The following is a 144,179-nucleotide window of genomic DNA, read 5'->3' as shown; positions in this document are numbered from 1 at the left end:
AAGGGAAACAAAAGCAAAAATGAACTACTAGGACCTCATCAAAATAAAAAGCTTCTGCACAGCGAAGGAAACAATCAGCAAAACTAAAAGGCAACCAGTGGAATGGGAGAAGATATTTGCAAACGACATATCAGATAAAGAGTTAGTATCCAAAATCTATAAAGAACTTATCAAACTCAACACCCAAAAAACAAATCATCCAGTGAAGAAATGGGCAAAAGACACGAATAGACACATCTCCAAAGAAGACATCTAGATTGCCAACCAAAATATGAAAAAATGCTCAACGTCACCCATCATTCAGGGAAATACAAGTCAAAGCCACAATGAGATATCACCTCACACCAGTCAGACTAGCTAATATTAACAACCCGGCAACAACAGATGTTGGCGAGGCTGTGGAGAAAGAGGATCTCTTTTGCATTGTTGGTGGGAATGCAAGCTGCTTCAGCCACTCTGAAAAAAAAGTATGGAGGTTCCTCAAAAAATTAAAAATAGAACTACCCTATGACCCAGCAATTGCACTACTAGGTATTTATCCAAGGGATACAGGTAGGCTGTTTCAAAGAGACACATGCACCCCCATGTTTATAGCAGCACTATCAACAATAGCCAATGTATGGAAAGAGCCCAAATGTCCATTGATGGATGAATGGATAAAGAAGATGTGGTGTGTGTATATATATATATATATATATATATATATATATATATATATACATATATATATATATATACATATATATATATGTGTGTGTGTGTGTGTGTATATATATATATGTGTGTGTGTGTGTATATATATATATATATATATATATATATATGCATGTATGTATATATATATACACACACACAATGGAGTATTACTCAGCAATCAAAACAAATGAAATCTTGCCATTCTCAACTACGTGGATGGAACTGGAGGGTATTATGCTAAGGGAAATTAATCAGTCAGAGAAAGACAAATATCATATGACTTCACTCATATGAGGAATTTAAGAGACAAAACAGATGAACATAAGGGAAGGGGAAAAAAATAATATAAAAACAGAGAGGGGGACAAAACATAAGAGACTCATAAATATGGAGAACAGACAGAGGGTTACTGGAGGGGGTGTGGGAGGGGGAATGGGCTAAATGGGTAAGGGGCACTAAGGAATCTACTCCTGAAATCATTGTTGCACTATATACTAACTAATTTGGATGTAAATTTAAAGAAATAAAAAGAAATAGAAAGAAAGAAAGAAAAAGAAAGAAAGAAAGAAAGAAAGAAAGAAAGAAAGAAAGAAAGAAAGAAAGAAAGATCATGTAGAACACCTCTGCTTGTGTTTCTGTTGGGAAAATACTGATTTATGAGGTAGACATACCTTCAACCAAACTGTTTTTCAAAGTGGTTGAACTGACATGCCTACCAGCAGTATGTAAGAATTCCTGTTGCTCTAAATAATCACCAAGCCTTGGTATTTTTCAAGTGCTTTGAATTTTAATATTCTGATAAGAGAGTACTGTTATCTCATGGTTTTAAATTTGCATTTCTCTGATTACTAATCATGATTATGTCATTTGTAGATCCTCCTTTTAAAGTGTTTGTGCAAGTCTCTTGCAAAATCTTTCTCTAAGTTCCTCTATTTTATAGGAGTTCTTTGTACATTCTGAACAGGACTGTCAATTTTCTGTACTGAAAATACCTTCTCTTACCCTGTGGCTTAATTTTTCATCCTCTTAATGGTATCTTTTGATGAAGAAAAATTATTAATTTTAATGTAGTTTAACTTATCATATTTTCCTTCTTTGTTGCTAATTTTGCTGTCCTGCTTAAGAAATCTTTCCTTATCTCAATTATAAAGATAGTCTCCTATAATATACCCAAGAACTGCACTATACATTACTGTAGCCACTAGCTGCATGTAGCTGTTTAAATTTAAATTTATATCAACTAAAATTTCTAAGAAATAAAAATTCAGTTTCTTATTCACACTAGCAACAAAGGGTCAAGGGGTCAACAGACCCATGGGCCTGGTGGCTAATGTAATGGACAGCACAGTTATAGAATACCTCTATCATCACAGAATAAGCCTTTTCTAGAAGCTTTACTGTTATTATTTCTGCTTTTTTCATTTTTATGCCCATACCTGATCAGGAATGAATTTTGGTGAGATACAGGATATTACCTTCCATATGGATAAACAGTTGATTCAGCACATTAATTGAGAAGACTATTCTTTTCCTACTGTACTATGATGAAATTGTTGTCATAAATAAAAATATATATGTATAAAAATACATAAAATATCTTATATATTTTATGTATCTATAAATGTACATTTCTAGCCATATAAATATATTTTACATATTTATTTTTATTTATGACAACTGTTGAATGAAATGAGTCCTCCTATCTTGTTTTTCAAAGGAGTCTTGGCTATTCCTGATTCTTTGCATTTCCATATAAATTTTATTTATGTTTTTTAATTTATTTATTTATTTTGAGAGAGAAAGAGAGGGGGAGAGAGAGAGAATCCCAAGCAAGCTCCATGCTGCCAGTGCAGAGCCCAGCACGGGGCTTGAACCCACAAAACCGTGAGATCATGACCTGAGCCAAAACAAAGAGTCAGACGCTTACCTGACTGAGCCATCCAGGCGCCCCTCCATATAAATTTTAAAATTAGCTTGACACATTTCACTAAAGAAAAAAATGAATTTCAATTGATATTCCACTGTATCTCTAATTCAATTTGGAAAGAGTTTTCCTATTTATTGTATTGAATCTTCTAATCCATGAGTATAGTACATCCATCAAAATATTTAGGTCTTCAATTTCTCTCAGCAACACTTTATATTTTACTGTGAAGAGTTCTTACATATTTATTAGATTTACTCTAGGGGACTTAATACTTGTATTTTCTTAAACTCTATTGCTGTTATAGAGAAATATGGTCAATTTGAAAATTTGTGATGGTGTACCTAGCAACCGTGCTAAACTTATTTTTCAATGCTACACACCTGATCATATCATGTGCAAATAATCCTTATATCTTTTATTACTTTTCAAAGACTTATTACGTTGGTTAACAATTGCAGTGCATGAATCTATTGGAGGTCCCTGAGAGCAGGATTTGAGTCATAAAGCAGGACTCACAGGTTTTAGCGTTTAGTCATACTGAATTATTACAGCAGGAGGATACAAAGCAAATTCAGCACAGAGAAAAAGCGCAAGGAGTGAAGTGTGAAGGAAGTCAGGAGCAAGCTTCCAAGAGTCCTCTCCAAGTGGAGTCAGACAGGACATGCTTAAGTTCTCCAGCATGGAATTGTGACAACACACATAAAGTGTTTTCTGCCAGAGAAACTCATTAGAGACTCAGTGCCCAGGCTGGTACATAGGCAGCCCCTGCCCAACACATGCTAAAACTCCAGATTTCTAGAAGGAAAGCAGACATTTAGCATAAACCATGTACAGACAGTTAAAGCCCAGGGAGTCACTCTTGTCAGTTAGGGAATGAGGGGAATACTCCCAAAATCCAAGTTTCCACATGCCAATCAAGGACCAACCTTGCCAGCAGGATTTTGTAAGGATGACAGATTCAGACCCACTACGTTAACTTTTTTTGCACAACGTCTAAGACGTACCAATATCTCTTTTTTGTAATATTCTTGTCAGAATGTACTATTGTTAACGCTAACTTCATGAAAAAATTGCAAAGTATTCTTTCTTTCCTTTTTTCTGAAAGACTTTGTCAGATTGGCATTATTTCTGAGTATTTTCTGGAGTAAACTAATGAAGACATTTGAACTGGAGTTTTATTTGTGGGAAAGTTTTTAATTATAAATGTATTCAATAATTATAAGACTATTCAGATTTTTAATTCATTCTTATGTTAGTTTTAGTAAGATTTGTCCTAGGATTTGGGACATTATCATCATCAACCCATTTATAGATGAATAAAATGAGGTAAATAATATGTCCAAAATTGCATAACTAGTAAGTTGTGTCACTGGGATTTCAATCTATAAGTTCTACGTCCAGAGGGTGTTTAAATAATCAGACTCTCCTAGGGCCAGATGTTCTCTTTAAATAAAAGTCTGATGGGGTTGCCTGGGTGGCTCAGTCAGTTAAGCGTCCGACTTTGACTCAGGTCATGATCTCATGGTTCATGGGTTTGAGCCCCCCATTGAGCTCCGTGTGGACAGCTCAAAGCCTGGAGCCTACTTCAGATTCCGTGTCTCCCTCTCTCTCTCTACTCCTACCCCTCTTGCACTCTGTCTCTCTCTCTCCCTCAAAAATAAACATTTAAAAAAAATTTTAATGAATAAATAAAAGTCCAATGTATTTGAACATAATTTATGACATCATTTTAGGTCACTAGGAAATATGCTAAAACCAGCACATCCCAAACTTGGCAGAGCATTTGAGGTATTTTGTCAAAAATACATAATACAGGGCTCAATCACTGAAATACTAAATCAGAATCTCTGGTGGTAGAATACAGAAATATGTCATTTTAAAACTTCTCCCAGTCATTATTATATGCAGCCAGACTTGTAAAACATAGCTCCAGAACTAATGAACCCAGAAGTCATAACTGCTTAGTTCATGTGATCAGAGTATTAGGTAAAACAAACATTGTTCCTGCTTCATGCCCATGAACAGGACCTCTATCCCTGGCCATCGTGTCTCCCCAAATGCCTACTACTCCTCACCTAGAAAACCAAGCGAGAATAGATTACCCCATCCGAACCCATCAAAATAAAGGTCTCTTTCTTTTCTTACAGAAGTACCAGCCCTCAGATTAGAGCCCTGCCCTTATTAACCTCATTTAACCTTAATTACCTCATAGAGTCATTAACTCTAAATACAGTAACATGTGACTTCTGGAGAAACATGATTCCGTCCAAAGCAGTTGAAATAAAAACAACATCAATTACACAAAAATAACAATAGCTGACCTTTGTTATGTGGTTATATATGCCAGGGCCAAGTGCTTTATTTGTAATATCTCATTTAGTATTCTGGCATCCTCTCAGGTAACTACCATTATCATCCTGCTTTTTATATGTGAGAAGCATGTCCCCCAAAAGATTAAATAATGAAAATCCAGAACATAGCTTTCTCCTGATTACAATTTCCCAGTGGTTCCCTATTACTCTTACAATTGTATCCAAACTCTTCACCATGGTGTACGTGGGCTTCTCAACTGGCCCTTGCCACTCTCCCTTTGTTCACTGTACCCCAGCCACGTGAAGTCTCTTTCTGTCCCTCACCCAAACCAAGAGTGTTCCCAGTCCAGGCTTACACTTCCAGTTCTCTCCTCACAGATCCCTGCATGCGTGGCTGCTTTGTGATTTAAATCCTAAATGAAATAGATGTCAGACTCGACCACACTATCCAGCGCTGCAGCTCCCAATTACCCCCAACACAATGGCCTGTGTTTACTTTCTTTGTACACACACTGTCTCTTTATAAGAGTAAACAGCCTATATTTACTTTCTTTATAATTATCTATTTCTAAATAGTTCCAAGATATTTTACCTTATTATTTTGTTATATTTTTGGTTGTCTAACATGTCTTATTCGAAGGTAAGCAACCAGGGCACCTGGATGACTCAGCTGGTTGAGTGTCAGACTTTGGCTCAGGTCATGACCTCACGGCTCGTGAGTTCGAGCCCTGCGTGTAGCTCACTGCTGTCAGCTCATGGCCCACTTTAGATCTTCTGTCCGACTCTCTCTCTGCCCCTTCCCTGCTTGTGCTCTCTCTCTCAAAAATAAATCTAAATAAATAAATAAATAAATAAATAAATAAATAAATAAATAAATGTAAGCATCTTACAGATAAAGGCCTTGTCTTTCCTCCTCACCTCTTTATCCCCAATGCCTAGAACCTGGCACATAATGGCACCAAATCACATTGAATAAATGCAGGAGTAGATGAACACATGAATGAATGAATAACCTGTCCATGATCACACAGTTCGGCAATAATAGAATCTAAATTCTAAGCTATTCCTTCTTATTTCAAACCCTACGAAATCATGTATGAAAGAATTTATTCCAAAATTATACCTCAAACTTAAAAACAAGGAATAGATTAATTCCTAGAAGAATTTGATTCAACAATTATTATAACTATCATTTATTAAAGGTCTACCCAGTACCATGCACTTTGCTAAGTGCTTTCTAAGCACTATACATATAATCATCGAAAACACTCAGTATAGTTGCTGTTATTATCCTCATTTTGCACTAAGGAAATTGAGGTTCATAGAGGTTGAGTAATTTACCCAAGTCACATCTAACAGGTGACTCAGCTAAGATGGAAACAGGTCTATCTCTAGAATTTAAACTATCACACTCCATACCATAAAATTTGGGTGTTTTAAAAGAATGTGCCACACGGTATATATCTCCTAGTCTAAATATATATTTACTTGATACTTTAAAAATAAGTTTAAAACAATGTGTCCAAAAATAATATGTGAATTTTATCATCACCCCTGACACTGTTCTCTTCAATTCTTCCCCTCAGTGGAGAAACAAGATGTTACTTGATGATGAAATTTTCCCAGCACTGAAATCTAATATGCTATGCTATATGCTAATATGCTATATAGAAGGGCAGCTCCACCAGATAGGAATTATAGATGGCAGATGTCCAGGGCTAATTCATTGCCTTTTAAATGAAATAGCAAGAATGTCTTTGAAGGGACATTTATACCACCTAATAAGTAATCTTCCAAAGTGCAGTGTGTTAGCGATTATTAACCAGCACAAACTGCTGAGGTTAATGAATAATGCTAATCTGAATCCATCTGCATAAACTCCCTCCACTCAGGATTTTTTCCCCAGTTTTCTCCTGAGATGACTATTTACAAACTAAAGTCAGAATTAGAGACTTGCAGAGATTTATCAGACACCACATTCTTTAAACATCTCTGGATGCAGAATGCTGACTTAACATAGGACAGGCAGTCTCTTGACTGCTTCTTATCCAGCAGCCTGTCTCTAGCAGGCCTGGAAAACCAGCTTTTAACAGAAACAGCTGAATTATAATCTCTTAGCCAAAGGATTCTACAGGTGAAAGGAAACATGGAAAACATATACAACTAAAACCACCTGCCTAAGCAATTCAAAAATGGTGACGAGAAAACAAGCCTGGGTGAGTGGGTAAACTGGATAATATTCGAAGTAAGTGAACAAAGCAAAGACTAATTGTTGCTACTAAAAAAGGGGGGGGGGTAGGGGAGGGAGTTTAAGAGCTTCCCGCCAACAGCCTAGAACAGCATGCCTTTGCACAGCCAGCGCATAAATCTGGTGCATTAGATTTCAAGAACACCGGAACATCAAGAAGTACTATCAGTATGGATTTTTCTTCACATGGTTAAATTTTTCTAAACAAAAACTAATGTTTATCATTCCGTCCAGAGCTTTCACTTTTCTCCTTTAAAGAGCTGGTGGCAGAGGATCAAACCCAGTAATGCAAAAGTCCTTCAATTTCTCAGGAAGAAATCTGAAGCCTAGGTCCAGATACTGCCTTACCGCTCTTCTTTAATGTGCAAGCAACATAAAAATATACCCTTACCAAAGATAAAATAAAGATTATTGAAAACTTTTCCCAATCCCACCCTTCACTTGGACATTTTGAGCATCTTCCTAAATGGGCAAACTGGCTTCCCAGCCTCTAGTCCATCCCTAGCTATCCATCATGCCTGCCACTGTTGAGGAGTTTATTCCCCACCACCACCACCACCAACCTGAAACACAAATATAAAAATATCTTTTCCTGCTTCAAACCTCTGATGATGCCCATTTCCTACAGAATAAAGCTCACATTTTCTAGCCTTCAGGCCCTCTCCAATTTAGCAAGTTTCTGTCTCTCTTCCATGTGCAGTAGATTCAACCATGTTTCAGTCACAGGATTATATTCTGTTCCCAAATGAACTCCACAGCTACATATTTCTAGGCCAACATTTCTCAAACATCAGTTCTCCAGAGGGCCTCCCAGAAACTGTTCAGGAAATAATGCTTTGGCCTTTGCTCAGACAGTTTCTTCTGCCCTCTTTCTCCACACCTCCAAAGTCCCACCCTTCTCTAAAGGTCCACTTCAAAGTCTATCTCTGCCAAGAAAACAAGTGAATCTCTCTTTCCCCAACACTTAGAGAATATAGAGGCTCTCTTTTATCACTTTATAAACAAATATACATACAGCACTTTTTGGTTTGCCAAAAACTTTTGTATATATTATCTCTTCCCATTTTTACAAAAGTTCTGCATTTTCAGTTCCATTGGGGGAGGGGGATTTTCAGAAGCTCAGAGAAGTTACTTCTATCTGAACCTCATTTTTGTCTGTAAAATAGGAATAATAATAACATAACTAAGGAATCATAGGGAATATTGTTATTATTAAAACAAGGAACATATTCCCCAGGACCTTACACAGTTCTCAAACAGAACATAGACTGATAGACTGTAAACAAAACTTCACTAGCACATATAGCAAGTTTGGTTTGCATGGTATTCTTTTAGTTGAGCCAACATTCAAAGATTAAGAGTTCACATAAAATCCAGATCAACTATTCAATTTCTCTCTTTCTCATAAAAAGAAGAAGAAAGAAGAAGAGGAGGAGGAGGAGGACTAAGGAAGAGGAAGATGAGGAGAAGGAAAGAGAGAATAAGAATATTATTCTTAGGGGCACCTGGGTGGCTCAGGCAGCTAAGTGACCAACTCTTGATTTCAGCTCAAGTCGTGATCTTGTGGTTTGTTGCTTTGAGCCCCACATATGGCTCTACACTAACAGCACAGAGCCTGCTTGGGATTCTCTCTCCCTCTCTCTGCCCCACCCCTGCTTGTGTGCACTCTCTAAACAAACAAACAAACAAACAAACATTTAAAAATAAGAACCTTTAGCGTTCCTATAAGGCACAAATGCCCTGGAGTGGAGTAGCTGGTGTTTCCTTAGAAGAAAGTGTGTCACAGTCCCATCAGCCTCTCTGACACACGCCCAGTGTTAGCCCCATTTGTCATCATATGCTGTGACTTTTCTCATGGGAGAGAAACATTTCTCAAATATGTCTCTATCAAAATTGGAAAAGTGAAGCATAATCCAAGAGGAGCTCATGTTTCAAGAAAATCAGAAACCAGCACAAACTGGGTGGAAGTGAAAACTATTTTTACGCACTTAATAGTCAAAGAAAGGAAGTCTGTGTCTTACTCTTGGTGCTGTGTTCTGAGTGTTTGTGTCTCCCAAAATATATCTGTTGAAATCCTAAGCCTTAAGGGGATAGTACTCAGAGGCGGGGCCTTTGGGAGGTGATTAGGTCAGGAGGGTGGAGCCCTCATGAATGGGATCAGTGCCCTGATAAAAGAGACCCCAGAGAGCTTGCCACCCCTTCCGCCATGTGAGGACAGTGAGAAGATGGCTGTCATGGGGAAACCAGCTCTTTCCAGACACCCCATCTGGTGGTGCCATGACCTCAGACTTCCCAGGCTCCAGAACTGTGAGAAATAAGTTTGTTGTTTATTAGCCACCCAGTTTATGATATTTTGCTATAGCAGCCCAAAAAGGCTAAGACACCTAGGCTGCTTCACTCATTTGTAAGCTTGGTCAAGCTAGTAGCTTGGTCCCCGAAAACCCCAGATCTAGACTGTGAAATCCATGCAGAGAGAGAAAGAGACAACACTTTGTTGTTGTTTATCACCGTATCTTCCATGTCTAGAACAACACCTGACACAAAGTAGGTCTTCATAAGGATCGAATAAACATAGTCTAACAGTAAGGGAGACAGATATTTTAAAAGAATAACTGCAATTACACAGTGCCAAGGACTATTTACAAAGTATACACAGAATACAGTGGAAATACAATAGGCTTTGCCTCTTCCTCCAGCAGAACATACAACAAGGGTGAGCGAAAAGGTGTCTGTGTCTCCGTGACCACCACTCTCCATGTCATTCTCCACAATAAATGTCAGCTTCAGTAGCAAGGGTTAGTAAACACTTTCTGCGAAATGCCAGGTAGTAAATATTTTAGGCTTTTTGAACCACAGTCAGAATTATTCCACTCTGCCACTGTAGCACAAAAGCAGCCATCGTCAATATGGAAACAAATGAGCACGGCTGTGTCCCAATAAAATTTTATTTACAGGCAATAAGCTATATTTGGCCCACGGGCCATAATTTGCTGAATCTTGTTCAAGAGGATAGGAACTATTTTTATCATCTTTGTGGCTTGTTGAATTGAATTGACTTATTTGGAAGACTTTACTCTTTTGATTCTGGACTCTGATCTTTGCTGTTATATGTATTTATTTATATGAAACAATGGTAACTGACACTAACCACCTCTAGAAAGATGCCGCTGCAGAAATAGAAAAAACATTTTTTGTGTGTGGCTTCCTAATGGAAACAAAAGTCTTTGGACTTTTTGTAATTAAAGCCCTGACCTCAATACTACTGCTTGGTCTTAAAAAGACCCCAGGGAATATCAGCTTAACAACCTAAATACTTGTTCTGATATAGACACAATTGGACCTCATTTTCTCTAATGAGAACCCTAGGAATGATATTTACCGAAATTATGTTGCTTCCCTAAGTTAGTGTAGATACCTAGGATAGAAGAAAAGAATAACAAATGAACACCATATCATACATATGTGAAATTCTCTTAATGAGAAAAGAAAGCAGTGGGGTGCCTGGGTGGCTCAGCTGGTTAAGTGCCTGACTTTGGCTCAGGTCATGATTTCATGGTTCGTGAGTTCCAGCCCCACATTGGACTCCATGCTGACAAAGTGGAGTCTGCTTGGGGTTCTCTCTCTCTCCCCTCTCTCTTTTCCTGTCCTCCATTCATGCTCTCTCTCTCTCTTTCAAAATAAATAAATAAACCATAAAAAAAGAAAAGAAAAGAAAAGAAAAGAAAAGAAAAGAAAAGAAAAGAAAAGAAAAGAAAGTAGCTCTTCAGGTTAAAGCAAAGAAAATACCTCCCCAGCAGAAATTAACAGTCTCCTTAGTCCTGCTCTCCCAAATGGGGCTAGATAATTTTCTAGAATAGAAAATTAGGGAAAATACAGAGAAAGGGGACAGAGAAAATGGGGAGATAGAAAGACAAGTAATAAGGAAAAGAACAGAATAGGAGAGGAAGAATTAGTAAGAAAAAGAAAGGAGGAAGAAACCAGCGGGCCTGCGGTATGGTGACAGGTTGTCAGGGATTCCTTCAAAGTCACATAAATATTCCAAGGTCATCATTGATGACCAAAGTCTGCTTCACAGTGTTTTTTAAATCTAGTACATAGTACTCTATAGAAGTAAAAGTAATTGATTGTTTCAATTCTATGTGTTAAGTTGCAAACTGGCACCATACACAGAGGGCAAGGAGAGACTAGAGAAAGGCGCAGGCCATTCCAGATTGGTAGATGGCAGGTTTTAATAAGCAAGGGAACTAACTGATGAGGCTTATCTCAGGCAGCCTCAAGACAAGTAGATCTTCACACGAGCCCACTAGAATCTTAAAAGTTTATAGAGGCCACGGGGCGCCTGGGTGGCGCAGTCAGTTAAGCGTCCGACTTCAGCCAGGTCACGATCTCGCGGTCCGTGAGTTCGAGCCCCGCGTCAGGCTCTGGGCCGATGGCTCAGAGCCTGGAGCCTGTTTCCGATTCTGTGTCTCCCTCTCTCTCTGCCCCTCCCCCGTTCATGCTCTGTCTCTCTCTGTCCTAAAAATAAATAAACGTTGAAAAAAAAAAAAAAAGTTTATAGAGGCCTTAACAGGGTTCAGTCACATACAAGGTACAACAGATAGGCTCACCAACGCATTGTTCTCTCAAGTCTGCATCCTTGAAAACAGCTTCAGCTGTGGGAATTGTGAGCTGAACATACATATCAATGAATGAGGAGGGTGAGGAAGTTCAAATTGTCCTGATCCAGCCCTGAGTCAAGTGGTCACAGGCACAAAACAGACACAGAGATCAATAAAACAGAACAGAGAACCCAGAAATGGACCCACAAATGTATGGCTGATTAATCTTCAACAAAGCAGGAAACAATATCCAACAGAAAAAAGACAGTCTCTTCAGCAAATGGTGTTGGGAAAACTGGACAGCCACATGCAGAAGAATGAACCTGGACCACTTTCTTACACCATACACAAAAATAAACACAAAATGGATGAAAGACCTAAATGTAAGACAGAAAACCATAAAAATCCTAGAGGACAAAACAGGCAACAACCTCTTTGACCTCAGCCACAGCAACTTCTTACTAGCCATGTCTCTGGAGGCAACAGAAACAAAAGCAAAAATGAACTATTGGGACCTCATCAGATAAAAAGCTTCTGCACAGCAAAGGAAACTATCAGCAAAACTAAAAGGCAACCAATGAAATGGGAAAAGATATTTACAAATGACATATCAGATAAAGGGTTAGTATCCAAAATCTATAAAGAGCTTATCAAACTCAACACCCAAAAAACAAATGACCCAGTGAAGAAATGGGTTCTACCTTTTCCAAAGAAGACAACCAGATGGCTAACAGACACATGAAGAGATGCTCAACATCACTCTTCTTCAGGGAAATACAAATCAAAACCACAATGAGATACCATCATACCTGTCAGAATAGCTAAAATTAACAATGCAGGCAACAAAAGATGTTGGCATTGATGCAGAGAAAGAGGATCTCTTTTGCATTGTCGGTGGGAATACAAACTGGTGCATCCACTCTGGAGAATAGTATGGAGGTTCCTTAAAAGTTAAAAATAGAGGGGCGCTTGGGTGGCGCAGTCGGTTAAGCATCCGACTTCAGCCAGGTCACGATCTCGCGGTCCGTGAGTTCGAGCCCCGCATCAGGCTCTGGGCTGATGGCTCAGAGCCTGGAGCCTGTTTCCGATTCTGTGTCTCCCTCTCTCTCTGCCCCTCCCCCGTTCATGCTCTGTCTCTCTCTGTCCCAAAAATAAATAAACGTTGAAAAGTTAAAAATAGAGCTACCCGACAACCCAGCAATTGCACTGCTAGGTATTTATCCAAAGGATCTAAAAATGCATGCCACAGGCACCCCAGTGTTTATAGCTGCACTCTCAACAATAGCCGAATTATGGAAACAGTCTAAATGTCCATCGACTAATGAATGGATAAAGAAGATGTGGTATATATACACAATGGCATATTACCTGGCAATCAAAAAGAATAAAATCTTGCCATTTGCAACATCATGGGTGGAACTAGAATGTATTATGCTAAGCAAAATAAGTCAGTCAGAGAAAGATAAATATCATATCATATGATTTCACTCATATGTATAATTTAAGAAACAAAACAGACAAACATAGGGAAAGGGAAGCAAAAATAATTTAAAAACAGAGAGGGAGGCAAAGAGTCTCATAAGAGACTCTGAAATACAGAGAACAAACTGAGGGTTGCTGGCTGGGAGATGGGTGAGGGGATGGGCTTAGTGGGTGATGGGCATTAAGGACGGCACTTGTTGGGATGAGCACTGAGTGTTATATGTAACTGATAAATCACTAAATTATACTCCTGAAGCTATTATTACACTGTATGTTTACTAACTTGGATTTAAATTTAAAAAAAAAAAGAAGAGAAAAAAGAAAAAAAATTTTTTAAATAAAATTCAGTCCAAATATAATTACCTTGGTGTATTTGGGTCCCTCGGATCTGTGCTAGTTATGCATTGCATTTCCACCATTTGAGATCTCTATTGTGGGAAGAAAAATGCTGCATTTGCCAATGAAAGAAAATGCATGGGCCATATGTAGGCCAGATATTACTAAAACTGCATTGACTGTCATTTAACATGACTTGATTTCAACGAGTGTCAGAGAAGAAGCCATTGCAAATATGAAAGGAGTGTATAAGGGACTCTGGAGAAAATTAATTCCCGTATTCCACACTCTGAAACCAATGTTGAAATCGAAATGTGAGTGAGATTAATATGTTTTATTTTTCCTATAATTTTCTCTCTCTGTTCTAAGATGGCCACCGAGTCTTTATGTTTTCTTCTTACAGGAGTTCATGTTGCAAGGTCCAAGCAAAAGTTGCCTTAAGATTTTGCATCTTTCTGGATTTTTTTTCCTAAAAGCTTAAACTCATTTAGAGAGTTATGCTAAGTCTACAGGGGAAGAAAGGAAAGAAATAAGGTGAGTGCTTGGAGGGAGAACTCCCAAGACAAAGAAAGGGACTGAGATCTGTGAGTTCAACAACCAAGAGGTCCCGCAAAGACAGAAGATGGCAGGGCCCCTGAGAGAAATGATTGCCTGGTGTTTGCTGAGTGCCCAGTAGGTATGTAGGCACCCAGCCTCACAAAGACCCACACTCCAGCTTGTAGCAAAAGCAGAGAGAAAGACAAACAACTGTGTGGTATCGCTTACATGTAGACTCTTGGGGAGAAAAAAAAAAGGCAAACTCAGAAACAGAGAGTAAAATGGTGGTTTCCAAGGGCTGGGCATGGGCAAAATGAAAAAATCTTGGTCAAAGGGTACAAACTTTCAGCTGTAAGACGAATGAGGTCTGAAAAGCTAATGTGAAGCATGGTGACAATAGCCAGTCATACTGTATTATATACTTGAAATTTGCTAAGAGGGTAGATCTTAAGGTTTCTCAACACCAAAAAGGAAAAAAAAAAAAAAAAAAGGAACTGCATGGTGATGGATGTTTCTTTACTTAATTTTGGTAAATTTCACAATGTATACATATATCAAATCATCATGTTGTGTACTTTAAATATATACAATTTTATTTATGATTTTATTTGTAACTCAATAAAGCTTTAACAAAAAAAAAAAAAAAAAAAAAAGAAGCAGAGCCTGTCCCTATCCAAGATAAACGTGAGCTCAAGTAGACATCCATCTGAACCAAAAACAGGAGAATCATCCCCAAATATTCCCACTGTAGGATTCATCCCCCACCCATCCCACTTCACCAGCACTTTTGCCCAACTTGGCAATAGAGAAATCCAAAAACCACTGAGGTTGAATTTCCAGGCAACACAATGAGATAAAGGCTCGGATCAGATTAAATTTGATTTAGAGAAGTGAAAGAAACTTCTTATACCTAAATGTTAGGGTAGAATAAAATATATTGCTGCTGACCCACTTTTAATGAGTCACTTTAATTTTGTAGAGTTCAGTCACATCTCACATTAAATGCAAAGTAGAATCATTCTTATTCTCAGCTTCCTCCACTCCCAGCTCATGAGCTACAATGTGTGAGACACTTTTCTCAACACTTCATTGCAACTCTATGAGGGAGATACTATTATTGCCCCCCTATTACATTTGAAGAAACTGAGGCACAGAGAGGTTAGATAATTTACCAAGACTGTAGCTTGTGAGCAAGAGAAGAAGGACTCAAAACCTGGCAATTTGACTTCAGAGGCCATGGTCTCTACCAGCTGGCTACTACCCTGACTGCACAGGCTGGGTGGGGCCTCCTGCCTTCAGACAAGAATCCAAATCATGTGGAACAAAAAGTTCCTTGTGCCCTCAATGTCCTGGTGTAGCCATATGATAACAAATGTGAAAATTGAACGTTAAAACAAAATAAGCTTCAGTGAATAGCTGTTGATGAACTGAATGTTTTCCTGGACAATCTCCAAAACCAGAAACTTAAAATCTTTTTCTACAATAATGCTTCTTCTAGTGCTTTTAAGTTTTAAAAATAGTGTCCTGAGGTCCAACCAGTCCCTTTTTTTGTTGTTGTTTTTTAGTTTTCCACAGAAATAGAGAAAGCCCTATCAGCACCTCTTTCATTAAAGGCCATGTGGCTTCACACAAGGGAAATGCCATCCCCCACCCACCATCCCCCCACCCCCACCAGAGCTTGTGGGCATGGCTCCAGCAAGGAGGAAAACCAGAGCCAGTGGCTGGGCCAGTAGACTGTCACAAGGTGGGAACTGGGAAGGGGAAGTACATAGGCACCACCTTGTCTCTGAAGTGCGAACTCCCTCCACTCTAGACCCAAGAGGAAGACGAGGGCTGGCCTGTCATTCTGGGGAGGAGTATTATCAGGCGGGAGATGGAGTAGTAATAAAAAAGGAGCAAAGATCTGTTTAAAATCCTCAGCATATTCCCAGTCTAACCTCTTTTTTTTTTCATTTCAACACAATTTCAGCAATTATGTTTATCCCTTAAATGCCTCCTCTTGTTCATAACTTTGATGATTCTCACATGGGCTGTAGACTGTTTACTCTAATTGTGTTCTTATTAACATTCCCATTTTAAATGGCTAAAAATAAGACTTTGACCTTCCAAAGTGAAAGCCTGTTTACTGCCCTTCCTCTGGGAGAAATTAACTTTGGAAATATCTGCAAGTATGTCCAGGGCAATATGTCCATTCAATTTTTTTTTCCTATTTGGTTCTTTAAGGTAGAACCTCTTGTTTCTTTCTGGAAAAGACATGGGGGCAAAGACTCACTGGGTCCCCAGAGAAATATCACAAGACACTAGGGACAAATGGAAAAGGTTTTCACAGGAGAATGCTGAAGTGACGACTCTTTCCCACATACCCACTGATGTATTGCTTTTGGCTTCTGGAAAGAGACCAAATAATGAAAGTAAAGTATTTCTCTTAATAGGTGCCAGCCATTAAAAATGATACCATTTAAGTTCAATTTTTTCATGTAAAGAAAACTATCATTTGATCATTCCAGGACGAAAAAAACATGCATTTCAACCAGGAAAAAACAAAAAAACAAAAAAAAAAAACAAAACACCTCCTCTGAAATGTCAACATGAAAAAGCAGGATAGTGAGGATATTTTTCCTATACAAAACTGAAGGTTAAAAAATATGAATTAACCAACATTTAAATATGAATTAAAACAATCAAAGATCAAAAGAGTTATTTTCAAAGACTTGGAAAACCTAACCCAACATATTCCCTGTGCCTTTATAAATGTGTGTGATAAGTGGTGAGTGTCAGTGCCAAATAATAATTCTATACATTTTATTGATAATTGTCTTCAGCCTGACATATGGAAAGAAACATAATAGTTGCAGGAAATTGCAGCAATATATTTAGTTCCTTTAAACCTCTACTTCAATCACCTTTCATAAAGTAAAAGAAATGAAAGGAACTTTGTAAGATATACAAAGGAAACTAAACTTATTGATATATGCTAGGAGACCCAAACCAATTCCTTTCATCCAGACACACATAATTCTTACCGCAGACCAGGCTTTATTTTTTGGATGAGCAGTCACTCCCTCCCATTAGAGCTTGGGAAGAATGACTATCTGTGATCATGTATCACTATCATTAAAACCAAGGAAATATGCCCATCCACCCCTTGCATATGAAGGGGAAGAAAAGTAAAAAATAATCATCATCAGTGCTTCCAAGCACTGACTTTTTATATCTTTTACAGAGATCATGAATCTTCCAAAATTAATGACAATGGATAAGCTTCCTCAAAGATTTTGCAGGATGCTGCTGGCACTTTTCTGCAAGGTAAAGCGATTTACTTTGCCCTCAGAGGAGGGAAAAAAGGGAGGGCTTAGAAAAATAAACTAGCTTGAACATAAAATTATAAAGCTGAAGAAATAACATATGAAAGAAACATCCCACCTATTCTCAATTTTAATCATCTCAAAACCTAAAGGAGAATTAAAGTTATTTATTTCCCCAACTGAGGCCATTTTTGCTGAAATTGCAAAACCAGTCATTTTGCAAAAGAAAGGGAACAAATAATAAAGATTTTGTGCTGTCCAGAGTAAATACTATGGATTAAAGAAGAAGGAAAGATGAAAATAAAGCTCAGTTGGAAAGAAGTAACTTTAATAAATACATTCTCTACTATGTACTTGAATAATAATTGATTAATCAACATCTAAATTATAAAAAATTTTCTGACAAAATAATTCCTAAATCCACAGCTGACTGCAGGAGATTATAAGTGATCAACAATATTTTGAAAGTTAAATATCCCTAAGATATTTACTGGTAATTATTCACAATTAAGCAAAGGAATGCTCTTTCTGCCCATTATGAATTAAACACTGATGAAACAGTAAAATTCAATTCAATTATTTTTTCATTCAGAAAGTATGTATTGAAGATCTGCTATGTGCCAAACATTCTTCTAGACACTGGACATACAGCAGTGAGCAAGGCGGGGGAGGGGGAATCTCAGCTAGAGGAGTGTAAGAATAGAGCTTTTATTCCAATAAAGGAAGACCAAAATGAACAAAACATATGCATGTTTGGCAGTGGTAAGTACTATGGAGAAACAATATAGGAAAGGATGATGAGAAGTGCTGAGGGTGGCAGGATTTGGGGAGGAATTGAGAGGGAGAATTTAAAAGTAACACTTCACTAAGATGGTAGTTTTTGCAGGGCGCCTCGGTGGCTCACTCGGTTAAGCGGCCAACTTCGGCTCAGGTCATGATTTCGCGGTCTGTGAGTTCCAGCCCCGCGTCGGGCTCTGTGCTGACAGCTCAGAGCCTGGAGCCTGTTTCAGATTCTGTGTCTCCCTCTCTTTGACCCTCCCCCGTTCATGCTCTGTCTCTCTCTGTCTCAAAAATAAATAAACGTTAAAAAAAAAAAGGGGGGCGACTGGGTGGCGCAGTCGGTTAAGCGTCCGACTTCAGCCAGGTCACGATCTCGCGGTCCGTGAGTTCGAGCCCCGCGTCGGGCTCTGGGCTGATGGCTCGGAGCCTGGAGCCTGTTTCCGATTCTGTGTCTCCCTCTCTCTGCCCTTCCCCCGTTCATGCTCTGTCTCTCTCTGTCCCAAAAAAAAAATAAATAAATAAACGTTGAAAAAAAAAAAATTAAAAAAAAAAAAAAAAAGGTAGTTTTTGTGAAAATACCAGATATCTAGAACAAAAACATTTCAGGCAGATTAAATAGCAGGTGCAAATAGCAAGTGCAAAAGCCCTGAGGCAGGGGTATGGTTGTCATTTTCAAGGAGCATCAAGGCAGGGGTATGGTTGTCATTTTCAAGGAGCATCAAGGAGTGTGTTATTTCTGAAGCAATGTGAGGCAAGAGAGTAAAGATGACCTCATGGAGGGAAAGGAATGAGATTAAGATTGTGGACCTTCTTTTAGTCCATTGTAAGAATTTTGGCTTTTTCTCTAAGTTGGGAAACTTTTGGAGGGTTTTGAAAAGAATGACATGATCTGAGTTCTATTTCAACAAGACCACTCTGGTTGTAGTATTAAGGAAGACCGCCAAGAGAAAGGGACAGTAGAATGGAAACCAGATAAAAGGTTATTATAATTAATCCAAATAAGATATGATGGTGGCTGGGACCTGAGTGGTAGCAGGGAAGGTAGTGAGATGTGATCAGATTTGGGGTGTATTTTGAAGGTAGAGTCAACAGGATTTATTGATTAAATGTTGGGAGCCAGTATGAGAAAGAAGAATCAAGTATGACACTGAGGATTTTGGTTGAATGTGGTCAACTGAATTATTGACTCTAATTCCTCATGTCTCCCAACATCAGCATCCTTCTTATTACCTTACTATGGGCATCATCTGTTTCTCCACCCCTTGACCTTGGGCTCAACCACAAGCTCAAATTTGGCCAATGACATGCATATAGAAGTGACTGCCTGCTGGTTCCGAGCCTAGGCCTTAAGAAGCCTTACACGTTGTTTCTTGCCCTCTTATATCTTTGCCATCAGCTTGAAAAGAACATGCCCTACCCTGCCTGCTTGTTCCAGAAAAATAGGAAACAAGTGGAGTAGAGGTGATCAGGTGACCCACAGACCTGCACCAGGAAGGAGAACCACCTTGGCCTCTGAAACTTGAAGCAGAGGTGCCTAGGCAAGGCCAATCTAGATTAGCCAATTCCAAATCAACCTTTAGATACATGAGTAAGAATAAATGATCATTGTTTTAAGAGTATCCTTTGAGAGTAGGATAATTTGTTATGAAGCAATAGCTAACTGATACACTGAACAACTTGATAGAGATGTGTTTACTAAAATAAGGAAGCCTGAAAGAGAGGCAAGTTTGGGGGAGAAAACCAAAATCTTAGTCTTGGACATATTAAGTTTGAGTTGCCCATTAGACTTTAAAGTGGAGATCAGATAGAAATTACACATATCAGGCAAGAAGTTGAGGCTAAAATATAAATTTAAGAGTCATAGGCACTTAGATGTTATTTAAAGCCATGAGGTTGGTTAAGATCTCCAAGGAAATGAATATAGGTAACGAATAGGCGAAATCCAAGCCTTGGGACACTTCAATGTAATGAGTTTGAGGAAAGGAAGGAGACAGAGTACGAGCAGAGGTGTAGGAGCAAACCCAAAAGAACACGGTGCCTGGAAGCTTAATGAATCAAGCCATGTGCGGAGTAAGAGAGCCATTGGACCAATTTCACTGATAGGTGAGGCGAGATGAAGACTGAGACGTTACCGTTGGATCCTGCAGTGTGAAGGTCTGATGACTTACTAAGTTTTGGTAGAGTGCTAGGGGTAAAAGCTTGGCTGGAATGAGTTCTAAAGAGTAGAGAAGATGGGCATTTGGGTGGCTCAGTTGGTTAAGCATCTGACTTCAGCTCAGGTCATGATCTCATGGTTCAGGTCATGATCTCAGGGTTCATGAGTTCAAGCCCCACTTTGGGCTCTCTACTGTCAGCATGGAGCCTGCCTCAGTCCTCTGTCTCCCTCCCCCCACCTCACAGGTCTGTGCTCTCACTCTCTCTCTCTCTCTCTCTCTCTCTCTCCTGCTCAAAACTAAACATTCAAAAAAAAAAATAGTGGAAGAAGAAGAAAGTGTCAGTATATATAGATGGGTCTTTAACAAGTTTTGCTACATAGGGGAGCAGAGAAATAGGGAAATAGCAAGAGGAAGAAATGAGATTTTACAAAGAGTTTATTGGATTGTTGTTGTTTAATGGTAGGGATAATGGCATTGTTTTTTCATATGCTGATAAGAATGATCTAGTAGAAGATGAAAATTTAATGAAGGGGAGAGGGGGACGACTGATAAGCAGGAGAGAAGAGGGCATATATGGAACTAGGGCTAGAAGGCAAATAGTCTTGGATAGAAGCTTATGGAAAGCCTCTAGATTGCTTGTATTTTCTCAGTGGAATAGGAAGCAAGGCCAGCTAAGAGAGGGATGAAATACGCAATATGGGAGTTTAAAGAGAGAGGAGAAAGTAGGACATAATGTGAGAGAGTGGAAAAATACATGGACCACATAAGGTCAGGCTGCCTGATCCCCACTTGGGGTGAGTGATCACAAATTGAAAGTGAGACCAACCACACACTTGTGTGTTTGTCTACAATCACAGTCTGTTGCATGGTTATAGACGCAGAGTAGAAAGATGGTAAGATTTACCCAAGTTGGGATTTTCCCCAACAAATTTCAGAAAGCAAGAATGTGCATCAGGGCAGCTGAGGATGTATGCAAGGGAGTGATAATTATTGACCCTGGAATTTAAGCTGGAGAAGAAGGGAAATGTGGACAAAAGGCAGGTGAGGGAAAGTGAAAAGAGGGAACCAGGATTTTCAGAGTTGAGGTTACTGAAGGGAGCTGCAAAGTTGGGGTATTAGCGGGAAGTAGTTCAAAACAGAACCTACAGAGAGGTTGCAGTTATTGGCAACAACAAAGCCGGGACATGAGTGACAATGAAGAGCTGCAGGAGGCTGGAGAACAGGATATGTTGGGGGGGGAGGAGGGGAAGGAAAGGAGAAGTCCGGGTGTTGAAAGATTCATCCAGGCTCTGCTATTAAATTGCCAAGAATCCCATCAAGAGGAGTGTTAGAGAGAGCGCCAGTGAAATAAAAGATAAAATCTTCCAGAAACTCAAATTAAAAGTTTTGGGTTTCTGCAAAATATTTATTTCACACCTTAACTGAGTTCATAGTAAGTAGCATTTGAATTTCCCTATAAAACATTTAACAGGGATCCTGGAAGTATAGTAGAACTCTGTTAACCTACCTCCACTTAACCAACTTGCCAGGTTACCTGATACTCCCTGGATCCCTGTAAAGCTCTTCTGTTGGAGCCCAGAGCAGTGGGACAGCCACTGGCAGAGGGCACTCCCCAGCCAGCTCCCTCGATGCCGTGCCCATCAGCCGAGCTGGAGACTCACCAAGAGGCAGCTATGTTTGTTCCCAGCACTGTACATGTCACTTAAACTTGTTTTTGTAATTGCATAACTTAATGAAATACCATCTAAGTCCACGATATTTGAATGCAAAACAGTCACGGCTTCTTTGAAAACCATGCTGAATGCTTTGAAAAGACTTTATAAAAGTGAGTCACTAAAAATAGGCTGTCAGATTAGATGTGAGTGAGACAATCGGAGAGTATTTTTAAAGAATCATAAAAATGAAAGTGTCAGCACCCAGGTTGCTGTGCCCATATCTTAGGTTATTGCTCTACATGAAGAAGCCAAATCAGAATTTTCAAATTATGGGTGTGGTTGATGGAAGCAGGGTGATGCAGAACTCCCATCAGGGGACACATACCCAAAATGAAGACAGTGGAGGGGCTCTTGGACAGCTCAGCTGGGAAAGCATCCAACTCTTGATTTCAGCTCAGGTCATTATTTCATGGTAGTGGGATCGAGCCCCTCATAGGGCTCTGCACAGATAGGGCGGAGTCTGTTTGGGATTCTCTCTCTCCCTCTCTCTCTCTGCCCCTCCCCCATTCGTGCATGCTTTAGAAATAAATAAATAAATAGATCGATAAATAAATAGATAGATAATTACCTTTTAAAAAAGGAATACCATGGGTCTACATTATAATACTGGTGAATGAATATAAATTTACATGTTCTTAAGGCAGGGAAAATCTATAAGGTGTCTTTTTAAAATAATTTCTTGCTTTAAACAACTTCTTCAATTAACCAATTTAACTACTGCCATGATTGCATTAGATTAAAAGTGTTCTGATGTTATTTTAAACTAGACTAGAATTTAGACAAGCAAACCACGGAGATGAAACAATTCATTCCTAAAGCAAGTCCATTATAAACATGGGAAAACAGGGGCGCCTGGGTGGGCAGTCGGTTAAGCGTCCGACTTCAGCCAGGTCACGATCTCGCGGTCCGGGAGTTCGAGCCCCGCGTCAGGCTCTGGGCTGATGGCTCAGAGCCTGGAGCCTGTTTCCGATTCTGTGTCTCCCTCTCTCTCTGCCCCTCCCCCGTTCATGCTCTGTCTCTCTCTGTCCCCAAAATAAATAAACATTGGAAAAAATAAATAAATAAATAAAACATGGGAAAAGGTCACCTGGTTGAACTGGGCAGTGACTTTGATCTTCCTTGTTATTTGTGTAACGTCTTGCCATTATCAGAATGGGAACAATGTTATAGGAGCATCAAGGCCACACACTTGCCTTTAAGGCAGCCTGCTCCTGAATTCCTAAATAAATGAGAACCTCTGCATTGAAGTTTCCCTTTGATTCCTTTTATATTAGAATATGAGTTTTGGTATGATGAATTATGTTGTAACTTTACATTCATCATTCACCAGTGTAGGCTGCATGAATGTGGTTATGAAGAAGGTAAATAATTAAACTGACCTGCTCTAGTCCAGAAGGATATATAACAGTGTGACAGAGGAAATATAACAGTGATTATGCTACTGCACAATTTGACCCAGTATTTCCACCCAATTCCAGAATGCTAGATGAACCAGGCAGCTCACAGGACAGAGAGAAACTCTGCAGAGGGCTCTAAAAACAGGGCGAATATTGCAAGGGTAGTAAGGAACAGATGAAAGGTGTTCAGCATGGTAAAAGAGGAAAGCCATCCCTTTTGAACACTGATGGACTCTATATTTTAAGAAGCAGAAGGAAACTAAAAATTTGCTGCAAATAGTAAGAAATGTCCTGTTCAAAGGAAGTAGCCTTCTAAGTGGAACAAGAACACCATGAGATACACAGAAAAGGATCCAAAAAAAAAAAAAAAAAAAAAAAAAACTTGTATGATACAAGGGATAAAACTAGAAACAAAACTATTTGCTCAGTCACATTCAACTAAGGCTTATACACATTCTTTAATAAGGATGATTGAAATTCTGGTCTCATTATCATCATTTAAATTTTATATGGCTATATTTAGGTTAACCAAATACTAAACTCTATATATTCTTCATCTCATAGCATGAATTCAGTCAAAATGAAAGTTCAAAGTTAAAGAACCCTTCCAGGTATTGTAGGAGCTGTGATTCAAGACTGAGTTATAGTCCTATTAACTACTGCAAGCAAACTTCTGGTACCCATTGCTGATAGCATCTCTTTCACAACAGTTTAGTGATATGTATCAGGTACTATAAATTCTTCATACCTACTCACCAAGTGATGCTCCATCTAGGAATTTAGTCTACAGAAATGGAGAGTGAATACACATTTATCCACAAAGGTTTGGAAATAATTCGAATTAACAACTATAGAGAAACGGTTAAATGATGGTACATTGATATGTTGTTGGGTCTTCAGTGAGACCAGAAAAGTAGCAAAATGATCAATGTGTATGTACATAGGGGATAATATTTGTTATTTTGAGAGTTGGGCCTTGAGTTCTTATTAGGATAGAAACGATTTCATCATAGGAAAGAAGGAACAAGCTCATATACCCCAAGGAGGGAGGTGAGTGACATGGGTGAGTGAAATGGCCCATGTCTCAGAGATAACATGGAATAGTGGTAGTGGGGGTGTGGCTTACTGAAGAGCAGTTACCTGTCTATAAAGACAACCAATCCTCAGCTCCATCTACTTATATCTGGGAATGTGCACTTGTGTATCTGGAAATGTTGCCATCTCTTCTGATTTTTTTTTTTTCCTGAAGGAGCTAACCACCTGGATTTTTTATGCTTTTTGCTTTATGGTCAATATTATACAGCACTACTCATAGCTCAAGGGCTGCCTAGGTGTCTTGGTGAATGTGTGTGTGCATGCACGGTGTGTGTGTGTGTGTGTGTGTGTGTGTGTGTGTGTGTGTGTGTACGAGAGAGAGAGAGAGAGAGAGAGAGAGAGAATGAGAGAGAGAGAAGGAAGCTCTCTAGGGATAGCCTGGATACGCTGGGACCAGTCAAAGAGTAGCTAGCTAAACTGCCCTGCAAAAAAAAAGTTTAATTTGGGGTTGGGGGAAAGAAGAAAAAGGGAGAGAGGAAAGGAAATAAGAAACCAGCTAACATAGCAGCAGATGGGGTAAGGGCTTGTAAGAACAAGGATTTTTTTAGGGGTGTCTGGGTGGCTCAGTCAGTTAAGTGTCCGGCTCTTGATTTTGGCTCAGGTCATGATCTCACAGTTCATGAGTTCAAGCCCTGTATTGGGTGGAACCAGCTTGGGATTCTCTCTCTGACCCTCCCCCATTTGCACTCTCTTTTCTCTCTCTCCAAAATAAATAAATAAACTTTACAAAAAAGAACAAGAGTTTTTTAGATATCCAATTCTTTGGGTTGCACACCTTCAGCAAAGTATGCCATGCATACAAATAACCTGGATAAAGGACAGAAGCTGTTTTTTCTTCCACCGGGATTAATGTGGTCAAGAAAAGAACCAAGTTGAGATATAAGTGAGTTTCAAGGCTTTAATAAAACAGGAAATCTGGGGCATCTGGGTGGCTCAGTCAGTTAAGCGTCCGACTTTGACTCAGGTCACGATCTCACAGTCTGTGAGTTCGAGCCCCGCGTCGGGCTCTGGGCTGATGGCTGGGAGCCTGGAGCCTGCTTCCAATTCTGTGTCTCCCTCTCTCTCTGCCCCTCCCCTGTTCATGCTCTGTCTCTCTCTGTCTCAAAAATAAATAAACATTAAAAAAATTTTTTTTAAAAAAACAGGAAATCAGAGACAGTACCATAAAAATATAATTGGACATCCATGACACAGAAATTAGTGGGTGAATTAAGGTAACCCTACCTACTATTCCAAGATCTCAATGGTTTAAAACATAGAATTTTATTTTTCCTACACATCACAGTTCAATTGGTGGTGGATAAGAGGGTAGAAGTCCTGCTTCATACAGTTATTCAAATTCTCAGGCTGACAGACAATGCAATGCATGGATTCCAAGGTCACTCTGGGCATTCAGCAAGTTCTTGATACGAGAGAGAGAGTAGAGAATCATGCAAATTATTTCTATGGTCCACATTCTACTATCCATAATTCAATCATATGGCCATACCTAACTACAAAGAAGGCTAAAAATGTAGTCTAGACATATGCCCAGGAGAAAAGAAAAACTAGGTTCTCTGACTCAGTGAATTCAAGCCAAGTTTGTTTAAATCTTAAAGAACTGGTAACATGTACATTGATAGATGGATGGACGGATGGATGGATGGATGGATGGATGGAGATAAGGATATATGGATTTGGAGGAGAGATCCCCAAATATTTGTGTATATATTTATATGTCTACATCAGGGGGTGAGGGGGGGAAGTATATATATTCATATACAAACGGGCACTTTGTATGCCTTTCCCCTTCTTCGTCTTCTCCCAGAACCTCTAAGATATTGCCATGGTTCCCATGATCTTGCCTCCCCAGATGAGGGCTAACTAAATAGAACAGATACCTTACTCAACGTAGACCAATCTGAGCCCCATTAAAGAGAGTTTGGAATTAAAGAGGATCCGCAGTTTGAGTTCTTGAATTAGGAAGTCAAAGCAGAGACTGCTGGTTATCCACCAGTCCCCTTTGTCCACAGCAATAGGGTTGTAGCTGGGCACCTGGCAGCATACCTAGATTTGACATTTCCCAGCCTCTAGTGGCAAATTGTGGTTAAGTGGTGTAGTTCAAATCAAAGCACCAAGAGTAGAAGCTAGCTATACAACTTCTGGATTATCTGCTACTTGAAAGATGAGTCATTTCTCCTGAAATGGTGCTCCCCTGACTCCCTCCCACGAACTGGAAACCTGGATATGCCCATGAACCAATTTCAACCAGGCAGACTCTGTCAACCCTCTCGGGAATGGCAGGGCAAAAAGATGGAAGAAACCTAGAATCCAGAATGACTGCATGGAGCAGACCTGCCCCATCGCCCTGGAGAGAGACAGAAATAAACTTCTTTTAAGCCACTGCATTTTGGGGGCTCTTTGATGCAGCAGCTCAGCCTTTACTGGAACTAATACAAGGCCATGAACTAGAGTAGCCACATGCATGTCCAAAGCTGAAAAAATTAGTGTGCAAGAGCAGGAAAATACCAAAAAGAAGCAAAGATAAGAAAACATTCTCTCTTCGAGAAATGAAAAGAGCAAACCCTTCTTTCTTGATGTACTTGAATTTTACAGATGTCCTTTCACTAAATATCCATTTTTGCTTGAGCTCATTTGAGCTTCTGTTGCTTCTAGCTATAAAACCTCTAAGACTATAAGACAGCATGAATGTCAAGAGCAAGTGTGTCTGTGAGGTAGGTGTGCATGTCATTTTATTTACTTTTTTTTGGTAATTTCCCCAACACCCTATAATGAAAAGGCATTGTTTTTTTTTGTTTTTGGGTTTTTTGTGTTGTTTTTTTTTTTCACAGGAGAAAGGTTATATTGAAATTTTTTTCTACAACAAGAGGGGTTAAATAGGAAAAATAACCCTTCTAACAGAATTCTCTCTTAGCCATTCTTCTTGTCTGGGTGTGCCAGAAAATACATTAATAATAATGATACTCTTCCCCATATATCTGTCATGTGTAAGACACTGTACTATGAATATTTAATACATTATTTCATCTTTGCACCAAGTATATGAGAAAAATAATATCCCATTTTAAGATAAAGAAATTGATTAGCTTTCCCAAGGTAGCAAAACTATGCCCCCTTCCAAAATGTCCATATCCTAATCTCTAGAATCTGTGGATATTTTAAGTAACATAACAAGAAAGAACTAAGGTTGCAGATGCAATTAAGGTTGCTAATCAGCTGGCCTCAAAAAAGAGATATTATCCTGGATTACCAGGCAGACCCAATGTATTCACAAGAGTCCTTAAAAGTGAGGAAGTAAAACAGAAGAGTCAGAGAAACAGATGTGGTCACAGAAGCATAGTCAGAGGGATGCAATAAAAGCTTCCACCCACCATTGCTAGCTTTGAAGACAGAAGAAGGGGTCATGAGCCAAAAGTGCATTAAAAAATCACAATGTTGGAAAAGGAAAAAAACAAAAACAAAAAAACAAAAAAAGATTCTCCCCTACAGTCTCCATAAAGGAAGGCAACCCTATAAGCACCTTGATTTTAGCCCGTGAGACCCATGCCAGACTTCCAACCTAGAAAACTGTGTTGTTCTAGCCACTAAGGTTGCAATAGTGTTATAGCAGCAATAGAAAAGTAACACACCATGAACGTGACAGAGCTGCTTGTGGATGTAGGTAGAAAAGAAAGCTAAAATTAAAAAGAGTCTGAGACGAAAGAAAATGTGTCTGCCTGTGTGACTCAAACTGGCCTCTTCCTAAAAATGGTTAGAAAGAATTGCAATTAGTGACTGAGGTATAGAAGGGAAGGGACTGGTGTGATATGGTAGGCAAACCCTGAGAAATATTCGAGAATGTTAATACGCTTTCTGGCAGATTAATCAGCTCTGAAAACACCTGAAAACCTTGAACAGCCATATGACAGAGGAGCAGATGGGTTTTGTGGAGTCTGGACAAAATCTGGCCTACAGATACTATTATAGATATGTTAAATAAATTTTGAAAATGGAAGTAGTCTTAGAAGCTATATAATCCAATCTTCTTGTTTCCAATTTATATATTTATATTTTTAACAGCTTTATTGAGGGATAATTGATATACAAAAAGCTGCATGTATTTAATGTATATAATTTGATGAGTTTGGACATATGGTGAAACCATCACCACAACCAAGGTAATAAACATATCCATCATCTCAAAAGTTTCCTCATGCCCTCTTATTTTTATTTTGGTTTTGGTTTGGGGATTGGGGGTTTATTTTGGTGGTGGGGGGAGGTTCTGGTAAGAAAACTTAACATAAGATCTACCCTCTCACCAAAATTTTTAAGTGCATAATTCAGTGTTGTTAAGTATAGGCACAATGATGGGATATCTGGGTGGCTCAGTCAGTTAAGCCTTAGACTCTTGATTTCAGCTCAGGTCATGATCTCACAGTTTGTGAGTTTGAGCCCCACATCAGGCTCTGCACTGGCAGTGTGGAACTTGCTTGAGATTCTCTCTCCCTCTCCCTCTGCCCTCCCTGCTCTCTCTCTTTCAAAATAAATAAATAAACTTTAAAAATTTGTTTAAAAAGTATAGGCACAATGTCATACAGCAGATCACATAAACTTCATCTTGCAAAGCTGAAACCATATGGTTTCATACAGAATAGAAATCATACAGAATTTGTCCTTCTGTAGTTGGCTTATTTCACATAACATAATAGTCTCCAGGTTCATCCTTGTTGTTGCATATAGTAGGACTTCCTTCTTTTTCAATGCTGAATAATATTCCATTGTGTGTGTATATAACACAAAAAAAAATTAATCTCATTTCCCATAGAAAGGAAAACATCACTCCTAGAATAAGGCAGGAATCTGAGTATGAACATATAGCCCATATGCATGGAACTTGATTGGCTATGTTCATGATTACATCCAGTACACAGGTGCTACATTCATACCTCCAGGGGGTGAAGGCTCGGTTCTTTGGAGTCCATAGCCCCATAACCCTTAAAGCTCTTCTCCTTTGGCTTCTAGGACCACACATTCATGACCCTCCTACTTTTCTTGATGCTCCTTCTCTGTTTCCATTGTCTCTCCTCTCTGCTCACCACTGTAAGAGCCCACCAAGGGACCTTTCCAACCTGCATGTTAGATTGATGATGTCAAATACAAAAGTGGGTAAAGAGTAGAGAGGGGGAGAATAGACTGGCCAAAGGTGGTGTTGACCACTAGTATAAGCTCACTTCACCCACTCCAAAAAAGGGAACATTTGATGAGAAGTTAGCACATCCAAAAGGGAGTGATAAAAATAAGACATGGGGGGTAAAGGTCCACCCCAAGTCTGGTCATTTAGGACCTAAGGACAAGCTCCATCAGGCACAATGATTTTTTTAACGAGGCAATAGTTGTAGTCTGGACTATAAAAACCCATTTGGGTTTCTGCCCATGCCATCTTCTCCCAGAACTGCCTCCCTGCCCACAGGAAAGGGTCTCTGCAATTATATTTAAACCACCTTACCCTTCCACTCTGCCAACAGTCAACTGAACCAGGAATGGAAGCTGACCCACACCAGATCAATCAGATTCTCTTTCCCAAGAATTTGAAATTTGAAATCAAGCAGCACTTTCAACAATAGCCAAATTATGGAAAGACCCTAAATGTCCATCAACTGATGAATGGGTAAAGAAGATGTGGTTTATATATACAATGGAATACTACTTGGCAATGAGAAAAAATGAAATCTGGCCACTTGCAGCAACGTGGATGGAACTGGAGGGTATTATGCCAAGTGAAATAAGTCAGGCAGAGAAAGGCAGATACCATACGTTTTCACTCATATGTGGATCCTGAGAAACTTAGCAGAAGACCATGGGGGAGGGAAAGGAGGGGGGAAAGTTACAGAGAGGGAGGGAGGCAAACTATAAGAGACTCAAATACTGAGAACAAACTGAAGGTTGATGGGGGGTCGGGGAGAGGGGAAAGTGGATGGTTGGCATTGAGGATGGCACCTGTTGGGATGAGCACTGGGTGTTGTATGGAAACCAATTTGACAATAAATTATATTTAATATTTAAAAAAAATTTTAATGAAATTTGAATTCAGAGGCAGTGAGTCTGTCTTTAGCTAAAACTATAACATGTAAAACTCAGGAGTTTTAAAGTCACCATATTCCACCATGCAGATGGGTAAATAGAAAATCCCATCTGCAGGTTTTCAAGAAGATTAAAAAAAGTTCCAAAAGGTAGAATTAAACAGATGTGCAGGGAAGGCAAAGGTGAAGACAGAAAATTCTGAAGTCTTTCCAGTTACCAGCACTAGGCTTTTTTTGGAGGCCCACTACATCCCTGTTCTTGGGTTCCATGAGTCACACGTAATAAAGCTCCCCATTGTAAACTAACCCAAATTATGCAAATAATACAAAAAAAAGTCAATGAAGTAAACGTTCAGGGGTGGAAAACAAAGCTAACAGTTGATCAATATTTTACTATAATGTTTACTGAAATGAGGATCCATTTCAGTTCATATGTCCAATGTCCCTTCTCCCCGTGTGTCAGTTATGGTCCCACCTAACCTAGATCCTCATGTAAAGGCAACCACAAGGATAATTGCTCCGTCCACGCTGGTGATTAGAAAGAACAGTATATTCAAAGTTGTTTCATTTAAAACCAAGATGAAAAGGATGCAAAAATGGAGCTCAAAGTAAAATTGAATCCAGCTACTGTTCCCCTTCCCATATTAGAATATTTTTCTGAAAGTGAATTCTCCAGAGAAGAGGACATCACAAAGGAAACAGATGGTTATTTTAAGGTAAGTAGGAGACACTCCATATTGCCTTTCCCTCGCTCCTTCCTTTAACAGGAAGGATTTAAGCAGTTACGGTTATTCCTCACATACATTTCAGCCATCCTGTTTATGCAGTGCAATAGATAGACAGATAATTGTGCTCCTGCACTACAAAACAAGCAGCTGAATGTGGAATGGGACTCCGAAACAGAAACCTTGCTGCTTAGCGTTAGTGAATCATCACATGAAACAAATTGTTCACTTTTTGTTCAGTCCATTAGCTATGAGGATGAAGGGAATTGCTCTCCCAATACATAATATTCCAATTTCCTATTTTCACTTAGCACTTCCCTTTCCTGCTTTACAAATAAAATGCATTTATATTCTGAACTTAATTTGTTTCTTCTGACCAGGACTTTATTTTCATTGGAGACAGCCCCGAGCAACTGTTCTCTGAAACAGAGCCTTGGGAATGCAGTACTTCTGACATAGAATGGGTTGGCTGGGCCTGCCTTGTAATACATGGACTGGTGACTAGAACATGTACCCACCAACCATTCTGCCCTCTATTTCAGCTTTTCTGAGCTAGAACTGCAGAGTGGCCCTGAGCCAACTTGCCATGATTCAATGAACTACAAATAATAGTTTGATTTGCTTAGCGTGTTTCTTCCAGAAAGTTCCAACCTTATATATTGTTTCATTAATTTAAGCAGGCTTTTATATTTTTATTCCCACTTCATAGATATAAATTTTGATGTCCACAGAGAAATGCAAAACATCTCTGAGGCCACTGAATCGGTTAGCATCCATTGCTTTAGAATTCCCAGGTAGTGATTTAAGGCCATCTTGCAAATGATCACAAGCCTACAGATTCACATCTGAATGAGATTCAGTCAGTTCTATTAAGATCTGGTCAAATAAAAGTATGAAAAGTCACAGAAATAAAAACAATGACCCATAACACTGGTGTCGTACTTCTTTGGGCCATGAAGGTACAATGATTTCATCATCTACAAGTGTGGGACGAGCTGGAGATGTTTAAGTGCTGACAGATTTTAAAACAAGAAGAGAAAGAAATTAACATTTATTAAGTAATTTTTATGGTTAGACATATATATAATATTTAATTATGATAATTCCATAAAAAATATATTCTTTCAATCCCACTTAGAAACAAAACAGAAAACAAAACAGAAGCTCAGAAAGTGTCCATATGTCTATAGAGATCACTGAGGTAGTAAGCAGAAAAACAAGACTTTGTACTTCTGTGTATCTGATTCCAAAGCCCATGTTCTCTTGCCATACTCTGAGGGAGAATTTTTGTTTAAAGCTGCTCAATTCCATTGAAAACGAGATCCTCCCAACAGTTATGGTGTTAAAAGAAAAAGAAAAAAAAACTGGTATGAGAAAGTCTTATACAGGTATCTTTTTTAAAATTTTTTAAAGTTTATTTATTTTGAGAGATACGGAGACAGTGCAAATGGGGGAGGGACAGAGAGAGAGGTAGAGAGAGAATCCCAAGCAGTTTCCACACTGCCAGTGCAGAGCTCGATGTGGGGCTTGAACTCACAAAACCTGAGATCATGACCTGAGCCAAAACCAAGAGTCGACACCTAACCAACTGAGCCACCCAGGCGCCCCATGGTATCTTAAGTTTAATTTGTCTTGGTATTCTTTTTCCATGGAACAAATCATGGGCTACCGATTGAACTGCAAGTAGCCACCTAGAACCCAACTAAATGCTTCTCTTGAGCGATTTTTCTGGCCACGTCCTACCGGAAGACGTCATACCATTCCCAGCACTCGAGGACGCGAAACAGGTCAGACATCCCATATTTCTCTGGCACAGACTAAGCCAGAAGGATATAAATAGTACTTCTTCAGGAAGTTGTGATTTCCAAAACCAAGTGGAAAAATGTGAAGAAAGCAAGTCTAAAATCTCCTGCCTCTCCTTTTGTGCTTTTATCCTGGGCGTTAGTACTTTTTTGGAGCCAGTGACAGCAGCAGTAAAATGAGAGCAAGGGAGGAGGGAGCATTTATTAGCTCACAGACCTGGAAAGTCTAAAGGTACATTTAGCTTCAGGCACAGCTAAATCCATGGGTTTAACAATGTCATTAAGACATTGCCTCTATCTCTTATCTTAGTCCTACATTCCCTACATGGTGGCCCCTAGTAATTCCAGACTCACAAACTACCACCTTCCGGTCACAGAAGAAAGCAGCACACCTCTTTCCCAATGGTTCCAGAAAGAGCCAGGGCTCACCTCAGGACATGGCTCACCTCATGGACATGGCCCATCCCTGCACCAATTGTTGTAAGATAGCTCATTGACCAAGCCTTGGCCAGGAGCCCATCCCTGGAACTGGGAAGTGGAATCAGCTTCACCCAAGCTATGAACAAAGCATAGGGGTGGGTGGTTCACAAAAGGAAAGGGGGGGTGCTGCAGTTACTGGTAGATACTGGCAGCTGGCCAGTGTATGCAGAGTGACAAACACCCTCAAAGGCATATTTCCAACGTGGGAAAACCTCCGTCCAGTCTACGTAGGACTCATGGGGACTTTTCCCTCTGTTCCCAGGCAGAGACTCAAGAGGCAGACTCAGTCTGGCAATTAGCTGTCCGCTGATCACCAATCAAATGTGCTGGAGCAGGCTGTGCTGATGATCTGCACTTGCAGTAATCATTTGGCTGGGTGAATCAAATTATACTTTCCAATGCCACTTCAAATCAGGATTTCTATGTCTGCACTCGTTTTCAGCAGTAAGTATTACCCTGCAAGTTATTTTCTTTGATATTGACTATACGTGGGAAAGGGAGGAATTTCGGCTTCTTTTAAATTCTGCTCAACAGGAAAGACCAAAAAGTTTTAGAGATTTGTGAGGAGGCTAATTAGGATCCATTCCAGCTTAATAGCTAGGCTTTCACACTGAAATGGATAGGGGAACATGTTCTGCCCTTACAAGGTAGAGATTTTTCTTCCAAGTATCTATCTGATTTGGGAACCTCATTCTTTCATAATGCCATGTGCAGTGATCAATCAGATGTAATGATCAAAAGGAAGTTTGTTTCAATCAATCCCGATAACAAATAACTGCTATAGTGGCAAACCTAATGTGTTCTTCACTTCAAATTCACTTGCCAATAATTGGCCTCATTAACGCCTGTGAAGTTAGCTGTTCCCTAAAATTGGGCAAGCTGTACATTAGATGTGTTCAGTGGTTTTCAAACCTTTGGGAATAATAGACCTACTGAATCAGCATCTTGCTAGTTCCATGAAAATTAACAAGCTAAAAAGTAAAGAGACTGCAAGGGATCTGGAAGGAGGCACCAGGAAATTCCCAGCACCTTCCTATAATTAAGATTATCTCTCTCAACCTAAAAATGAGGGCTAGGTTTGCATCTTTTTTAAAGATTTGATTTTGACAGAAAATGAACTTGATTTCTTTGTGCCACAAGCTTTCAAATTACCCTACCCACATCTGTCAGATGTTTCCGTTGTTCAATTATAAAAACTGTATCCAGACTGGATTATGAGAATGCTGTTTGCAGGCACCATAACCACAGACGCCCTTAGGTTGAACATCAGGCTCACTATGATCTTCCCAAAGAAGGAAATGTGCATCCAGCTGCTGCACCAGACCCGTCCTTCTTGGAGAGAGGAAGAAATGACAGCAAGTGAACCTTTCTGGGGTATCTAAAATATACATCTGGGGAGGTGGAAGGCAGCAAGAATAGTGGAAATAGACAACTGATTCGCTTTATGAGGTCTATTCCCACAGAAATGGCTGGATGGCACAGTGAACACAACTGTTTAGTGTGCTTGGAAATAAGGGAGCTTTTTTTCCTGAATTATCCTAAATGTCAGCACCACCAATTGTTCACCTACAATGCCTCATTTTCTACTTCATTTTTGCTTATGCAGTTAATATTTGTGGGTCATGAGAAAAAAAAATTGCATGGCTTTTTATCCTTAAGCTCGCCAGAAGAAGTTTAATCTAATATTACTTTGTCAAAGGAAACTTTAAGTATTTGCAAAAGACACAGGGTATCATTGGATAGATGCTTCTCCAAATGATTACCCAGGTACCATTTTTCCAGTTTCCCCACTCTTCATCTGACAGTTCTAATCTACCCACCCAACTATGTAACTTATTTAATTACTACTTTTAATAACGTCCACCATGATCCAGCAAGATACTGACTCTCTAGCATTGCAATAGCCTCCTAATTGGTTTTACCCCACCCTCCCATCCCCCTTGGATTCATTTCCACACAGCAGCCTGAGTAACCTCTTAAAAATGTAAATCAGATCTGTCACTGTTTTGCTACAGCTCTCCAGTGACTTTCCACTCCATTCAGAACATACCTGACCCCCTCTGAAACCCTATATTATCTTATCCTTGCCTCCCATGCTGCTCTCTTGTCCTTCCTCTGTAGGCTTCCACTGGCTTTGATCTTGCTGTCCCCTCTTCCAGAAACATTCTTTCCATGGGTCTCTTCGTGCCTGGCTTCTCCTCATCCCATGGTTCTTAGTCAAATGCCATCTGCTCAGAAAAGTTTACCCTAGCCACCTTATTCCTTCCTCCTGCCCATTGCTCCTTATCACTCCAATCTCTTCATAGAATTTGCTGTGGTCTCAAATAATCTGGCTTTTTGCCTGTATCTGCCCACCAGAATATAAGTTCAAAGTGGGCATAAACTTTCTCTGCCTTATTTACCACTATATCTTCAGTGTCTAGAAAAGTGTCTCATACAGTCCCTAATACGGTCTAAGCCACTGAATAAATGTTTTGAGGCCCCAGGTCATATATATTATAAAGAATCACCATTTCATGTTCCAGAACTGGTTTATTTTGAACACATGCAAATTTAATATTAGAAGCAGTATCTCACTATTAATTCCCTTGCCTTTTCCCAAAATATGGCAATCTGCATAAGAATCATTTCCCAAAATAAGAGAATGTCTTTGCAAATTGAAGAGGAAGAAAAAAACAAAAAAAAACAAAAAAAAAAAAACTCAGACACACTAGAATACTCTGGACTGCTTTCTTTTTCATTATAAGTAAGACAAGGTTCATGAGAGTAAGCATCAGTGCTTGATTCTTTAGAAGTTGAAAATTAGATCAAATGAATTGGAGGACAACTACATCGTGTGTTAATGTTTTCCTTCTCGAATGAAGAAAATGAGATGATGTGAGCCATGACTCCATTTGAAAATGAAACCTTGTATTTCTATTTGCTTCCACGTTAAAGCGCACTGTTTTTCATTTTAGACTTTTCATGTTGGTAAATGTTGCAATACTTTGCATTCATTAGGCACAGGCCCATCTACTATGTGCAAGAAAGACAAGAACACATATATCATCCCCATAAAGCATCATTTCTAAATTACACAGTAAATAAATGAGACTAAGCCAGAAACCCAAGGCTCCACAACCCTCACCACAAATGTAAAAAAAAAAAAAAAAAAATAGCAACTTGGTTGGGTCAAAGTTCCCTACTCTTATAAGATGCAATTTATGAACAATCTATTAAGCTCTCATCATGCCAAATAAACTGATCATCCAAGCATACACTGGATGCCTGACCCTAACTTGTAACAGACAAAAATGCTTCCAGAAGAAAACTGGACTAATTAGATTTCTGGCTGTCTTTTGCCAATGTGTGATGCATAAGAAACCTGGTATTGCCAGGAATCTTGGGTTGGTTTCTGATTAGCCGGTTATAGAAGTCAGCAGCAAAGTCAAAATAAAGTAGCAATTCACAATGAGATGACAGTGAGCAAGCATCTTTAAATTTATAATTGCCCTTGATTCTACTTAATTTAGCCTTAAGTCATGAGTCATAAGTGAGACAGATGGTTATACTAAGCAGGTATCAAATATGACAAGGAGCTAGCTGTGATTATTTGGTTGTACTATTTCCATTTGGGAACTTTTTCTGCCAACACTTTTCCTATGATGGCTGTTAAATTTTATAGGATTTTTCCCACCATTAGTTGTAATAGCATTTGCATATTAAATGCTCACGACAAATGAAAACCATGATTCCTTTGTTTCACACAGTGAAAACCATGGTTACTGCTCTTCCAAATGGAGAACAAATCTAAAAAGAATCATGTAATCCCTCCACCTTATATGATAACCTATATAAGCTCTGTGGGAAAGCCTATTTACTTTGCAACTCTTCTATTTTTGAAACAACATAGATTTTGCACATGTGGGGAGAAAAAGCCAATCAGAAGATAGCTCAAGTGTTATTTTTGTTGAGGGAATTTGTTTACAATTAAATATAATTCTTCTTCCAGTCCACTTAACTGGGAACCTCCCCTCTCATGGGGCTAAAAGGGACAACCTTGATGGCTACTTATTACACCAAATTATGAAAACAAGGCAGAAGGCAGACATTAAGAGTTTCTTAGCCAATTTTCCTCTTTGAGAAAATTCAGCAACTAGTTCTGGAACTTTCTGGACTTATTATTCTGGGTTATTGTTCTAGGTTAGAATTTATAAGTAAATAATTACTCAGGGTCATCTAGACCTAGCAAAACAAGATGTAAGAAACTATGTCGTTTGGAATCTATAAAACTACTGAAATATGCAACTACTTGATCATTCTAGATCATTTTGCTTCAGCTTGCTCATCACTTCTCTACCACCAATAATCTCTCAAGGCACTATCTCTTCCATTTAAAATAGCATTTAAACTGCGTAACTGTCACATTCTGTCTACCAAATCCCTTTCCAAAACTCAGTTGTTCTGAGAATCCTTCAGAAACAAAAGACCCTCAGTAGTTAAGGAACCACTATTCAAACCTCTGATTTCTTTTCATTTTACCTCTCTCTGATGCATATTTTCACTCGTTTTCATGTTCTTCCCAAGTACATCTAGTACAAAAATTTCTGACTCATAATGGGCCCATATGAGTATGAATTCGTTTGAAATCACATGCCATTTGTTATTAAAAGAACATCTTAGAAATTGCTTAAGCAAATATTGTAGAATTGCTAACTTAAAAGTCATTTTGTCACCTTTCTCATCTCTTTTTCCCATCCTTTCCTTCATCCATCCAGCATTCTGCATGACAAAAGTACAATGTGAGGAACAGTGGTTGTGTTTGTTGAGAGAATCAGACGAAACTTATTCACTCATTCAGATTTTTATTTGTTCACTTAGTCACCTGATTATACCTCTTACGGCAAAGATGACTAGAGATTTGTGGTGCATCACCATTATCTGCCCAAATTTGCCCAAACTTTGGGCAAACTGGACAAACTCTCAGAGATCTGGCTTGGTTTGGGGGCCGTGAGAGAAAACATCTGTGCTGTTGGAAGCCCTTGATCAAAAACCAAATCCTATTTAGCGATTAACATAGTTTTGTAAGTATTAGTTTTCTCTTCTCTACTACACACAAATATACCAAGTTGAATTTAGCAATCCAAAAGTGACATGCAATGGGCTGGAAATGTTAGTGCACAATTAACCGCTGCTTTGGGCAAATCACTTAACTTCTCTGAGACGCAATTTCCACAGTTTTGAAACCCAGGCTCTATGATATTATTATTCTCTAAGACAAATGGATTAAACACCTGAGCATGATAATTCTCTTTATTCCAACATAAAATTCATAGTCCCAAGACCTTCTGCCCATTGTTTAGTCTTTCCTAATGTCCTTTCTGGAAGTATTTTCTTCCAAAATACTTTGGAAAGCATGCCACAACTCAGTTTATACATGGTCAATGCCACCTACATGTTCCATTTGCAAAATGTTCTCTTTTCTAACATTGTATAAATATTCAACCTAAAAACCATTCCAACCAGTGGGTTCACTAGTTTTCATTTTTGAAACAGAATACTGTATCTTTTGTTAATGTGATGGGAGTTTTCACACAATTCTGGGTTTATCTCAAATAGTGCTGTGGAAACACTGATACTATAGAAAATAGAAACAGTTTCACTGCTATTTTCATTTTATCTAATGAACACAGAGGAAAAGCTCAGATCTGAGAAAGAAAAAGTAATAAGCTAGAATCATAAGAGGGCATTTGTTACAAATTTTAAATAGCTGCAGTTTGGTTAAGGACACCAAGCAAGAATGTCAAATCTACTTAAGACATTTAAACATGTTACAATATTTCAAACAATGAGTGGTTATCTGTCATTGGGTTCTTTATGGTGTTTCACACATTAACACAGTAAATTACAAGTAGATAGAGATATGCAGAATTGTACAGAATTGCATGCTCAGTAGCCAAGCCATGACTCAGAGAGTTATTGGTGTTATATGACATTGATTGAATTGCTCCTAAGCCCCAGAAAGATCATTCTGGCAATGACAATGGTCCCAGGCATCAAATCCCCAGATACTGGTTCATTTTGTTCAAGGCATCACACACTGTGTTCAAATCACTGCGAAGGTCCTGCACCACGTTTTCAATACTTCTGGTGTCTTTCAGAATTTCAATACTCTGTGTATAGGGATTGAAGTACACAGAGAAGGGACGGGTAATTGACTTTGCAAAGTCCCTGCAAAATAAACAGAAATAGAGGGATAAGTGATCAACTGTCATTGGTATAGGAGATACAGATAGAAGGAAGGAACAGAGCCAGAAAAATAAAATGTAATTTTCTGGAGATGGAAGAAACACAAGTTTACCTCATCTTTTCTTTGGCTTCTTCAAAACTTTCTGAAACAAAGTAGGCTTCCTGGAAAGTGGTGATAAGGCATTCCTGTAAGCAAGTGGTCTTTGGGTCAAAGGCTTTCACACATGCCTTGTCAGAAAGAGCATGCTGCAAAATATACCACGAAACCCATTAAACTCGATAATGAGACTTCCAAAGTGCCATGATGTCATAGTTCTATAACACAACTCAGTATTTTTACAGAGCTGCTCAGTTACTAGTCTGCCATGAAATACAGTACTCTCTAAAAATGCAGGGTAAAATGCGTGTTAGAGGTTTTGTTTTGTTTAAGTCTGTTAGAAGCTGAGAGGAAAAATGAGATTATGGTATTATTTTATGTATTATCAGACAAATTCATATGGAAGGACAGTTCAGAGCTATATCCCAAAAGAAATGGAATTTTAAATCTATGCTATGAATAGAAGCAAGGAGACAGCATAAATATGGTCCTAAATTTATTGCTATAAGCAGTGTACTAAAATTTCACTTAAATGGCAGAAGTAATAATTACCTGCGTGGAAAGGTAATTGGGACTCTGACTGAACTATTTGTGGCCTCATTGTGAGACATTTTGAGGCCAGGCACTGTGTGTCAACAGAGTCTGGAGTGGGCTTGTATATTTGAGGGTACTTGCAAAGCATTCATTTCCCTTCCAGCAAGTACAACAGAGCAATATACAGCAGATAAATATTGTCAGGTGGGAAAAGGGAGCTAATATTAATAGTTACACTTATGCACAGAGAAGGCGTTAGGAAAACAGGGAAGCCAATGTAATTACTCTTTGAACCATCATTAGCTCCATTCAACTCACTACATGACTGGCACTGAGAACGGCAAGAAACAATGGATGACTGTCTTCTCAAGATACATTCACTGATGCTGAAAGTTAGTGGTCACTTCCTGCCACGTGCCACCTGCCTATTTATCGTCCCTAGATTAATGGTTCTCAAACCTCATGTGCATAAGGATGACAGAGGAGCTTGGGGAAAAATGCAAATACCCAGGCCTCAGTTTTATTTAGCAAGTCTGGATAAATCTCAGGAATCTGCATTTTAAAGGCTTCCGAGGTGATTCAGACTCCAGTGGTTGTGAACTATATTTCGAGAAATACTCCTCTGGATTCTGTCTTTTTCTTAATTAAAAGGGTAAATTAGTTGGGGGAGAGAAGCAGAGTGAGAGAAGAGGCAGCAGAAACTGTCTTGAACGGAGAGAAAATAGGCTCTACTCTAAATGTTACTGCTGTCAAGCTGGGTAACCTTGGCCTCTCTTCTGTGCCTCTGTTTCCATAATTGTAAATGAGAGGTTTGGGATGGATGATTTCTGAAGACACTTCATTCCAGCATCTGGGTTCCACCCAAAGCACTTTTCTCCTTCTCAGTACAAGAGGTAGATTGCTAAAGTTTCCTGGAGAAATGCTGAAAAATCTTTCCTGTTCAAATTCTTGGTACACCCCCAACAATTTCAAAATGCACGGGATGATTTGCTGTAGTCTTCCACGAACAAGGCTGTGGTGCCCTAAGTTTGAAAATACAATTGCAGACCAAAGGACTAACATGCAAGAGAAAGGGCACGAGGGCCCACCTGCATGTGATTTGCTTTCCTGCAAAGTTGCATTGTCCAGATGAATGCATATATGAATCAGGGAATGCAGAGGGCCTCTGGGAATGAACTCATTCATTCTTTTTGGCCCACAGAACAACTTCATTAAAAGCAGAAGGTCACTACACCTGAAATGCATTTGTGCCAGATTCAATCCAGTGCCATGAACATCAGGGGATTTGGGTTCCACATGACTAATAATTCTGTCCACATTTTAAAAACAACTTCATGGTTTCAAGAAACAAATGTCCTTTTCTGAAAGCTGGTGCTCCTTTGCAAAGAACAGGCCTCCTACTGACTTGCTGTGGTTTTCAGAATTAGAAGCGGCTTTCTTTGCAGCCATGTACTCGAGGTGGGTTTTACCTCACCCTTCACCGGTATCTATGTAAGGAAGGACAGTGACAGATTCAGTGTCCTTGATCTTTCCATGTTCTCATGCTCGCAATCAGGGGCATGAGGAGAGTGGTAGCCAAACAGACCATGAAAACAGTTAAACCTCTGCTCCCTCAGGCAGGGCATCCCTGCTGAGCCCAAGACTTTTCATTGGGTCAATACAAGCACAAGAAGGAGATGAAACTCATCTGCTTGGGTCTAAAAGGCTTTGGTAAGCCATTAGCAACCCAGCAGCCACCATGTGTAAAGGAGGCCTCCAGAATGTGTGTATACAATAACACAGACTGAAATTGGTGGAGTTTTAGAAAGAATTATCATGTGACAATTCCACTGGATACTCAGATGAGCCCATTTAGTTATTATAACTAGTAAAGGGGAGGAGAGTAAACCAAGAAAAAGGCCAGAAGGCAAGCGCTGTGCCCCAGACTTCAAGTAAAGTCAGTGGATTCACAGAATAAAACTTGAGGCAAAGACCATTAGGCAAGACACATCACATTTGCCTAATGTAACAATCAAAGGAAAAACTGGGAGCTGATTATTTTAAGCTATCAACAACGCAGTCTATCCTCAGGGGCCTGCTGTGTCCGATATGCTAATTACCTACTGGGGACCCCTCCATCCATGGGGTATGGGACCAGTGCTGCTCCTTGGCTATTACAATTATGGGGGTGATAGTGGTACCCAAAGATTAGCCGCCTGGAGAATGATAAGAGCCTGGAGTTGGGGGGCAACCAGTGGGTGAGGCCAAAAACGAGGTGATGCTCACACCTGTAAGTGGTCTTATTTACCTGTGGGATGACTGCCAGGAACATCCATGCAGCCTATGAGGTTCCTGTTTCTGAATACTAGAGTGTGGCCCAAAGTCTATGAAATAGCATCCATGTCTCCACTCACGCCCCATGGAGTGGAGCCCTACTGAGTTTGATTCTCAGCTCCCGTCCGCATCTATCTCTAAGCTGCCTCCATGTGAGGGAGCAGCCTCCATGCTTCCCCACTATGTCCAGAGTGGATTCTCTGTAAACATGAAGTCACACTACTTGATGTCCCCAGGGACTTTGTGGCGAATCCTTCCCAAAGTGTTAGCAGTCTGATATCCTGAGGTCTGCAAGAATTTATCCGACTTTGGCAGACAGAGGCTTTATAAGGCTGAGAGAATGTGGCTGACAGTCTTTTCATCTTAAGCCATTTTAAAAGTGCAAGAGTGCTTAAGAATCAGCTGCTCTCATCTAAATGCTGTCTAGAAGGATTGTTCTGTATTTACCAACAGTGCTAAAGACAAGTGTGCAGGACTGGGAGCTAGAAGTCCTGGGTCCTAAACACAGCTGTCCCAGAGGCATGATATCGAATGAGTCAGACTTCTCCATCAGGACAGGGTGTCCTCTTTGATAAAACTGAAAAGATTGATCCACATGAATTCTAAAGTTCTCCTCACAATATTATTTTAAAAGGTCCTACAGGGGTGCCTGGGTGGCTCAGTCAGTTGAATGTCCGACTCTTGATTTAGGTTCAGGTTATGATCTCATGGTTGTGGAATCAAGCCCTACAATGGGCTCCACCCTGAGCGTGGAGCCTGCTTAAAACTGTCTCTATCCCCTGTCCCTCTGCCCCTCTCCTCCATCACATGCTCTCTCTCTCTCTCTCTAAAATAAATTTTTAAAAAAATTTAAAGGGCCTGCAGGTACACCTCACTCCCTGTCATCTCCCCCCTCTTCCCAGGCAGCACAAATTGACCATAGCAACCTTTCCCATGGCCTAGGCATGGCCTTCCCACACTTCCCAACACAACCCTTCAGTGCACAAATGAAGACTTATTTGCCATTACAGCCTTTTAAATACAAAAACTTTTTTCCACATCAAGTTGCCTAGAACCTAATTATTACCTAAAGTTTCTATGTGACTTTGGGCAAGTTATTACACCTTTGGAAGCCTATTCCAGTATCCTTCTGAAAAATGGGACTACTAATAGTATCTACCCCCCCCCCCCCGCAGGGTTGTGCCTGGCACATGGGAAACACCGTATGCTGAGTTATTATTGCCACCTCAGTGTGGAGATGATGTCGGTGTACACAGGCATTCAGCCACACCTGCCACCATTGATACAGCTCTTCTCCCCGCTGGGTCCAGAACCCATAGACAAGGAAACACAGCCCTAGCTATGAGGCTTCCAGGTTTCAGACCACAATAGTGCCTGCCCCAAGTTCACCAATTTAAAATCTTCCTTCCTCCCAGCCACCTGCCTTTGCAGACACAGGGTTATTATCTCAACTATTCTCCACATAAATCCTGTGATCCTCACCCTCTATATTAGGACTGGTTTAAGTTGGGAAAAAACTCAAGTGTGAAATCAGGTTTAGAGGTAGTTTGGGCCCTAGATTCTGAATAAGAATTTGCAAACACTCTTACACTCACACTGCAATCATCTTCTCCTTCCTCCCCGCATCTGAACAGCAAATATATACTTCTATATATGTAGATATGCATGTATGCATATATTTTTTTAAATTTCCCCAAATGTCTCTCCTGCTAACCAAGTACAAAGTGCCACCAACATCCCTATTGCTCAACTGGGTGATAACAGCATCACACCTTTTTTTTTTTTTTCAGTGATGTTGAAAGTTTCATTGGTTTGAATAAGTTCCTGCAGGGGCAAGGAACAAATTCCCGCTTCAAACAACATCTTCGATTTGTCTGTGACTAGAGTTAGTGCTAATAGCTCCAGACTTCTCCCACCTTTCCCCTGCTCAGATGGCTCACACCTCCAGTCCCGGGCCCTTCCTTTTCCTGAAACCAGCACCGTTAGTAAAAATGGAGCCTCATGCTGAGCTCTACAGTGACAGTGCAGAGCCTGCTTAGGATTCTCTCTCTCTCTCTCTCTCTCTCCCTCCCTCTCCTTCCCTCCCTGTCTCTCTCTCTCTCTCTCTCTTTCTCCACCCTCCACTGTTCTCTCTCTCTCTCCAAATAAATCAATAAACATTTACTTTAAAAAGCAATACACAGACTTCAAGCTGTATTACAGAGCTGTAATCATCAAAACAGTATGGTACTGGCACAAGAACAGACATTCAGATCAATGGAACAGAATGAAGAACCCAGAAATGGACCCACAAACGTATGCCCAACTAATCTTTGACAAAGAAGGAAAGAATATTCAATGGAATAAAGACAGTCTCTTCAGCAAGTGGTGCTGGGAAAACTGGACAGCCACATGCAGAAGAATGAACCTGGACCACTTTCTTACACCATACACAAAAATAAACTCAAAATGGATGAAAGACCTCAATGTAAGACAGGAAGCCATCAAAATCCTCGAGGAGAAAACAGGCAAAACCTCTTTGATCTTGGCCACAGCAACTTCTTACTCAACACGTCTCCGGAGGCAAGGGAAAGAAAAGCAAAAATGAACTACTAGGACCTCATCAAAATAGAAAGCTTCTGCACAGCAAAGGAAACAATCAGCAAAATTAAAAGGCAACCAACAGAATGGGAGAAGATATTTGCAAACGATTAAATATCAGATAAAGGGCTAGTTAGTATCCAAAATCTATAAAGAACTTATCAAACTCAACACCCAAAAAACAAATAATCCGGTGAAGAAATGGGCAAAAGACATGAATAGACACTTCTCCAAAAAAGACATCCAGACGGCCAACCAACACATGAAAAAATGCTCAACATCACTCTTCATCAGGGAAATACAAATCAAAACCACAATGAGATACCACCTTATACCAGTCAGAATGGCTAACACTCACAACTCAGGCAACAACAGATGTTAGTGAGGATGTGGAGAAAGAGGATCTCTTTTGCACTGCTGGTGGGAATGCAAACTGGTGCGGCCACTCTGGAAAATAGTATGGAGGTTCCTCAAAAAACTAAAAACAGAACTACCTACAACCCAGCAATTGCACTACTAGGTATTTATCCAAGGGATACAGGTAGGCTGTTTCAAAGGGACACATGCACCCCAATGTTTATAGCAGCACCATCAACAATAGCCAATGTATGGAAAGAGCCCAAATGTCCATTGATGGATGAATGGATAAAGAAGATGTGGTGTGTATACACACACACACACACACACACACACACACACACACACACACACACACTGGAGTATTACTCGGCAATCAAAAAGAATGAAATCTTGCCATTTGCAACTACATGGACGGAACTGGAGGGTATTATGCTAAGTGAAATTAGTCAGAGAAAGACAAATATCATATGAGGACTTCAGAGACAGACTTCACTTCAGAGAAAGACTTCACTCATATGAGGACTTTAATAGACAAAACAGATGAGCATAAGGGAAGGGAAGAAAAAATAATATAAAACCAGGGAGGGGGACAAAACATAAGAGACTCATAAATATGGAGAACACACAGAGGGTTACTGGAGGGGTTGTGGGAGGGGGGATGGGCTAAATGGATAAGGGGAACTAAGGAATCTACTCCCGAAATCATTGTTGCACTATATGCTAACTTAGATGTAAATTTAAAAAAAATTAAATTAAATTAAAGTCAGATTTCCAGATGATTTATCTCCTTATTAACTGCCACCCAGAGTGTGGAAGATATGGAAAACCCTACCCAGACACACCTTTCGAATTCCTGAAAGTACATCACAGAACAGGTAAGAGAGGGAACAACCACTAATGAGGTTAAAAAAAGAAGTCTTTGTGGTTCTCACATACAGCTTTTACAAGCTTTTCCTTATTTATTTTGTTTCTGTCTTCAAAGGCTGTCAAAAAATAAGCATTGTAATCATCGAAAAAATAAGAGGCAAAAATGAAAGTTATCCTCTGAGCTAGAGATACACCACTTGGGAGTCCTTGACCGGCACTGTAATGCAACATCTACGCCCAAGAAATTTTAGCCTTTTACAGAACAAATTTTAAAACGTGTTTTGTTCAAGGAGAGAAGGCGAATTTTTATGTAAAAGTGACAAAGACTGCACCCAAACCTCCGACAACTTAGCTGGGACCTACATTTGGGCTGCAGTTTAAAACAACAAGAAAGACTTTACCGCAAAAGGTAACTGCATTCAAAATCATAAATGTGTTTGATAAATGTGAATTATTGCGGTGCTATCAATAAAGTGATCCCCCGCCCTCCCCGGGTTCAGGATTATCATCTGTCCCCACAAACGACAGTTAGCCAGAAGTACTCAGAAGCTGTGTGAGGGTTCCAGACATTCGCACAGAGCGGGGCAGAGATGAGGGGAGGGGTGGGGATATGGAAAGCATCCTGTGTTATGTATTCTCTGTGAACAATCAGAAGATACTTCTCGGAGAAAGAATTTCTGAATTGTAAGAATGGTCCAAAGTAGCAATCACTGGGATGGTGGAGTGTAGAAATTTGAGAATGGAAGAATGCTAATGACCAGAGGTGATGGACCAGAACAAGATTCACGGCAGACAATGCCCTTCGGTGTACACATCCTGGCTGATTTCCATTTCTAGACTTTTCCGTCCACACCAAAAGCAACAAAAACAACAGATTCACCCCAATGCTGCCTACACATGCCCCATTAACCTGATTAGACGGCCCTGTCGAAAGTTGGGGCAATGAGAGAGATTTGTTTCTTTTGTGTCTGGCATCATTTATAAACTTTCTGAGGAGAATGTAAATAGATGTAGCTCAAGAGCCACATCGTTTTCTAATTCTTTTCTCATGGAAATCAAGAAGCACTCCACAGAAGGCATGGGTCTTACAGGGATATGACATCATGCTATTGCTGTGGGCTTTGGTCACGGCACTGAAATGCTTTTTTTGTGGCTGAGGATTTGATTTAAAAAAAATAAATTACCACATTACATCAGGCTTTTGTCATGTTAAATGTTATCAACTACTCCAGCCATGCAGAGCCTCAGGCAGCTTCCTAAATGGGCCAGGATTTGATGAGAGCACACAATGCTGTCCGGACTATTTCCTGCATCTCATCCTCCCCTTATTCATCCTTTCCACTCCTCAAGAATCCGCTTGGGCAGCAAGGCCCTCTTCAGGAGCCTTCCCAGGCACGGCCTAGTAAGTGCCAGGCACACTGGTCACAGTTTGCATTAACAGATTGGCTGCTTACCCCCTTGCACTAGAAAGTAAATTCTCTGATAACAGGGATCCCAGGCGGGACAGCCTACTGGTTACTGGCTGGAATCCTGGAGCCTAGTCCACTGGACGTGGGTCCAGCTCCAACACTTATTAGCTGTGTCACCTCGGGGAAGTTCCTTAATGTCTTTATGGCTCAGTTTTCTCATATGTGATAATAACACTGTTTACCTCATTGGATTGTTATGAGAATTAAGTGGGTTAATATGTTTAAAGCACCTACAATACTAATTAGGTCTATTTAAGTGTCTGAGGTAGCTGTTTTCTGCTTCTTCTTTCTTTCTTCTTTCTACTTTCTCCTTCTCTTTCTCCTGCTCCTCCTCCTCCTCCTTCATTATTTATTTCCCTAGAGACTGGCACAGTACATGGTACATAGTAGGTGTTCAATCAAATGTTTGAGGAATGAATTAATGAATAAATGGCACCATAAAGCAAACAGACTTAATAAAAGTACAGGAAAATTATATCTTTCAAGAATATAAACAACCAAGACGTTCCAATAATCATTACTCGACTCTAGGGATAATCAATACCCCAAATAAAAACCCTAAGATAGTCGATAATCCCGATCTTAGTCTGGATAATCAAAGAAAGATTAAATTATTTTCAGTACCACTTCCAGATTATACATCACACTGCATTCTAAATTCATCAAACCTTGCTGTCCCCCAGTGGTATAGACAGCACTTCTTAAGTAACCAAAAGATTTAAATGATCAGATGATCCAGTCCCCAACATTTCTGAATAAACGAGCATTTTGCTATATTTTAAGGCAAAAAAATAGCATTCCCTAAGCATCACTACACATATTAGCTACCTCTCTGAACATAGGTATATTTCAGCTTTTTTCCCCAAATTGTATATGTCCACAAACGTTTTAATACACATTAATTTCACAGAAGCTAACATAATCTCAAATTCCCCTTGGAAAGGAAATTCTAGGGAGTCCATGGGAGCCATGGGGATAACAGAAATGAGAATAGCCAAGCTATCCTTATAAGGAAATTTCAATGAAGTGATCACTGCTAACTTGCTGCCCACTTTTCAGTACTAAATTTAGGCCAGTCATATGTTACTCAACACTCGAGCATACGTTTGTCATTCCCGTTGATCTGTGCACATGGCTGCTCGTCCATCAGAGCCACACCACACACCTAGAAAGGCATGACCCATTTTCAGAAGTGCAAAAAGTTAGGTCAGCACCCACATCTGAGGTGCCACATCCCCTGTATCAAATATTTATGACGTACCGATGAGTAGAACTGCTCAGACAAACAAATCAATATTTTCCATGACCTTGAACCAGTTTGCTCAGGAAGGATATTTTCATTCACAGCTTCATACCTTCAATTCTCCAATGGAGGAAAGTAGTCCTGCTCCATATGCCCGTAGTTGCCCTTCTTGCTTGCAAAGGCCAAACTCAATTGTGAAGAAATAGCACTGAAAGAAAAAAAATGAGGGGGAAAAAAAATAAAAACATGGACACACATCCAGTGAACTAGTCAACACAGTTCTTCTATAGAATAAATGGCACCCAAAATAAAAAGGTGCACTGGGCATAATATCTTCAATACTGTCAATGTAAATACATTTGAATCAAGATGCTTGTTGAAATGTATTCTCTTGATTAATAATCCCTCCCTAGGTTAAAAGTATACAGAAAAAGTATTAATTACCAAGAGTCTTGTGCTTGGTGGATTCAGAAACCCCATAAGTCAACTCATATCCTTGGCAATAATTTTAAAAATTAAAAAAAAAAACAACAGATTTAGAAATGAATGATTATGCCACAGTCATACCAGCGTAAGAATATGCTTCTGTATTTGCCAAGTTGTGTTTCAGTTGACGTAAGTAAGTTCATGCGAACATAGAAAAATAACTTGGAATCCAGTAATCTCAAACTGATTTTTGCAGTTTGTTTATTCATTCAACAAACATTTGTGGAGTGCCTACTAGGTGCCAATGTTTGGTAAAGAACTGTGGTACAAAAACAAGAGCAAGACCAAAAGAGCAAGTACACGCCTACCAAATTACCAAAACCACAATTTTAGGCTGACTTTTTCAGTGAGATCTTAAGTGTATATCTACGTATGCTACACATAGACACATGTATGTGTGTGTAGATACATGTATGTGTGTATATACACATATATAAAAACATATATAGTAAGAACCATTTCACTGACCTGAATTTTACCAGCATCAACTACTATAGCTTTCCCAAGACATTAAAATCTACAGTTGTTTCTGTTGAGTTTAAGAAACCAGCCTAGACAGACAGAAACCTCTGAGCAACCAAAAAATCTCTCGATGCTCTTGAGAGAAGCTGAAATCACACTATTTTTGCTCTGGGAGAAAAGTGAGAAGTTGACAATGAGCAATACACATTGCATCGAATTAACACTGCCCTGCATTCGTGATGATAGAGCACTGACAGTGTTGAGAAAGAGAATTTAAACACCCCTGAAAAGGGGTGGAAAATAATAATTATTTCTAGCCCACAACAGCGTGCTCTATTTTCATTTGGAAGTTAAGATGTCCCTTTGTTCAGAAGGGTTTTATGTTTTTTAAACGTGAGGATGACCTGTGAAGTTCAATGGGCTGAACCCAAAGCACTGGTCATTGGAAATCGTGGAGCTAAACCTTCCAAGGCAAAACTTCCTTCCCTGATTCACCTCCCCAAAGGGTAAAATTGTAGTCCTTCCTCCCCTCATCACCCACAATGCCCACCAGCCCTCCTTCTCACTCTGTTCTGACTTATCTTTCTTTCCCATCATACCACCTTTTTGACATGGCCTTTAATTTCTTTATGTATGATATACACTGTCATCTGTCTCCCCACTCTGAACTATAAACTCCATGAGAGTAAGTATCTGCTCATCTGGAACAGGGTCCCAATTGCAGCACTGTTGACACTTCAGGCCGGCTAATTCTTTGTTGTGGGAGGTTATCCTGTGCATTATAGAACATACAGACAATAACATTCCTGACCTCTACAGACTAGATGTCACTAGCATACCCACCCCACTTGTAACAGCTAAAAACATCTCTAGACATTGAAGAATGTTCCCAAGGTACCAACATCACTTCTGCTTGAGAACCACTGATACAGAATAGTGTCTGAGACATAAGAGCTCAATAAATATGTAGCAAGTAAATAACGAATGAGAGAATTATCTCTAAGCAGGCTTGCTGTATGGCCGCATGACCTGGAAGAAAGAAACACATGAAAGGATCTGAGTTCTAGTCTTGGCCCTGCTTCTATTTAGCTATATGACTATAACCTCTCTGGCATGTAGTTCTTCTGCCCATGACATTCATTCTGTCACTCATTCACTCATTCATTCATCCATTCTACAAACACTCCTTGAACACCTGTTATATTCCAGAATCTGCTTTAGTTGCTAAGGATATGCAATGAACAAGACAACAAAGTCCCTGATCCCGTGAAGCCTATTTGTTGCCGGGATGAGATTTAACAACAAAAATCGATAGACAGGATAATTCCAGGCAGAATATGCTATATATGTAATAAATCCATGTAATGTGTCAGGTATTAAGCAGAAGAGATGGCTATTTTAGATGAAGTGGCCAGGGAAGGCGTCTCTGAGGGAGTGATATTTAAGCTGCAACCCACTTGAAAAGCAGCCTTTTGTGCAAAGATCTTAGGGAAAGAGCACTCCCAGCAGAGGAAGTAGGTGCAAAGGCAGGAACGGATTTGTATTTCCAAGGGCGGTGGGAAGTCATTGGAGGGATTTCAGGCAAGAGCTAGACATGTTCTAATCTAGTCTCAAAAGATCGTGCTGGTGCTGGGTAAAGAACAGACTGTCAGTGGGGCAGGGGTGGAAGCAGAGAGACCAGTTAGGAGGCAGAGGCAGCCAAAGAGCAAGGGAGGTGGGTGACTTAGAATACGACTTGAGCCAGCAGGGGCAGGGGATTGGGAGAAGTCAGTATCACAGAGACCTCAGGAGAAGAGCCAAAATAAGAGATCTGATCAAATGCTAAAAGACAGCCCTCAAGTCTGTCCTCCAAAAGATTTCCTACAATCCTGGGCACAATGAAGAGAAGTGATTGTACAGTTGTAGAATAAGAGTCCTGCAGGTTCAGCGTTGTTTCACCCAAAGGAAAACTCAAGTTTAAGGAGATAAAGTGATTTACCCAGGACCAGTCTAGATGGTCACATTTAAGAGATCTAGAGCTCCAAATTTCAAAAAGCTCGACAAGTCACATTTTAAAGTTTTTAGGTAAAAGATTAATAGATGCATGATTCCCCCTTACAACCAAAAATGGAGAAATTAAAGTCTAAAAGCAGAAAACTAGAATCTCATGGTATCTTCTTAGTGTGTCTTTGGCTGATTTCTCTAATTTGTATTGCATTTATATCACATGATGTAAAATCCTTGGAGCCTTAGTATTGAATACAGAAGAGTGTGTAAAAGAGAGAGAGAGAGAGAGAGAGGGAGGGAGGGAGCTGTCATGTTCAAAAGCCTCCAACATACACATATGGAGCCAGCTATAGGAGCATTTAGATCAGCCTGTTACGAGCATTTTTAATTTTTCTTATGCTATATCAGTGCATACAAAATGACCTAAATCAAAAAAGGCTGGGGGTGGGGGGTGGGAGGGGGGTGCTGAGAAAATCTGGTGTGCCATTCACAAGGTCTTCACATAGATTTGGCATCCCATCCTATTCTAAGGCAGGAATTAAAAGGTCTGCATCAACTCAACTAAAGGTTCAAAGCTAAATCTACCAGTGTGTCCTTTGGTCCACGTGCTCTTAGAATCAGGGCAAGCTCAAAGGAAAGAGTCACTGTGCATCCTCCTTCCCATTGCTCAGAATGCTCCCTGGCCCCATACCTCGTCTGGGAGTCCTTCCAGAAACTCTGACCTTACGTAGCTCCATCTGCTCATTCGCTATCTACCTTTTCCCTTGGTTTCCTGCTGTCCCCAACCAAGGAAAGCCTCTATGCTACTTCTACAGCCTTTTCTCTCCAGAAAATTGGGTTTTTTTTTTTTACTTTAAGACCATTTTCCATTTGCAGCTCCACGTGTGGCTAACAGATAAAAAGAAAATGGTAAAATGCACCGGAACTTCAGGTGTTGGCAAAATTTGAATTATGGACTTGCTCAGGACAATTGTTCTCTTTCTGTTTTCAATACCCGTGGAGATCTCACAAGACAGAGTGCCCTGGGCATGATCACTGACAGGGAAGGGGGACAGCTGCACATTTCTTCTGTCTGGTTTTAAATGCAAAGCTTGCTTAGAGTTGAACTGGATGACCCCTGGAGACCTTTCAGAACTCAAGGATAACTAATTGCTTCCCAAAATTTTAAGAAAACATAATTTGTTCCCCACAGTACTCTCTCCAGATGTGGATCTATAATATATTCCCTAGAGATCTACCAAACAAATATCCTACCTATTAGCCAAAAAAAACAAAAAACAAAACACCCTGAACATCATAAGAACACCTGTAAAAGAGGATTGCAGGTTCTTGGCCACTGATGTCTTTTAAACAGAAACAAATAAAACGAAGACAATCACCTCCCAAATTAAAGGGTACCTTTCATCAGAGCTGATGTTCATGAATTCCACATTTTACATACCACTAATTATATGTAATTATTTATAAATATTTTATTTGAATGTAATTACATATAATCATTAACTGAAAAACCAAAACAGGAATGATAGATCAGACTTCTTCCACAGAAGAAAAGCAGAATCATTTACATACATACAGTCATTAAGCAGAAAAAAAGTCTGAGTGACAAGCTGAAATGCAAACACTGCCGTGGAAGGCAGCTCCTGGATGTGCCAGGCGGGGCGTGTGCTTAGGAAAAGGAGATAGGTCGCCCAATGCTGCCATCTTCAGATCACTACTGGTAGTACACCACTCTCGCAACCGTTCTGGTCAGCCAAATGGGCTGCAGGGGCGAGCTTGAGGGAACCAAGGCCACAGACACTCAACAAACCAACAAAATATACACTGGTCCCCCTGGTGACTTATGAAAACACGGTGCAACATCTTTGTTCTGTTTGGTGTTAGGTACCTGAAGCTTTGGCTAAGGCACACGCTCCAGTTAAAGAGAAATACAACTTTTTTCAAAGAACTTGTGATGGAAAAGAAATTTACTCTTCCAATTTCCCTTTTAAAGGGTCCTTTTGCCTCCCTCTTCCTCCTACTCCCTGGATGCCTTGAAATAACTATATAACCTCTTTCTGAGAGTCCTTCTATATTCTTAAATTGCATTAAAGGGTACACACAAACATCCAGGAAGAAGCCTGGGTGTCTTTCACTTTCTCCAGGAAGGTGGCTTACACATATCACTTAATAATTGACTGAAGGGAGGAGTAAGCGAAATGTTCTCTCTGCCACCTCCACTACAAATTTGATCTTACACACAGGTAGTATATATTTTAAACTAGTCACATACAGCATTCCACATCTAGAATTCCACTATCCACACTTCCAGGACACGGGCACAAAGAGGCTGGCAAAGAGAGTTTAGAAAAGTCCTGAGATGTGCTAAATGTAACAAAAAGGTATATGCTAAATTTGATTTACTTTACATATAAAAGAGTCTCAGGTCCTCACTGAGATCTCACTTATCGTTATCTTGTACTCATGTAGCTTGAAGCCCATACCCTAACCTAAGAGGGGGATGAAAAAGACATAAAAAAAATTCAGACCTAACAACTCAAAAACACAGAAATATAAAATTTGATACTTGAGCATACAAACCTAAACACCTCCACACCTGAGGTTATCGCTAAACAATTCAACAATGATGTTAGAACATCAAGATAGGGGCGCCTGGGTGGCGCAGTCGGTTAAGCGTCCGGCTTCAGCCAGGTCACGATCTCGCGGTCCGTGAGTTCGAGCCCCGCGTCAGGCTCTGGGCTGATGGCTCAGAGCCTGGAGCCTGTTTCCGATTCTGTGTCTCCCTCTCTCTCTGCCTCTCCCCCGTTCATGCTCTGTCTCTCTCTGTCCCAAAAATAAATAAACGTTGAAAAAAAAAATTTAAAAAAAAAAAGAACATCAAGATAAAAGGGAAAATCAGCCGGAAGATGCCCCAGTTTAAAAAAGTATTCTCGGGGCACCTGGGTGGCTCAGTCGGTTAAGTGGCCAACTTCGGTTCAGATCATGATCTCGCAGTCTGTGAGTTCGAGTCCGAGTCGGACTCCGCACTGACGTCTTGGAGCCTGGAACCTGCTTCGGATTCTGTGTCTCCTTCTCTCTCTGCCCCTCCCCCACTCACACTCTGTCTCTCAGAAATGAAATGTTTAAAAAAAATTTTTTTAAAGAAATAAAAAAAGAGAGAGAAAGAAAGAAAGGAAGGAAGGAAGGAAGGAAGGAAGGAAGGAAGGAAGGAAGGAAGGAAGAAAGAAATGTATTCTCAGGGATGTCACCTGACTACAGACTTGCTATCTTACCACTAAGTGGATATAGAGCAGTCATTACTACACATTTCCATTTTATAGATGGGAAGACGGACACTCAATAATTAAGTGACTTTCCCAGATTCCACAACTCATAGCAGGCAGAGCTAGGAGTCAAGCTCATGTCCTAACTTCAAATCCAGTGTTCTTTCCTCATCAACAAGTTCGCTTACAAACGTAGGGCCACTATCAGTCAGTTCCTGTGGCTGAAATAATGAAATCCTTCCAGAATGGGTATATAGCTATAACCCCACACTCCCCAAGTCCCTGCCACCACCATGCTGCCCGAGCCCCATCCAGGTTCCAACCTCCACACCCTCCCCACCACGACTTCTTCCTAATCTAGCAAATAAGACCCCATGCTTGTAAAACTGGGACCCCCAGAACACAGTTCCCCACTATAAGCGCTACAAGCATCTGTTCTTTTTGGTGCCTAGATCATATCAAATGGGCAAAGGAAGAATGCTACTCAAAGATGTTCTAACATCAGAGTCTGTACTTTGATAAGTGCAAAAAAATAAAAGAAAAACTTAAAAGGGGCTCTGTGTCTCACGGCCCTGCTTTCACAGCATTTTCTCTAACATCTTTCCATCCTAGTTCGAACAAGTAGCATGTCAAAATATATACTCGAAGAATTGTTGAAAGGTGGAACTGTCCCAGGTCCCCTCCCACTCACCCCTCTACTGCCCATCCCCGGCTACTGGGGTTTGAATTTTAGCTACATCATTTCAGTTTACAAGCAACAGGTATCTTCTCTCCTTTGGCCCAAATTCCCTTAATCTCCATTAAATTGCAAATGACAATAGGACTGGAACAGGAGTGAGCTTTGATAGCTAAGCAGGAAGGTTTTTCTTAATTTATTGTCATATTGGCTTCCATACAACACCCAGTGCTCATCCCAACAAGTGCCCTCCTCAGTGCCCATCACCCACTTTCCCCTCTCCCCCACCCGCCATTAACCCTCAGTTTGTTCTCAGTATTTAAGAGTCTCTTATGGTTTGCCTCCCTCCCTCTCTGTAATTTCTTCCCCTTCCCCTACCCCATGGTTTTCTGTTAAGTTTCTCAAGATCCACATATGAATGAAAACATATGGTATCTGTCTTTCTCTGACTGGTTTATTTCACTTAGCATAATACCCTCCAGTTCCATCCACGTTGCTACAAGTGGCCAGATTTCATTCTTTCTCATTGTCAAATAGTATTCCATTGTACATATAAACCACATCTTTATCCATTCATCAGTTGATGGACATTTAGGGTCTTTCCATAATTTGGCTATTATTGAAAGTGCTGCTATAAATATTGGGGTACATATGCCCTTATGCATCAGCACTCCTATATCCTTTGGGTAGATTCCTAGCAGTGCTATTGCTGGGTCATAGGGTAGTTCTGCTTTTAATTTTTTGAGGAACCGCCACACTGTTTTCCAGAGCGGCTGCACCAGTTTGCATTCCCACCAACAGTGCAAGAGGGTTCCCGTTTCTCCACATCGTCTCCAGCATCTGTTGTTTCCTGATTTGCAGGAAGCTTTTGGATAGAAATGTTAAGGCAAACAAATCACCATCAGAAATAAAAAGTAAAAATGGGGACTGTACTGTTTAAGCCCTGGAAGAGTCTCATGCCCCTGAAGGGTCCCCCAATCACCAGACATCAGTTTTTGTTATTGTTCCTTTGACCATTTGATCTACAAATACTCCCCAGAGTAGCACATAAAGCCACATCACACCAGGATGCAGTGACTACCCCAATGCTTTGTCTCCAGAGCAAGGGTTCCTGATGGGGGAAGTTCTCAGGGACCCAATTTCAAGAGACAGCAGAAAAGGGAGTTTTGCATGCTTTGTTATTTTGGCCCAAGCTAGCCTTGGATACAATAAGAGTGTAAGAAATGTGAGAAACTTAGAGCCAGATCTATTGGTCTCCTGCAGTCTTGGGGCTACAGATATTGTGTAACCACAGGCCACTCACACCACATCTGAAAGCCTCCACTGGCAAAACGAAGCTGCTGCTTATGTGTTCACACATTCAGGGGCCAGTCTCTGTATAGATTCCAAGTACTAGTGTCCAAATGCCTCATGTGATGGTAGCTACACCTAGATTTCTACACTCATATTTCAGCATGAGCCTCTAAATGAAAATCGGTATAGCTCTTGCCAAGTCACAACTTAATCAAAACACATTTTATCAATTTATATTTACTAAATTCCATAGTGCTGAACTCCAGCTGAGATTACAAAAGTAGGTAAAGATGTGGTCTCTATGCTCAAGACATGTGGAATGTGGGAGTGCCTGGGTGGCTCAGTTGATTGAGCATCCGACTTTTGATTTTGGCTTAAATCATGATATCACAGTTCACCCCTCACATCAGGCACTGAGCTGGCCGCATGAAGCCTGCTTGGGATTCTCTCCACTGCCCCCCCCCCACACCCCCTGCCCACCACCTCTTTCAAAAGTAAATAAACATTCAAAAATTTTTAAAAAGAATTGTTAAGTATGACTGGGGAGACAAGATTAATACAAAAATAATAATAATAAACTGCAGTTTTTATCTTCCCACAAACTCACTCTGTCTTGAAACTGCAGTGTGCTTATCTGTCTCGAACACAAAGAATATGAAGTTTGTGTTAGGCTTTTAAGGATTAATGGGCCCTTAGAAGAAGGATTAATGGGAAGAGGGGAAGTAAGTGGAAAGAGTAACTTCAGGGGCCTGCATCAGGAGGGTGACTTCTGGGAACCCCAAATGAGCATCAAAGGAAGGTAGAGGTAAGTCAAATGATAGAATGTACCAGATCACAGGCTCCACTTCAACCGGTAGAGACCACCGCTTTTGCCAGCCATTCGCCTCAAACCAAGACAGACAAAAACAAGTAGAGAAAAAGAGGAGGGTTGGGATTTGAGTAATGTCTTGTCAGCTAGAAGACGATGATCCTGAATTGTGGAAACAGCATATATTGTCTTAGGTTAAGAACGGCCATCGAATGAATTAAAATGTAAAAACCTAAGCTCTGAGGAAACATTACAGCAAACCTTGTGGAAAATTGATCATCAAATATAAGAGGAATATCCGTAGGGGGAAAAAAGCGTCAGCAGAAAACAACTTTTATTGAAGAATACATTGACATAGGCGATTTTCAGCAGCACTGCTTTGGTTGGGATTTTTCTGTGTGTCTCTTAACTATTGCTTCCTATATTTTTTTGGTTGCTTCCAAGAACAAATGGATGATTTTGTTTCAGAGCCCTCTGGCCATTTCAGTTTTACTGTCCCTCCTCCAGCTTATCTGTGAGCATTTTCAAAGAAAGGCCACCTGACTTATCATTTAACATTTACTAGTTTTTACGTCAGGATTTAATGGTATTTTTTAATCTTTAAAAAAATTTTTTTTTAATTTTTATTTTAAAAAAATTTTTTTTAGTGTTTATTTTTGAGACAGAGAGTGACAGAGCATGAGCAGGGAAGGGGCAGAGAGAGAGGGAGACGCAGAATGTGAAGCAGGCTCCAAGCTCTGAGCTGTCACCACAGAGCCCGACGCGGGGCTCGAACTCACGAACCGTGAGATCATGACCTGAGCCGAAGTCGGACTTTTAACCGACTGAGCCACCCAGGCGCCCCGAAAAAAATTTTTTTTAATGTTTTATTATCCATCTTTGAGAGAGTGAGGCAGAGCATGAGTGCGGGGAGGGGCAGAGAGAGAGGGAGACACAGACTCCAAAGCACGCTCCAGGCTCTGAGCTGTCAGCACAGAGAACGATGCGGGGCTCAAACTCAAGAATCATGAAATCATGACCTGAGCTGAAGTCAGACGCTCAACCAACTGAGTCACCCACATGCCTAGCTATTTTTTTTTATTATTAAAAAAGGAAGAAATAGAAAAAAGAACTATGATGAACTAATAGTAGTGATCAGCTTGCAGTCAGCAGGAGAGCCACCCAAGCAGTTTGCCCACCCCTGAAACCCTGACAAAATTCACTCTAAGACACTCCATCCCCAGGGCTAGGCTCCAGGTCACAATGGCCATGTGCTGACCCAATTACAGACCTTCACCATCCCACTGCCCTAAAGTGAAGGCCCACACTTCTCTGTATGGCAGAAAAGACCCTCCGTGTCCTAGCCCCTGCCTCCTCCAGCCTTATCTCTCAACCCTCTGCCTCCCCATCGTCCACTCCTCAGGGAACTATTGGCAACTGTGCAGACTGCCATGCTCTCTTCAGCTTCCCATCTAGGCTTTTGCACATGACCTTCCCTCTGCATGGAATGCCCTTGTCCTTGTCCAGCTCCTTTGCCAATTCCTGCTGGTTTGCCAGCTTAGGTGGCTCTCTCCTCTCTCCTGGTAGAGCACTTCTGGATCCATGTGGATATTGCCAGTCTTGTCTGTCTTCTCCACCAGGCTCTGAGCTCCCTAATTTCAGGTAACTCTGACAGGGTCTGACTTGCTTGGGTTGTTCTTGTTGTTTAATATCTGGTCTCCAGCACCCAGCTGACATGCAGCAGGTGCTCAGCAAATACTGAAGGAGGGAGGAAAGGGGAAAGCAAGGAGAGTTTTCCAGTGGGCCAAGCAACAGGTCAATGCCAGTCTTCCAGATCAATAACTACTACCTTCAGCAAATATTCCAATATTATAGACTTTTCTGTAAAGATGAAAACCCTCCTACGGTAGAAATCCAATCAGTTTTCAGCTACAGCTTCAGAAATAGATCTGTCCCTTGACATCTCTTCAACAACAGCCAATGGTCCTCCAAGCCATTGAGGGAGGGAGGAGCCATCCTACTGGCAGGCCTTCAAAGATTGATTGGCAGTTACTTCCTGCAGAAGCTCAGTAGTCTTGTGGTTCAGTGGCCCCTGGCCTATTTCATCACAAGCAGTAACTCTTGAAGGTCCACTGATTCTGACCTCTGGATCCTCATCAAAAATGTTGGGGGGAGAGTTTTTCAGTTTGCCAGGTCTGAAACTTGTAGGCAACTGGAGACTAGCCAGGGAAAAATGCTAACTGTGCATTGTCAGGGTGTGAAGGAGTTTAAGTGTGATAGATCCAGGGCCTGAAGTGCCTCATGGCCCAGACTGCTCAGAATTAGCAACCACAAGGAATTTCTGTTGGCATCACTGCCCAGACCTTCACTGAGCAGATGATGACACATGAGATCCAACAGATGCTATTTTCTCCTGAAGATGATTTTGTGAGATGACCACCCATCCAATGCTGTTTTCCACAAAATTCTCTGGCTCTTTCAAAGGTATTATGAATACAAATAGGCTTCTTTTTAATGAAGCCCTCTGGATCTACAGCTATTTTGAGTTTCACAAATCAAAAGCTGGTTTTATGTTCAGTAGTATTACTCGTTGGACCCTAGATGTAGTACAAGAGTCTCGATAAAGCATCTTCATAACAAAGCAATTCACATTGTTTGGTTCTCTTTCTAAAGCAATTCCATCTTTTTCCAAACAACCCTTTACTGACTTATTATGTAACTAGCTACCTTGAAATGGTTAAACTTCACCCTGAGGACACACACACACACACACACACACACACACACACACACACCATTTCATTGCAGGTAGGTGGATCAGCATCCCATTTATATATGTGCTTAATCTACTTTGCACAGAAGACCTACTTAAGCAAATGCTGTAGGTTTGAAGTGCCCAAGAACTGACTTTTATAACCTAAGCAATTCTGAGCTCCTTGAAGGAGAAGAAAACTGATGAGCACACTCTCAGCCATTCATCCTTTGGCATGTCCTAAAATGTTCTGCATCAAATCACACATTCTCCCCAGATGTGGTGATTTTAAAGGTCAGCTCTCAGAGGCTAGTATGAAAAATGAGGTTTTTACTGACTCCCAAGTAAGCTGTGGGCAGTCACCACTGCCTTTAGAGGGTCGTTTTATTTTTATCCCTGCATTACTAAAAGCAACACCCTCCCAGACATTAGGGCTAAAGAGCTTGCACTTGCTCACCTATTTCTTTCCAGGCAAGACCAAGAATCCTGGAGACAATTATACACCTGAAAACTGATGAGAAAGGTATGTTTAGTGGGGAAAGCCATTCTTACCACTCCATTACACCAAGCAGTCTTCTATCTTAGGTTTTTATTAATGAAGTCATGTTTCTTTTCTAGTCACTAACCATCAGCCCTACCATCATCATCTCTCACACTCAGAGTCGACACTAACCATCTATATGTGTAAATGGGGCTGAGAAGATTTACCTGTGAACTGGGGTCCCTGTCACAATGAGGGTCTATAGGTAATTGAACCTCCAGATAGCATTTCAGCTCAATTGAACTCCCCTATCTCCAATAATAACCACTGCCTTTCTGAAACCTACTCTCCACTACAGTGCTAAGCACTTTACATCATGCTCACAATACCTCTAAGAGGCAGGCACTGCAACAGTAATACAATAGGATAGCACTTTGACTTTGGAGTGTAAGATCAGGGTTCAAGGGTAGGCTCTGCCATTTACCTGACCTTAGGAAAGTTGTTTAGCCTCTCTGAGTCTTAAGTTATCCATAAAATAAATAAAATGAATAGCTAACATTTATTGAATTCTTACTATATGCCAGTGCTAAATCCTCCCATTTTACAGCTGGGGAAACTGAGACTTAGGCTCAGTAACTTGGGCAAGTGTAGGGGTGATAGAGCTGGATTGGAATTGGTTATGCCTAACCCCCAAAATCTATGATGTCTGCACTGTATCACACTGTTTGCCCCCTCTTCTCTGCGACTGAATGCCGCAGGTCCCTAGAATTGATGCTCACGTCATATTCTTAATAGCTGGGCTTGGTGTGTGCCAAGAAATACAGGGGTCTGTCTAGCTTGCCAGCGGCCATCCTTCCACAGCTTGCACTGGGCTAAGTGCCTTTATTCCTTTGTGGCCCCAGGATCAGCCAAGTAACACAGCACAGGCCCATCAGGAGCCAGAGAGGAGCACGCACTAGAAACCAGTCATTAAAGGAAGCCACGTCTTCTGAGTCTTGCAAGTGGGAAAGAGCACTGCAATTAGCCCGGCTCAGGAGACCTGGGACCACAATAAATTTTGGCTAGGAAATAAAACATATCAAGCCTAGAGCACCAATCCCTCAGTTCTCTCTCCCTTCCTCTAATCAGCAGATTCCCCTGATCAATAAAGCGGGGACAGGTAGGAGACTGAAGATGAAATATGTCTTCTCTATTCAGGATCATGGACCCCTTCTAACAGAACAATAACTAAGCTCTGGCCAATTGTCTCCTTAGGTAAAGGCAGTCTGACTCCCAGAGACACTGGTCTTTTTAAGAGAAGCTAGGAATCTGGATGTTCATGTGTTAATGCACTTTTTTTTTTAATTTAAGCAAGGTATAAGATGTGTATGTGTGTATGTGTATACACATACACACATACACACACATATGTATGTATGTATATGTGTGTATATGTGTGTGTGTGTATAACTCCACCTCCCCCAGGTTCAGACATTAGCCTGAATCCTGCATCTGTGACAATAATTTGCTTCCAGGACACTGAGTGCATATCTCTCCTGCTTCACCTGGTCACTCTTTGCTCTGACATCCTAAACTCCTGAGAAATGGTCTGGTGTACTAGATTAGGACCGAGAAAATCTAATAGTTCAGTCCCTGCCACTATTTTACTGTATGGTCTTGGATAAGTCATTTCACTTGTCTGAATCTCCCTGTATTCATCTATATAATGGGGATTCCTTTCCTCACCAAATTTCTATTGAGCACCAATTGTGTAATCAGCACTCTGTGGACACCGGAGACTTTGTTAGGGGATGATAATATGAGTCTCACCTACCTTGAAGTGCCATCATGGGACCCAAATGAAGAAGCACACATCAAATGCTCAAGCAATTACAGCAAGAGCTGTAACTCAGATGAAGGTTCTCTGTTCTGAGGCGATTAAGATCACAGATATCTTCATGGCTGACTCATCCCATCTCAGGCCTCTGATTCTACACAGTCATTTCTACAGAGAAATTACCTTCTGCATAGGTGATTATGAGCTTAATTACAGGTCAACAGTTCCTGAAATTCAATCAAAGGAGCTTTCTGATATGCAAACAATCTACTGAGATGCAAAAGTTTCCTAAAGTATTAACACCTATTCTATCAGTAAGCATATGTAACAGCAAATAAAAAATTAACAATCTGACTGCTGGGAAAAGTCTCCCCACCTCATCCAAATCACCTCTGATCATCCTGAACCTGACCTAAGTGCCCTCCTTTCCCTAACTTTGCATTTACCAAGTTATATTTAAATCCCTATTCACTTATGTGTATCCCTCACTAGAAATAGTCCCCAAGAAGCAGGATCCTGTCTACCAGCTTCACAGTTGAATTCCCACTGCCTGAACATATAAAAGATGTTCAGTAAATGTTTACCAATAAATAAATGAGTGGGCCACAATTGATTCTATCAGAGTTGTGGAGAAGATATTTAGCAGGGACACAGCAAGTTCACGCCTTTGATAAAACACCCTCACAAGGAAGCAGAATCCAATGCCCCTTTTCTCGCCAATTATAGCTTTGGTTTTTATCTTGGAAGAGCTAAGTCTTCTTCATTAGTGTTAAGAGAGGAAAGGGTGAACAGCCCCAAAAACGTTTTTGTGAGCACTGAACATCTAAATGTTTCTAAAGTATGCCAATTTACAGTATCTCCCCATGTGTTACTACGGAGAACTTTTAAACCTTGCTAGTTAGACACCAACATAGGACCCCTGTGTACAAACAGAGACACATCCAAAATGCATCAAAACTGGAGCAAACAACATCTTTTGGAACTCTTCCAATAGCTTCTTTGCATACTCTTATGTTAATGCAGCCAGCTTACAGCCAAACTCCACACACCTGGCTTGAATTCTCAGAACCTTGAACTCATAAGGAGGAAGAGCAGCCAAGATGTGAAACCCCAAATTTATTGCTTTCTTTAGTTATTAAGGGAGTGCTGCATGTATCAATGAACAGCATCACTCCTAATCTGCTTGCAAAGTTTAGTCAGGAATTCATATTTCATGCGCTCTCACCAGCACAAACAATATTTATTCATTTGTTTTCCAAAGCTGTTTCCTGCAACTTGCCTCTCTCTGTGTTCACTCAGGGGAGGTGTGCTATTAACTCTGGGGAGGTCTCCTCCATCTCCAGGGAGAAGCTTGACATCTTTTAGGGGAGGCCATACCTTTATTATTTATGGTTAAAACACTTCACATTGCAAAGTAGCATCCTATCTCTGTCTAAAACCCCTTTGTAATATAAACTGCATAGTCTGCATTTCAGAAGGGAAAACTGAATTGTTGAAAGAAAATTACCCAAGGTCACACAGGGGCCTTCCCTGCCCTTGAGTCTTACTGATGTGGCCACCTTGACAGCTAAGAGTACAGTCACGTCAAATACACTAGCTAGCTTTTATCGAACACTTAGCACTGTACTAAGCAGGTTTACAATGCATTATCTCATTAGTCCACAATAGCTCTGCAAGACTCAATGGTATTATCATTATTCTCATTTTAAAGATGAAGAGGGGCGCCTGGGTGGCTCGGTCAGTTAAGCATCTGACTGCAGCTCCGATCATGATCTCTCAGCTTGTGGGTTCGAGCCCCACATTGGGCTCTGTGCTGACAGCTCAGAGCCTGGAACCTGCTTCAGATTCTGTGTCACCCTCTCTCTCTGCCCCTCCCCCACTCGTGCTCTGTCTCTCTCTCTCAAAAATAAATAAACATTAAAATAAAAAAATTTTTTTTTAATTTTTTTTTAACGTTTATTTATTTTTGAGACAGAGAGAGACAGAGCATGAGTGGGGGAGGGTCAGAGAGGGAGAGGGAGACACAGAATCTGAAACAGGCTCCAGGCTCTGTACTGTCAGCACAGAGCCCGACGTGGGGCTCGAACTCACGGACCATGAGATCATGACCTGAGCCAAAGTCGGTCGCTCAACCGACTGAGCCACCCAGGCGCCCCTAAAATAAAAAAAAAATTTTTAATAAAGAATCAGATCAAGTGCTATGGGGAAGGATACTTATGACTTCACCCAGAAAGAGAACAATAGGAGGGGTGGATATCGATTAGATAAAAGTAGTACTCACCAATAACGACAAGCTAATGCAAATTTAGAAAATAGAAAATTAAAATAGGTACGGAAACCAATTTTTAATTTAAAAAAAAAAAGTGGCATCTGCTAACTTTTTTCTCCAAAATGAAAGAAAAAGGAAAAGCAAACGAAACTCATTAGCTACATATGATGTTCACTGAACTACTTTGCAGTGTACCTGAGTGAAAAGTCATAAGCCCTGTATCTCCAGAGCAATTCCAATTTATTCTTTCTTGTGTAGATGTAAAAGATACAGTCTCTCCTGACAGCACAAGTGTTTGATAAATGGGTGAACACCTCATTGCTCCTTTTCCAAAGCCAAGACTCCCTTTACCAAGCTCTTACTTGACATGCCAAAATGACTTTGGAAAAACAAGAAGGCTTTATACTAAATGTTAATAGTGGTTATCACTGGTCTGATATTACAAATGATCTTTATATTCTTTTCCTTACTTATCCATTTTTTTTAAAAAATTTTATACAATGACTATATGTCAGTTGTGTAACAAGGAGGAGAAACAAAGAGTTTTGGTAAAGACTTTTCAATAACAGAGTCCCCAAGTCACCCTGCATCCACCCTCCCTTCCTTTCAGAGAGAATCGTTGTTTATGGACACTATAAAGGACAGACCCGCAGACCCTGAAAAATGATGAGGCCCCTGGGTGATTTATTCCTCCCCACCCTCCCAGCATTTCTTACTTACATCCAGTGTGGATTTAAGCCCTCAAATGACAGCATTTCCATTTTCTGGGAAACCTCTCCCCACTATGAAGTCCACTCATCAGAAATATTCCAGAAATGCCCATCCTTACAGTGACAAGCATATAAAACTCTAAGCAAATTACAATATTTCTAAGAGGGGAGCAAAGAGATGTTTAATCACCGTGTGTTCAGTCTCGTGTCGTGTTTCTCATTGTGCTTCCATTCATCGTGGTGGCTCATAATGTACAGCAATACATTTTACATCTACTAAATGTGTTCTGGGTTTTTATATCACAGTTCAGAAGAATAGCTTTGAAAATCCTTTTGACTCCTTTATTTGAAAACTACATTTGTGGAATGGGGTAATTAAATTCCTATAGTTTGATATAATATTACCTCTGCTATTCTAGCTCATAAAAAAAAAAAAAAATTCCAACCATCTTCTCCCTGCTTTTGCTAGAAATGGAATTATACCATAGACATTTCTGTTAATACAAGTCTAAGATTTTGAGAGCCTACTCCATTGTAGTTAAACCAGAAAACTCCTTCTCTTGTACATCTTTATGGAAATGAAAATGACTGCAGAAATCTTCCGTGCTTGATGAATGCACACTAGCTTACTTTGAGAAGAAAAAGTAAGAAGGGCTCAATGTCAGGGCTTTTGAATCACAGGAAGAAGTTATCTCTAGATGAAGAGCTAGATGATTTAGGGTCTTTAAATGACTCTAAAATTATTAAATCAATAATATAGAACCTTGGCTGCAGTTAGGATTTGTTGGGTAATGGTGAGATCGAGTACTACCATACCTGAGTATGAGATAGATAATGACAAGCCACACATCACGGAAGTATTTCCTTTCATTTGCTCCTCGTTCAGCATCAGGTGGGAGGAGAATCTCCCAGTTTTAAAGAAGATATTTGAGGCCCAAAATGGTAATGTGATTTGTCTCAGAATACAAGTTTAGGAAGTAACAAAGCTGGTACTCATATAAAAAAGAGAAGAGATAAATGCTGGCAAGGATGTGAAGACAAGGGAACAATTTGCCCTGTTAGAAGGAATGTAAATTGGTGTAGCCACTATGGAAAATAGTATGGAAAACTTCCTCAAAAAGTTAAAAATAGAGCTGCCATATGATTTAGCAATCCCACTTCTGAATATATATTCAAAAGGAATGCAAACAGAATATTAAAAAGATATCTACACTCCCATGTTTACTGTATTATTATCCAAAATAGCCAAGATACAGAAACAATGTAAGTGTCCATCAATGGACGAATGCATAGAGATGTGGTATTCATTCAATGCAGCCCTGAGGAAAAAGGAAATTCTGCCATTTGCAACAAAATGGATGGACCTGGAGGGCATTATGCTAAGTGAAATAAGTCAGACATAGAAAGACAAATACTGTACGATCTCACTTATATGTGGAATATAGAAAAGCCAAACTCTTAGGAACAGAGACTAGATTGGTGGTTACCAGGAGCTAGGGAGTGAGGGATATGGGGAGGTATTTGTCAAAGGGTACAAACGGCCAGTTATAAGATGAATAACTCTGGGGATCTTAATGTGCAGCATGATGATTAGAGTTAATAATACTGTATTATATACTTGAAAGTCACTGAGAGACTGTATCTTCACAAAAAAGAAATGGTGATTCTGTGACACGTTGCAGGTATTAGCTAACTGATCAGACCACAATATATGAATATATCAAATCAGTGCATTGTCCACCTTAAACTGCCACAACATATGTCAATCATATCTCAGGCAAGCTGGGGAAAGTGAAGAAAGCTGGCACTCAAGCCCCACTGGACCAGCTTCGGGTTTAGGCTCTTTCCAGCACATCACACCACACCGCATACTGCCCACCAGACACCCCAAAAGTAGCTTCATCAAGTGCTGAGGGACTCCAGCGGCGGGCCTGCGGTGCTCCTGCATGAATAAAATTAAGTGGGCGCAGAGCTCACTCACAGCACAGAACGAATAGCTACCAAAGCAGCTCTATTTTTACGAGTCTCCAAATATCTAAAGTAGGTTGTTGAGCTTTTTTTCCCTTGTCTGCAGTTACACGATGGCTCTCTGAAGCCCCTAGGATACAATTTTAAATGACGAAGAAAGATTTGAGTTGCAAAAATACACAACTATTCTGGGTTACAAATGGATTTGTTTCTAACCATAGTGGGCAATGTACAGCTCACTTTTTTAATTCCAAATAACCGTGGTGTTCTCACCATAGCTGGCAAGGCACCTCATAATGGCAATATCATAAGTGAAACATACACAAACAGAGAGAGAAAATAGCCTTAGCTCTGATATCAAAGTTCTCAGAAGAGAGATAGTCAGAAGGAAGTGTGGTCTTAGAGCACCCAGGCAAAAAAAACCACAAAGGGAAAACACTGAAAAAGTTAAGCTTCTATGGGGCTAGCTGAAGAAATGTAGCACCTTGTAGGTTCTACAATTTTTCTATATGCACAGAAGACATAAAAGTGAAAGTAATGAGTTGGAATAGATACTATTAACTTTTAATTAAGTTACTCTTAGAAATAATACACACACTGGTCATCTGCCCAAACATCTCAATTAAGAATGTATAAAAGTGCATTCCTTCCAGCTTTTTGTCAGCTTTGTATCAAATGATCCAAACAGCTGAACTAGTTCAAAGACTCCGCATGGAATAAATAAGCCTGGGGCTTATTGCGAGCTTTCTGTAGAGATACTAAAATGGTCATTTTTAATGTCATCCATCTTCAGAAAGAACTAGAGCTGGGCGTAAGTCTTTTAAAAGCATACATAAGTTCCCCACTCTGAGCCAGGTAGACAAAGATGTGAGACCGGGAAACAAGCTAATGTCCTCCCACAGGCAGGAAAATATTAATTAGCAATTCATAAACTAAGGTTACCTTTACAATTACATTTCTAGTGTGAATTATAGTCGATTATTAGTTTAAGACTGACTACATTTCATTACTATTCTCAGCATGAGAAAGTCCTGGTTGTAACTAGAAATTCAAGCACACTTGATTCATGACCATCAAAAGCCCCAATCAATGCAAACTCTTTTACTTGGAACCAATAAATTATTTGTTTTGATAAAATACAAACAGAACCTTATATTACTAATTTCCTGACAATCCTTTTGTGGAAAAAAAGTTAAGCTGGTGATCGGGTCTCTGTTCACAATGAATTCTCCCCTTTCAAAAATCATTCTAGATTTGTATCTCCTAAACTGTGTTCCTTGGAATATTAATAGCATAGGATGCTAACACGTGTTCCATAAAAAGAGACTTCTGCAATCATATAATGTACTTTCTTAATTCTTAAGTTCGCTGTTTTTACATTTTAACATTATCTTACAAACAATATCAAAAATTTTGCTAACTAAATCTTTTTTCCCCTTTAGAACAAGCTATTAAATTAAGAGTATAGTTTACAATCAGTGGCATCTTAAAACAGGGAAAACATGGTAAGTTTGGAGAAATAAGTTTTTTATCACCTGTGGAGATTCACCCTACACATTATCACATTAGAGTCCCTGAAAAGTCTCAGTACTTTAAAAAACAAAGCTGTTTTCTTTTTTTAACTCAATGTTTCCCAAATATATTTGCCCATAGATCCCTTCTTTTCTAGAACCCATAATAACATTTCATGAGACTAATGTTCTGGGAACATATTCTGGGAAAGAGTGCTTATTCTTTTATTACCATTGGCCAAGACTCGTCTCTCATCAGCTTTCCCAAGACCCAGTGACAGAAACCTTCAATCATGAAGTGAAGGTAAGTATGTGTCAGGGTCAACAGAACTGAATGGATGACCTAAAACTCTCCATAGAGAGAAAATTCCAACTAGGCCAGAGGCCAATTTATTCTGCTTGGAAACATCTGAGGTGTATTCATACTGATTGCTTTCTCTTACAAATGGTGCACAGCTTTGTCTGTTTCAAATGCCTCCATGATGTGAGAAATGAATAGACTGAACAGAAACCATCTGCATGACGGGACACACCGTAGATGGGAAGCACCATTTGGTGAAAGGCACCCCTTTACATTTCCCAACATTGGGAAGGAAGCGAAATCGATATTTTTCTAGGACTGATTCCTAAATCCACTTAATCAGCAAGTTTCTGTTTATGCATTCCCATAAAATTGGATAATATAAGTCATGTGGTCAAAGAGCAAGCAGCAGGGGAGTTTAAGAGTAGACACTCAAAACAGAACCAATGACATGGCGCTCATAGATGCAAGCATTCATTTTCAGGTTCAGACTAAGTCCTAAATAAACTCATCCCATATTACACAATATTAATCTCCCAATACTCTATGAATCCAGCTTGTAGAAAAAAAGTATCAAAATATGGAAATAAGACTGGAAGATTACCATGTGTCTTTTGAATGAAACATTCAAGCATTGTCTAATAGGCCCACGGGCCTATCAGGTCAACTGACCCTCTTTGACTAACAGCATCAGCATTACCTGGGATCTTGTTAGAAATGCCAGATCTTGGGGCACCTGAGTGGCTCAGCTGGTTGAGTGTCCAACTCTTGGTTTTGGCTCAAGTCATGAACTCCCAGTTTCCTGAGTTTGAGCCCTGCGTCATTGAATCCCTGCTTGGGATTCTGTCTCTCAATTTCCCTCTCTCTCTGTCCCTCCCCTGCTCACATTGTCTCTGTCTCTCTCAAAATAAATAAATAAACTTAAAAAAATTTTAAGAAACAAAAACAAACAGGGGCGCCTGGGTGGCGCAGTCGGTTAAGCGTCCGACTTCAGCCAGGTCATGATCTCGCGGTCCGTGAGTTCGAGCCCCGCGTTGGGCTCTGGGCTGATGGCTCGGAGCCTGGAGCCTGTTTCCGATTCTGTGTCTCCCTCTCTCTCTGCCCCTCCCCCGTTCATGCTCTGTCTCTCTCTGTCCCAAAAATAAATAAACGTTAAAAAAAAAAAAATTTAAAAAAAAAAAAAAAACAAACAAACAAACAAAACAATGCCAGATCTCAGGCCCCATGCTGGACCTACCTGACCAGAATCTGCCTTTTAACAACATCCCTAACTTATTTTATATACATTATGGTTTGAGCAGCATTAATCTAGGGAACGTAAGCTTTCCCGACTTCCTATTTACTACTCATTAGGGCCCAGACATTGTGAAGTTAGATGGTAACTTGTGAAGATAGATAAATCGCAAGTTATTTTTGTCCACTAGACACACAAATGATTTCTGCCTGGGAGAAAAGACAACCTCAAGGTTATGTAGTTTTTGCCCATAGAACACAAATGACTTTGCACCTTATTCCAGTTTCTTTCTTTCAGGGACGATATGGTCTCAGTCTCGCAAATTCTTCCTTGAGCTGCATTTATCATGCTGCTTTTCCCTCATTAATTAGTTTAATAAACTTTTGACATGTGCTCAGCCCACATGCATGGCAATCATGCTTGTAACTGTTTGCAGTTTAATTCAAAACCAGTCATCTCTCAACAGCGATAGGATACTTCCCTCTAGAGAACACTATTTTCTTAGGAAAAATAGTCAGCAAACGGTAATTAAGAACATCCACTATGACAAGAGATGAACCAAGCATGGGTTGGTCCCTCAAGGATGATGGTAGGTCTAACATGTACTCTAACCTCAGATACAAGGGCTGGGGACTGAGAGCCTAGTTCTGTTTCAGCTTGCAGACATGGTTTGTAGCCAAAGAACATTTTGTTTTATTTTAATTTCTGGATATGAAGGCCTTTAGATGTAATGTGCATTCTCCAGTTCTCCACAGGCTCCTACACTCCTTATTATCGTATATCAGGCTGTTTCACACATGTTTGCTACCTATCTGGCCCCTGAAGGCATTTAAGTTTACAACCCTTAAAGAAGACACTAATCTATTAAATCCACTTAAGCCAGCACTACGGTGGGAAATGGCTCGTCTCAAAATCATAGCACACTCCAAGCAGCCCTTACTGGGAATATTTTTGCATATCTATCATGCACAGACCCCGGACAGCTATGGTGAGTATAAAAAGAGTGCAGCTGCCAAAAACAGTGGCCTTATTCATTATCCACCAGAGGGCAAATTATTTACATGTATAACAATGCATTTGAAATACATTTACCAAGCATCATCATCAATTTCTCCAGATACAAAAGAGTTTCATTTAAATGGTTCTCAGAGCATAGAAACCACTGGCTACATAAACAGCAGAGATAGCTTCATTCTCAAAGCTAAGTATTATTAAAATGTCAAAATAAATATCATGTAGAAATATAGCAAGAAGAAGCAATATCGCTATAGGCAAATAGCCTGGTACCTCTGAAATCAGACCCAGAAGTTCAAAAGCAGCTTTGGATGAAACAGAATTTAGTGGTGGCCAATTAGTCCTACTGGACGTTGTTTTCTTCCTTGGATGGATTTGTTGACAGCACATCACAGAAAGTTATTAAGTGTCTGCTTTTATTCCCTATTTCCTAAGTGCTTAAATTCACTAAACAAGGAAAAGCAGGCACTATATAAACAGAGTCATTAATAATATAAATCTCACCTAGAGTAAAAGAATAATATGGCCTGTCTCATTGTGCTGCATAAATAGTGATTTCTGTGGTTTTCCATTTGTCCTCTCTATGGATTTTTCTCCTTTGGTACATCTCATCTCTCATTTTACTCCAGTACATCTTCAGGGGACTTAATGGGAACAACTTTGAGGAAATCAGCTAATAACATGTCAATTTCTCATCTGGACAGTTAAGAGGCCTCCCAACCAACACTATTCCCCCTACCACTGGACTTTTTACACCTCCCAGTGAGGCCGTAGTCAGTCCTTAATCTCTTAGTCTTTGCAACTGGGTCATTAAATTGGGCTTTTAGCTACAGTATATGGCTTGAGAGTCATTAATACGCACGTTATCCAATAGGTTATGTATTCCAGGGTTTACTTTGAAATGGCCTGGCCAGAATCTGTTCTTTCTTTCAAAACCACCTTCCAGCAGTTTCCCATTCACTTTGTTTCTGACTGAGAGATGCGTTATGGTTTCTAAAGTCAACAGGTTTAGGAGCATTTCAGGGAAAATCTCCCTCCCTAGCCTCCTCACACTGTGAGTCTCTCCCCCATACTCCCCACAGCATGCAGGAAAAGCTTTCCAAATTTCTTTTTGGTCTGCGAAACACTTTTCTTTTCTTTTTTCTTAAATGTTTATATTTATTTATTTTGAGGGGGGAGGAGCAGAGAGAGAGGGGGAGAGAGCGAATCCCAAGTAGGCTCCACACTGTCAGTGCAGAGCCTGACATGGGGCTCGATCTCACGAATGGAGAAATCATTACCTGAGCCAAGATCAAGGGTCAGATGTTCAACCAACTGAGTGCCCCTGCGAAACACTTTTCAGAGTAGAGGGGTAGAGTCTATAAAGCTGGAAGGAACTGCAATCACAAGGCTTGTGAGAGGCAGGAAATCAAAGGGAGCTGGGGTGGGGGCACATGCAATATGAGAAAAAGAGAAATGAGTAGATCAGACAAAACCATGGTGAGTTCCCCCCTCCACTCCCCCCACCCCACCAACTCTCCACTGCATTTAGAAGAGGTTCAAAATCTTTGTGTTAAAGTCTTTTGCAAGTTTTACTCTCTTGGGTTTTGTTTTGTTTTGTTTTGTTTTGTTTTGTTTTGTTTTGTTTTGTTTTGTTTTGTTTTGAACTGTCAAAGCTACTGCAAGATTCCAGGCAGGATTCTTGGCTCCCTTGGGGGACACTTGATCCTCCTTAACCTGTCACCAGCTACTTCCTACATAGAAATGAACCTGTCTTATGTGAAATTTAAGAAACACAACAGATGAACATAGGGGAAGGGAAAGAAAAATAAAAACAGAAAGGGAGGCAAATCATAAGAGACTCTTTTTTTTTTTTAATTTTTTTTTTTAAACGTTTATTTATTTTTGAGACAGGGAGAGACAGAGCATGAACAGGGGAGGGTCAGAGAGAGGGAGACACAGAATATGAAGCAGGCTGCAGGCTCTGAGCTGTCAGCACAGAGCCCGACGCAGGGCTAGAACTCACAGACCGCAAGATCATGACCTGAGCCGAAGTCGGCCGCCCAACCGACTGAGCCACCCAGGCACCCCAGAGACTCTTAAATACAGAGAATAAACTGAGGGTTGCTAGAGGGGAGGTAGGGGGTATGGGCTAGATGGGTGATGGGCACTAAGGAGGGCACTTGTGATGAGCACTGGGTGTTGTATATAAGTGATGAATCACTAAATTCTACTCCTGAAACCGTTACTACACTACATGTCAACTCACTTGGATTTAAATAAAAATGTTTTTTGTAAAGGAGAAGAAATGAAACTGCTGGCCTCTGCTCCCAGTTCTGAACCCCAGTCTCCACCACTGAATTCAGAACCCAAACGCATTTGGAAGCTTCACCTTAAATCCACTTCTTCTGCATACCTTCTCACATATATTAACAAAAGCTCACACTGACTCTGGATTTTCATACTTCTGTGGATGAAAGGTCAAAAGCTCCTTGATGCAAGTATACCTTTTTGTCTTTTTCTTATTCCTACCTCATGGTACCTAGGATTCTTTAGCCATTTAAAGACTAACTATTGATTGGCTTTTGCAGAAGTACATATATATTCCAGGAAAAAGGCAATGAGAAAATGAGAGAGAGAAACATGATTAATGACCCAATGATCTCTAACAGACGGAAGCGTTTTTAGCTGTTGGACCTAAGGCAATCATAGCCAAGGGTATTAGAATCATGCTAAGGAATGTAAGTTCCAAAAGAAAACATATTCATCCTATAAATTTACTGGTCCTAGTATAATAGGTTTCAAGATACAAGTATTCAAGTATTCATTTTTTTCCTTGTAAATGTAAGTATAGAAACAAAAAATAATGCTCCCCCCAAAGATGTCCTGCCCTAATCCCTAGAAAGTATTACATTTGCAGATATCATTAAGAATATGGACCATGAAATGGTGACATTATTGTGAATTATCCAGCAGGGCCCAATCTAATCCCATAAGTCCTTAAAAACAAAACACCTTTCCCAGCTTCAGTCGGTGAAGAGAGATGTGGCAATGGCAGAGAGATCAGAGAGTTGCAACATTGCTGGCTTTGAAGACAAAGGAAGAGGTCCATGAGCCAAGGAATGCAAGCAACCTCTAGATACTCGAAAAAGCAAAGAAACAGATTCTCCCCTGGGGCCTCCAGAGAGGAGCACAACCCTGTTGACCCCTTAATTTTATTTTCTTTAATGTTTACTTATTTTTTGAGAGAGCAAGCAAAAGCATGGGGGAGGGGCAGAGAGAGGGAAAGAGAGAGAATCCCAAGCAGGCTCTGCGCTGTCAGCCAACACAGGGCTTGATCCCATGAACCGTGAGATCATGAGCTGAGCCAAAATCAAGAGTTGGTCGCCTAACCACCTGAGCCACCCAGGCATCCCAACACTTTAATTTTAGCTCAGTGAGAATTGTGTCAAACTACTAAGCTTAATGAAACTGTAAGATAACAAATTTGTGTTGTTTTAAGTCATATGTAATTTGTTAACAGTAGTGATAGACATCTAATACAAAAGGCAATCCTTGTTTTCAGCATGGCCCTGCAATCTGGTGAGCAGGCATTCCCTGCTGGGTCCCCAAATCAGAGAGATTTCTTATTCTGGCTGAAACTGTCTCTCAGGTCCCCCCCCCCTTTCCCCCTTTGCAACTTGGCTGACTTTTTCATCTTTCAGGACCCAGTACAAACGTTATCTCCTCTGAAAAATCTTAGTTTTACCTATACAGGCTACAAATTTCCCAAACGTGAGGACCGTGTTATATTCTTGGTGAATGTTAGTTTGAACGATGGACTTAATTAATTACCACTTTATGGAGTGTAAAAATAAAAGCCAACAAACCTACTTTTTTGTTACTGCTTTTAAAAAAGAAATAAGATCACTCACTAGGATCTACCTACATTCACATCCATGCAGCCCTACCTTATTCCTTCCCGTCCTCTCTTTGGACACACACAGAGCCTGGCAGAGTTGAATCCCGATTTGTGATTGTTCAGAGTCAGACAAATAAGCAGTACATTCATCCCTGATGAAGAGTACAAGTTATAGGGGGTTAAAGGCTGAAACCAGGAAAATTTCAAGGGAAATCTTCCAGGCACGGAAAAAGTTCTAAAATGTGGAGTTTAAAGACAGAGCCAAGGTTTGAGAATTAAATAACAGAACTCAACGGTGTGGTGGTTTTAAAACATGTCTACAAACACTCTGACACTCCTTTCTTCCAAAGGTGGAGACTAATCTCCTTCCCCTTCAACGTGGGCTGGAGTGAGTCCCTTCTAACGAACATAATATGGCTGACATGAGCAACATGTGATCAAGTCAGAGAAGTCATTACAACTTCCTCCCCACATCGATCTCTCTCTTTCTCCTCCTCCCCCTGCCCCATTACTTGCTCTAGAGAAAGTGACTTGCCAATAGCCACATGAGTGAACTCTCTTGGCAGAAGATTCCCAAATCTTCACATAACTGCAGCCCCAGCCCACATCTTGACAGCAACCACAGGAGCGTCCTTGAGCCAGAACCACTCGGCTAAGATGCTCCCGAATTCCCAAACACCAACTATGAGATGACAAATGTTCGCTGTTTCAAGCCACTAAGTTTTGGAGTTATTTGTTATGCAGTAATAGACAGCCAATATACATGAGATACATTCCCTAGGGCAGAGGTTGCAAATTGGAAGTTAAGATCCTGATTCTGTCTACAAATATATTTTCCTCAGCTCACAATGTTTTTTATGAGCCAAAATCTTAAAATCATTTAAATTCATTTAGAAGTCTAGATTTCCAATCTCTCTCAAAAATTTGGAGAACTGGCAACACAAAGCCTGCACTCCTGTCTGGCAGCTGCCAGTGAAAACTGAGGACCTGCCTTCGGCAGTAGGCTCTAATGGGTTTACTGAAGCCCCCATTGACCCCACTAATTATTCATCTCTACATTGACACTAACAGCATGGCTTTTGCACTGCTGCTTCTCTTATATTAGAAAAACATTTCTCATTTCTTATATCTCTATGAAAACTAGGAAACAAAAGATGAACTGAAAGGGCCAGTTGTCTTAAGAAATGTAGAAGGGGCGCCTGGATGGCTCGGTCAGTTAAACGTCCAATTCTTGATTTCAGCTCAGGTCATGATCTCACAGTCATGAGTAACAGCCTGGCGTCGGGCTCCGTGCTCAGTGTGGAGCCTGCTTAGGATTCTCTCATGGGGTGCCTGGGTGGCTCAGTAGGTTGTGTCCAACTTAGGCTCAGGTCATGATCTCACAATTTGTGGGTTCGAGCCCTGCATTGGGCTCTGTGCTGACAGCTCAGAGCCTGAAGCCTGCTTTGGATTCTGTGTTTCCCTCTCTCTCTGTTCCTCCCCTACTCGCACTCTGTGTGTGTCTCTCTCTCAAAAATAAATAAAGGTAAAAAAAAAAATGTAAGATTCTTTCTCCCTCTGTTCCTCCTGTGCTTGCTCACACACACGTGCTTCTCTCTCTCTCTCTCTCTCTCACACTCTCTCTCTCTCTCTCTCTCTCAAAACAAAAAACTTTTTTGAAAAGAAAAGAAATCTAGAGCATGTATTTCCTGGTAGGAGTGAAGAATACCCCTACATGCCTGATGTGACATCAATGTGTATCTATAGCAAATACACACAACTTAAGCTTCCATTTTTAATTCCTCTGATAGCTTTGTTCATTTAGGCAAATGGACTGGCCCCTGTGTAAGTGAGTGTGCTAAAGTTGTTCTTTCTTACCCTGGTCTCTTCGAAATGGGGTTAAGGTAAGGTAGATATGCTTGCTAGAGTTGCATCTTAAAGGAAGCCACCAACATGACATTTTTCCTCTCATATTGCTTGTTTTGAGAAAAAAACCTTGTTGAGAACATAGAAACTATTAAATCTTTCTCTGGTTTTGTACTTATAATAATTGTTTAGCCTAAGCTTCTCATGGCTGTCTCAAATTGTGTCTGACCACACCCATATTCACTAATCAGTGATAACCTCAAGTACAACCCCTACTTTTTCATAAATGCATAACTTTTAGCATTCCTAATGTTTCTAGGGAAAAAAACATTGAACTAGAACAGAAGTCAACGAATTTCAGCACACAAGCCAAACGTGGCCCACTGCCAGCTTTTATAAGTAAAGTTTTATTGGAACACAGCCACCATTCATTCATTTACATACTGCCTCTGGCTACTTTTGCATCACAGTGACTTAACTGAGTAGTTGTGACAGAGACCTTATGAGCTGCGGGCCTAAAATATTTACTCTCTAGCCACTCCTTGAACAAGAAGGATAAAATATAAACATCTTAATGGCTGATAAGCTAAGAACACGTTGTACTTCAAAGGAACACACGCAGTAATCACTGAAGTCACCATGCCTTCTCCATAATATTTGCCTTGTAATCATCATGAATGACTCTAAAGCTTTGTTTACCTTACAAATGGATATAAATTGAACAGTTTTTTTCATTGAAAATGAACTCACAGTGGCTAGTTTCTGAACATCTTCATCTGATGCTCCCAGAGATGCCAGGCCTATTTCTTGTGAAAACTGAGCAAACTTAGGATCCGCGAGTAGTGGAACATGTCCCAGGAGTTCATGACATGTATCTCTGACAAGAAAAACATCATAAAAATATGTTATACAGGAAGTCCAAACTGTCACTGGTAGAACAAGACTTAAAATCCTAAATAGAACCTTGTTACTATGATCAATTACCGTTACCAAATTTCATCAGTTCTAAAACTTTTTATCACCTTTTAACATCTCTGAAATCCAGCCACACCTCACAATTCATGGCATCTTAAATTGTGTGATATACGATATTTTTAATAAGTTGATAGCAACTACTATTTTCAAGTGCTTGCCATATGCCAACTACATGGGAAGTGTTTTATGACAAATACTGTCTCTTTTAACCCTCCAGGGAAAGTTAGAGAATTAAAGTAACTTCTTAGTGCAAAAGCCTATAGAGCAGGGATGGGCAACCTACAGTCGCAGGCCAATCTAGCCCACTCCCTGTTTTCGTAAATAAAGTTTAATTGGAACACAGCCATGCCCATTCATTTATGTATTGTCTGTGGCTCCTTTAGACTAGAACGGCAGAGTTGAGTAGTTGTGACTGAGACCAGATGGCCCATGAAGCCTAAAATATTTACTAGCTGGCCCTTCACAGACAAAGTTTGCTGTAAGGATAAAGCCAAAATTTTAATCCAGCTTGTGGTGATTTCTAAACTGTTGCTTTTAACACTTAAGTTGCACCGCCTGCCATGTTACACTTTGCGGACAGCAGAAAACAGCAGAGGGATTATATTGTCATCATCAAAGTGACTTTTCCCATAAAGAACTTATCTGCCTATTACACAGGCAACTCCCTTGAGCCTGCACGTTGGAAAACCTTCCCAGTCCTCTGCTTTGGGCAGCCTGAACTAGGTAATAATAGAAGCTTAGGTCTGTTCTCATTTGCCTGAGCTTCCATTTGGAGGCAAATGATCAGGCAAAGGCAAGTATGTGTCACAGTGAAGCAAGGCAGATGCCTTCCTGAGTCATTGCCACGAATCACACACTGTTCCCTGATACCAAGCTATATTAGAATGAATTCTCCTATGACTCTCTGGGAATGGATCGAGAAGCTGCAATACTTTATTTTCTTGACGAAAAGTAATTAGCCAGGTAGTCTTTGAAAGATGTGTCCTGACTTCACCTGGCCTCCTCTGAAGTGTATCACTTTCAATAGGTGCTAAAATATAAATGCCAGGTGCTACCACTATTATCATAAGTATAAAGTACATTGGGTGGTTACATGGTTGAAGCAAGTGAATGGTGGTCAAGGGTACAAGACTGATGCCCATATAAAACAGATGGCATTACTCAGTCAAAAAATCTTGTTCCCACAACTCAAACCACATCCCCAGCCTTGGCTAGCCACTTCACAGATACGTCAGGTTGAAAGGGTAGCCAAAGGAGAATGTGTAGATGGGATACTAAAATAAATTCCCAATTTATTCCCTGTCAGCTGTGTGCCGATAGCTTTCTTTTTACACAGAACTGGATTTGTGGAAAAGAATACATGGCAGTTACTCTCCACTCATATTATTTAAGGCAGAGAATCAGACTCATTGGATTCTAGGGAATAAGGAGAATTCAAATATTATCTGAGCCCTTCATTTGACCTATAAAGAAATTAAAAAGAGAAGGGAGAAAAGAAAGCTAACATATTCTGAGCTCCTATTATGTGTAGGGTACTGTACTAAATGCTCTTGTATCATATTAATTTATCTATACTTACAAAGAAGACATTATTCCCATTTGATAAATGGGGAAACTAAAATTCATGTAAATTTAACTATCTTTCCAAGGTCACAGTCTCAATAAAAGACAAGATTTGAAATCAAATTCCTCCAACTTAAACAGCTGTCCTCTTTCTGCTCTGTTGTTTTAACTGGAAGATGTGGAGTAAATGAGAAGGGATGGGTGAGGGGGCACAGCTTACGTGGTTGGGAGAGAGCTTAACCAAGTTGGTTAGCACAAGTGCAAATGTAGTCAGTATGTTGTGAATCTCTTTTCCTGCCACCCAGTGGCCCTCCATTCCTTGAGGAGAATTTTTAAGAATATCTATCTTAAGATGAGTCCTATCTAAAACCAATTCAGTCAGACTCTCTGGGATAGACCAGAGTATCTGCATTATTCTAAAGGCGCTGAAAGTGCTAAGAAGGCACAGCCAAGGTGGAGACCCGCTGTCAGAACAGATGATGCTCTGGAGCTCTACTAGCAGGCTTCAAGCAGCAAGGACATGAAACTAACACTCAACGTGATTATGTAATCTTGAGCTGCTCAAATTTAATTCCACTGAAATGACATCATAATACTGAGGAATAATGAAAGGTGGTGAAAAATAATTCACTAGGTAGCTAATCACTTCTTCACGTGCATTTGATTCAGTTAAAGGTCTAAAAGTTCTATGCTGGGAGTGGACCCTATAAACGTGCTCCTGTGATCAGTTTTTTAAAAGGCCATGCAGGGGCACCTGGATGGTTCAGTCGGTTGGGCATCTGACTTCAGCTCAGGTCATGATCTCATGGTCTGTGGGTTCGTGCCCCACTTCTGGCTCTGTGCTGACAGCTCAGAGCCTGGAGCCTGTTTTGGATTCTGTGTCTCCCTCTCTCTCTGCCCCTCCCTAGCTTGCACTCTATTTCTCTCTCTCTCAAAAATAAGCATTAAAAAAATTAATAAAAGGCCATGCAGTCTGCACTGGTGTTGGAATTAGGATTGAGTGGCCCACCATGGATAAATCTGAATAACTCCATTGTAGCCTATAATGTAAATACTAAAGCACCCCTCCCTATCCAGGCAGAAGAGACGACAATAATAATTGCAAAACTAGACCAGATGTCAAACTGTGGGGAAGTACTGAAGGTGACATAAACAAACAAGGTAAGCAGAAACTAAAATAGTGATTATTGTGACCAATGCATATTGAATGCTTACTATGGGACAGGTACTGCGAGAAGGCTGCTGCAGAGGACAGTCTTCTATCTACAATGGAATTCAAAAACATGAAGATAGAAGCAAAAGTGAAAAGTTGGCAACTACAAAGGAAAAAAGAAGGAAAACACTAAGATCCAAAGACATTAAGGAGTCAATTCCCTATAATAAAAAAGGAACTAACGCCTCGATTTTAAGTTAAGGTGTCATTATCAGAAACCTATAATTCTCAGCCACCTTAAGAACCTTTAATCGCATTGCAATGACAAGGTAATCCAACTATATGGAGAAGAGGATAAAAGCAATAAATCTGACAGAAAGAAATCATACAATATGGCAGAATACACTATTTCCTTAAGAAGGAAAGCCTGAAGCAAGATGTCTCACAGAATTACTAATGGAGCGTGAGGGATGCCCTCTGCCCTGTGATAAGTAGAAATGATTTGTGTTGTATCTCAGTAGTCTGTGTCTTCTTCTCAGCTCTGTGTCCACACAGAGACCCTGAGAAAGACCTGCAGCTCAGATTCCTGAGCAAGTGTGCATGCAGCATGGAGAATATGGACAGCAAGTCCACTTCTCATTGAGCCAAGGCTCTGCACACCCATATTTCAAGACCAGAAACAAGCTTATTGTCTTTCATGACTTTGGTGCAACATTCTCAGAAATTAACACCAGATCATTCCCTATCCCAGTCTTTGGCTTAGATGTGCAGTGTAGACAAAGGTAACAGAAGTGCCCAGAAACTCTTCAAGCAAACAACAAAGAGATTTTTAATGTTACTAATAAAAGCAATTACTTAGCTTTGAAAATTTGACATTTTTTTTTAGTTTCTTTGACACCAAAGGATCTAGAAGCTTGGATTGACTATGATTTTTAGAGGCTGAAAACTGTTACAGACTGTTGGGAGTCTGAGGGAAAAGGCTGAGCTTTGTCTCCAACCGTTGTATTAATTAGGTTCCGTTGGGCTGAAATCATGCCATTTCGCCCTATTTTACAAAGTACAACAGTGATTCTGTCCTGCATATAACATAGTTCACGATCCCTCCATTGGTTGTATCATCCACAGCCGGACCCCTGAGTATCTAATTATGAACAGGGTTCCAAGGTGAGTCCACAACTATTGCCTTATCACAACAGATCTCTCTAAAAAGATTCAATTATTTGGCTATAATTGCACCTGTCAGCACATGCTGCCTCCAATCTCTACATCGGCAAACTTTTCTCTTTTTAACTCACATCCCTTTGATGCATTTTCGCCTGAATAATGCTTTTCAGAAGGCTTTTCACAAAAGCGCTCTGTTCACTGGAAATGTAGGACCTTTCAAAACTGTTAACACTGTAAAACATCATGTCTCCTTTTGAAAAAAAAAAAAGGAAAAAGAAAAGCTAGAGCTGATATCAGACTCTAAACTTTTGCTGCTCTAAATTGGAATCTTCTCTGATAAGCCCTGTTAGGAGGATTCTAAAGCCTGCTGAAATGGGCCCACAAAGGGGCCTGGGCAAAGTGCCTCAGGGGAATTCTTAAATCATTCTAAGAAAGTTGCGATCATCTTGCTACGGGGAAATAAGGGTCCTGGTTGTTAAGTTCACATTCAAAATGAGTCTGGCATTTTTCTCCTCTTATCAGTTTTCAAAGCTGACTCCTCACGCTACGTGTTGAACAACTCCTTTTTATTTCTGCTGTAAATTAAAGCCTTTAGGACGCAGTGAGCCAGCATCCAACATTTGCTTCCCATCCCAAATCAGTGCATCTGTCTTTTAAACCATATTTCTATAGTTTTTGTTTGTTCTAAATGACACAGAAGCCAACGCTTTAGCTAAATCATGAAGGGAAGGAAAGCAAGATGAGTGGGCGGGGTGAGGAGTTTGCACTGGTGAAATGGTGCGGGAGGATGAGCTGGGAGGCAAAATTGGGCATCTTTTTCAGCTTTCACACAACATTTGGTGGGTGAGTGCAAGTAATCTGGGATAACACCCCGGGACACGTTGAAAAGGGGGTGACTTGGTTTGTTTTTACTGCACCGAGGAGATGATAACAGGACTTCATTTGGTATCGAGGCAATTTTCCTTCAGTGATCTCCTTGGAGCCAAATACGGAATTCCTTTGGTTTAGATTTAAAATAGCATACTGTAAAATCTGGCCCAGATAAAATTTTAGGCAGCCCTTATGATCACTCCCTCTTCTATCCCTATTGCAGTATAGATAAATAGATACGTGGCCCTCTTTCTGTGAAGCTGAGCACTTGGATATTGCCCTAGAGGAAATCTTTACTTTTTTCCCCCTAGGAATCATCAGGAAGGCCACAAATGTTACTCTTCTTCACTACAATTCTTTTGAGACCGACAGAAGATATTATAGTTATCTTTTTTGAAATTTTGTTCAAGAAGCATTTATTGTATGCCTGTTATGTACCAAGTACTATGCTTGGAAGTGAGGCTTAAAAGTAAATAAGACATAATCCTAGAATAACTCTTAGAAAGCCACCTTATGGTTCCATAAAAGGGCAAACAGCAAGTACTAACTTTCCTGATCCAGTGAGAGACACAGTTCACAGCTCTTACACGTACCATAAAAGGGTTGCAAGGGAAACTATTGATATGTCTTTAGTTCCCCCATCATCTCAGATATTTCTTATTCCTTGAAAAATAAGGAATTTTGAATTCTTTCTCTGCCCCCTCCCCAAATTTCACTAAATATTAAGGACACAATATAACATAATGGTTAAAAGTATATACTCTGAAGTCAGACCCAAGTCCATTTCCCACATTCCTGCATAGGCAAATGACTTAGAGCAGTTCTGTGCGATAGGACTTTCTGCAGTGCTGGAAATATTCTTTATCTGCATTGTCCAGTATGGTAGCTACTTGAAATGTGGCTAGCACTACTGAGGAACTAAATTTATAATTATTTAATTTTAATTAATAAATTTAAATAGCCATGTCTCTACCACATTGGACAGCACAGATGGACTGTTTGCTCATCTTTTAGAATGGATAATCATATGGGTCCCTATCTCATGGAGTTCTTGAACAAGGATTAAGATAACCCATTGAAAACATTATTTCCCAACAAGTTATGTATCATTAATCATATTACATTAAATTATACTTACAACTACATCTACTGTACCTCAGCAAGTTTGCCCTTTCGGAAGATATTTTATCACTTAAACAAGATCTAGTAATCCTCTCCAAGACAGATGTCATGCCATGTTCGTCTTGGGGCACCTGGCACATAATAGATACTTGATAAGTGCTATTTCAACTCAACTGAATGAAGTGGTGATGATGAGGCTCTCCAGCTCCATAAAGAGGTAAATCCAAGTGGCTCGCAAGTACAGTTTTCCTAATTTCCAGTGTAGCATAAGGGCATTGAACTAGGTCTTGGTTTTGCTATTTCCTAGTTGTAGAGCCACAGGGAAACGACCTGACTTCTTTGAACTTTGGATTTGCCACCTGTAAAATGATGACAGCCCTGCCTCCCTCATAAAAATGAGTAGAATCATGTCCACCCAACAGAACATGTGTGGGAAATGTAGATCCCTTTTTCCTTCTCTTTGGTGGTGGTGGCTTCTGTATAGGTCAATAGATGTAACTCTCTGCACAGCAGTGAAGAGGTATGACCAGTGGTTACGTCTTCCCTGCCTAATAATTTCAATCACTTTGAATTTCTTCTTCTGAACTTGCAATTTAAAAATGCAAATATTCCTGAAAAAAAATTCTCCCAGGCCATCTCAGTCTTCCACACCTGAAGGTGCATAAATGAGTTTCTCCTTGACTACATGGCACTGAGGGAACATGAATTGTGGCTCAGGTGTGGCGTTAGGCAAACCTTGGAGGTGGGTAGGAAGGAATCCTGCTTTGAATCCACTAATATATATTTATATATATTTGAAGGCTTTACCCCAAGTCACTACGGATAACAGCCTAAAAGAACAGAAACAGAGCTCCAGCAGACACTTAGGTACAGTTTGGTTTCAAAATGCACAGGCTTTAAATAATGTATAGGACTTTTTATTTTTCATGGAATATCTATCCATTGTTAGAGTGCTTGGGGCACTTGAGACAAAAGGCTCTATAAAAAGTCTTAGGGGTATTTTTGCTTTTAGGCACCTCACAAAACTAGACCCAATTTTATGATTGAACACTTGGGAGTCCAGGCTTAAAGAACATACGTGGCCTTGTAACTAAGCTGGAATTTTAGGAGACCTGTCAGCCTCCCCAGGAATTTAAGAGGTACCAAGAAAGAGTGGACCTATTTGGTATTTATATAAAGCTTTTCTTCTCTGCAAAGATCAAAGCATTATTTCATTATCCCTCACACAGAGAGGTTAAGTGGCTGCCTACAGTCATGTGGAGAGCTGATAGTGGGGCCAGGATTTCAGGTGCTGCAGCCCCTAGGTCCTTCCACCTGAGGAGACAAACACAGCAGCCTTCTAGCTGCATTTCCACACCTTAGTGAAGCACTATCCCCTTCCCCTCCCCCTTCCTGGTGAAAGAGGAAACGTCTCCTCCTGATAAATAGGGCACGCTCTGGCCCTGTGAAGATCAAAGGAGAGGGTGGGATTCTAACAAAGACTGGTAGCCCAACCGACCAAAGACTGGAGAGGACCTGCATAGCTCCAGATCATCCAAAAGGCACATACAGCAGTTAAGGTTCTGGCACCAAATTAAAGTAAGATTGTTACTCTCAACTATGTCCTATAAAATTGGTGATTAGAAAACCAAGAAAGAAGCTATTCAATGTCATACGCAGAAGTTTTGAGTTTCCCTGTTTAATGGTGCTGTTTAACGTAGAATACTGGCTGATCTCACAGAAGCTGACGCTATAAGTCTACTTGAGTTCAAATCCTGACTACCCACTTACCAGCTATGTGACCTTGAGCAAGTTACCTAACCTTTCTGTGCCTCAGTTTCCTCATTTGGAAACTCAGAGGGGCTCCTGGGTGGCGCAGTCGGTTGAGCGTCCGACTTCAGCCAGGTCACGATCTCGCGGTCCGTGAGTTCGAGCCCTGCGTCAGGCTCTGGGCTGATGGCTCAGAGCCTGGAGCCTGTTTCCGATTCTGTGTCTCCCTCTTTCTCTGCCCCTCCCCCCGTTCATGCTCTGTCTCTCTCTGTCCCCCAAAAAATAAATAAACGTTGGAAACTCAGAATAATAACAGTAACAACTCAGAAGGTTGTTGCATTAAATGAGTTCATCCACATACAATACTTAAAATAGTGCCTCGTACATAATAGTCAATAAATATATACTTGTTAATAGTAAAAAATATTATTGCTTCTGCTACTACAGATGTTGTTGTTGAAATTACCAGTTACTACAGACAGACAATGACAATATTTTCAGGTCTTGGGGCCTCTAAGGTCTTAACTAGCCCTGGGAATACCCCAAACCAAACTTGTCCTGAAGCGGAAGATGGCTGCTTTGCTGAGGGTGTGAGCTCTGGGTTCAAATGCAAGAAAAGGAGGCCAGATGGGATTGGCTTTCTGAGAACGTGCCATTTCCTGAGAACACAGAATGCTTCTGTGTAATCCTGAACAGCAACAATGATAATAGCACCGTGGAGAAAGCCAGTTGGCTAGGCAGGAAGCTTGGCTCTGCGCTCCAGGCTCCTATGGGAAAGAGCAGGTTTAAGCTAAAGAGAGTTCATAGGAATGAAGGTTAAACTCTATAAAGTTCTGGCTTATCTTCCCAGCTCTGCGGTAAGACCTTGCCCGGACTCGCCTTCAGCAAGTCGCGATATTAAAAAACACCCACAACAGTCAGGGCTTAAGTCAGACAAGTTCACATGCCCAGAATCTCTCAGATGGCAGCAAAGAGGGAAAATTGAGAAGGGAAAGATCCTATTTTCCTCTCATTACAGACCTAGTGAGAGGCATCTGTTAGATCAGGAGAGGAGCAGCCAACCTTTCTTATAAATGTGAAAACCTACGTCTTTACCTACTGATGCTATCACTTAACAAATGAGGATTAATGTCTGAGCCACAAGGAAAGAAAATAAATGGCATCTTGTGCCAGTTTTAGAGAGGGTTCTGTTGTTCTAATAAGCAAAGGCTAAACATAAAACTCATTCACTTTACTTAGAAACAGATGAAAAATACTGTCAGAAATAATTCACTTTTATTTTTCTTATAAAATTGAAACACAGCAGTAATTATAAGAAAAATCACCTGACTGCAAAGCCTTTTTAAAACTTTAAAACAGTTATATTTAAAGATAACATTAATTGCCCCTAAAATGTTCAACTGTGACAAGAGAGAATTTCCTCAACACGAATGCATTTAGTTGTATTATAGCAATAGACATCGCAATATTTGTCAGTGGTGTCATGAATTATTTCCTAATGGTGGAAGTTCGCCCTGTGATTTGAAAAGTGGCCTACCAGGAGAGAGCAGAAGAAGATACACCCACATCAGTACGTGCCGAATAATCAATCATCCCAGCGCAGCTCTGAGTCAGGAACTCCCTCACTGAATAAGCTTATACTATGCTGTGCCACTATACTATGCCAAGTATATTTTTGTTGCTAGTATGTTAAGCCCAACATCTGAAAATAAAATAGAATGAATATTTTAAATGTTTTCACTAAAACATTTTTAAAAGGCATTTCTGATACAAAATTGCATTCTTACTTTGGTAATAGTTCTTCTGGAAAGACAGATATTGTACTGGCTTGACCTCAAAAAATTGATGTCAGAGAATATACATTTATATTTAAAATTCCTGGTTGCTCCTCCCTGAGAAATAGACAAGGGGTAGAGGGCATGTGCTATGGATGTGTATTTCAACACTGCCCTGGCAATGTTTTAAGTTTCAAAGGGCATCCAGTACCGTACCATGAGGCCTCAGCCACCTCTGTTCAGAAATCTAGATCGGGGTGGGTTTGGCCTATGTTGAGGAGAACTAGCCCAGACTATACAGGAGTGAGTGAGTGAGTGAATGAGTGAGTGTGTTTGTGTGCACGTAGCCTTAGAATAGGGTTTTCTTGCCCTATCCTTCTTCACTTCTGAGATTTCAGTCAATCCACACAGCTTCTGAAGGAAAGCATGAAATTTGGCCCCAGGAGAATATGGTTTTCTTGAGCTATATATACTTTTTTTAATATTTATTTATTTTTGAGAGAGACAGAGCACGAACAGAGAAGGGACAGAGAGAGAGGGAAACAAAGAATCCAAAGCAGGCTCCAGGCTCTGATCTGTCAGCACAGAGCCCAACACTGGGCTGGAACTCATGAACCTCAAGATCATGACCTGAGCTGAAGTCGGATGCTTAACCAACTGAGCCCCAGGCATCCTGAACTATATTTCTTATTAAAGAGCTCTGCATTTCTGAGGAGCCTGGGTGGCTCCATTGGTTGACCTTCTGACTCTTGATTCAGCTCAGGTCATGATCCCAGGGTGATAAGATCATGCCCTGCATTGGGCTCCATGCCCTGCTTAAGAATCAATCTCTCGGGGCGCCTGGGTGGCTCAGTCGGTTGGGCGGCCAACTTCGGCTCAGGTCATGATCTCGCAGTCTGTGAGTTTGAGCCCCGCGTCGGGCTCTGTGCTGACAGCTCAGAGCCTGGAGCCTGCTTCGGATTCTGTCTCCCTCTCTCTGACCCTCCCCCGTTCATGCTCTGTCTCTCTCTGTCTCAAAAATAAATAAACGTTAAAAAAAAATTTTTTTTTAAAAGAATCAATCTCTCAATCTCTCTCTCTCTCTCTCTCTCTCTCTCTCTCTCTCTCCCCCCCCATCTACCCCTCTCCTCCACTCATGCTCTTGCTAAAATTAAAAATTAAAAATTAAAAAAAAAGAGCTCTGGGGTGCCTGGGTGGTTCAGTCAGTTAAACGTCCAACTCTTGACTTCTGCTCAGGTCATGATCTGATGGTTCACGATGGAGCCCCACATCAGGTTCCATGCTGACAGTGAAGAGCCTGTTTGGGATTCTCTCTCTCCCTCTCTCTCTCTGCCCCTCCCCACTCATGCACACGTGCTCACTCACTCTCTCAAAATAAATAAATTTAAAAAAAAAATAGAGCTCTGCATTTCTAAGATACCACTGGGCATCAGGACTCCAGATGTAATTGAAAATCGTATACACAAGTACATGTGCACATGCAAATTCAGTTAGCAGATGTTCAACAACCACCTTGCACAAAACACATTCAAAGAGTCTGTAGAAACTATGAGCAAGAGACCGCAGATCCCCTGGAAGGACATGCCCAGGGAGGAGAAATCAAAGGAACTAAAGCAGAGCTAGGGAGAGTGGAATACATACTGCATCTGAAAATCCAAAGCACCTTGTAAGAACCAGAAGCCTGATGTCAGAGACCAAACCAGGGAGTGAGGGAAAGGTCCCTGCCTACAATTTGCTTCTCCTCCCAGTATGCCTGAGACTCCTCAACTGAATCACAGCCACTCCAGCAAGAAGCTTCTAGAGACAAACCCAGGGATGCTGATGCCTCCCTGATCCACTCTTCTCCCTGGGGGAGGAGAGACATGTCATTCATGTCAGACATGAATGACACATCCCCCTACATGGGTCCCTTGGGGACCCGCATTAGTGCTTGGCAGGAGTTGCCAATCTCCTAGAACTTCTTAATGTAATATTTTAAATATTAGTTCAAATATAACTTAGAACATGTCACAGGATGACATTATTTTTTTTTTAATGTTTATTTATTTTTGAGAAAGAGAGAGAGAGAGCATGAATGGAGGAGGCGCAGAGAGAGAGGGAGACACAGAATCTGAAGCAGGTTCCAGACTCCAAGTTGTCAGCACAGAGCCCAATGCAGGGCTTGAACCCACGAACTGAGAGATCATGATCCGAGCCATCCAGGCACCCTGGAATGACATTATTTTTAAAGTTAGGACAATGAGCTTTCCTGCCTTTTAAGTGGGACAATATTTGGGGTTAGTTACACAAAGGCAGAAATATATACCTTTTTAGCACCATGTGAAGTGCAGACTGGTTCCCTCTTTTCCTGTTTCTTTCCCTCCTTCCCTCTCTCGCTCTTTTTCCCTCATTTTAATAAGGGGGAGGTGGGGACAACTTGCACATTTCCTTTTGCCCTTCTTCCCCAGCTTCACAGTGAATAACCACTTTTTTTATTCTGAAACGATCCTTATCCCAAACACAAAATAGATGAGCAGGATAGGATGCCCCTTACTGGGTGTGACTGAAGACAGCCAAGTGACCTATCCTCACAGCTTCAGTTGCTGCCTATAATTGCACCAGTAAAGGTTCAGGATTTTGCCTGAAGACAGTGAATGTGTAAAAATTCGTCAAAGGGTGTCCAGACATGTCCCTGAAATCAGAGTAAAGCCACTGGGAAGAGGGGAGGACACTCCCCAATACAGGGCTGCAACCTTTCCAACAGAGGCCTCACCAACACACCGTGCATGCCCAGGGCTTCAAATAAATCCGCAGCATTCACTCCCCTGTGCTCCCTCACTCCACGGATCTCTGACTGGGTCTGGGACTCTGAGTGTATCTCGAACCTGGCACCTCCTGATAGCAGTACTGTCCATGGCTTCAGCCCACACAGGACTCAGTTTTCACCTTATATGCCAGGTTTGGGGATCCACTGCTCCCTCAGTCTGACCTCCTTGCTTCCACACTGCCTGTGCCAACTGGCTTTGAGTTCATTGCAGTCTTATGAAGGAGACTGACACATGCACAATTAATTACCACTCAGTGTTGTCAGTGCTAAAATCGAAGTGACACAAAGTGTTACGGGATCATCCAGCTCCGACGAGAAGAAACTTCACAGAGAAGGTTGTGACTGAGCTTTCATCTAGAGAATTAAAAGGATTTTACCAGAGCCATTGCAAGTAGAATGAACCACCTGTGCAAAGGGGCAGGGGTATGAACCAGCAGGATCACAGGTATGGTGAGAAGTGCAGTGTGACCGGAGCATATGGTTTTGGAGCAGGCAGAAAGAGAAGCAGAAGTTATAGTTTAATGAGATCAGACTTTTCTCTCTACACACAACGCAGAACAACAGAGGTTAAACAAGGGAATGCTATGCAGCATTTATGTTTCAGAAAGGAAACAAAGTCTACAGACTGCTTCTCAAAGAAAAGAGAGCAATAACTGGCAGACAGAGCAACGATGTCATCATGACCCGTCAGATTTCTTCTAGAACAGTGGTTCTCACTGGGGGCAATGTTGCCCCCCTCAGGGGACAACTGGCAGTATCTGCAGACATGTGTGGTTGTCACCTCTGGCCTCAGTGGAAGGGTACTCTTGACATCTAGCGGATAGAGGCCAGGGATGCTACTAAACATCGTGCAAGGCACAAGACAGCCCTCCACAACGAAGAATTGTCAACAGTGCTGAGGATGAGAAACCCTGTTCTAAAAGATGAGGTGGCCAGAGGGCGCACTATGACACAGCCACAAGTGGATTTCCCCGAGAGGCAGAGAGGAGACCTGGAGATGGTGGGCCTTCTCAAATGACTGTGCCACTATTCACGTGCTGGGTGATGCTCACATACCCATGCACCCTGGATCTCTCCATCTTTCCCTCTCCTTCCACTGAGTGAGAAGGACGCTGCTGTTGGAATAACCTTGAATTTGACCCAATTGATTTATTTAAAGGAAATCATTTATAAACTTCAATACTCAATTAGTGACAAAGTGGCGTGTGATCATAGCCGATCAAAGCATGTAGCCACACAATGGTGATGTGCAGAATCCGTGCCCCAAGTGCTGCATAAGGGGAGAAGGAGATCTCTCCACTTCTAGCAAAACCAGTAACCTTTCAATATAGGTAGAAACATAGGGAAAAGCAAGTCAGTCCTCCCAACCAAGAAAACCAGGAGTCACTGATCCTCCAGAACGTTCACTGCTGTCCTCCAGGCCAGAAAACTCTCCCCAAGGAACCAATCCAATCTGCCATCACTTTTTAAATTAAAGTCCCACTATCTGGCCAAGTTTAGAGAACACAGAGCCTTTAGAATGTAAAATGCTGAAAAAGACCAAAGACATGTTTAAAACCCAATATTTGTTGAGAGCTAGGATATCAAAATGCATTCTACCCAGACTGAAAAGGAAAATAAAATCCTTTTTTCAGATAATGTCTTTTTGCAACTTTCACTCTCATTTCTACCTGCGTCTTCAGGGCTCACCTTTGTCTCATTAGCGCTGCCTCCACTACAACATTTCGGCAATTGAAGGCGGTTATTTGGAAGCGGAGTACAGGCACCAAACACAGGGGCCAAGTTGAACTTCACAAATTGGAGAATCTGCCCTCTGTTGGTTTTCAATTGAGGAAATGGGATTTCATTACAAAGACAATGCCTGGAAAAGTGCTTGGGCAGGAACCGGCACTCCCCGTGTGGTGCCCCATCCATTCAAGGCTGCAGCTGTGAAGGGACTTGGGACTTTGCAATACAAATTAAAGGGATCTTTACAGAGAATTGTGTCTGCACAGTTTACTTCTGGAAGGGTGCAGTGGAAACTGGCACCAGTGGTCTCCTGGGGAGGTGAAGGGAGTGTCAAGGGAGCAAAGGAGGGAAAGGAAGTCACTGTTTACAGTGTGCTTTTTTTTTTTTAAGTTTATTTATTTATTTTGAGAGAGAAACAGTGAGCATGAGCAGGGGAGGGGCAGAGTGAGAGGGAAAGAGAGAATCCCAAGCAGTTTCCACACTGTCAGCACAGAGCCCCATGTAGGGCTTGAACTCAGGAACTATGAGATCATGACCTGAGCCCAAATCAAGAGTGGATGCCTAACTGACTGAACCACTCAGGCGGTGTCACCACCGCCCCCTTTTCTTAAGTCCACAGTGTGCTTTGAATTCTGAATTCTGTACATGTATTATGTACATAAACATATGTTTTGTATTATGTACATAAACATTATGTTTTTTAAATTATTATTCATAAAATAATAATTTAAAAAACAATGAATGATAGAAAACCCACTCCCCCAAAAAAAGATTCTGTAAAACACCCAAGTTAGCAAGTCCCAGGTTTCTATCCTCTGACTTAAGCATCCTCTTGTCTGTATGGTCATGGGAGTCATAGAAGAAGAAAACACTCACATCTATAGTGGGAGCTTTAGGGGCGCCTGGGTGGCGCAGTCGGTTAAGTGTCCGACTTCAGCCAGGTCATGATCTCGCGGTCCGTGAGTTCGAGCCCCGCGTCAGGCTCTGGGCTGATGGCTCAGAGCCTGGAGCCTGTTTCCGATTCTGTGTCTCCCTCTCTCTCCGCCCCTCCCCCGTTCATGCTCTGCCTCTCTCTGTCCCCCCGCCAAAAAAAATAAACATTGAAAAAAATAAATAAATAAAAATAAAATATAGTGGGAGCTTTAAATTCACTTCTGAACTCCCAACACTTACTTCCAACTACCAGGGGCTTCTCCAGGATGTCCAGCCCTGGGCACCTCAAAGACAACATGCCCCAATCCCAAATTCTCCTCTTCTCTCCCTCCTTCCTTGCCCCTTCCTTGCCCTTTCCTTCCAAGCCTGATCCTGCTCTAATATTCTCAGCCATTTTTAGAAAAAAAAAACTATCCATTCAGCTTCCCAGTCTAAAAACCTTAGTATTATCTTGAGGACCTTCTCCTCACCCTCATGGTCACCAAATATTGTTAATTCCATTGTGATGATACTTTTCAAATAGGTGACCTCTTGTCCTATCCCACTGATCTTTTCTAGGTCAAGAACTTATAAACTATATTCCTTCACTGGAATGTGAGCTCCTGCTGGTTTTCCAACTTGTTCATTCTTTACACCTCCCCATCCCCCAGTCCCCATCATCTTTCTCAAATACAATTATCTGATCATGCTCAAGAACCTTGGATAACTCCCTGTTGCCTACAGAATTGTTCAAGTTTGACAAATGATCATTTACACTGCGAACTGAAAAAAAAAAAAAAAATCCATCCCTAATACATACCCTATGCTCTGGCCACTCTGGTGTAACAAGCCTTGCTCACTTATGCCTCTTGTGAGGTTCCACAACTTTGCACTTGCTGTCTGCTTGACTTGAAAGCTTTCCCCTCCCTCCCCACCCTGCCTTGTACAAAAACATAAATTCTTATCCACCCTTCTAGACCCCCACTCAGTTTACACCCTCTCTGAAAAGCCTTTCAGGACTGCTTTATACACACCCTCATTATAGCCCTAACCACACTTGCATAATTATTTATGTTTCTATCTCCCCTGCCAGAATGTGAGCTGCTTTAAGAAACAGCTGCTATATTTTATTCATCTTTGCATCCACTGCACCTCCCTGCTAGCATTGCACATAAATGTTTGCTGAATGAATTGGCTGAAAGTACTTTGGTAAAAATGTAACACATTATCCCAAAATTTTATAGATCTCTGTGGCTAAAATCTCATTTCTTTGCCCTCTCTCTCTGCATACCTATTGGCACGCTATCGCAGGTCTCACGAGGGCCAGTTATTCAAAAGGAACTAACAAAGTGCCTGCTATTTGTAAACAGGGCCATTTGTAAACCCTCTGGGCTAGATTTAGAGATTGCCTTTCTAACTCTGACAATGCTCCTTTGAGTACTCACTCCACTATAAGAAGCATTTCTTTTCCAAATGTCTTGAGTCCTATAAGTAGTAACCTTTGTTTACCCTGAAAACACTTTCAGGGAAGCTGAAAGGAGCTTAGAAAGCAATGTAGTGACCCTGCTGGGACCTACCTGGTCAGTGAGCCACCTGCCTGCTGAAGAGGAGGAGGGGAACTTCACAGGCTCAGCTCAAATCCCTGCCTACGTCCACCACCACCACCAGCCAGTCAACTGCTTCAACCTTCAAGGACTCTCTGCTCCACAGTGAAGATCAATGGCAGCCCATTAATCACAATATTATTCTAGTAAAAGAGCATCATAAGCAAAGTGATAACCCCAGTGTCCTGAAGAACAATGGGTAACAAATGAGAGTAAGATTAGGGGTCGGTGCTTATTCAAGTGGAGCCCAAGGGGGCAGAGACCCAGTGACAACTCCCAATCTTGGGCTCTTTGGCTCTTGCTCTTTTCTCTCTACCTGGAATATCCTACCAGGAAATATTTGGAAAGAAGAAAAGGAGGGGGCGCCTGGTGGCTCAGTCAGTTAAGTGTCCGACTCTTGATCTCAGCTCAGGTCATGATCTCACAGTTTATGGGTTTGAGCCCCACATCAGGAGGCTCCCCACAGAGCCTGCCTGGGTTTCTGTCTCTCCCTCTCTCTGCCCCTCCCCCACTCGTACACACTCATGCTCATGTGCTCTCTCTCTCTCTCAAAATAAATAAACAAACCTAGGAGTGCCTGGGTGGCTCGGATTGTTAAACTGCAGATTCTTGACTTCAGCTCAGGTCATAATCTCACAGTTTATGAGTTCAAGCCCCACATAGGACTCTATGCTCATAGCAAGCCTGCTTCGATGCCTGTCTCCCTCTCTCTGCTCCTCCTGCATGCTCTCTCTCTTTCTCTCTCTCAAAAATAAATAAATGTTAAGAAGAAAATTCCTAATAAATAAACTCTAAAAAAAAAAAAAGGAAATATTTGCATTCAGGTCTCTGTTTGAATGTCACTTCCCAAGAGGCTTTCCTGATGACTCAACCCAAAAGAGCAACATCCACTACTATTCATCTTCTCACCCTGTTTTATTTGTCTTTAAAGCACTTTTAGCACATCACAGCACTTACACCCAATATCATATTACCTAGGTGTTTGTATGCTGACCATTGTCCTCTACCTCCACTCATTCATCCAAGAGAACAGGGACATTGTCTTTAGACAGGGACATTGTTCCTAGACAATCTAAGCACATAGAAATCTCCCAATAAGTGTTTTTTTTTTTTTTAAAGAATAGAAAGAAATATTCAAGTAGTTTACAATTTCAGTAAAGATGTAAGACCCAAATTAAAAGGTTAAAATCTAGCATGGTTAAATACATGTAATAAGTGGATGATAAGGAAAGCAAATAACATTTGCTGAGGAAAAAGCGATTGTGCACGGGGATGGCAAGAGAATGTTTCCCAGAGATGAGATTTGTGTCTGCCTTGAAGGCAGTGGAAAGTTCAGTAAGTTTAAGAAACCGTGCCAGTAGGAGCCAAGATGGCGGAACAGCATGGAAGCTTTTTGTGTTTCGCATCCATGAAATACAGTCAGACCAACACTAAACCATTCTGCACACCTAGAAAACTGACTGGAGGATTAACACAACGATCTGCACAACCTGAACCTCAGAACTCAGCAGGTACGCAGCACAGAGAAGTGAACTTGGGGAGCGAGAGGCACAGGAAGGGAGGTGCTTTTGTGGTCGGAGAGAGGACAATGACTGGGGAGGGGGGAGAATAAGGGAAAAGCACCCCTCCCCAAAAGCAGCTGGAGAGAAAGTGGAAAATTGGAAACAGCCTCAGGGACTAAACTAAAAAGGGAGAAAGGAGAAAGGAGAGGGTTTAAATTCCATCAAGACTGTAAACAAGGGGAGTGCAAAGGCTGCAACTCCGTAGCTCAATACCTGGCGGTGCTCTGGTGGGAAGGGCGAATCCTCAGGAACAGAGTGGAGTCCAGGAGGTTCTCGGGCCACAAGGGGAAAAGCAGTTCCACTGCTGGAAGGACATTTGGTAGAGACTGTTGAAGCCACCTGGTGCCAGCAGACCCCAGAGAACAGCCACATTTGCTGTTGCTAGAACAAGGTCATTAAGGGTGAAGCCTGGTGCCAGATGTGTGTTGTGATTTTCCATAATCCCTGAAAAGCTGCTGCAACACTATCTCGCGAACTTTTTCTGAGGCGGGCTGGCACCTGGCCGCAGTCTTGGGGCACCGGCAGCAGCAGGGCCCAGCGGACACTCCTGGGTGCAGCCGACATTCGGCCATTGCTCATTCAGCCATTGCTCATTCAGCCATTGCTCAGTGAGACCCTCCCGCAGAGGGGCGGAACGGGTCAAAGCCGCAGTCCTTCGGAGGTAAGGGGCGGGGATAAACAGCCGCATCTGAGACAAAACTTGGGAGAGAGGTACTGCCTGGGGCCTAGTCACGGAGAGTAAAAAAGCAGGGAGTGGACGAGAGCTGAAGACAGAGGATGGGTGCGCGATTGCTGATGGGGAGAACAGATTGGGTAGCCTGGCGCCGCCATTTTTATCACTCCCACGCATGTGCATGCGTACCTACGAGCTCTGCAACAATCCACCCCAGTAGGCTAGCAGCGCCATCTAGTGGAGAGCGCAGCTGTTACAGTGAGCCCCGCCCAACTGGGCCAACTTCACTCTTCAAGAACACAAGTCTCACCGCCAGCTTAATTTATGGAGTATAAAGAGCTACATAGACTGCTTCTAGGGGAAAATGAAGCAGTTTCAGTCCTACTTCAATCTGCTAGCAGGCTCAATTTTCATTTTTCTTTTTCTCTTTTACAATTCTTTTCTTTTTCTTGAATACAGAAAGAGGAAAAAATTCATTTTTATTTTCAATTTTTATTAAAAATATCTTTCGTTAATTTTTATTGCTATATATTTTACTTTTGTGTAATTTTTTTTCAAATTCTACTTCCATCATTTTATTTTAGTCTACTTCAGTGTACTCACCTTTCCAAATTTTCAAACAATTTCCTTTTTTTTCTCTTTTTCTTTTTTCTTTTTCATTTCTTTTCTTTTTCTTGAATGCAGAAAGAGAAAAACTTCGTTTTTACTTTCAATTTCTATTAAAAATATTCTTATTTAATTTTTAATTTTACTTACTATATTTTTTGCTTTTATGTAAATTTTTTCAAATTCTATTTTACTTACATCATTTTATTTTAGTCTACTACAGTGTGTTCACTCTTTGAAATTTTCAAACGATTTCTTTTTTGTCTTCTTTTTTTTAATCTCATTTATGTTTTTTGTTTCTTTTTTCTTAAATATAGAAAATGAAAAAAATCATATTTATTTTTAATTTTTATTAAAAATATTTTTCTTTAATTTTTTTCTACTATATTCTTTACTTTTGTGTATATTTTCTCAAATTCTATTTTACCCTCATCATCTCATTTTAGTCTACTTCAGTGTATTCATTTTTACAAATTCTCAAATGATTTCCTTTTTTTTTCTCCCCCCCCTTTTCTTATTCTCTAATTTGTCAAACCACTTTCAGCACCCAGACCAAAACACAGCTAGGATCTAGCATCATCTATTCAGTTTGTGAGTGTGTGTATGTTTTTAATTTTTAATTTTAATATTTTTTAAATTTCAACTTTTTAATTTCAAATTTTCTATCTCATTAATTCCTTTTCTCCCTTCAAAATGATAAAATGAAGGAATTCACCTCAAAAGAAAGAGCATGAAGAAACGACAGTCAGGGATTTAAACAACACAGATACAAGCAAGATGTCTGAACCAGAATTTAGAATCACAATAGTAAGAATACTAGCTGGAGTGGAAAATAGATTAGAATCCCTTTCTGCAGAGATAAAAGAAGTAAAAAATAGCCAGAATGAAATTAAAAATGCTATAACTGAGCTGCAATCACGGATGGATACTGCGGCTGCAAAGATGGACAAGGTAGAACAAAGAATCAGCAATATAGAGGACAAACTTATAGAGAATAATGAAGCACCACAAAAGAGGGAGATTAAGGCAAAGGAGCACAATTTAAGAATTAGAGAAATCAGTGACTCATTAAAAAGGAACAACAGGGGCGCCTGGGTGGCGCAGTCGGTTAAGCATCTGACTTCAGCCAGGTCACGATCTCGCGGTCCATGAGTTCGAGCCCCGCGTCAGGCTCTGGGCTGATGGCTCAGAGCCTGGAGCCTGTTTCCGATTCTGTGTCTCCCTCTCTCTCTGCCCCTCCCCCGTTCATGCTCTGTCTCTCTCTGTCCCAAAAATAAAATAAACGTTGAAAAAAAAATTTTTTTTAATAAATAAATAAAATAAAAAGGAACAACATCAGAATCATAGGGGTCCCAGAAGAGGAAGAGAGAGAAATAGGGGTAGAAGGGTTATGTAAGCAAATCACATGGTAGAAAACTTTCCTAACCTGGGGAAAGACACAGACATCAAAATCCATGAAGCACAGAGGACCCCCATTAGATTCAACAAAAACCAACTATCAACAAGGCATATCATAGTCAAATCCACAAAATACTCAGCAAGGAGAGAATCATGAAAGCAGCAAGGGAAAAACAGTCCTTAACCCAGAAGGAAAGATAGATAGGTTTGCAGCAGACCTATCCACAGAAACTTGGCAGGCCAGAAAGAAATGGTGGGATATTCAGTGTGCTGAATCAGAAAAATATGCAACCAAGAATTCCTTATCCAGCAAGGCTGTCATTCAAAATAAAGGAGAGATAAAAAGATTCCCAGACAAACAAAAATTAAAGGAGTTTGTGACCATTAAACCAGCCCCGCAAGAAATTTTAAGGGGGACTCTCTGAGAGGAGAAAAGATGAATATATATATATATATATATATATATATATATATATATATATATACCAAAAGCAACAAAAGATTAGAAAGGACCAGAGAACACCACCAGAAACTCCAACTCTACAAGCATCATAATGGCAATAAATTCATATCTTTCAGTACTCACTCTAAAGGTCAATGGACTCAATGCTCCAATCAAAAGACATAGGGTAACAGAATGGATAAGAAAACAAGATCCATCTACATGCTGTTTACAAGAGACCCACTTGAGACCTAAAGACACCTTCGGATTGAAAATAAGGGGATGGAGAACCATCTATCATGCTAATGGTCAACAAAAGAAAGCCAGAGTAGCCATACTTATATCAGACAATCTAGACTTTAAAATAAAGACTGTATCAAGAGATACATAAGGGCATTATATCATAATCAAGGGGTCTATCCACCAAGACCTAACAATTGTAAACATCTATGCGCCAAATGTGAGAGCACCTAAATATATAAATCAATTAATCACAAACATAAAGAAACTCATCAATATTAATACCACAATAGTAGGAGACTTCAACACCCCACTCATAGCAACGGACAGATCATCTAATCAAAAAATCAACAAGGAAACAATGGCTTTGAATGACACACTGGATCAGATGGCCTTAATAGGTATCTTCAGAACATTTCATCCTTAAGCAGCAGAATATACATTCTTCTCCAGTGCACATGGAACATTCTCCAGAACAGACCATATACTGGGACACAAATCAGCCCTAAGTAAGTACAAAAAGATCGAGATCATACCGTGCATATTTTCAGACCACAATGCTATGAAACTCAAAATCAACCACAAGAAAAAATTTGGAAACGTAACAAATACTTGGAGACTGAAGAACATCCTACTAAAGAATGAATGGGCTAACCAAGCAGTTAAAGAGGAAATTAAAAAGTATATGGAAGTCAATGAAAATGATAACACCACAACCCAAAACCTCTGGGATGCAGCAAAGGTGGTCATAAGAGGAAAGTATATAGCAATCCAGGCCTTCCTAAAGAAGGAAGAAAGACCTCAGATACACAACCTAACCTTATGCCTTAAGGAGCTGGAAAAAGAACAGCAAATAAAACCTAAAAACAGCAGAAGACAGGAAATAATAAAGAGTAGAGCAGAAATTAATGCTATCGAAACCAAAAACAAAAAACAAAAAACAAAAAAAAAAAAAAAAAACAAAAAAAAGAACAGATCAGTGAAACCAGAAGCTGGTTCTTTAAAAGAATTAACAAAATTGATAAACCTGTAGCCAGTTTGATCAAAAATAAAAAGGAAAGGACCCAAATAAATAAAATGAAAAATGAAAGAGGAGAGATCACAATCAACACAACAGAAACAAAAACAATAATAAGAGAATATTATGAGCAACTATATGCCAAAAAAAATGGGTAATCTGGAAGAAATGGACAAATTCCTAGAAACATATACACTACCAAAACTGAAACAGGAAGAAACAGAAAATTTGAACGACCCATAACCAGTAAGGAAATCTAATTAGTAATCAAATATCTCCTAAAAAACAAGAGTCCAGGGCCAAATGGCTTTCCAGGTGAGTTCTACCAAACATTTAAGGAAGAGGTAACACCATTCTCTTGAAGCTGTTCCAAAAAATAGAAATGGAAGGAAAACTTCGAAACTCATTCTATGAAGCCAGCATTACCTCGATTCCAAAACCAGACAGACACCCCACTAAAAAGGAGAAATATAGACCAATTTCCCTGATGAACATGGATGCAAAAATCCTCAACAAGATATTAACCAACTGGCTCCAACAATACATTAAAAAAAATTATTCACCATGACCAAGCAGGATTTATACCTGGGATGCAGGGCTGGTTCAATATCCGCAAAACAATTACCATGATTCATCACATCAATAAAAGAAAGGACAAGAACCATATGATCCTCTCAACAGATGCAGAGAAAGCATTTGACAATATACAGCATCCTTTCTTGATAAAAACACTCAAGAAAGTCGGGATAGAAGGAGCATACCTAGAGATCATAAAAGCCATATATGAACAACCCAACACTAATATCATCCTCAATGGGGAAAAACTGAGAGCTTTCCCCCTAAGGTCAGGAACAAGACAGGGATGTCCACTCTCACCGCTGTTATTCAACATAGTATTGGAAGTCTTAGCCTCTGCAATCAGACAACACAAAGAAATAAAAGGCATCCAAATCGGCCAGGAGGAAGTCAAACTTTCACTCTTCACAGATGACATGTTACTCTATATGGAAAACCCTAAAGATTCCACCAAAAAACTGCTAGAATTGATTCATGAATTCAGCAAAGTTGCAGGATATAAAATCAATGCACAGAAATCAGTTGCATTCCTATACACCAACAATGAAGCGACAGAAAGAGAAATCAAGGAATCAATCCCATTTACAATTGCACCAAAAACCATAAAATACCTAGGAATAAATCTAACCAAAGAGCTGAAAAATCTATACACTGAAACCTATAGAAAGCTTATGAAAGAAATTGAAGAAGACACAAAAAAATGGAAAAAGATTCCATGCTCCTGGATAGGAAGAACAAATATTGTTAAAATGTCGATACTACCCAAAGCAATCTACATATTCAATGCAATCCCTATCAAAGTAACACCAGCATTCTTCACAGAGCTAGAACAAATAATCCTAAAATTTGTATGGAACCAGAAAAGACCCCGAATAGCCAAAGCAATCTTGAAAAAGAAAACCAAAGCAGGAGGCATCACAATCCCGGACTTCAAGCTATACTACAAAGTTGTAATCATCAAGACAGTATGGTACTGGCACAAGAACAGACATTCAGATCAATGGAACAGAACAGAGAACCCAGAAATGGACCCACAAAAGTATGGCCAACTAATCTTTGACAAAGCAGGAAAGAATATCCAGTGGAATAAAGACAGTCTCTTCAGCAAGTGGTGCTGGACAGCAACATGGAGAAGAATGAACCTGGACCACTTTCTTACACCATACATAAAAATAAACTCAAAATGGATAAAAGGCCTCAATGTAAGACAGGAAGCCATCAAAACCCTCGAGGAGAAAGCAGGCAAAACCTCTTTGATCTTGGCCGCAGCAACTTCTTACTCAACACGTCTCCAGAGGCAAGGGAAACAAAAGCAAAAATGAACTACTAAGACCTCATCAAAATAAAAAGCTTCTGCACAGCGAAGGTAGCAATCAGCAAAACTAAAAGGCAACTGACAGAATGGGAGAAGATATTTGCAAATGACATATCAGATACAGGGTTAGTATCCAAAATCCATAAAGAACTTATCAAACTCAACACCCAAAAAACAAATAATCCAGTGAAGAAATGGGCAAAAGACATGAACAGACACTTCTCCAAGGAAGACATCCAGATGGCCAATCAACACATGAAAAAATGTTCAACATCCCTCATCATCAGGGAAATACAAATCAAAACCACAATGAGAGGGGCGCCTGGCTGGCTCAGTCGGTTAAGCGGCCGGCTTCAGCTCAGGTCATGATCTCGCGGTCTGTGAGTTCGAGCCCCGCATCAGGCTCTGTGCTGACAGCTCAGAGCCTGGAGCCTGTTTCAGATTCTGTGTCTCCCTCTCTCTGACCCTCCCCTGTTCATGCTCTGTCTCTCCCTGTCTCAAAAATAAATAAAACGTTAAAAAAAATTAAAAAAAAAAAAACACACAATGAGATACCACCTCACACCAGTCAGAGTGGCTAACATTAACAACTCAGGCAACAACAGATTTGGTGAGGATGTGGAGGAAGAGGATCTCTTTTGCATTGTTGGTGGCAATGCAAGCTGGTGCAGCCACTCTGGAAACAGTATGGAGGTTCCTCAAAAAAATAAAAATAAAACTACCCTACAACCCAGCAATTGCACTACTAGGAATTTATCCACGGGATACAGGTGTGCTGTTTCGAAGAGACACATGCACCCCCATGTTTATAGCAGCACTATCAACAATAGCCAAAGTATGGAAAGAGCCCAAATGTCCATCAATGGATGAATGGATAAAGAAGATGTGGTATATATATATATACAATGGAGTATTACTCAGCAATCAAAAAGAATGAAATCTTGCCATTTGCAACTACATGGATGGAACTGGAGGGTATTATGCTACGTGAAATTAGAGAAAGACAAAAATCATATGATTTCACTCATATGAGGACTTTAAGAGAAAAAACAGATGAACATAAGGGAAGGGAAACAAAAATAATATAAAAACAGGGAGGGGGACAAAACAGCAAGATTCATAAATATGGAGAACAAACTGAGGGTTGCTGGAGGGGTTGTGGGAGGGAGGATGGGCTAAATGGGTAAGGGGCATTAAGGAATGTACTCCTGAAATCATTGTTTCACTATATGCTAACTAATTTGGAAATAAATATTAAAAAATAAATAATAAAATTTAAAAAAAAAAGAAAGAAAGAAAATGCGACACTGTTGGGGGCACCTGGATGGCTCAGTTGGATAAGCATTCGACTTCAGCTCAGGTCATGATCTCACAGCTCATGGGTCCAAGTCCCACATCGGGCTCTGTGTTGACAGCTTAGTCTGGAGCCTGCTTCAGATTCTGTGTCTCCCTTTCTCTCTGCCCGTGCTGTGCTCGCATTCTGTCTCTGTCTCTCTCTCGCTCTTAAAAATAAATAAACATTTAAAAATTAAAGAAAAAAAAAGAAAACAGGCCAGTGTTTCACACTGGGAGACTACAATCCATGTGTGATAAGGCCAAATTATGAACACATGAGAGTTCACAGCTTACCCAACCCTTGGCCACCCATCGTCTGAGAGAGAATAAAAGCCCCAAAGGTGGATTCTCTCAAAGAAAGCTGACAGAGTCAAAGAAGAATCATTAACCCCGTATGAATCTAGAGGTGGTAGGTAGGACTGGAGGAGTGTTCAAGAAACTAAGACAGCAGGAAGAGCATAGTAAAAAGTTCTGAGTTTGGGGGTGATGTGAAACACTGAAGGAGAAGGAATCAGTCATGAGAATTGTCATGGTGTATGTGCATGAATTTCCTTAACATGGAAGAGCCTCCTCATGGGAAGAGACACGTGAGTCCCAGCTGTGTTAACGCTGACTTATCCCTTTGTGCCTGCATCTTCCCCTCAGTAAAAATGGAGATAATCATCTACATCATGGGATTGCTGTGAAGAGTAAATGAGTTGATGAGAGTAGCACCTGGTGTGTTGGGATTATCCTTATTATTGGCATTTTGAGCCCTGCTCCTTTAAATGCAACATCGTCCTAATGGTCCATAGGGATCATGGCTTTATAAAAATTGCACATGTGTTAAGGAGCAATATCACCAACAGCTGGGCCAAAGCCAAAGCCTCAGTGTTGAGATAACCTTAAAGAGACAAACCTAAGTGAGGATACGGAGATCCCACATACCCAGCTGAGGAATTTGGTTCTTTGAACGAGCACTTGGCTCGCTGGCTAGACCGACACGATTACTTCGGAGATCAAAGAGGGCCTAAGTCACTTCCAAGTACAGTGAGCACTGACCACTTGACAGTGTGGTGGTCTTCATCCAGCCTAGGCATCCAATGTGGGTACTCACGGTTCCGGAGTGTAGAGGGGGTCCGAGCCATGCCGGACGTACTGAGTGCAATGGAACACTCTGTAGGCCAGTCCTGCCAGAAAGTCTCGCGGACTCAGGTATCCAGCCACCGGCCTCACCGTGAAGCCTGATCTTTCTAAAATGGCAACAGAAAGAACCAACTAAGTATTAACTTGACAAGGTTTGAGGGCCCAAGCAGGGTGTCCTATTATTTATAAGGAGGTTCTAGAAACAAAGTAAGCAAGGTCTTAAAACTCTTGACAACTGAATGACATATACAGTTAATAGCTATCATGTTTGTGGTTTCTGGTTACTAAAATATACTCCCAAATGATGGTTTCCAGGGGAACAAGGCATTTATTAAAATGGGGGGAAAAAGTGACAAAATTTTGAAAGATTTAAATTCAGAAGCTAAATTAGGATAAGAAAGCTCAAATTCACAGGACAAGTGATGCTTACCACGTATTACCTGGTATGTTTCTAAAAGACACACGCCCCCAGGTGGGGATCCATTCTGCCTGTATGTGTTCAGTTAACACACAGTAAATGCACCCCCTTCGCTAGCCTTGTGGAATCAGTTCACACTACAGCTTTCTATCATCAATACCACCTAACTCCTTCATTCCACATTGCTGTTTTCTATGATATTATGAAAACAATCATATTAATTTCTGTAATTTGAAGAGATACACTAAAGCTCTACATGTCTATTGGTTTATGGTAAGAGGAAACAAAATAAGTGGAATACAATGCAATCTATGAAACTGCCCTATCCTGCTAACTCAATTAGGCCGTGGGTCATCAGTGTTCTCAGTTTAAGCACTACCTAATGCTTGCTTTTCATGAAGGCCCAGGAAATTTACAACGGGAGAACTACTCTTATCTCTGACACCAGCTTTGTAAAGCCTCCCATTCTGAAAACCTCATCTCATTAGGAGAGTGTCTCAGAATGTCTAGAATGGTTTTAAAAGGCAAGAACCAATTAAGCTTATAAAACAAGTTCATCCTGGGATTTCTGGTATCTACATGAAAATATTCCTGTTCTCAGGCCTCCTCAGACCCATAATTCTAACAATAATATGTTCATTCCAAAAGCTTTTCCTTTGGATTTTTCCCTAGAGAATATCAAAAACTTAAGTCTATTTTCTTCTTCTTCTTTTCTATGCAATGAAACCGGTGTATCCCACATGTAGGACCTGTGTGGGGGTGCACAGAGGATTGGTCCTTTTTTGAATAGTTATGTATCTTATTTTTTATATAATTTTTAAAAAATATGTGACTAACATATCATCAAGAACTTTGAATTTGTGGATATCATTGCTTATAAAGTTTCCTTTTTAAATAAATTAGGTATTTATGGGGGCGCCTGGGTGGCTCAGTCAGTTGAGCATCCGACTTCGGCTCAGGTCATGACCTCACAGCTCGTGAGTTTGAGCCCCGCGTCAGGCCCTGTGCTGACAGCTCAGAGCCTGGAGCCTGCTTCGGATTCTGTGCCTCCCTCTCTCTCTGCCCAACCCATTCGCATTCTGTCTATGTCTCTCTCTAAAATAAACATTAAAAATAATTTTAAATAAATTAGGTATTTAAAAGTGAGTCAGTTAACAGACAAATACCACATACATTTACATTATGCTTGCTAGGTGCCAATGAATGGTGCAGACTGAGCTCCCAGTGTCGGGTTGGTAAGGGTCATGAAAATAACAGCAAGAACAAGAGCAATAATAACTAAGACTCTGCTGTGCTTAACGTATATCAGGAAATAACTATAGGGCTTCTAGGTATAGTGGTTATTTCCTTTCCCAGCCACCTTGCGAGGTAGATTAAAATTGTGATCTCCATTTCCAGAGAAGAAACTGAGGCACAGAGAGGTTAGGATAACTCATTGAGGTTACCCAGCCAAGAACTTAGCCCAGGAATTCTGCAGCCAGATTCTGTGCTATACCACACGGCCTCTCATCAAAATATTAAGTTGGGAGACAGATGTGGCAAAAATTATGGGATGGTATTCTAATTACTGGAGTCTGAGAAACAACATGGTAAAAAGCAATTCCCGTAGATGAGCAATCAAGCCCATGGTAAATCTATAATACGCACATAACTCTGTGGGAAACAAAGAGGGACATGCCAGAGGCAAGGCCGTTAGGGAGAATATAATCCAGTTAAACAACAGCCTAAGACATTATGTAATTAGGCACTAATTAAGTGATACTGATTAGTGGTTCTCAGTCTCTCTTAGTACCCAATATCATGGGTGGTGTTCACACATGGGGCTCTCCCATTGCACTAGGTGTGGTTCTCAGGGTACCTGCTCTCAGACCAGGCCTGTCTCTCCCGATACACACATGATCTACAAAGAAATCCGAGAGGGAAAGGTCATGGTGACTGTTATGCTCAGGGTTCATAGAGGTGGCAGGACTTGCTCTGAGTCTTGAAGAATAGGTAGAATTTGATAGGTGGAGGAGGAATGGGTTTTCTAGCAAGAGACAGAACGTGAGCAAGGGTATGGAGAGCCCACAGGTAGAACAGAGGGTGTGTGCAGCATGGTTGTCACAGGAGACAATCTTGGCAAGCTGGGTCGGGGGCCTTGAATTGAGGCCGAGACGTTCAGAACTTGATTATATAAACCAGAGATCAGCACAGCATGGCCTATAGTCCAAATCCAGCTTGTTTTTCTATACCCCATGAGCTAAGAATAATTTTCACATTTAAAAGGTTATCTAAGTACCTACATAATGGCCTCAATTTTGCCTCTTGGCCAACAAAAACTAAAATATTTACTATCTGGGCCTTCACAGGAAAAAAAATCCAGCCCCAGTAACATCAAAGGGGAGCCACTGATAGCTTCTGAGCAGAGATGCCAGGAAGGAAGTAATGCCTTAGGAAGCTTCATCTGGAAGCAGTGGACAAGAGGGTAGAGGGGAGAAGATACAGACATCAAGTCTGTAAAATAGGGACCTCAATTTGGGTGGTGACAGTGGGATGGAAAGAAAAGAGCAGGTTCATGATGGTGCCAAAGCTAGACATGGCAATACCTGGAGACTGCGGTAAACTAAATAATAGCCCTCCAAAGATGTCCACATGCCCTAATGTTCTGAACCTGCAAATATGCGGCAAAATGGACTTTGCAGGGGTGATTAGGTTAAGAATTTTCAGATGGGGAGATTATCCTGGATGACTCAGGTGGGTCTGATATAATAACAAGGGTCCTTACAAGAAGGACAGAGGAGGGTCAGAGTTAGAGAAGGAGATGTGACAAAGGAAGCAAGAAGTTGGAACGGTGTAAGGAAAAGGCCAGGGGCCAAGGAATGCAGGTGGACTCGAGAAGCTGAAAAGGCAAGGAAATAGAAGCCTCCAGAAAGAATGCAGCCCTGCCAAGACCTTGATTTTAGACTTCTCACCTCCATCACTGTGAAGTAATGCAGTCACTATATCTGCGGTGACGTGTTACAGCAATGATAGGAAACGAGTAACCAAGACCATTTACACAGCTGGGAGGGTGGGTAGGAAGTCAGGGGAGGGGTCCTTAGAAGTGGGCCTAGTGAGTCTAGAGAATAAAGTATCACCGATAGGGGTGCCTGGTTGGCTTAGTCGGTTAAGCGTCCAACTTCAGCTCAGGTTATGATCTCACACTCCGTGAGTTCAAGCCCCGCGTCAGGCTATGTGCTGACAGCTCAGAGCCTGGAGCCTGCTTCGGATTCTGTGACTCCTACTCTCTCTGCCCCTCTGCCTCTCACTCTGTCTCTCTCTCTCTCAAAAATAAATAAACATTAAAAAAATTTTTAAAAATAATAAAGTATCACCGATAGAAAGGGTAGGCAGGCAAGGAAGTGAGTCCCAGGAGAGGAGGAGGGCAACAAGGCTTCTGCTTTTACCACTGCTGCCATGGAAACAGGAAGAGGGGGAGAGGAAAGAACAGAGAACCCAGAGACTCAACCCCAGTGAAGCTCAGAGGACGGAGTGCAGCCACATGAAACCCCACCCCCATTGGCCACGCCCAGAAACTCTCCCAGTTGCTGTCCCAGGAGGGCCAGGGAGGAGAGCGACCACGCAGAGGACATGAATTTGAGGTATCACTGTACCTCATCTTGTTCCTTCCCATATCTGCCATGACTATGGTCCCTGGCACATAATTTATTCATACAAAAATTGCTTTGATTAATTGACTGGTTTCCCCCAAAGGAAAGTCACTAGTGTTCAAGATCACCCATGATATTTCTCTATGCAGTACATAATTTTTAACAAAGCAAATAAAATGTCACCTTTGAGGCCGATCTATCCCTACGTAGCCCCACAGAGTAGTTCCTGGATTAGAAAATCTCAAAGCTGAACTTGCAAACATCCTTTGGGGTTTACCACATAAACAGCCAACCATGAGAGAGCCCACCGCGCCCCTGAGTGGCATAAACAGCTGAGTCCCTCTCCCTGCCCATGGTCCCTGCTCTGCTTTCCACAGGTGGTCCCAGGTATCACTGCTTCCGTGCTCTCCTTTTTTTTTTTTTTTTTTTTAATTTTTTTTTTTCAACGTTTATTTATTTTTGAGACAAAGAGAGACAGAGCATGAACGGGGGAGGGTCAGAGAGAGGGAGACACAGAATCGGAAACAGGCTCCAGGCTCTGAGCTGTCAGCACAGAGCCCGACGTAGGGCTCGAACTCACGGACCGCGAGATCATGACCTGAGCCGAAGTCGGCCGCTTAGCCGACTGAGCCACCCAGGCGCCCCCGTGCTCTCCTTTTTAAATCAAAGGGAGTTTGTCCTTTTTTGTAAAAAGGGCCATTGCTGCAATGTGTGTCCTTGGAGGACAAACAAGGATGTTGGCTGGGAAGAGAAGAGACAGCCTGTGTGAAGTCTTACCTTTGAGAAACACGGACACATCTTCAAGTTGAGGCACATTGTCCTCCCGGTAGCCACAGTGTTTAGTCAGCAGAGGGAAGTTTTTCAAATACTCCCGGCAAGCATGAGTGGGATACAGTTTGGAGAGCTCTCGGAACACAACGCCCCATGTTTTTGTTTCTTCCTCCGTGTACTCCACCCTGGGAATGGGCTGGCCACTGGGCAAGAGAGAAGACCGAAGAATGAATCTAGCTCTGTGACTGAGTTAAATGTATTCTCACTTCATACCTACCATTATTTTTTTTTTTTTTAACATTTATTTATTTTTGAGAGACAGAGATAGAGCATGAGCAGGGGAGGGGCAAAGAGAGAGGGAGACACAGAATCCGAAGCAGGCTCCAGGCTCTGAGCTATCAGCATAGAGCCCAATGCAGGGCTTGAACTCATGAGCTGTAAGATCATGACCTGAGCCGAAGTCAGACACCTAACCGACTGAGCTACCCAAATGCCCCAAGAATTATTTTTTTAAGTAAATTCTAACCTTGTAAATCTGTGTATTTGGACTCCTATATAAATGATTTGATTAAGTTATATCTTCACACATCCTTATGGAAACTGGATAGGATATATGTTCTTACACTGAGATCAATAACTAGTAAGAGTTCTGCGTTGGGAGAAACTGATTTAGGTACAAAGCTGTGCTCTGGAAACCTTTCCTGCAATCACCTAACAGTGGCAATAAATGGATGTTTTCTCTAGAAAATGAAATTGCCTGTGGGTTCTCTTTCCCTTGTGGGAAAATCACCCTAATCTCTGAGTGTAATTTTGAGATTGTTTTGTTTAGTGAATAAAACGTCTGGGAAATGCTAAAAAAAAAAAAAAAAAAAAAAAAAAAAAACTATACTGAATTCTTGGGGTGTCTGGCTGGCTCAGTCAGTAGAGCATGTGACTCTTGGTCTTGGAGTTGTGATTTTGAACCCTACACTGGGTGTGGAGATTCCTTAAAAATAAAATCTTAAAAAAAAAAAAAAACTATACTAAATTCTAAAGTGAGAGTTTTACAAACTTCCCAAGAGGGCCATTCATTACACGTCATGTCGGTAGGTTCATACGTTAAGCTTTCTCACTTTAGTAGAGGGGGTCAGCAAACTTCTTCTGCAAAAGTCCACAAAGTAAATATTTTTTTTAATGGTTATTATTTATTTTTGAGAGAAAGAGAAAGAGACAAACAGCCAGAGCATGAGCAGGGGAGAGGCAGAAAGAGAGGGAGACACCGAATCCAAAGTAAGTTCCTGTCTCTGAGCTGTCTGCCCAGAGCCTAATGTGTGGCTTGAACTCATGATCTATGAGATCATGACCTGAGCCTAAGTCAGACGCTCAACTGACTGAGTCACCCAGGCGCCTCATATGAAATAAATATTTTAAACTTGTGTGCCATACGGTCTCTGTCAGAACTGTTCAAGTCTGCCATTGTATCTCAAAGACAGCCAGAGACAATATGTAAACAAATGAACATAGTTGAATCCTAATCAAACTTTCATTACAAGACCAGACAGCTGGCTGGAGTTGACCTACAAGCAGTAGTGCTGATGCCTGGATTAGAATACCAAGAGGTGACTCAGGACTGGAACGGGCACCGAGAGCTTCCTGGAGGAGGCTAAGCCTTGTCCCAGGGAGGATTTGTGAGTTCCCGGACAGAAGGGTAAGGGGGAATTGCTGTTCTAACAGTAGCCAGTAGCCATGAGCAGGAAACAGAGCTCCTGAGGCAGCCTGGGACCAGTAGAAGGAGGGGAGTATGGAAATGTGCCTTTACAAAGCTACTGTTTGACAGACCAGAATCCAAATTTAGCCTCTGATTAAGATACCTATTTTAAACGTGAATTAGGGTTTGAGAAAACCTCTCATGACATACTCAACAGCCACCTGCAGCACCCCTCCCTCCCCGCCCCCCTCCCACTGCCCACCTTGGCCACTCAGTCAGAAGTTCTGGCCCTGCAGTCAGCACATATATGCACACAACATATGGAAGTCCAAATACATACACATCAAACTAGGAATTCTACCGCTGCCATCTACATAACCCAGCCTGCTGCAGGCAGCCACCACAGGAACCCAACCAGGCAGCGAATTGCCACTCAGGGTTGCAGCAGCTGCAGGGCGCCTTCAACAAGCTGGGACCACCAGGAGTACCCCCTGAGGAAGCAAAAAAAGGGAAGGAGACAATTACAAGATCAGGCTAACAAACAGATCCAGCAACCATTCTGTATACTTCAGTGCATTCCTGCCAAAATGCTTTCTGTTTAAATGTTAGGTCCCAATGTGGTTCCTACTGCCCCAAATAATTTTTATTTAAAAAAATATTAACTGCAGTACATGAGGGAAAACACACGTAAGAAAGAACTAGAAATTAGCATTTGCTTTCTCTAAGTACCAAGACTGGGGCTTATGCAAACCAAATTAGAACAAGATTAGCCTTGTTTAAATTTGGCTGTTGATAACAAATAAAAAATTACAACCTGGCAAATATTTGCAGAGAAGATCAAGACTGCTAAGACTTAGCATCTATGATAAGTTTAGAATGAAAGCTTGAAATGGAAAGGTAAAAATAGAAAGGATGTGATGAAATAAATATACAAACGGTCTGCCTCTGGTTCCAGAAAATTCAACGAAATCTATTTGAGTCAGGTAAGCCAATAAAACTAATAAGAGCTGTGCACAATCAGAAGTTAGGAAAGCAATGAGGCTGAAACAATAAATGAAATATTGAGAAGCCATTTGAAAAGAATCGTTAGGTCAAACTTTTCCCTTCGATACTAATCTGCAAACGTTTCAAAGGGGAGCTGAATGTAGCCCACAGCAAACAGCAGAAGGAAAGCAAGTGTGAGGGAGAATGGGAACAAAGAGTTTTACAGATCTGTTACTGAGTAACGAATCTCCAGGGTCAGTCTTGGGTATATGGAGAGTCTTGTACATTTTCATTTGTGTCCCCTGTCTGTCCTGCCTGGGTGGCTAATTAGCCTACTCCCTGAGTTCTCGGCTGCCTGTATGGCTGCTACCCCAATGGCAGGTAAGGCTGACCCTGATCGTATTGAGACAGCTCATTCCACTGTAGTCCCTACCCCCCCCCCACCAGGTAACTAGGTAAATGTTTAAAAAAATTTCTGACGTTTATTCATTTTTGATAGAGACAGAGTGTGAGCGGGGGAGGGGCAGAGAGAGAGGGAGACACAGAATCTGAAGCAGGGTTTAGGCTCTGAGCTGTCAGCACAGAGTCTAGCATGGGGCTTGAACTCACAGACCATGAGATCATGACCTGAGCTGAAGTCGGATGCTTCACTGGCTGAGCCACCCAGATGCCCCTCTAGGTAAATGTTTAAAAGCCACCAGCATCACAAAGCAAATCCTAATTTGATCCATTTAATTTCTATCATTAATATTCAAGATACCAATATCCAAGCAAAAACAAGAAATTTCCTATTTTTCTCTGTAGTTAATAAGAGTATATAATTAAACCCCATCCTTGAGGGCTCACTATGGGCCAGACACTTTTTTAAGGTTAAGTGATTTTTTTATTAATTAGTCCACTTCAGTCTCACAACAACTCTGTGTGGTAGACACTATTATTATCCCCATTTACAGATGAGGAAATTGAGGCTCAGAGAGATTAGGCTATTTGTCCTAAAATCATGGAGCCAGGCTTAAAACCCAGTCAGTCTGGCTCAAGATTGTCTGTAGTCTTAATTAATTGGTATACACCAATGAAATAAAAAATTTATTCCAGACACCAATTTGTTTTCATGTACCAAACTGAAATAAGACTTATAGGTATGTATATTTATATATAGAAAAGCTACTATACAATCATATGTAATAATGGTCCTTCATTTTTTTATAGATCACGTAAAGTATGTCCGTATTTATTCACTTATTTAACCCTTTCAGTATGACTGGAGATACTGCTTAGAGCACTAGGAAAGCATATATGTTTTTAAAACTTTGAAATTTGACATTAGGAAAAATTAAAACTGTAGTCATGGGGAAAACAGAATGCCTTGCCCTTCTTTGCCCTTGTCATGGATTAATGTATTTTTGTGTGTGAATTATATATGAAAAGGATGACAGGAGGGTGTTCTGATCTTTTTAGGGCCTATGTTACATACCCATAATCATTTCATATCTATCTATGGGTACACATTCTAATGTATATGTAACAGGTATCATATTTCAGCATCCTTAATCTCTTCTCTGGCCCAAAACTAAAGTCACTTAAGTACTTCACATTCTAGAGAAAGCCCCTAGCAGCTGGAGCTGGCCAGCCCCTTGCAGGGCTTATTAAAAGGCAGCAGAAATGGTCCTACTGCTAAAAAAAGTTCTCTCAGGGGTGCCTGGCTGCCTGGCTGGCTGGATAGAACACGCAACTCTTGATCTCGGGGCTGTGAGTTCGAGCCCCACGTTGAGTGTAGAGATTACTTCAAAACAAAATCTTAAAAAAAAAAGTTATACCATCCTTCCCGCTTCACCCCCAAACCTCACCCACCAGTCTAACAGGATATAAGAGATGTGCAGGATTGTGGGGAAGGCCAGCCTTTGAGGAAAAGGCAGGTTCTTTCCCCTTACCCAAGTGAGGAGGGTAGGCTGTGTGCATACATGTCAAACATTTAGAGGGACCTCCCAAAGAAGTGGGGCCTGGCATCTCATTTCCCAGCTGGACCCTGGCAGAGCAGCACGACCATGGGACCCCCCCCCCCCCGGTGTGGCCACCAGTGGAGCAGCAGAGGACAGGAGGGTATCTGGAAGCTAGGAGTAGAGTGCTCTATGGGAAAGAAGAGGGGCCCTTTGACATGTGTCCTCTGAAATTGGAAGTTCACAGGAACGTGGAGCCAGATGCCCAGCAAAATCTAGAGATATTGGTGGAATCCAATGTGATGTGCCTGGGAGGAAAATGCAGAGGCCTCACCCCCTCTAATTCTGCTCAGCCCTCAGGAGGCAGAAGTGGCTCCCAACACTCCTGCTTTGTGAGGGGTTCATTTCCAAGCTCTGGTGCACACAACCTGGAGAAGGGATTGGTGGTGTGGCCACTGACAAGGCCAAGGGGATGCAGGGCACATGTCTGTAAGGATGGAGGTGGGGGGAAGCGTGCAGCCCCAAGAAACTATACATCACGCTCTGCAGAGACCATATCAACAGAGACCACCCCAGCAGAAAGGATCTGTCTAGACCCGGGTAATCCTGGTTCTAACAATCCTGTAAAAAGTTCTCAGCCACCTCCCTCCCTCCTTTTAGCTTCTAACTGTAGAGGAACGAAGTCTTTGAAGAGAGAAGAAAAGGTGTCTCAGAACCAGCACACGCACATTTACACACAGACACATTCACTCCAAATAACAGAGGGGGAAGGAGGATACACTTTGAATCAAGTTTGAGATTAATCTTTTTTTAAATGAATGGGACTAGGCTTTAAATACCCAAATGAGACTGTACTAATAATTGAAAATGACAGCAAATTAGATGTTGCTAAGGAACTTGCTTCCCAGCAGGAAAGTAGAATTCAACACAACACAGTTGAAAGCAGTGAGTGGGGAAAATAAAACCATTTTACCGTTGGTATAAACCCCAACAAGATGAGACTTCTCAACAAACTAATGACGTGTAAATATTATAATTAGATCTTTAGGGAGTCTCCTCCATGTATATGGAATTAGTTGGGATTCCACAATTCTCAATAACCGCCAAAATGATTATTCACAGATTCCTAAATTACTGGAGAAAAATAGATCCAACTTTCGGTAGCTTCTGTTCACTGCCGATTCCGTTCCCTTATGAAAGATGGTAAATTAAGGCTTTATAAACACAATAGGGAACCAGTGCTCGGTGAAGACAATACCAGGGAAAGGACTACAGTGGTCACCGTAGATTTGAGGCTTGATGATGGGAAAAAAGAAAACCCTGGTGCAATATGTTACTCAGAGATGACTAGGAACCTCCTTTGTAAATATTGAAGGCTGTGGGAGGCATCTTTCTGCCTATAAGTTTAAATGCCACGCTTCCTAAAGGTGGGGATGATTCTGAAAAACCTGCCTTGTCCCCACAGAGAGAAGAAAGTGGAAAGTACAGAGACAAACATAACTGGGGACAGGTACATTTATAGTCATTGTAGGCAAGTCCCGAGCTTGTTAAAGTTGTTTAGCAAATACATTTTTGCTACTGAAAGCCAGGGACATACACATACCGCCCGGAGGCTGAAATTATGGGAGTTCTTTCAATAGCCAGATGAATAAGGCAACAATGCCTCTTGTTTTATGTAACTATTTCTTTGATCTTCTGCTCCAGCAGGTCCAACCACAAGACATTTTTCTTATACATTTTTTTTTAATGTGGGGGATTGGAAAATACTTGATTCCAGGGTACATCCTGGCTGCCTCCTGGAGTCCTTGCTGGTGGGATTCCAAATGTGAGATGCACTCTCTTTGCTTATGTTATGTTATCTTTAGAGGAATTCCAGAGTCCGGAAGCAATTCCCTTATTCAGGGGAGGAAGATGTAACAGGCTGCAACTGATAGTATTTACATCAAGATGGCAACATTGGCTGAAACACAAGGCAGATTGTGCTCTTTGAAAACAGTTGGATCTCCTCGGTGGCAAGAACCAAGCAGAGCAGAAGGTAAACAGAGAATTGGTTAAAGGGACGGGGGAATCTGATAGAAACAGGAATGAACTCATTTTCTATTTGCTTTCATAACATGCTCCTCGGGCCAGGAGATGCCTCACTTATTCAACAGCTGTTTATCTGCCTGGAATAGACTATCCCTCTCCTCTCTATCTCATCTTTTCTCCCTTCCTCACCTTAGGCAGTTCTCTTGATTGACACTTCCACCTGGGAGTTTGCAGAAGGGAAATGAGAAGAGATGAAATGTAAAAATCCATCAACTTTGCAACTCATTAGCAATTAGCAGCTCCGCTAAGGGTTTGAACCAGGCCTTTGGAGGAAGAGTATGGAAACATAAAGGCAGGAAGTCTCTGTCTCTGCTCCTTCTTGACTTATGATGCACCCACATGCTGCCCTCCTCAACGAGCAATGTGCCGCATACCCTGAATTCTGCATAACTTTCAGGGAGCTTCTGTAATCCATCCTCTTTCCTTCCCATCCAAGAAAACATAGAAGAACGTAGAAGAGTAAGCCTGACATTATTCTAACTTATAAGACTAATCTTTATCTTGATCCAATGGAATTTTTTTTAAAAGAAACATTCATCATTCACAAAATTTACTATCAATTGTTACCAAGAATGTTACACTTCATACAACTGAGGTGTGAGTCAGTCGCTTCTGATTCTGGTGTAACTGGTGACCATAATGTCATCCAGTTCTGTGCCAGTTGGTACCACCTTCATCAAACAGTAGCACCTGCAACCAGGTGTCCCCAGACTAGAGTTGTAAAGGTCCACAATTGTTCAACAGGAAGATGGCTTATGCTTCCGGGACTGGAAAAAATGTTGCCACAAACCAGAACAAACAAAATCCTAAGAAGTGGATGGATTCCATTAAAATTTAACCAAAAAGCAAATGCCATTTTTTCTGATTTCCAAAAGCCAAGGGAAAAACGTCTAAGGCTCCTGCATTTGATAAAATTACACTTCAGAATTCAGACCATAAAGGACACTCAATAACTTTATGATGAAATACTGTCAGCAATACCAGGGGGGTGGGGTGGGGGAAGTAACGTATCCAAATATAATACTCGACTAAGTCTACTCCCCCATTACAATGTACGCTCCTTGAAGGCAGGGATTTTTGTTTGCTTCGTTCATTTTTGTATCCCTGTCACCCAGAGAAGAGCCTGGAATATACAGGTGTTCAACAAATGTTATTTGTTGAATAAGTAAATCAATCAATCAGACTAAAGCAAACCACAAATTTAAGGGTGGAGAAAAATTATAGGTATGTACCACAAAGTCTGGCAGATATGTATTTGTCTTACTCTATCTACACTGTCAGCGCAGAGCCCCACACGGACTCCATCTCACGAACCGTGAGATCATAACCTGAGCTGAAATGAAGAGTCGGACGCTTAACCAACTGAGCCACCCAGGCAACCCCCTGCCTCATATTGTCATTGCTATCAAAAAAGTAAGTCCAAAGACCTTGAGATTTTAGTACGTTTTCTGGTAGCTTCCAATTATCCCTATGTACGACATACTTTATGTGTAAGAGTTTCTTTTTTCTAATTTTCTTAACTCCGGCTTCCCAGGCATTGTCACCTATCCTACTTGTAGCCTAAATTTTCATCTACAAACCCAAAGGGACATAAAAGCCAAACTTAGCTGAACACAGGGATGTTTCCTTTGCTGGACATCTTAAGGAATGAACTTTCAAAGATATTTTCAAAGACACAGAGCATGATGATTGAATGCTATTTTTCTAAAAGGAAAGTCACAAATCAGTACAGTGACATACCAACCATCTGTGTTATATCAGGATTTCAAGCCATTCGAGTTGTCTGACATAAATAAAGTGGCTTGATGAGAGTTCATTTGGTAAGGAGACGGGCAGCCCGAGATGGCTACGCTACGCCATAGAGTAAACGTAAAGGCACAAACTCATTTTCAGCTAGTCCCCTAGGCCAGTCAGGTAAAGAGCATTTGTGATCACATATTTTATTTGCTTTTGCAAATGAGTTTTGCGCACATGAATTCTTGCAAATGAGTCTATGGGCCCTAAGGAACTTTCAGATGGTGGCAAACAAAAACGTTAGTTTGTTTTGTTCACATTGTTAATATTGGTGCTGCCTTTACAAGAGCATAATGAAAATAAACTATTACACCTAGGGAGCCTCAGGGAGAGTGAAAATTTAACTCCTGGAAATTATTTGTTTTTATTTGTCCTATGCACCCCAGGATAGGGCTTCCCACCATTTTCTCGCCTTGCAGAAAGCCCTCTTCACATTCTAGAGGAGTGATTTTCTTCCACCAAAACTATCCTGATATTAAATACAAAGAGCAACAACAATGGGTCTAACATCCATCGATGCGTGCCTGTTCAACATACAGAAGGAAGTGGAACTCAGAGAATACAATCCAGAAAAGAGCTGCAATTCAATAGCAGACAAAATCTCAGGGCACACTGGAATGAGGAGACCCAGCCCAGGGTCTCCAAGGGCTCCAAATGTAATCCCATACATCTTGCATCATGACCAACAGGGACCACACATTGTTAATTACTGGGCCTTGATGTCTTTTAGCGGTGGATGAGTGAATATGGTTACCCTACAGTTCATGGCCCTAAGGAAACTGATAATAGCATCCATCCATTCATTCAACTGTAACAATAACAGGAACATAATAGCATATCACATGGATAATGTCATATAATGCTCACCTTCTCAAGTAATTAAATGGCTGTTAGTATCCCTATTTTATGGTTGAGGAAACTGAAGCTTACAGACATAGTCATCTCTCCAAGATCAAACAGCCAGTAAGTGGCACAGCAGGGATTCAGATTATGGAAGGCTAGCCCTAGGGACCCCACAGTTCACCAACACACCTCAGTGCAAGGTACTAAGTACCTAATGTGTAGGAAGCATGGAGGTTGGCTTCTGTTTCCTCACTTGAAACTGAGGGAAATAAGACAACCATACAATGCTGAGAAGATCACATGATGTCATCTGGAAAGCACCTGAGCCAATGCCTAGCACCTAACAGGTACTCAGTACAGTTGGATCCCTTTCTCCAGGCAAAAAGGAATGAATAAAATCTCATCACTTCCCTGCAGGGTTGGGAATAGGTCTGAAGACAAAACAACACTCTTCTGTATAAATCCATACACCTCTCAGACAGGACTCGTGGAAAATAATTTTAATCCTTCATGTTCCTGGAAATCATTTTAAAGTAAAATACTCATATCTCATTCCCTGTGAAAGAAGTTAGAATTTGGTGCAACTCCTGTCCTTGTCAGTGACACCAGGCCATACTGTGCTAATGTTTTCCCCAGCTGTGGGAGCCATGTTATAATCAGACAACATCCTACTGAGGCATTCATGCACATCTAAAAAACCCGCCAAGCCCAAAAATTGAAAAGGAGAAACCTTTTCCAAATCAATTTCCCCTTTTGTCTTTCTTTCAATTCTCAGGCTCCCTTCCTTTCAGCCATTGAGCTGAACTTCAGGTAGAGAGAAACATTTGGCATGAAAATGATTCTTCCATAAAGCCTGACATCTTTTAAATACTTCCAAGAACTATGCATTTCAAATATGCCGAGACTTCTGTAGAGTGAATAACTTTTTAAAAACCCAATCATTTAATTCTTCTGCTCTTGTTTTCAACCTGTGTATAATATCATCTATGTCAGATGGAAGTTGCTACATAGATAGAAAAAAAAAAAAAAGAAAAAGAAAAAGAGGCGTGGCCTCCTGAGCAGAGAAAGATATTTAGATTCTCCAGAAGAAGCACTCTTGAAAATCCTAATGTGACCTTCCTCAGAAACCATCCCAGTCATCTGGGAAATGACCCCCGCACAACAAATATTTGGTTTTGTTCTACTTTTCAATTTACCGCTCCATTTCAGAGAAATTAAAGCATCAACAACTGGTGTTTATGCAGGAGTCACAAAGTACCCAAACAGCCACATATATCTCAGTTTCATTCAAAACCTGGGAAAGCAAATCAATGGAGGATAATGGAATGGGATACAATTAGCTCAGTAGGGGAGAAAACATATTTGCCTTCTAAGGTGCGTCTCCTAAAAAGGCAGAGAAGGGAAAAAAAATTAAAGCTTGGGCCCACATCACAACAAAGCCCACAATTCATCAAGGTGACCATCTGCCAGCAAAACTGATGAGGAAAATAGAACTAACGATAAAAACTTGCCGCCCCCCACCGTTAAGTTTTCTTCCCTGTTAAGAAAGCAGAACTTTTCCCTTTCATTCTTCCTCCACCTTCTATTTGTGATGTTTCCAATTAAGATTCACCTATCTAAAAATAGGTAGTGTGGCGCTCACAACTCCTGTTAGTAATGTATTCCTTTTAGCTACATTCTGAAACCAAGCAGGATCCATAAATCATGCCTTTTCTCCCATGAAATGAGAAATGCTAGGGTCACCTGAAATTTCTAGGAAGGTGGAGAAGTGGAGCCACCCCAGTTATACTTCTGCAAGTTGCAATAATTGCAAATGCCTCCTAGGAAAGACACAGCATCGGTAATCCTCCAGCTCAAACAAAAGCTAAGTCGCCACAGGTTCCTGAGGTCGGGAAACCCCCGTGTGGACAGTCGTGGGCGCGGGAGGTAAGCGCAGGGTGGCATCGGCTCTACCAGTATCCGCCAAACAGTTCTACTGGAGGTCTGGAGCCTGCCTGTGTCTCTGATCTGTCCCCCTCCTTCCTTTTCTTTGCAAACCTAGGGGACTCCTGCAGAGTCATGTAGCGCAAGAGGAAACAGAGAAGACCTCCCAAGAAGTGAGATGCTGGCCTGGAAGTCACATCCATTCCATACTATGTATCTATTCAACATCTTCGAGGCCTTGGCATTTCAGTCCCAGAAAGTTGTGTTGACATGTGGGGCTGTGGGTGGGGGAAGAGGAGGGTGGCAAAATAGCCCTCCTCTGCTTTGGTGAGAAGAGGAGGTTAGAATCATCGCCAGTCCATGCTGAATGAGAGGATTCTCTCTCTCTCTCTCTGATGGAGCGGAGTAGAATATTCGCAAGCTCACCCAAATTGAATGTGCCTGCTGGGCTGGTGATTGCACTTTTCAAATATGCCAGTCCCCATTTGGGGCTGTTTTGTTTTAGAGTCTCTGTTTAGCTGTGTACTTATGCTCACAGCAAACGAATCACAAAGGATGCAATTCTGTTAAATCAAAAAATCAAGAAATAAATAGTTTGGCGACTAGAAAAAGCCAGAGAGGGACAAATCCCTGGCAGTTGTTTTTCAAGCTTCAGCGCAGCTGTGTTTATTTCCCTCCATCATCTATCCCACAAGGGGCAGGCCTCAGGCAGGACAGGAAGAACACAGGACCCGGCAGGCCGGGCGAAATTGCTACACAGTTTGGGACATGGCTCTACCTCGCCAGGGCCAGGTACATGTTCCAGGCACCCTGTGACATGGCTTAGCCTTGAAGTCAGACTGGCTGGTTTAAGTCCTGGCTCCATAAAGCCTTAAGTGAACCGAACACATACAAGAACTGTGCATTTCAAATATGCTGAGAATTCTGTAAAGAGAATGACTTTTTAAAATGCCAAGTCTTAGTTCTGTGACTGCTATTTTCAACCTGTGTATGATATCACCTATGTTACGTGGCAGTGCTACAGACGTGGCTTCTTGAGCAACGATGGAGAGTGTCTTTAAGAGAAGTACACTTGAGGGGGGCCTGGGTGGCTCAGTCGGTGGAGCTTCCGACCTTGGCTCAGGTCATGATCTCAGTTTGTGAGTTCGAGCCCCGCGTCGGGCTCTGTGCTGACAGCTCAGAGCCTGGAGCCTGCTTCAGGTTCTGTGTCTCCCTCTCTATGCCCCTCCCCTGCTCATGCTGTCTCTGTCTCTCAAATATAAAATAAAACATTTTGGGGCGCCTGGGTGGCTCAGTCGGTTAAGCGGCCAACTTGGGCTCAGGTCATGATCTCGTGGTTCGTGAGTTCGAGCCCCGCGTTGGGCTCTGTGCTGACGGCTCAGAACCTGGAGCCTGTTTCCGATTCTGTGTCTCCCTCTCTCTGACCCTCCCCCGTTCATGCTCTGTTTTTCTCTGTCTCAAAAATAAATAAACGTTAAAAAAAATTTTTTTTAATAAAACATTTTTAAAAATTTTAAAAAAAGAGAGAAGTACACTTGAGAGTCCTGTAAGCAACCTTATTCAGAATCTATTCTGGGGGCGCCTGGGTGGCGCAGTCGGTTAAGCGTCCGACTTCAGCCAGGTCACGATCTCGCGGTCCGTGAGTGCGAGCCCCGCGTCAGGCTCTGGGCTGATGGCTCAGAGCCTGGAGCCTGTTTCCGATTCTGTGTCTCCCTCTCTCTCTGCCCCTCCCCCGTTCATGCTCTGTCTCTCTCTGTCCCCAAAATAAATAAACGTTGAAAAAAAAAATTTTTTTTTTTAATTAAAAAAAAAAAAAAAAGAATCTATTCTGGTCGTCCGGGAAATAAACCCAGGCCTACAATATTTGCTTTTTTCTTCCTACTCTTCAACTGATTGCTCAATTTCAGGGAAGTTAAAGCATCCACGGCTGGTGCTTATGCAGGTAACATGATCAGCTGTGTCACCTTTAGCAGATTTCTTAAGGTCTCTGAACCTCAGTCTTCTCATCTTCAAAATGAGCACAATAATGGCACCTATCCCAAAGGTTTTTTTGTGAGGTTAAATGAGCAAAAATAAGCAAAGTGTTGAGCACTGTGTCCAGCACATGGCAGGAATTTTACTGAAAGAAGCAAAAACTACCCGAATATGCCAACTGAGTGGTATCTACAGTGAACACTCCTACCACCGTCAGCCATTCAGGGATTGAGCCAACACAGTCCAGATGCAACCCGCACCCTCTAATCTTAGCTGAGACTCACTGGCCTGGGAAGGCCTTGGAGAGGGCAATGTTTCAACTGAAGAAATGAGCTGCATGCAGGAGTTACATGAAACTGAAAAGTGCACACACACACTCACACACACTCACACACACACACACACATACACGCATATATTTTTGAAAAGCTCCTTTAACCCAGCCCACCATGGAGCCTGAAATTCCCTGATTTATTCACTCCTTAAGGTCCTTTATTCATTTTAAATGAGCTTAACGAATGATTACACAGAATCGAAGAACACCAGCTATTTAACACATGATAATAATAATCACATCTATAGATGCAACCCCAGCTTACACCAGCCAGCACCTGGGCCTTGTAATCACTGGTAATCCCCCCAACCAACAAGGTGGGTAAATATCGTGCCCGTTTTAAGGTAAGAGCACCGAGACGCAGAGAGACTAGGTCAGCGCTCATGGCCCCCGAGTGTATTTGGTGGAGCAGGAGTTCAAACCCAGCTCCCTCTAGCTCCAAAGTCTATCCATTCTTCCACATGTGCTGCCACTCCCGTGCTCTCATGAGGAGGACTTCTACAGACAGTACACTAGACCCAGTGTGGCGGAGCTGTTCGAGAGGGTCTTGAAGAAATAAAATTGAACACAACCTCGGTATGTGGCAGCCAACCTCCTTCGTCTCCAGTGAAGCCTGACTCCTGGCCTCTATCCCACGTGTCCCCTCCCATAGGGTGGCAGGGTTGGGCAATGAAAACAAGAGAATACATCAGGAGTGATGGTATGTCCCTTCTGAGGCTACGTCATGAAAGGCATGGTAGATTCTACCTCGCTTTCCTTTGGGCCACTTGATTTGGGGGAAGCCAGCTGCCCTATCTTGAGGACACTTGGCAGCCTAGCGGAGGGACCCATGTTGTAAGAAACTTTGGCATCCAGCCAACAGCCATGTGCATGACCATATTGGAAATAGATCTTCCAGCCCTAAGGTTTCCCTGGTCAATACTTTGACTCCAGCTTCATGACAGGCCCTGACCCACAACCACCCAGCTAAGCCCCCTCTAATTCCTGGCCCTCAAAAACTTTGTGAGATAGTAAATTGTTGTTTTAAGCTGCTCAATTTGGGGGTCATTTGTTATACGGCAATAAATAACCAATACAGTGTAAAAAAATCAGACAATTTCAGGGCCTAAAGAGAGTCTTGGCCAAGGGGAATAGAGAAGGGTATTAACCAAAAGGTAATACAAAGATTTGGAACATGCGGGTAGACAAAAAGGAGAGACCAGTTGAAGTGAGAAAAATTAGAATAATATTAGCAAGCACTTATGTAGCATTTCCTATACGGTGTTCTAAGTACTGTTAATATATTAGCTCACTTAATCCTTTTAACAATCCTAAAAAGCAGTAGCAGAGTTACCCCCGTATCCCAGATATGGAAACTGAGGCATAAAAGACAAATCATTTGTAGGAGTCACTCAGCTGGCAAGTGTTTAAAGCCGGAATTCACCCCAGGCTTCTGCACTCTTAAGCACACCACACACTGCCTCCCACGTTGAAAGAAAAACCAGAGAAAGCAACCAAGGCTCTCCAAGTGGGCCAGGAGTCTGAGTAAACCCCAGGCTTTTGGTGTAGACTCTTTGATTATTGTTTTGAGAGAGATAAGAATAAAGTACACTGTATGACAATGTTCCATTGATTTCATTGAATCCTCAAAATACTCCCAGGAGGAAGGCAGAAGAGATATTATTATCCCCAACTCACAGAGGAGAAAACTAAGGCTGCGAGATGGACTGAAGTGGTTCCCTGACATCATCTGAAGTCAAATGAGTTTTCTTGGCAGGTCAGGGAATTTTGAACTTGAAGCAAATTCTGACCGTTTTGAATCTCCCTTGTTTACCTTACCCTCTGACATTGCATTTACCTATTTACATTTCAGATTCCATGGACTAAAAATAAATAAATAATAAATAAAAGAGGACGTAGCCCCTTGAGAAGGGCGGAAGGTTCATGTACTCCCTTAATTTCAACCAGAAGAAAGTACATCCATAACAAAACACAATCACAATAATATTCAAAATCAATTTAAGCAAACAAGAATGGCATAATTAAAGTCAGAGCTCGGGGCCTCTTTCCAAGAGAGTAAGATGGATTGACATAACTCCCACCCCCACACACACACCAAAAATATAATTAAATATGCATGCATACTGTTGAGGAATAATCGTTATAATAGCCCTCAAAGAAAAATGCGTTTATTTCTAGTCAATTGAAAAAAAAATGTATTGCTGATTCTTCTTCCCCAATAATCTAGCAATTGTGAAAGCTACAGAAATGCAGCAAACCTAATGCCAAGGTTAAAATATGAAGGTGCCAACGACAGAAAGCTGGATAGTTTCGGACAAACCTAACAGCTACCATATCACAGTCGTAATTTTCTCTTCCTCCACATGCCATCTGCCCCCCACGCACTTCCATTTTCTCTGAACTGTCTGCACGCACATCGCACCATCTAATCGAGGGGTACTTCTTTTTCTGTTTATCCAGGAATTTCTTGTATTTGGGTTGGGGAGAACAGGGGGTGATTCGCATTCTCTCGCACAGGATTTTAGAAACAGTGCCCTCTCAATCCAGGGCGTTCATTCTCAGGTCTTCTATGGAGAAGTATTTGCACTAATGAATGTTTTCCTCTGCTATTATTGGTGAGGCAATTAGGCCTTCCCGACACTCGTGGCCACACGGCTCAGGCATGTCTGCAGGCAGTGGTGGACCTCTGGGTAATCAATCATGTTTCTCAGCAGCGCTGTCAATCAGAGACTCGCCTGAGTGGCACCCATCGACGGTTCTCAGCGTGCCGACACCTTCCCTGCTCCCTCTCCTCTTTCGGGTTCATGGTAATGCACACTTTGAGCCTGCTGTTTTTTCATCATAGACTGGAATTTTTTCATTTTCTCTGCTTGTGTTGATTCTTTCCCCCTGCTTTATCCTTTCAAGACTATCACAGAAAATACAGTATTCAACACGAATCCCCTGGAGGGCTTCTTGGCCATGGTTTCAATATCTATTATTCTGCATTTCAGTTCTCTTCCCTCCCTAAAGCCTCAGCACCTCACACTACATCGTGCCAATCCCTACAACAACCCCAACCATCGGTACTCCATCTCTGTCTGTATCTCTCACCATATATTTGCCTGCTCAGGGTCCAGAAAGCCTTAACTAATTATTAAGGGGAATTGAATTGCTCTCCACCTGTCAGAATGGCCCCTAATTTTATCACCAGACTAATTTGCTGGGACATCTCATGCTGGATTTTTCAGGACCACGTCAATTTTAAGTAATCTGCTTCTCAGACCGGAGGTTCCAAGCTTCTGATTGGAAAATCAGATTGTAGCATGCTGCCAGAAGCCACTCTAAGGAGCTTATTTTAAGTTATTATTGTGTTGACATCTTTTTTCTTTGCTCTCAAAAAGCCATCAGCACCAGAAAAATGCCTATTTCAATTAGAAATTGCATCTTTATTTTTTGTAAACTGAAAGGAAACCTAACTTACTTCCTGGCAAACTGGAGACAATGGGCCAGGCCCACCTGGGATTCGTTAGCACCTGTGCCCCACACCCACATGCACCAGAACACGAGCTTGAGCCCCAGCACTCTATGGGCTTGTGTGCACGCTCACACATACACACATATATAAACACACACACACACACACACACACACACACACAAATAGCTAGCCCTTAGCTATCCTCAAACTCATATTCAGAGAAGCCACAGCAGCAATGACATAAAAGGCATTAAGGAATGATTCTTTTCTCTCTACTTTCCACAGGTCCTGGGTTTGTGCTTTCCAGATCTAACCTCTCCTGATAGGCATCTTCCTCACTCTGGCAACTTACAAGAAGCACCAAGGCAACTGACGATCTGTATCTGTATTGTGGCAGCTTCCCACACACACAAATGGGACTATGATTGCTTTCTATGAAATCTTTCCCTAAAGAAGGATGTCGCTCTGCCCAGAAAGCTTTGGTATAGGCAACAGTCTTTAAATGGGGAACTGAAGTTGTTTTCATCTAAGGATTACTTCTTGCGACATTTGAGCTACAGTATTTGTTAGGGTGGCAGCATGGTGTTAACATAGCTAAAGAGCTAAACAATAATAGTTCAACTGGAAACTGAAGACAGACTGTGACAAAAGGGAAGGGGGAAGACGTAATAATAATAAGTGACACTTATGATCACAAATCGTGTGCCAGGGCCTGTGCTAAACACAACACGTGCCTTCTCTTCGGTAATCCTTACTACAACCCTGGGAGATGGGTCGTATTTGGAGACTCACTTTCTAGATGATGAAACAGGCACGGTGAGGTTGATTACCCAGCCAGGAAGCAGTAGAGTCAGGACTTGAACCCCAGACTGTCTGGCTCCAGTGCTCTAATCATTTTGTTGTTTTTAATCTCTTTGTTGTTAGAGGTAGTCAATCTGGACTCAGCACTGTCCCGGGAGAGGCTTATAATGCCCCTGGATTCCTGACTCTCTTAAACACCGTTTGGTTTGACTCTATATCCACCAAATAACATTCAGGTTAACATTTAGCCTCTCTGGGGTCATGACAACAGGGAGTTTTGTGAGTCATATGAGAGTAGTTTCTCCCTGTATAATGATGAATTGGTGGTTTCCTGCCAACCTCAGCCTCTTGAACATCAGGGCCCTTGAAACTAAGCACCCCCTAGCCCTGCAAACAGGGGCCAGATCTTGGAATGTTTCAGCTCCATCCAGAGCCTTCTCTGTGTAAAATCTCCACCATTTCCAGCTGCGGGTCTTGCAAGTCTGTGTCCTGTTGCAACAGCATTTGAATGGAACGGACCCAGACTCCCACCACCCTCCAACCTCTTTTCCGTTCATACATAACCTTTGGAATCATCTTCTCAGCCACCCTCTGCCTCTGGAACCAGCCAACACCATCTTTTCAGCATAGCCTGTTTATCGCCCACCAATGCTGAGCTCCCAATTTGGTCAGAATTATTCCACCGAGGTGGAGGCCACAATCAACAGCCTGGTCGGCATGCATCTGCTGGCCTCCTGCACCTACCTCTCTCTGGGCTTCTATTTCCACCATGCTCGTGTGGCTCTGAAAGGCACGGAGCACTTCTTCCCCAAGTGGCCAAGGAGAAGCACGAGGATGCCCAGCACCTCTTGAAGAGACAAAACAACACAGCAGCCTGGCCCTCTGCCAGGACACACAGAAGCCATCCCAGGGTGAGTGGGTTAAACCCTGGGTGCCATGGAAGCTGCCATGGTTCTGGAGAAGAACCTGAAACAGGCCCTCTGGGTCTCATGCCCAGGTTCTGCCAACACAGACCCCCAGCTCTGTGACTTCCTAGAGAACCACTCCCTAGATGAGCAGGTGAAACTCAGCAAGAAGATGGCAACCACCTGGCTAACTCCACAGGCTGGCGGCCCCCCAGGCTGGGCCACATAGGTATCTCTTCCAAAACCTCATTCTTTGAGAGGCCCTTCTGGCATCCCCTGGTGCCAAGTCTTCTGCCTGAGTCCCTCCCTGCAGGCACTAGGCAGCTTTTTAACCACCCTGGAGCCTTCTCCTGAGTAGTGGACCAAATGGAAACAATAAGCTTTTTGCAGGAAAAAAAAATGTCCACCATTTCCAACCACCAATTTTCACTTTTGTTTTCCATAGACACGGCAACTCAATTTTACTCTTCAGCTAAGGGAAGGTGGCAAATGTAAACTCTTGTTAGTGCTTCGAGAACCTCACCCTCCATCATTTTCACTACATGTTCTTTGCCTCTTCTCTCCATCTCAATATATTTTCCTTAAAACACAAACACTCCCCATTATCAATGCTCTTTGAAAGTGTTTGACTCATATATACCAATTCTATTAGTGTCACCACAATATCAGCTTGCTTTGTCCAGTTTCTGGAATCTACCAAGAAGAAATTAGTAACATTTGAGATAGATCCTTGATCACTATGCTAATAAAACCCTTTATATATACATATACATATATATATATATATATATATACACACACATATATACATATATGTACATATGTATATTTTCACATATATAATACATATATCATCTATGCATAAAATACATATTTATCCATCTGTTTTGTCTTTAAAAAAAGGCTCTGCCAAGCACTGAGCTTTTATCATATCCTGGGGAGTTCATGCCCTAATGACCTGTCCCACCACCCCCCCCCCTTCTGAGGACCCATGTATGACATGGTTCCCCTGGGGACAATCTGTGAAACAAGAGGAGCAAATCTTAAGTCTCACAATCACTCGTCAGACCCTAATGTGAAAAAGTGAGCTCAGCCCATCAGAGTCCCCTCTTAGCAATTTGACTGGGAAACAATGGGAGATGGGGCTAGTGAGCGATGGTGCTGAGGGTAAAAATGGGGCAGGAGGTCGGGCTTGGGCCAGGACAAGCCTTATGTATGCTGACATTGTGAGGGGGTAGAAAGTCACATGAAGCTAAAGGCGGTCAAGAAACTGCTTGAGGGGTGGGGCGGGGGGACATGGGTGTCTCAGTTGGTTAAGTGTCTTGACTTTTGATTTGGGTTCAGGTCAGGATCTCTCTCGGGGTTCATGAGATAGAACCCCACATCAGGATCTATACTGACAGTGTGGAGCCTGCTTAGGATTCTCTCTCCCCTTCTATCTCTGTCCCTCCCTTACTCTCTCTCTCTCTCAAAAATAAAATAAATAAAAAAAATTTTTTTTAAAAGCTGCTTGGAACAAAGTAAATAAAAATGAAGTAGACAAGGGCATTTGGGTGGCTCAGTCAGTTAAGCCTCTGACTCTTGATTTCAGCTCAGGTCATGATCCTAGGGTGGTGGGAGTAAGTCCCACATCAGGCTCCGCACTGAGTGAGGAGGCTGCTTGGGATTCTCTCTCTTTCCCTCTCTCCCACTCACTCTCTCTCTCAAAATAAATAAATAAACATTTTAAAAAATGGAGGAGACACATGTGGAAAAGCATGTGCCAAGTGGTTCTGGTTTTTAGGATCATAAACATTGTGGAGAAAGAACAAAAGGTGTCTGGGTCTCGGGAGGAGGAAGGGAAGAGCACTAAAGCAACAAAGGAAGTTATACATGAGCCAACAACTGATCCAATCACGGGTGTGATGTGGGGTCCTTTGTTTGACTTTGCTTTAAGCCCCTGTGTGTTATATTCCTTAACGAAAAAAAAAAAAAAAAAAAGAGGAAAAGGATAAAGCAAACACTGATACTCTCTAAAACACACAAAATGTCTGAAATTCTCACCAAGGAAAATTTGCCCCACAGGACAGTCAAGCTTCTCAACTACTCACAAGTAAAATAAGAAAGAATCTCTCCTATCAGGTATGGATTTACATTTTGTTCTGAAGACAAGGTTCATGTAGCCGATCACACACCAGACAAAGGAAAGGCAGCAGTGTGATGGTCTACGAGCTTTATTAAAGTGAGCAGAATATCCTAACATCCACTCCATTTTCCTACACACGGCCTGCAGTCAACACATGACATCATTACTGGTCTCAAACATCCTGTCACTGCTACTTAGCACCATGCATTATGCATGGTCCTAACCCCAATCCTGAGGTTCTCCAACTTTATCCCCACCTTGATCTGGGATTAGGTAAGAAAGTCTTCCATAAGCCCTCCAATTTATAGCGAATTTCCCTTTCCATGGAAAGCAAACACATGTATTTTTTTATTAATGCCGCTTACATGAACCCTTATACCAATCCTGCTGAATCTTCTACTTTCACTGGGGAAACTGGACATTGAAGCAGATTACTGACAAGTCAAATCAAAAGTAAAATGAAAACACATTTTCCCGGTGTGCCCGGGTGGCTCAGTCGGTTAAGTGTCCAAGTTCAACTCAGGTCATGATCTCACGGCTTGTAGGTTCAAGCCCCTCGTGGGGCTCTGTGCTGACAGCTCAGAGCCTGGAGCCTGCTTCCAGTTCTGTGTCTCCCTCTCTGTCTGCCCCCTCCCATTCACGCTCTGTCTCTGTCTCTCAAAAATACACATTAAAAAAAATTTTTTAAACACATTTTCTAGACCCTACAGAGTATATAAAAACGGCACCTTGTCTTGGTAGAGCAGCAAAGACAATGGTGAAAATGTAGCACTCGGCCTGTGACCTGCAGGACTCATTATTTTACAATTATACCTGCATGTCAAACATCAGTGTTGGCATTGAAACCCTACAAAGTTGGTGAGTATTTAAAATGGCTCGTGCCTGCCTTCTGCAAAAGGTAAAGTGAAGACAAGACAGGTCTATTTAGCACAATGTGTGTTTTCCCTAATTCGCCAGCAACAAGTCACAGAAAAGAGTTACACAGGTACTTACTATTTATAACCCATGGCCACATCCACAAAATACTTTCTTCTCTGTCGATAGACATTGTCCTTAAATCCCTTAAACAGAAAAGAGATTAAGTTATTTAACAAAGTACCAAAAAGTAGCTGCAGAAGGCCTAAAAGAAAATCACTGGGGTGTTTCTTGAGTGTTCAATTCAAATGTAAATCCAATCCTTGGATGACCATCTTGATGACACAGGCAGAAGCGAATTGTGCTTACAGTAAAACCTCATTAAATTTGGGTTGTACTAATTTGGGATGCGCGGGAATTCAGGCTAAAGTGAATGACACCCTTTGGTGTTCAAGTATCATTACATGTAATTGATGTTAATCACAAGTCAATCTTACCCTGTTCATTAAAACAGGTCCCTCTAACACGGTTACTCGGTAAGTTAACCTAAATGTAATTTTGTGTAAATAACCAATAAATGCACATTTATTAAAAATCCTATCATTCAGAATAATCACAGAATCCCCAAATTAGCATGAATTAAAGAGGTTTTGCTGTTTTTTTAGGAGGATAGCCACACAATGCAAAATCGATCATAAGGGATTCATGCACAGCATAGCAAGTTAGTTCCATTCCACGGTGACTTCCCGTGATGCTCTTTAGTCGTTAGCAACTGCGAGACTCTTATTCATCATCATGCACCTGGGAAATTAAACATCCTGTCTGCCACTGTTCTGTCAGGCAGACTACTACTGAGAGGAACCTCCTGGTTTACTCAAGAATCTCTCCTCTTGTCAACAGACTTTCCATTCTCCTTTCCTTCAGGTACTTTCAATCAATTCTTTCTGGGGTTGTTTCTTCAAACCGCTGGAAACCCAGAAGGAGTTGTTTCAATTTAACTTCTTACGTCTGCAACCCCTGCAACCTTAAGAGGTAGCCAGGAAGCAGTGGCCACTCTGAGAATGGAGGCCAGGCAAGACGGGCCGCTGGGATCCCTGGCTCTGAGGGGAGAGCGGGGACAGGCCCACAAAGGCCTAGACTACCCCTGCTGTGGCTAGCATGTTTCTGCAAAGGTGGGCTGGTCAGAGGAACCTCAAACTCAGAGAAAATCATTCTGTTCTCTTGTATGGTTGGAGGAGAACTGGCCTTCAGGACTGTCTGCTGGGCTGAGGTAAAGAACTTCCACTGCCAACAGCCTTTCTCTCAGAAGAGCACTCCTAATAGCGGGAGACAGAGAGAGTATCTGAGATCACCCAAACACGCTGCAGAAATGAAGTACCTGCACCAGAGAAGCTGGTGCTGTCTTTCTTCTGCTATGAATTGGGAATTTTCAAACCAGTATTCACAGGCAGGCTTATGAAAACTTATAATGTGCACACGCAAAATGACGTGACCGTAGCTACCACATTCACAAATGCGTCTGTGACCTGAAAACGGCTCTCCTGCTTTCGACGAGAAAGTATAAGTTTCAACTCCCTAGTGATACCAAGCAGCCCAGGATGCTAAAACTGACGAGTTCCAAGCACCTTTATTACTCAAGAGGAAAGAAGGCCTGACAAAGGGAAAAGAGTCATGTGAAAAGCACAGCACCTGTTCCCCAGCTCCTGCCAAACCAGACACCATCCTGCAAGCATCGTTGTCTGCTGGGCTTCCCAAAGATTCTCGACTGCCTCTCCTTGGCAAACACCTGCACCTTTTCCCAGGCATGCAAGAGAGTGATTTACTCATCGTGCCTCATTAGCCTCGGATGGCAGTGGTTACGCAAACACCAGTGGTGATCCAGAGCTTCTAGGCTGGAGCTGTGGACTAGCAAAATAAAAGAGACCCCAGCTACACCAGTGATTACAGGGACAAAGAATTCCTTGGCCATCTATTCTGGACTGAAGGCAGGGATAAGTTACCAGATAAAACAGAGGGCACCCTTGTAATATTTGGAGCATACTCATACCAGGAAATTATTCCTCATTTACCTGAAATTCAAATTTGACTGGGCATCCTATATATTTATTTGTTAAAGCTGGCAACCCTAGTCCCCAGCGAATATCTGTCGCATACCCATCCTTCCTCTCTCCATTTAAATCAAGGAGAACTAAAGACCCAGCCAGTACCCTAAAGAGCTCAGCCAAGTGTGCGTTGGCACTCAAGCAGCTATCCCAAATCGTTCAACGCTGGTGAAATATTAGAATCCCCTGGGGAGATTTAAATAATACTCCAGGGCGCCCGGTGGCTCTGTCAGTTAAGCATCTGACTCTTGATTTCACCTCAGGTTATGATCTCATGGTTGGTGAGATCAAACCCCACCTTGGGCTCCATGCTCAGCCGGGAGCCTGCTTGGGATTCTCGTCTCCCTCTCTCCTTCTGTCCCTCCCCTGCTCATGCACGCATTCTCTGTCTCTCTGTCTCTCTGTCTCTCTGTCTCTCTCTCAAAATAAATAAACATTTAAAAGAAAAATAAATAAATAATACTCCAAACCTAGATGCATTCCCAGAGGTTCTGATTTCAGCACTCTGAGGTGAGACTGGCCTCAGTAGTTTTTTTAATTCTCCACAGATTATTTGAATGGAAAGCTAAGGTTGACAATTGTTGAGCTAGAACATTCGTTCTCAAAACACTAGAGCTCATCAGGATCTCCTGCAAATCTTCTCAAATGCAGATTCTAGGGTCCGTCTTGAAAGTTCTGATTCAGGGGGCTGAGCTCCAAGGAATTGCATTTTTAATAAGCACTTTATGGGTGGGCCATGAATCACACTTTGAGAGACCCTCCCAGTCCAGATCCTTGCTACTGAAAGTGTAGCAGACCCCCAGTTAAAGCCTCAGCTGGGACCTCACCAGACACGTAGAATCCCAGAACTCCCATCTGCACTTTGAAAAGACCCTCAAGGTGATTGTCCATTAAAGTTTGAAAGACACTGACCTAGATAGATATTTAACCCTTTCTAGGTAGCCTCAGCAACCTGACTCTCCCATCCCAGCTCCTTCCAAGCCAACCAAGAGCAAGAGTGCCATCCTAACACGATCATCCCTGTCTTGAAACTGAGATTATTCCCAGGCACCCAAAGTCCTTAGACAACGTTCTCCGTGCTCATCAAATAATAACCTACGAAAAACACCAATTTACCAATACCAGATTTTGCATAATGAACATTTGACGTGCTTATAAAAGGAATACATGTGATTAAAAAAAAATGATGAGTGAGATAGTAGATTGCTAAGTACTTGCAATTATTTCAACTGGCTGCACAGAAAATAAGAGAAGGTATCATAAAGTAGGTATAATTAGGAATAACAGAACAGAATTAAACACAGAAAAATTCACACTGAGTATCGGAATAAATTTTTTTTTTCAAAGCAAGGTCAGTGGTTCCTGTGGTTGCTCCACTAACAAAGCTGACCCCCTTTCTCCAGGTCGAGTAATTTAAAAACTAGACTAAGGGGAACATTTGGAAATACGAGGTTAGCAAAAATTCATTTACTATCCAGGCACTGATCTGAATGACACAGCATTTCCATCCCTGGGATTAAGCATTTACTCTTGCCAAAATGCTTTCCAGTTGTTTTATTAAGTAGGCTTTTCAAACGCCCCTTGGAGGTCAATAAGAATTTTATTTCCACTTTTTACATAAAGAATTTGAGGTGCAAAAATAGAGGGACTCGCCCAAGGTCATCCTGCAAGTTAACAGCTGGTATCCGGAAAGTCCCATTACTGCTAAACTCTTAAATTGGGCGTCTGTGCTAATTCTGACTCTTCTGGAAGTGGGAAGGGGGAAGATAACAAATGGATGATTATTAAAGGCACTTTTGAGTGTTTTTCTAACATTTGGGAGCGTCATTCATGAGTTACTGTGAATTATTCTGAAATTTTAGACTGGCAAATGTAACACACCACATCTTTGGATAAATTCAGCTTCTTGAAAATAATGCAGTTGAATTAGGTCTGTTTGACCATTACTTGAATGGTATATTATGAATTGGTTTGAATTGGTATATTGTGTGAAATGACTAATTCGATTGAAAATTTCCTTGTTTATTGAAGTTGTCATAGTTTCCTCTAAAGCAGTGGTTCTCAAACTTAGATGTGGGCTTGTTATAACAAACCCCCAGGTAACGATGGGGCCGATCCTGGGACCACACTTGGTAAACCACTGCATAGAGTATAGTCACACTGTCACATTTCTAGATTTCTTCCATTTAAAATAAAGGAATAACTGTACACCATTACCCTCAGACTGCAAAGCCCTTCCATAAACATGACTGATCTGCTTGGGTTTCACTCTTTTATCTGCCCATTTTTCGACAAGGGGCACCAGGAAAAAAGTGCTTGTAACAAATGAGTACATTGCTTACTTCTCCCAGACTATTAACTATACTTCATTCTGACCATAAAGAAGTTCCAGGTCTCTTGTGTTAAATAAAAACTGATGTAAAGGGGGAGGTAGGAAATAATGGGAAATGCTTACCTACGTATCATATTTCTTAACAGGTGGCCATTTTTATTGGAATAGACGAGAGATAGTGGTAAATAGATTCAGAGTAGATGTGGGAAGAGATGTGTTTTCCATCACAACCTCATTCTAAAACCCTCTGCCCTTCCATTGAGACTGAAGCCCACCACATTACTCTGCTCCTAACTACCTCCAGTCAAGGAAAATAGCGAGGAGAATTTTATTCTCTCACTGAGCCCCATAATGCCTAGTCCTCCCTCATTTCTCAAAGGGGTGATCAATTTCAGTTCATCGTTTTTCCAAGGGTCACCATCTGCAAGTATATCTCAGGCTGTCTAATACTACAGAAATATTCTCCAAGGTTTTGAATCTCCTCCTCTCTCCAATCCTTTTAAGAACAAATGTTATGTGGAAATGCCATCCTTCTAATCTGTTTCCAGCCACCGCGTATGTACAGGGAAGCTTTATCATTTGAAAGTCTGCTCTCCGTGATGGGGAATACATAATAAATTGCTCTACAATAAAGCGTCACAGCACACAACATGGCACACTAGCTGGCACACGCGTGGAGCTGGAAGGGCCTGCATGGAATGGATCTTACTGGACACTTACTGGGTGATCGGCGTCAAGCTCAGAACCATACATGAGAACTCTGTGAGAGCATTTGTCTAACTCAGAGATCTTCCTGGGGAACCAGGGCACATCCTCTAGCTCTGTTGGAAACACAGTGCGAGTTCAAAAATATTAGCTCACAGATTGTATTTTCCTCTTTGCAACATTTCTCAGATTGCTAAATCACCCGACAAGGAGAAGTTGGCCTTGCCTTCCTCCTCTGTCCAAATGTTCTCCGGCGGATTCAGCGTTACAATTGTACTTTGAAATTTCAGCAACTGGATGAGCTCGTTAAATTCCGTTTTGCCACACTCACAGTCCACGAAGATTTCAACCTCTGAACTTCTTCTCCGGGATTTCCTGGACTCGATATGAACCATGTTGACATGTTTCTCCTGTGGAAATGTAAGCAACATCTCTAAATTACCTTCAGGGCACAATAAAAGGGACGCCACAGGCTGTTCTTATTCAACTCGTAAGAACAGGTGCTAAGTGCCCACAGAGGAGGAAAAGACCATCTCCTTGCTCTTTGGTTGACTAAAACATGGAAATGTTTCCAACCACTACCTCTGTTAATGGAAATAAACACTGTATATAGTTTTTCCCGTCTTATTTTTTTTAAAAAGAGGGCATAAAAGAGCATACACAGGGCCCTATAAAATGTATTATAATTATGGATATCATTGTTTTCTTGAACAGCCCACATCCCGCTGGGGGGGTGTACATGGCTATTTGGAGGGGGGAAATTAGTTTATATCATCATATGATCCCCAAATTTATATTTTTATTTTCATATGTTTCAAAAAAAATCACCATAACTAATCTCGAATCCCTGATTTTATAACAGTATAAGTTTTCCTCACAAGTTAAAGTTTAAAACACAATAATCTTTGAAAAAATAAGTACATGGTACAAATGGCAGGCAAATGAGGCAGACATTGGGCAGGTGGTATGAAAACGACTGATAGTTGGGAGACACAAGCCAAAGTGCAACCCACATTGTAGAAAAAGAAAAGGAAGAAAAGCAGCCAAGAAAGTATCTCTACAGGCAAAAACAAAAACAAAAACAAAACAACAACCAAAAAACACACCTAAATGGGACCATTTATCAACTATTCTGTTTCAGCAACCTCCAGACTAGTTTCATGCAAGGATACACCATTGCAAACCTCACCCTGTGACGGATTTCAGGGGTAAAGTTCTCCTTACAATAAGGTGTTCAAGGGAGGGCAGCAATTTAGTACTTTATTTATCAGGTTGAAATTTGCCCAGCGATGCAGTCCACCCTTCCCCTGAGTTAACTGAAGACTAAGTTCTCCTCTCCGCCCTACCCTGCCCTTAAATAAGCCAAAACCTCCCCATCACACCAGATGGTATATTGCAATTATCAATTCACATTTCCTCATACAATCCTGGATGGTCTCAGAATTTTCAGCACGGGAGCAGGATAGGTGGTTTCCAGTACAGAGTAAGATCAAATCAAACAGATCCTCCCCTGCATAAAGAAAGTAGTCCTGTGACCAGGAAACTAGATACTCTATTTCTGTTTTTATTAACCTTTACAATAACACCACATTTTCTAAATCGGCTGATAATAAAGGTAAGACTAATATTAAGGTCAAGAGTCTTCACACACATGCTGTGTCACTTTGGGCTCTTAATGTCCATTGGTTGAAGCAGAGTAGGTATTTTTAGACAAGGGAACTGGGGTTTGGATGGGCTAAATGGTTTAGCTCTGACCCCATGACTAGCTGATGGCCTAGTGAAAACTCTGGGCTGCTAACTCCTTCTCCAGGGAGTCTGGCCTGCCTTTGGGCACTGAATGGCGACGGCCCTGGATGATACAATTATGTGCAAAATATTTCCCCAGATTTCCATTACCACTGTTAATGGTGCCTGATCCTTTCTTCCAGGTCAAGAGAGAACAAGGAAATATTTGCCAAATGAGGCTGCTAATTCCCCCTCTATGGTCATCAAAGAGACCTTACAATAAAGGCGTCCTATCTGTACACTTTGACAAAGCCCTTTCACTCATATTAGTGTATCACAACAACCTTGTTTGGTAGGAATGATTACCGCTACTTTACAAATGAAGAACTTGAAGCTAGGAAGCAGCTGGTGATTAGCCAAACCAGGAGAACACAAGTCTGAATTCTCTGACTGCAATTCCAATCACCTTTCCACTGCACCGACAGGTCCTAGGCACCATACAGAGCTGGGCTCCCTATCTTGCAGCCCAAATCAGCAGCCAGTGCCCCCAAACCAGATGCATTTGTAAGGGACAATGCTTGCTGAAGAGTAAGGTAGCCATCAGGTTTCCCCTGGTAAGAGGGCAACAGTTTCTGGGCTTTTCTAACCTCCCCCTCAACCAGGCTCTTTCTTGGGGGTTCAAGCCACCAAATTGGACCTGGAAAAAAAGCTACTACATTTCTATTAAATAGAGCTAGCCCTAGCTTATATATGGGGAGATTGACTCGTCTTTCCAAAAGACGTTAAAGTCATGAAACAATGAGGCATAGGAAACTACCAAATGCTTCTCCTTATGTATCTCATTTTAGGCAATAAATGTGCTCATAGAACATGCACACAACTCAAATGTTAACAAATCAAATAAGGCTGCAGGCTCTTGATATTTAAAGATAGCCTGTTGGCTCCTCTTGCATTTGCTTTCTCAGGTGTGAGACTCCCATTTTTAATTACTGACTTTCTTATCTGACTATAGTCTGAGGAATTTCTAAGAGGCTAACTCAGAATTAATAAAACATAGCTGACGCAAATCTGCTCATTTCATTGTTTGACAGACACACTTCCCTTGTAAAGCTTCATGAAATTTGGTTTCTGTGAAATGGATTCAGTGATGTTTCACAGCAGAGGACAGGTGTGTAATGGGGCACATGATCACTTTTAAAGTTATGTAATGATGTTTTACATTTACCTGAAAGAGTTTCAACGCTTTTACCAATCCTCCAACTTCATTTTTCAACGAGAAGACAACAGCCGTCTTGCCACTTTCAGGACCAGTTTCACTTTTACTGTTCCCCTTGCTGCTTTTTTTATCATCATTTTTGCCAGAGTTAGCTTTATTTAACTTCAAGAAGGTAGAAATACACACACATACACATACACATACACATACACACACACAAATATTGATTAGGATTCCAGAGTTCCCCTAACTAGAGTTTTTGTCAGATATTCCATTCATATGCCAGAAACTTCAGCAATCCTATACACTCAAAGAGAAGCTACCACAGAACTCATAACTTTTGATCATAAATACTGATCCAGTGTATTCTGGGACACTATTTTCCAAGTGCTGTAAGATACCCCTCAGTGGTTGAAATCTGATCCAGGGTGATCAGATTTGGTTCACTTTATTTAATAGTAACAAAAATCTGACCATCATAAAGTCTCATATATAAATAATTCCTGCTTTTCTTTCTAGGTTTACTTTACAGCATGAAATTTGGTCTGTTAGCCTACTTGCATAATATGGAAACTATAGTAATTAGTAAATAAAACAAAAATTAAGACCAAACATTTTTCACAACAATAATTTTAGTTTCAATTAAATCTTCAAAATAAACTACCCATTTCATTCTGAAATATGTCAGGACACGCACTGAAATTGATAACCTTACTTTCTGCAATTAGATCCACATTGTCAATGTGAATCTGTATCTGCACAAGTTCAACACAGAGGAGTATATTCAATTAAGGCCATCTGTGTTAGCAATAATATCTGAAAAGTGGCTGTTACAATCCAGCCACAAATAAAAGAAAAAAGGGAAGGGGAGGGAGGAAAGGAAAAAAAAAGAGACAAAGAGAGAAAGGAGGGAAGGAAGGAAGGAAGGAAGGAAGGAAGGAAGGAAGGAAAACTAGCTAATCATTAGAAGCAAAGAGTAAAATCTGAGAAACTGAACATGATTAACACTTCATTAGCCATTCAAGATATTGTAATACAGGACTAAGTGATGACTATTAGCCCTATTGGTTAAAGACAAAAAAATGGCAGATTTCAGAAACTTGGATGGATCACATTGTCAGAAATACAGAATAAAAATGCTGGGAACTTTCACGTAAAAGACAAAGTGAAGTTAGGTTGTACTTTTTTGTGTTCTTTATACGCAAACGAAGACTTGAGCAAACAGAGATGTTTCTCCCTGGCAAGTAGTAAGTTGGTACAATCAGACCAGTCTCAGGAAACTGAGTTTCTCACGTAACTGAGAAAAGTACATTTGATATGTACCCAGTGAACAGGGACTTGCCACTCTCTTCCTCTGATTTCCCTACCAGCTTTATTTTTACATGTTTCACTTTTTCACATTGCCTCACTCACCAGATTTTTATATCATGGAAATGAATATTTTATTATATGACTTGAAAGAGAAAAAGTTCATGCAGACATTGGCATTTGACAGTATGTTTAGTCATTAAAGGCTCAAATGCCACAGCACTCTCACTCAACATCTGCCTTATCCTCACCACATAACACACAGATCTTATCTATTTAAGTAGAATTTTTTATACAAAAGGGTCATACATTAACCATAACTCTGAGTTCTTTGTTTTCCTTCTAGCAGTTCATTATGACTTCAAAATTCCTCAGTGTAATATCTCATCCAAATATTCATGATATTTAGATGTTAAAAAATCTATTTACATTTTTGGTCTCCTTTCTGCAAATTGATTTAAATAGTTCTATAAAACTTACCCCGATTACTTTTCAACACTTTTACCACTAATAATGCACTGTGCAATACAACCTTCTGGCACATGTTTGGAGCTACAACGTTAGAACACAACTTTCTATGACACAGACTGAATTGTAATTGGTTTGATGAACTCTGAGGTTATAATAATGAAATAGTATTTAATATTTTAAATCACTAGGAATCTGAATAGATTTTTCTGTTCATTGTCTTTTTTATTAAATCGCATGACTATTACCTCAAATCAGGATCTAAAATCCCACAAAATGTTTCCTTTTTTATTCTGTTAGTATTTCAATACAAAAACTATCTTAAATACTGAAGCAAGTGGTATATTGCTTTCATTACTCCATCAATTAAAATGGGGGGGGGAGGAATGGGGGAATGAGGAAAGCAGGAAAACTTTTGAAAGGAACCAGACTTTCTTTTATTCCAATAATCAGCACCTATAGGCAAGAATAGAAAACATTACTTCTGTGTTTAAAAAAACAAGCTTTGTAGATGGTTAGAGGTATAGGAGACACAATAATCTTGCGGGAATCACAGAAATCTATTTAATTTCTTCTCTCTGTTCCTACTCATAATAAATGGCCTTTCAAAATTCTACACACTCTGTTTAGTTGTAGATATAAGACATTGGTTCCTACAATCTCTTGTTCCTGATGTTCAAGAACTTCTTTACTTTCTACTTATAAACTTTGAGGAAAGGAAGTTGAGAACATAGTGATCAATATACCCACTTTATGGAGAGAGAAGAAAGATTGAAGGCAGACAGCAGGGAAGCAGGGTATACAGATGATAGAAGAACAAGTTGAGGCATGTGTGCTTGGTCTATATCAGGTGTCCCTGTGGCAAGGATAAAACGATGGCTACCCTAGAAAACACTCCTCTAGAGTGCCAGCTACTCAGTACTCACTGTTAAGCTGCCAAGTATCTGATGCTCTTCAGGCACTGCTGAATCCAGAGAAAACCCTCTCCTTGCCCAGTATTTACTGGAAAACATCATCATTGCCGGCTGCATGGATCCCGATGTAATTTTCTTTCTCTGCAGCAGGGGGGACTAGAGGGGCAGTTAGCAGCGCTGGCGGAGACAGAGCGGAAGGGGAGTAAGATAGACGGCTGCTCCAGGCTCTGTCCACAACCCTGGTGCTGACGAAAGAGCAATGAGAATCGTCCCCTCCCCAGGCTCCTTTATATGAGTGACTGGGGACTGATGGAAGGCTGATTAGAAAGAAACTCATTTCTGGCTGCCGATGGCCACGATCAGATTACAGACCTGAAGGCTGGGGTTATCTGTGCTCCTGTCGCGGTTTGTTTCATAGGTCGAACAGTCGTTTGGGTGTGGGTGGTGGAGAACAATACATAATGGGGATGTTATTTGTAAAAGAAAACATCTGTTCCCTGAGGTTAGCTCTCATCTCTCAAACCTGCTACTGGCAAGCTAACCTCAGACTTTAGGTGACTATGAGTTCAAAGGTTTTGGGCTTTCTTTCCAAACGGAAAAAAAAATTTTTTTAGAAAGATCAGCACTGTTGAATCCTTAAGCCATTTTATTTTGTGTTAAGTGTTTTCTGATCTGATGTGTTACAACTGTATGTGTGTGATGGCTTTCATAAAAGGCACTGCTTCCCAATCCTATGATGCCACTGTGTGGTGATATTCAGGCAATTGTATTGTAAAGGATATGTAAGGCTTTGATTTAGCCACATATGTGATTGAGACACTAACCCTAGAATCTTCTCCACTTTGTGAGAAGGAAAAGGAAAATAAATGCCTATATATCAGTCATTCCTTTGATGCTATTGACGGTTTCTGAATTTTTCCTCTCCACTTGTAACTAGATCAAATCCAACAATTTGAAATGTATAGGTCAATTGAAGTACTTACTATTCAAACTTTAGTAAGTGATAATCACCATGTCACAGGAAAATATTATCAATCTCCTAAAGGCTGGAAGACTCTTCACCAGATATGCTTATTTGACTGCAAAACTAAACAAA

The 144,179-nt window shown here is 41.1% G+C and overlaps 1 protein-coding gene across 1 annotated transcript; it reads right to left on the bottom strand.

The window, feature by feature from the left end:
* Positions 1-38,477: 38,477 nt before the first annotated feature.
* On the bottom strand, positions 38,478-143,307 carry TPH2 (tryptophan hydroxylase 2). The gene is made up of 11 exons (XM_045464679.1): positions 143,096-143,307; positions 140,403-140,555; positions 137,679-137,862; positions 137,468-137,568; positions 132,452-132,519; positions 110,611-110,807; positions 105,758-105,893; positions 78,826-78,952; positions 49,454-49,549; positions 39,991-40,124; positions 38,478-39,860 (listed from the first exon to the last, which is right to left on the bottom strand). Exons 1-11 carry the CDS (start codon positions 143,198-143,200, stop codon positions 39,686-39,688), a joined length of 1,476 nt encoding a protein of 491 aa, XP_045320635.1. The 5' UTR covers positions 143,201-143,307; the 3' UTR covers positions 38,478-39,685.
* Between the last annotated feature and the right edge of the window lie 872 nt (positions 143,308-144,179).

The sequence above is a fragment of the Leopardus geoffroyi genome, chromosome B4 (genome assembly GCF_018350155.1).
Source record: "Leopardus geoffroyi isolate Oge1 chromosome B4, O.geoffroyi_Oge1_pat1.0, whole genome shotgun sequence".
NCBI classification, from domain to species: Eukaryota; Metazoa; Chordata; class Mammalia; order Carnivora; family Felidae; genus Leopardus; species Leopardus geoffroyi.
Note: the sequence above shows the minus strand (reverse complement) of the source record. Positions and strands in the feature narration are given on the sequence as shown.

Bases quoted from the DNA above. Each gene is read 5' to 3' on its own strand.
- TPH2 (XM_045464679.1), bottom strand. From the start codon at position 143,200: ATGCAGCCGGCAATGATGATGTTTTCCAGTAAATACTGGGCAAGGAGA. The intron at 49,550-78,825 runs GTGAGTTCATTT...TTTTTCTTTCAG, and splicing joins ATGTTCAGAAACTAGCCACT to TGCTATTTCTTCACAATTGA. The intron at 40,125-49,453 runs GTATGAAGCTGT...TATATTTTGCAG, and splicing joins CCTCCATTGGAGAATTGAAG to CATGCTCTTTCTGACAAGGC.